The 134,257-nt window shown below is 44.1% G+C and overlaps 7 protein-coding genes across 10 annotated transcripts; 4 read left to right on the top strand and 3 right to left on the bottom strand.

Moving 5' to 3' along the window:
* The first annotated feature begins 3,240 nt into the window (after positions 1–3,240).
* LOC115192784 (E3 ubiquitin/ISG15 ligase TRIM25-like) lies at positions 3,241–16,182 on the top strand. Its single transcript, XM_029751640.1, has 4 exons — positions 3,241–3,865; positions 4,296–4,391; positions 15,422–15,655; positions 15,813–16,182. The coding sequence occupies exons 1-4, from the start codon at positions 3,284–3,286 to the stop codon at positions 16,020–16,022; spliced, it is 1,122 nt and encodes a 373-aa protein (XP_029607500.1). The 5' UTR covers positions 3,241–3,283; the 3' UTR covers positions 16,023–16,182.
* A 13,690-nt stretch (positions 16,183–29,872) lies between these two features.
* Positions 29,873–58,890, bottom strand: slc15a5 (solute carrier family 15 member 5). The gene is made up of 9 exons (XM_029751639.1): positions 58,256–58,890; positions 49,870–50,092; positions 38,581–38,750; positions 37,055–37,275; positions 36,656–36,842; positions 36,296–36,484; positions 31,374–31,505; positions 31,116–31,224; positions 29,873–30,046 (listed from the first exon to the last, which is right to left on the bottom strand). The coding sequence occupies exons 1-9, from the start codon at positions 58,593–58,595 to the stop codon at positions 29,905–29,907; spliced, it is 1,713 nt and encodes a 570-aa protein (XP_029607499.1). The 5' UTR covers positions 58,596–58,890; the 3' UTR covers positions 29,873–29,904.
* On the top strand, positions 42,513–49,736 carry LOC115192782 (E3 ubiquitin/ISG15 ligase TRIM25). The gene is made up of 6 exons (XM_029751638.1): positions 42,513–43,131; positions 44,518–44,613; positions 44,737–44,982; positions 45,083–45,236; positions 46,178–46,237; positions 48,842–49,736. The coding sequence occupies exons 1-6, from the start codon at positions 42,556–42,558 to the stop codon at positions 49,372–49,374; spliced, it is 1,665 nt and encodes a 554-aa protein (XP_029607498.1). The 5' UTR covers positions 42,513–42,555; the 3' UTR covers positions 49,375–49,736.
* A 7,521-nt stretch (positions 58,891–66,411) lies between the features above and the next one.
* rab19 (RAB19, member RAS oncogene family) lies at positions 66,412–70,342 on the top strand. Of its 3 annotated transcripts, none has more exons than XM_029751637.1 (5): positions 66,412–66,514; positions 67,397–67,483; positions 68,144–68,332; positions 68,930–69,113; positions 69,324–70,342. In XM_029751637.1, exons 3-5 carry the CDS (start codon positions 68,258–68,260, stop codon positions 69,590–69,592), a joined length of 528 nt encoding a protein of 175 aa, XP_029607497.1. In that variant the 5' UTR covers positions 66,412–66,514; positions 67,397–67,483; positions 68,144–68,257; the 3' UTR covers positions 69,593–70,342. The 3 variants fall into 3 exon arrangements, with proteins under 3 accessions (XP_029607497.1, XP_029607496.1, XP_029607495.1); XM_029751636.1 differs by lacking the exon at positions 66,412–66,514 and adding an exon at positions 67,149–67,306; XM_029751635.1 differs by lacking the exons at positions 66,412–66,514; positions 67,397–67,483 and adding an exon at positions 67,490–67,607 and having other exon boundaries at positions 67,710–68,332.
* A 55-nt stretch (positions 70,343–70,397) lies between these two features.
* Positions 70,398–78,187, bottom strand: hdhd5 (haloacid dehalogenase like hydrolase domain containing 5). Its single transcript, XM_029751634.1, has 8 exons — positions 77,828–78,187; positions 75,143–75,346; positions 74,046–74,158; positions 73,075–73,168; positions 72,865–72,898; positions 72,609–72,783; positions 72,308–72,496; positions 70,398–72,158 (listed from the first exon to the last, which is right to left on the bottom strand). Exons 1-8 carry the CDS (start codon positions 77,939–77,941, stop codon positions 71,747–71,749), a joined length of 1,335 nt encoding a protein of 444 aa, XP_029607494.1. The 5' UTR covers positions 77,942–78,187; the 3' UTR covers positions 70,398–71,746.
* A 182-nt stretch (positions 78,188–78,369) lies between these two features.
* On the bottom strand, positions 78,370–88,064 carry LOC115192779 (coiled-coil domain-containing protein 77). Its single transcript, XM_029751633.1, has 12 exons — positions 88,009–88,064; positions 87,206–87,240; positions 86,809–86,992; positions 86,569–86,711; positions 86,374–86,470; positions 86,155–86,236; positions 85,186–85,274; positions 84,965–85,113; positions 81,174–81,444; positions 79,392–79,517; positions 79,101–79,253; positions 78,370–78,995 (listed from the first exon to the last, which is right to left on the bottom strand). Exons 2-12 carry the CDS (start codon positions 87,232–87,234, stop codon positions 78,849–78,851), a joined length of 1,470 nt encoding a protein of 489 aa, XP_029607493.1. The 5' UTR covers positions 87,235–87,240; positions 88,009–88,064; the 3' UTR covers positions 78,370–78,848.
* Positions 88,065–88,538: 474 nt separating this feature from the next.
* On the top strand, positions 88,539–132,950 carry LOC115192778 (harmonin). Of its 2 annotated transcripts, none has more exons than XM_029751631.1 (20): positions 88,539–88,662; positions 92,408–92,475; positions 93,578–93,721; positions 93,951–94,089; positions 95,319–95,427; positions 95,543–95,567; positions 95,804–95,861; positions 96,087–96,269; positions 96,569–96,628; positions 96,770–96,826; positions 97,996–98,138; positions 104,039–104,104; positions 105,106–105,239; positions 105,424–105,506; positions 119,576–119,608; positions 120,353–120,406; positions 123,142–123,241; positions 123,850–123,959; positions 124,428–124,483; positions 131,827–132,950. In XM_029751631.1, the coding sequence occupies exons 1-20, from the start codon at positions 88,627–88,629 to the stop codon at positions 131,837–131,839; spliced, it is 1,671 nt and encodes a 556-aa protein (XP_029607491.1). In that variant the 5' UTR covers positions 88,539–88,626; the 3' UTR covers positions 131,840–132,950. The 2 variants fall into 2 exon arrangements, with proteins under 2 accessions (XP_029607491.1, XP_029607490.1); XM_029751630.1 differs by having other exon boundaries at positions 88,540–88,662; positions 96,084–96,269.
* The last annotated feature ends 1,307 nt before the right edge of the window (positions 132,951–134,257 follow it).

The following is a 134,257-nucleotide window of genomic DNA, read 5'->3' as shown; positions in this document are numbered from 1 at the left end:
ACAAGGGGTCTGAGGATCTCATCTCGGTACCTAATGGCAGTCAGGCTACCTCTGGCGAGCACATGGAGGGCTGTGCGGCCCACCAAAGAAATGCCACCCCACACCATGACTGACCCACCGCCAAACCGGTCATGCTGGAGGATATTGCAGGCAGCAGAACGTTCTCCACGGTGTCTCCAGACTCTGTTACGTCTGTCACGTGCTCAGTGTGAACCTGCACAGGGCGCCAGTGGCGAATTTGCAAATCTTGGTGTTCTCTGGCAAATGCCAAACGTCCTGCACGGTGTTGGGCTGTAAGCACAACCCCCACCTGTGGACGTCGGGCCCTCATACCACCCTCATGGAGTCTGTTTCTGACCGTTTGAGCAGACACATGCACATTTGTGGCCTGCTGGAGGTCATTTTGCAGGGCTCTGGCAGTGCTCCTCCTGCTCCTCCTTGCACAAAGGCGGAGGTAGCAGTCCTGCTGCTGGGTTGTTGCCCTCCTACGGCCTCCTCCACGTCTGCTGATGTACTGGCCTGTCTCCTGGTAGCGCCTCCATGCTCTGGACACTACGCTGACAGACACAGCAAACATTCTTGCCACAGCTCACATTGATGTGCCATCCTGGATGAGCTGCACTACCTGAGCCACCTGTGTGGGTTGTAGACTCCGTCTCATGCTACCACTAGAGTGAAAGCATTGCCAGCATTCAAAAGTGACCAAAACATCAGCCAGGAAGCATAGGAACTGAGAAGTGGTCTGTGGTCCCCACCTGCAGAACCACTCCTTTATTGGGGGTGTCTTGCTAATTGCCTATAATTTCCACCTGTTGTCTATTCCATTTGCACAACAGCATGTGAAATTTATTGTCAATCAGTGTTGCTTCCTAAGTGGACAGTTTGATTTCACAGAAGTGTGATTGACTTGGAGTTACATTGTGTTGTTTAAGTGTTCCCTTTATTTTTTTGAGCAGTGTATTTTGTCTAACCCCTTCACCCTCTGAATGGCACACATACACAATCCATGTCTCAATTGTCTCAAGGCTTAAAAATCATTCTTTAACCTGTCTCTTCCCCTTCATCTACACTGATTGAAGTGGTATTAACAAGTGACATCAATAAGGGATCATAGTTTTCACCTGAATTCACCTGGTCAGTCTGTGTCATGTTCTTCATGTTTTGTAAAGTAAGTATATGTCAACACAGAGATGGACAAAAGATTCACAAAAAATGATATTTTTGCAAATACAAGATACTCTAAAGACCAATGTATCAAACTAAAATAGAAAATACTTCTGTAGAGATTTATGTAGATAAAATACAAACACATACAGGTAAATACATTCCCTAGTGCACACCTTCCCTAAAACAACATTCTCAGTGACGGAAGAAAGAAACTTTTTACTTTCTATGACTGATATTTGGTTGTTTATCTTCCTTAGTTGAATGCACTGATGGTAAGACACTGGATATAGAGTAAGTCTCTGCTAAATGACTAAAATATCAATGTAAAAATGAACAATTGGAAACCATGCTGGGTATTATTATTGTCCTTCTTGTGGGTGAGGAGCTCATTATTATAATACCCAGTGTGCTTTTCAAGTGTTCCTTTTTTCAAATTTTTGTCATTTAGCAGGCACTCTTATCAAACCATAGTGCCTTCAAACTTCTGATGCCAATGCAGGGGGCCACAAAATTACAAAAGCATATATAGAATTGTAAAGAAAAATATTTGTATTTTACAACAACATTTTTTACAAATTACAGGTCTTTAAAGTATCTTGTTACAAAATCAATAGGATTGTAGTTCAGGCCAGTGAAATACAAATTACAAAATACTCAAAAGTCATTAAAATATGTATTTCAAATACATATAACAGAAATACTGCCCATCTCTGTCTCCACATTATCATCTGTAACGTGTTGAAGGGAATGCCTGCTGTTGGAAGACTACTCCACCCTAAAGCCACTCTCCAATTAGGGACACATCCTAGTTAAGCACCTTGCTGCAGTCAGCTCTCTATGCCCGTTTGGTGAGCCACCGTGCGGCTGGTGGGTCTCCAACCCAGCCACTATCTCAAAGAGTATGGACCTCTTGAGGAACTCTTCTGATGTAGTTTTGATTGATATGGTGGCCAAAGACAATTCAATTATAGTTTTGACTTAAAGGGATACTTCAGGATTTTGGCAATGAAGCCCTTTATTTACTTCCCCAGTCAGATGACCTTGTGGATAACATTTTTATGTCTCTGTGTGCAGTTATTAAGTAATTGCCCAGTGATTATGCTTTGAGGAGAACTAGGTATTTTGGTATTTATTTATTTTGAAAGTGATTTGTGAAACTTTTCTTTTTAATAAAACTCCAGGACATTTCCTGTTTAAAACAGTCCTTTGCCTCCAGTGTCCTGGTGATGCTCTGAAAACACCCTGCAGACAGAGTATTCTACCACCACAATTACAAAATACACATACAAAATACCATGAAGATCAATGTATCAAAATAAACTAGAAAAATACTTGGATTTTGTCATGTATTTAATTACAAAATACTTTTGCAAGTAGCCGGCCCGAACAGCAACAACATTCTTAGTAACTGTTACAAAACTATTGTTCTTGCTTGTTGACAGTGAAATTCTATGTTGTTATCTACCTTAGTTGAGCAAGTCACTCTGGTTAAGCTAAATGACTAAAATGGAAATGCATATGTGAAAATGAACATTCAAAATGAACCGCAAAGCACACTGGGTATTATTATTGGCCTTGTTTCGGGGCAGAGCTCATTAGAATAATACTCAGCAATGTTTTGCAATTGTTAATTTTTACATTTATGTTTTAGCCATTTAGCAGACGCTCTTATCCAGAGAGACTTAGATCATTGATCTTAAGACAGTTAGGTGAGACAACATATCACAACCGTATCAAGTACATTGTCCCTCAAAGTATTTATAAATATTTTTTATATTTAGTTCATTTAACAAACACTCTTATCACACCATAGTGCTATCACACTTCTGATACCATTGCACGGAGAAAGGGATTTAATAAACATGGTATAGTAAAGTATTTAGTATTTTGAAAATACAAAATGCATTGGAGCCCAGTGTAGTTCAACTGACAAAATACTAAATATGTATTACCCAACACTCTGATACACTTCCTTATCAAAGAAACCACACCCCCTGTAGATACAGAGTACACAGTCAAGTAGGAAGCCACTCCCTGTCCTCTGGTGTAGAGCTCAATGAAACAGAAAGTAATCTATGACACTGCCATTGCTTAACCTACGAGAGAGAGCACCAAAATGGCAGAGAATCAGGAACTGTTCTGTTGCCCCGTCTGTCTGGATCTACTGAAGGATCCGGTGACTACTGCCTGTGGGCACAGTTACTGTATGGGCTGTATTAAAGAAAGCTGGGATCAGGATGATCTGAAAGGTGTCTACAGATGTCCCCAGTGCAGACAGACCTTTACCCCAAGGCCTACTCTAAAGAGAAACATTGTGCTGGCTGAAGTGGTGGAGAGTCTGAAGAAGACAGGAACCCAGGCTGCTCCCCCTCCTGCTCTGTGCTATGCTGGACCTGGAGATGTGGCGTGTGATTTCTGCACTGGGACCAGAAAGCAGAAAGCCCTCATGTCATGTCTGGTGTGTCTGGCCTCTTACTGTGAGACTCACCTCCAACTTCACTATGAATCTCCTGCTTTGAAGAAGCACAAGCTGGTCAAATCCACCACACAACTACAGGAGAAGATCTGCTCTCATCATGACAAACTGCTGGAGATTTTCTGTCGTACCGATCAGCAGTGTATCTGTTATCAGTGTGTGATGGATGAACATAAAGGCCATGATACAGTGTCAGTTGCAGCAGAGAGGACTGAGAAACAGGTAAGACCAGAACAACTTGTTGGTGACTGTCTGATAAACAAAGAATTAATGATACAGTAGGAACTAAGGATGTTTGAATATGAGATCATTCAAATTAAATTGATCAACAACAGAGATATATTAAGATAAACCTTGAGTATATGGATATATTAACCCAGATTCTCCAAATATTTCATCATTTTCTAAAGTCAAACACCATTATCATTCTAAATGCCCTTTTTTGAGTCCACAGTTCAGTCTGAACTCCTTGATACATGTAGGTCTATAGTAAAACGTTAATCATTCACATAGCAACATAATAAAATAATATTGCAAAGGGACCATCAATATTTTAGACCTTCCTCTCTATGGGCCCTATGTCACATGACTATACTATTGATCTACTGGACTAATAAAGCTTGATAGCTCATTGAAGAGTGATTCTCCACAGAGGCAGCTGGGGATGAGTCAGCAGAAGGTCCAGCAGAGATTCCAGGAGAGAGAGAAGGAGCTGAAGGAGCTCCAACAGGCTGTGAAGTCTCTCAAGGTGAGTATTGTTGACCAGAGGAGACACAGCATTTCACTTCTCTCCTCCAGTCAAAGAGAGAGGGAGAGAGAAGGGCCCTCTCCAATCCCACTGACCCCACTGTTGGGAACAGGATGTCTGGACCCCTTCCAGAGAATAGACTGCTTAATGTAACCAACAGGATATGAACCCAGGTCTACTGCAGGAGAAACCAACATCTAGACCATTACACCAAGACAACATTCCCTATTGGGCCGACACTGATTTAGAAGTCGCAGGCGGGGCTACCTCATCACATAACCATGAGTAACCATGACCGACTCATGTCCCCTATAAATTAACATGGGGAAAAGATGAGCCCTCTCTCTCTCAATTTTTCTCAATTCAATTCAAAGGGCTTTATTGGCATGGGAAACATAGGTTAACATTGCCAAAGCAAGTGAAATAGATAATAAACAAAAGTGAAATAAACAATAAGAAATTAACAGTAAACATTACACTCAGAAAAGTTTCAAAAGCATAGACAAATTTCAAATGTTATAATTCAAGTTCAAACAGAGTGAGCTGTGTGCCGGAATGAGTTCTGGAGGTGAAATGGAAAGGAATGAGGGAGAGTTAAGTGAGTTGGAAGGTGTGGTGAATAGTTCAGAACAAGAGCCTGGCATCAATCAATACCTTTTGGCAGATCCATTTGTGGTTTCAGGGTGGGTGGGAAAGGAGTTGGGTGCAGTTGAATCAGTGAAGGTAACCTGTAGTGGACTTGTGATATTTGTTTGTGTTTCTTCTGACCCAAGTTGTCATGCAAGATCTGTTTCTTGCTTTGCTCTTAGGAACAGGGCACCATTGAAAGGATTGATTTCTTGGGTATTGTTAAGTGTGGAGGTGGAGCAATTGAAGTTGAGGATTCCTAGTGTTTGTGATGCCCTTCGTTTGGTGTAACGCAGACCCGGTGGTGACCGTGGTGAAACAGAGGAGTCACTGTCAGTCCTTTTGAGTGTTTACCCAACAAAGTCATGTCAGGATACATCACTTATCCTGTTAGAGGTTTTGTGCCAAATCCGCTGCCCTTTTTCAGGTGCAACGTTCTTGGTCATGTTGCAGATGTTTGTAGGATTCCAAGATTCAAAGATGTGGGAAGTGTGCAGGAGGGCATGGGATAGAGGATTGTGTCGTTTTGTTGGATAAAGTTGTGTATGTCAACTGTAGGGGTGTCCATGTTGCTGGGGATCAGAAGTGTCTGGTGAGAGAGAGGCAGGTTAAGGTGGCTAGAGTCAGAGTAGTGCAGAAGGTGTCGTATGCTGAGGCAGTGAAGAAAGTAGAGGAGGATGGGTCAAGGGTGAGGGATCCTGAGAGGATCCCTGTGAGTAGTAGATCTGTGCCAGCACAGAGGGATAGGCCAACGAGTGATATATGCTTCAGTAAGGTTGGCTTCTTAGCGTTCATAGCAATGGTTATCAAATGTAGTGCAGAAATTGATCTTAAATCACAGAAAATATATGTTGTGGTGGCAGCTGCAGAGAAGTATTTGGGCATACAACCCTGAGTTACAGGCTGTGTTGAGTGGTGGTGTCTCGTCCTCCCAGGGCGTTGACATGGTGCATGTCTCTCTCTCTCATTCCATCTCTCTCACGGAAGTTGGTTGTGTGAGGGTTGTGAGAAAGGCTACTATTCTTTTGGTTGTTGTGTTCTTTCTTAGATTTTTTATAATTTTTTTTTTCTTGGTGGAGCGTTTGTTTATTGGTTTCCACTGTTTATCATTTTGAGTTGAGGGGGGAGTAGGGGTAGTTTGAGGTTGGGCGGCGTGATGGCCGCGATGTCATCAGCCGAGTGGGGAAGAAACGCTGTCGTTCATAGTGGCTTCAGGTGCGTTCAGGAGAATAGTGTTTATTATGGACAAACAGATCCGTAAGGAGTTGCTTTGTTTTGGTAAATTTGAAAGTGTTTTTTGTGTGCTCTCGGCTGGGTGCCAAGCATAAATCCTTAAACATGTTGTCTCTTTTCGTAAGCAAGTATTGGTTTCTTAATCTTACATCTAGACGTTCCGCTAGCGGAACACCTGCTCCAATATCCAATGATAGGCGTGGCGCGAATTACAAATTCCTCGAAAATCCAAAAACTTCCATTTTTCAAACATATGACTATTTTACACCATTTTAAAGACAAGACTCTCCTTTATCTAACCACACTGTCCGATTTCAAAAAGGCTTTACAGCGAAAGCAAAACATTAGATTATGTCAGCAGAGTACCCAGCCAGAAATAATCAGACACCCATTTTTCAAGCTAGCATATAATGTCACAAAAAACAAAACCACAGCTAAATGCAGCACTAACCTTTGATGATCTTCATGCATGCATGTTATACAATACATGCATGTTTTGTTCAATCAAGTTCATATTTATATCAAAAACCAGCTTTTTACATTAGCATGTGACGTTCAGAACTAGCATTCCCACCGAACACTTCCAGTGAATTTACTAAATTACTCACGATAAACGTTCACAAAAAACATAACAATTATTTTAAGAATTATAGATACAGAACTCCTTTATGCAATCGAGGTGTCCGATTTTAAAATAGCTTTTCGGTGAAAGCACATTTTGCAATATTCTGAGTAGATAGCTCGCCATCACAGGCTAGCTATTTTGACACCCACCAAGTTTGACCCTCACCAAACTCAGATTTACTATAAGAAAAATTGGATTACCTTTGCTGTTCTTCGTCAGAATGCACTTCCGGGACTTCTACTTCAATAACAAATGTTGGTTTGGTTCCAAATAATCCATAGTTATATCCAAATAGCGGCGTTTTGTTGTGCGTTCAAGACACTATCCGAAGGGTGACGAAGGGTTACGCGCCCGACGCGTTTCGTGACAAAAAAATAGGACTCAGGGGGCGGAGGCTTGGTCTAGCTTTGCTATGGGACAGTCTACTGGAGGGGGTACCGGGGGAAGAGAGTAGAGCAGGGCCAAGTGGTGGTGCGCATTCAGCGGAGAGAAATGGTGAGGTGGGAGCTAGTGGGATGGTGGAGGTGAGGCGGGTTGCAGCTGGGCAACATGGGCAGAGGTAGGTTGCTGTAGTAATGGAGACTCCGGTGGCTCATCCCAGGAAATATTTATTGCCTGCCATTGGGGAGGAGGCACTAATCAGGGAGGCAGACAGGGGAGGAGGAGGAAGGTTTTGTGACAATGGAGGAGGAGGAAGAGGTGGGGTGAGTCGGCGGGAGCGGAGGAGGAGGAGGACTCGTTTTCAGGCGGCTCATTAGATCCAGAGCTGACAGCCAGTCAGGAGGAGGGCCCAGTATATACGGTGAGAGAACTTAGAAGGTTCCTGATGGAGACTAAAGTCTTATTTTATTGATCCTGGAAGGTTTTTAAGGTCAGTACAATACGCGATGAAGGATGTGGGGTTTAGTGTCCTCTCACTCAGGAAGCTGTATAGGCTGAGAAAATGGGTCATGGGTGCTTAAGAATCTTCTTAAATGTATATATTTTTTTCTGGCATGGCGGCTTTATGGGCTTCTCTACTGTTTCTGATTGTGGTGTTTTCCCTCCCACCTCTTATGGAGATTTCACAGTTAGACTTCCTTAACATGAACAACGGCAGAGACTGGGGGAATGTAAATGTGATTTATTTTGCAAGAGACACAGTGATGTGATTAATGAAGTGTATTGGGGTGTCTGGTGGAAGGGGCGCAGGTTCTGGAGCGGCAGGTAGCCAAGTGGTTAGAGCGTTGGACTAGTAACTGAAAGGTTGCAAGATTGAATCCCCGAGCTGACAAGGTAAAATCTGTCGTTCTGCCCCTGAACAAGGCAGTTAACCCACTGTTCCTAGGCTGTCCTTGAAAATAAGAATTTGTTCTTATTGCCTATTGACTTGCCTAGTTTAAAAAACAAAGGTTCTGAGCCATGGCACAAATCTTAGTGCAGGTGTAGCAAAATAGGTGTGTAAAGGTAGGTTGATAGTGGTTAGAGCCAAAATCAATTACCTTGTCTTTGCTTTCATAAATGTGTATGCACCTAGTACAGGGCTCAGTTCTCTGTTTCACCAGGGCCCAGGCAGGTGTCCTATCGGAAATTACATGTAATGCTCTTACAAGATACCTGTCACGTTCGTCGTAAAGATGGGACCAAGGCGCAGCGGGAATGTGTATGCTCATCTTCTTGTTTATTGAAAAGAAAACACTTAATCAAAAACGACAACGAAAAAACAGTCCTGTGTGACATACAGCTACACACGGAACAACTACCCACAAAAACCCATGAAAAAACACCCCTACTAAATAAGACCTTCAATTAGAGGCAACGAGAAACAGCTGCCTCCAAATGAAGGTCAAACCAATAAACTAAGCATAGAAATAGATAAACTAGACACGGACATAGAAATAGACTAACATAGAACATTGCCCAACAAACCCCGAAACACATTAAACAAACACCACCTGCCACGTCCTGACCAAACTACAATAACAAATAACCTTTTTACTGATCAGGATGTGACAATACTGCTTTTTGCTCAAGATTCCAAGGCTTTTGGGATAGGTGGGGACAGCAGAAGGGGGCATTTGAGTCTCTTGGTCAGTTGTAGGACATAGGGAAAGCCCAGATTCTGGTTTTCTGTCAGCAGTATACAGATTTTTCCTCTTCAGAAGCCAGGAGAGTACTGGGGGAGCTTGAGCAGTTCATAAGTGAGGTGGAGGCTGAGCTGGTGGGGCAAGGTAGGGTGGGGCAGGAAAATAATCTATCTGAACTACGTAGGGACCTAAGGGCTTTCTTTTCAGATGAAAGCAAAAGGAGCACTTGTAGGAGCTAGATGTTCTATGTTGAGAGAGATGGACGCTCTCAGCTCTTTTGGGTTGGAAAACAGAGTGGCGAAACTAAAAAAATCCATTGTTTACATTTTTCTGATGGGCGTGCAACTTCTGTTGTGGGGGAGATGATGGAGCCTGTCGCAGAAAAATTGAATTGACATTTCCCTGGCCTTTCGCAGACAAGAGTGCGTTGGGGTGTGTGAACTGCTGCTAAGCTGTAGACAGGAGGCTTCGACTCTCCTGCCCAAAAAAGTGGATTTGAGCGACTTAAAGAACTGGAGGCCTGTGGCATTGCTCTGTGTGGACTATAAATCCTGTTTGGGATAGGGGGCGGTATTTTCACGTCCGGATGAAAGGCCCAGAAGCTAGGATATGCATATAATTGGTAGATTTGGATAGAAAACACTAAAGTTTCTAAAACTGTTAAAATTATGTCTGTGAGTATAACAGAACTTATTTGGCAGGTGAAACCCCGAGGACAAAGCATCCAGGATTTTTTTGTTTTGTTGAGGTGACAGTGTTTTCAATGAGATTTCTATGTGGATCTAGATTTCTTAGGCACTTGCTTGCAGTTCCTATCGCTTCCACTGGATATCAACAGTCTTTAGAAATTGGTTGATGTTTTTCTTTTGAGTAATGAAGAAGTATTACTGTTCAGAACGAGGGTCGAGTCTAGTTGTAACGCCCTGGCCATAGAGAGGGGTTTTTGTTCTTTATTTTGGTTAGGCCAGGGTGTTACATTGGGTGGGCGTTCTATGTTCCTTTTTCTATTTCTTTGTTTTGGGCCGTGTGTGTGTGTGTGGCTCCCAATCAGGCACAGCTGAAGCTCGTTGCTGCTGATTGGGAGTCACACATAAGGAGCATGTTTTTCCTTTGGGTTTGTGGGTAATTGTTTCTGTCAGTGTTTTGTACCAGACAGGACTGTTTGCTGTCGGTTTGCTCTTTTCTTGTTTTGTATAGTGTTCACGTTGTTTATATTAAATTCTAATAATGAACACTAACTCCGCTGCACCTTGGTCCACTTCTTCAGACGACAACCGTTACAGAATTACCCACCACCAAGGGACCAAGCAGCGGAAGAGGGAGGTCCGGGCAATGGAGGAGACGCCGGCCAGCAGACGGGGTCACTGGCGTCGGTCGAGGAAGCCCGGAAGACACCCCCAAGAAAATTTTGGGGGGGGGCTAATGGGGTGGTCCGGAAGGGCAGAGGAGGAGCCCAGACCACTGCTCTCGTGGGGGATGACGGCAGAGGAGGAGACGGAGATGAGGTGGTTTATTGAGGACCTGCTGAAGGAAGATCTGGAGGAGGAGACATGGGATGCGGAGTTGCGCGCTGTGTCGCCAGTGCGTCCGCACAGCCCGGTGCGTCCGGTGGACATGCCCAGCACATGCCGTGCTAGGAAGGGCATCCAGCCAGGACGAGTGGCAAAACCGGCTCCACGCTTCAGTTCACCAGTGCGTGTTCACAGTCCTGTCTGGCCCGTCCCTGCTCCCCGCACCAAGTCCACAGTGCATGTCCCCAGTCCTGTCCGGTCCGTCCCTGCTCCCCGCACCAAGCCCAAGGTGCGTGTCCACAGTCCTGTCCGGCCCGTCCCTGCTCCCCGCACCAAGCCCAAGGTGCGTGTCCCCAGCCCTGCCAGTCAGCAGTCGTCAGAGCTGCCCGCCAGTCAACAGTCGTCGGAGCTGCCCGCCAGTCAACAGTCGTCGGAGCTGCCCGCCAGTCAACAGTCGTCGGAGCTGCCCGCCAGTCAACAGTCGTCAGAGCTGCCCGCCAGTCAACAGTCGTCAGAGCTGCCCGCCAGTCAACAGTCGTCAGAACTGCCGGAGTGGCCAGACTGCCCCGAACTGCCGGAGTGGCCAGACTGCCCCGAACTGCCGGAGTGGCCAGACTGCCCCGAACTGCCGGAGTGGCCAGACTGCCCCGAACTGCCGGAGTGGCCAGACTGCCCCGAACTGCCAGAGTGGCCAGGGACGCCCGCCAGCCCGGTGAGTCCTGTGCCTACGCCTAGGGACAGGCCTCTGTCATGTCTCCCCAGCCTGGTGAATCCTGGGTCAGTGCCGTCGGAGCAGCCAGGGTCGCCCGCCAGCCGGGCGCAACCATCGCCGCCCGCCAGCCGGGCGCAGCCAGGGTCGCCCGCCAGCCGGGCGCAACCATCGCCGGCCGCCAGCCGGGCGCAACAAGGGTCGCCCGCCAGCCGGGCGCAACCATCGCCGCCCGCCAGCCGGGCGCAGTCAGCGTCGCCCACCAGATCTTCGGCGCGGCCAGGTGCGCCACCTAAGAGGGCGACGTCAAGGGTGGAGCAGAGGCCACGTCCCGCACCTGAGCCGCCGCCGTAAGAAGGCCCACCCGGACCCTCCCCTTCAGAGTCAGGTTTTGCGGCCGGAGTCCGCACCTTTGGGGGGGGGGTACTGTAACGCCCTGGCCATAGAGAGGGGTTTTTGTTCTTTATTTTGGTTAGGCCAGGGTGTTACATTGGGTGGGCGTTCTATGTTCCTTTTTCTATTTCTTTGTTTTGGGCCGTGTGTGTGGCTCCCAATCAGGCACAGCTGAAGCTCGTTGCTGCTGATTGGGAGTCACACATAAGGAGCATGTTTTTCCTTTGGGTTTGTGGGTAATTGTTTCTGTCAGTGTTTTGTACCAGACAGGACTGTTTGCTGTCGGTTTGCTCTTTTCTTGTTTTGTATAGTGTTCACGTTGTTTATATTAAATTCTAATAATGAACACTAACTCCGCTGCACCTTGGTCCACTTCTTCAGACGACAGCCGTTACACTAGTGTACTGCTGTGGTTGGGGCGTACGACCTGAAAGCTCGCTCCACTTTGTTTTCGTCCTGTATTGAACACAGTTTATCCCGTCTTAAATTTGATCGATTATTTACGTAAAAAAATACCTAAAGTTGTATTAGGAAAGTTGTTTAAAATGTTTGGATCAAGATTACAGGTAACTTATTAGATATTTTGTAGTCATGTTGCGCAAGATGGAACCGGTGTTTTTTTAAATAAAATGTGCCAAATAAATGGACATATTGGAGATATAAGGACAGAATTTATCGAACAAAAGGACCATTTATGATGTTTATGGGACATATTGGAGTGCCAACAGAAGAAGATCTTTAAAGGTAAGGCATGAATTATATCATTATTTCGGAGTTTTGTGTTGCGCCTAGCGGGTTGAATTATGTTTGTTTGATGGGGTGCTGTCCTCAGATAATAGCATGGTTTGCTTTCGCCGTAAAGCTTTTTTGAAATCTGACATGGTGGCTAGATTAACAAGTTAGGCTTTAATTTGGTGTATTGCACTTGTGAATGTATGAAAGTTAAATATTTTTAATACATTTTTTTGAATTTCGCGCGCTGCAGTTTCACCGGATGTTGTCGAAACGTTCCGCTGGCGGAACCCCTATCCCAAATAAGGTCTTTGCCAAGGTCCTCGCTAACAGATGTTGTGGAAATTCTTACACAGGGACACTCAAAGTCAATCTTAAATTAATCATCTTTTATTTTTCAGCACGCTGGAGAGGTTCCAACCAACTCAATGCACCAAAGACAAATTATATTTGCAAGATTTTGCATAATTATTACTGGTTCATAACATGTGAAAGACCAATACCTCACAAGACTTCTTCTCTCTAAGCTGAGACCTTGAAACTGAGATATCTTTCATTCTCAAAACAAGGTCTGGGTGTACTGCCAAATTGCAGCTACTGATAGTGAGGATTCGTTCACTCAGCCACTTGCATGAACACAGAAATTGGTTTATAGAACAGCACATGAATAGAACACAGAAATGTGTTATAAGAGAAGCACAAACATTATAATGTCCATCACACAGACTCAAGTCCCACCTGGACTCTATTGTACACAAGGACCAAACGTACTGTGTACCAGGACGCTCAATCACAGACAATCTGCTCATAATCAGGAGAAAGCCTTTTATAGGGTGGACCATGAATATCTGTTCGATGTGTTGTTTTGGTTGTGGGGAGAATTTTGTGGCCTATTTTTAAGTGTTGTATGCTGGGGCTTCATGTATGGTGTCACGGATGTCGTAGGGTGTAGACCAAAACGCAGCGGGAAAATGTATACTCATCTTCTTTTTATTTGTGAAGAAGGAAAAACACAACAACGTATACAAAAACAAAACGAACTAGACAGTCTCGTCAGGCATACAGCAAAACAAGAAACAATCTCCCACAAAATCCCATGACAAACACATTCCTATTTATAGGACCTTCAATCAGAGGCAACGATAGACAGCTGCCTCCAACTGAAGGCCCCAACACCAATTAACTAAACATAGAAATAAACTAACATAGAACAATAACCAAAACCCTGGACTAATAAATAAAATACCCCTCTACATACACAACCACCCCGAACCATATAAACCAAATACCCCCTCTACATGAACACATACACAAACACACCCTGAACCACATAAAACAAATACCCCCTGCCACGTCCTGACCAAACTATAAGAACAAATAACCCCTTTACTGGTCAGGACGTGACATATGGTCAAGGTGGAGGGAGGGCTCAGTAGGTCAGTCTGGGTAGGGCGGGGCATTCACCAGGGATGCCCTCTGTCGGGGCAGCTATACACTCTTGTTATTGAGCCCTTTCTGGTCCTGCTATGCAGGAGGCTACAGGGAGTGTGGGAGCCAGGCATAGGGTTGGGGACAGGCATAGCAGTGTCAGCATACACCGATGACGTCTGTGTTGGTTAGGGATGAGCAGGACCTACGGGTCCTGGAGAATAGTTTGAGGGTGTACGAGGAGGTGTCTTCTGCTTAGGTAAACTGGGGCAGAGTGAGGCTCTGTTATGTGGGGCATGGAGGGACAGGGCACCTCCGCAGCTTCCAGGGGGGTTGCAGTGGGGCTGTGAGTGGCTCAAGATGCTTTGGATGCATCTGGGCTCAGAGTGGTGGGTTAGGAAGAACTGGGAAGGAGTGTCACAAGCGGTGGCATCGAGGCTGACAAAGTGGAGGTGGCTCCTCTCCCAAGTGTCATACAGAGGGAGGATGCTGATCATCAACAACTTGGCAGCATCCTATGGCATAAATTGGCCATTCTCAACCCCCTGGCGCAAGTTAGTGAATTTTTTCTGGTCGGGGCATCACTGGCTGAGGGAGGCGGTGCTGTACCTGCCTGTTCAGGAGGGTGGACAAGGCCTGGTGGACCTGGAGAGCAGGGTGGCAGCTTTCTGACTCAATGCGGCGCAGGTGTTACTGTACCGTACGGAGGCGGGCTAGGTGGTACCAACATGTGCTCTGTCGAGGAGGGCTGGTGGTTTGGGGCTGGATCAGCAGCTTGCGGCCGGAGAGACTCAATACAGCAGGGGCCTCTGATTTCTATGATGCAGTACTGAGGGCCTGGCAGCTGCTGAGACCCACACGAGAGGGAGGTGTGGCGCCTGGGCCGTGGGTATGGGAGGAGCCCATCTTCCACAACCCACTGATCCCGTTCAGGTCCACTCATTCAGCCACCCTGCAGGGACCTTTAATGGCAACAGGTTTGTACAGCAGGCGGGAACCAGTGAGGAGGGGTCTGGAGCAGCCTGAGGAGGGGCCACAAAAATGTCCACAACTGCAAGTGACAGCAGAGCCTGGGGGAGTTTGAGGAGGTGGTGGGTAAGGTGCTGTACACCCTCAGTGTCAAGGTTAGACACATCAGGAGCCTAGCAGGAGTGAAGGGGCATCAGTGGCAGGGGATTGTGGGGGATGAGAGCATGGCAGGGTATAGGTGGAAGGTCTGTAAGCTCCCAGTGCTGGAAAGGTCAGGGGTCGTCCAGTGGAGGGTATTACGTGGAGCCCTGGACACCAATAGCTGGTTGGCTCGGGTTGACCTGGGAGTTGGGGAGGGGTGTCTGTTTTCTGCAATGACAGACTGTTTATAATTTTTTTCTGTGTTGCCAGGTATAATGCCATTACTGTTGACGCTTTATGGTTGAGTTTGAGTTTTACAAAATGATCAACAGTGTGGAGATGTTTCAGGAGGTATGAGGGCTCAGGGGGGCTGTCTGTACGGCTGGAGAGGAGGGGTTGGATGTACGGTTGGAATGTGGTGCTGGATGGTGTATTGTACTGTGGTGTTGGGTACTGTGTAATGTGATGGTGTGGAGGTTGTGGTGGCACGCAATGTGTTTTTAGGAGGGGGGGGGGGGGGTGTTAGTGTAATGAGGATGGCTCATTAAAGTAAGACAAGTCAGTATTCTCTCTCTCTGTCTCTCTCTCTCTCTCAGCGCTCTGCACAGGCAGCAGTGGAGGACAGTGATCAGAACTTTACTGAAATGATCCGCTCCATTGAGAGAAGGCGCTCTGAGGTGAAGGAGCTGATCAGAGCCCAAGGGAAGGCTCAGGTGAGTCAAGCTGAAGGACTCCTGGAGCAACTGAAGCAGGAGATAGCTGAGCTGAGGAAGAGAAGCACTGAGCTGGAGCAGCTCTCACACACAGAGGATCACATCCATTTCCTCCAGGTAACTAAACTGCCTTGATACATGTGATATGAAATTAACTTAATGTGAAACCCTTAATCATTATGTTCTGTCTGTTTGTCTGTTCTGTCTCATTTTTCTTTCTCTCTCTCTCTCTCTTTATCTATCTCTTTCTCTCTCTGTCTCTCTCTCTCTCCAGAGTTATCAGTCTCTCTCCAGTATCAGTGTATCTTCAGTCTTACCCAGCATCGTTGTCCGTCCTCTTCAGTACTTTGGAGATGTGAGTAAGACTGTGTCTGAACTGAGAGAGAAACTAGAAGACTTCCTTAAAGGAGAATGGACCAAGATCTCCACTACAGGTGTGTTGAAATTCTACTACAATACTAAGTCCTGTAAATCCAAACTGTAGTGCAATAAAATGTCCTACAGCCATCACCTTAGACATGTGGAATATCAAATCAAATTGTATTTCTCACATGCGACAAATACAACAAACCCTTACAAACCCTTAACCAACAACGCAGATGAAGAAATCTGGGGTTAAGAAAACATTGACTAAATGAAATAAATAAATAACTAAAATAGAAAGTAACACAATAAAATAACAATACCGAGGCTATATACAGGGGGTACCGGTACCGAGTCGATGTGCGGGGGTCAGGTTAGTCGAGATAATTTAGTTAGTTGGTTAATTGTTCAGCAGTCTTATGGCTTGGGGGTAGAAGCTGTTAAGGAGCCTTGAATATAGTATGATGATAACATTCCCTCTCTCTGTCAATGTGTTTGTGTGTCTGTAGTGAATATAGTGGATGTTGTACTGCCTCCAGAGCCCAAGACCAGAGAACAGTTCTTACGATGTGAGTCTCTTTATTGTGAAGTAACTAACAGTCTCTTTCTACTGACACTCCTAACAATCCCTCTAGAAATATATAGCAATAGTAGATCTAATCAAAGACTGGGTATCTATCTGACTCCTCATATTTCTCTGATTTGATCTCTGCTGTGCTCTAATCGAAGACAAGTTAAGTCAGATACTGTAGCTACCCTATTGTTCTAACTCCCCTCATTGGTCTCTGCTCTGCTCTTCTCCCAGATTCCTGTCAGCTCACACTGGACCCAAACACAGCACACACACGCCTCTCTCTGTCTGAAGGGAACAGAAAGGTGACCTATACAGGCCAAGTCCAACCATATCCTGACCATCCAGAAAGATTCACAAACAACTTGATGGTGCTGTGTGGAGAGGGTCTGTCTGGACGCTGTTACTGGGAGGTGGAGTGGAGTGGGCTGTGTGTTATTACAGCAGTCTCATATAAAGACATCAGCAGAACAGGGAGAAGTAATACATTTGGACTCAATGACAAGTCCTGGAGTTTACACTACTATAGTGGTAGTTATTGGTTCAGACACAATAGTGTTAGGACGAAAGTATCAGGCCCTCAGTCCTCCAGAGTAGGAGTGTACCTGGATCACAAGGCAGGTACTCTGTCCTTCTACAGTGTCTCTGACACAATGACCCTCCTCCACAGAGTCCAGACCACATTCACTCAGCTCCTCTATCCTGGGTTTTCTATCGATTGTATTTTCTCTGGTACTGCTGAGCTGGTTAAACTGTAGTAAGGGCCCATTTACTTAATGAAATAAAATAATGTGTTCTGATATTTGATGAAATGAAAGGATTTCATCTTGTACATGTCAGGCGGTGGGTGTAGCTGGTGCATGAAGTCAGGCGCAGGAGAGCAGAGATGAGTGAACAACGCACTTTACTAGAGAAAATAGCACAAAGTAACAAAACCAATGTGCGAACAATAATGGTTGCCACACAACACGGGTGAACACAGCACCCGGAACAAACCAGCCAGAAACGTACCGACCCTAACAATAAACAAACACACACAAAGACATGGGGCAAACAAAGGGTTAAATACATGACCAGTAATTGGGAAATGAAAACCAGGTGTGTGGGAAACATAGACAAAACCAATGAAAAATTAAAAGTGGATCGGCGATGGCTAGAAGACCGGCGACATCGACCGCCGAGCGCCGCCCGAACAAGGAGAGGAACCGACTTCGGCGGAAGTCGTGACAGTACATCAACATTCTATCCTGGGTTTTGTCTATATGGTACTGCTGAGCTGGTTAAACTGTAGTAGAGTCCACATAGATACTAGTCATGCTGGTGTAGCCTATAGCTGAGCTGGTTAAGCTGTAGTAGGGTCCACATAGATACTAGTCATGCTGGTGTAGTCTATAGCTGAGCTAGTTAAACTGTAGTAGGGTCCACATAGATACTAGTCATGCTGGTGTAGTCTATAGCTGAGCTGGTTAAACTGTAGTAGGGTCCACATAGATACTAGTCATGCTGGTGTAGTCTATAGCTGAGCTGGTTAAACTGTAGTAGGGTCCACATAGATACTAGTCATGCTGGTGTAGTCTATAGCTGAGCTGGTTAAACTGTAGTAGGGTCCACATAGATACTACTCATGCTGGTGTAGTCTATAGCTGAGCTGGTTAAACTGTAGTAGGGTCCACATAGATACTAGTCATGCTGGTGTAGTCTATAGCTGAGCTGGTTAAACTGTAGTAGGGTCCACATAGATACTAGTCATGCTGGTGTAGTCTATAGCTGAGCTGGTTAAACTGTAGTAGGGTCCACATAGATACTAGTCATGCTGGTGTAGTCTATAGCTGAGCTGGTTAAACTGTAGTAGGGTCCACATAGATACTAGTCATGCTGGTGTAGTCTATAGCTGAGCTGGTTAAACTGTAGTAGGGTCCACATAGATACTAGTCATGCTGGTGTAGTCTATATCTGAACTGGTTAAACTGTAGTAGGGTCCACATAGATACTAGTCATGCTGGTGTAGTCTATATCTGAACTGGTTAAACTGTAGTAGGGTCCACATAGATACTAGTCATGCTGGTGGTGATGGTCCCCAGATGTGATGATCCATTCTGCTCTGTTTTTCTTTACAATATATATTTTTCTGACTGATTTGATTTTCAGAGATTTCATGCATTAAAATACAATGTTTAAATCTTGAATTGTATTTTATTTAACCTTTATTTAACCAGGTAGGCTAGTTGAGAACAAGTTCTCATTTACAACTGCGACCTGGCCAAGATAAAGCAAAGCATTGCGACACAAACAACACAGAGTTACACATGGAATAAACAAACGTAACATCAATAATACAGTAGAAAAAGTCTATATACATTGTGTGCAAATGAGGAAGGATAAGGGAGGGTGAGGCAATAAATAGGCCATGGTGGCGAAAATATTACAGTATGGCAAATTAAACACTGGGGTGATAGATGTGCAGAAGATGAGTGTGCAAGTAGCGATACTGGGGTGCAAAGGAGCAAAATAAATGAAATAAATAACAATATGGTGATGAGGTAGTTGGATGGGCTGTTTACAGATGGGCTATGTACAGGTGCAGTGACCTGTGAGCTGCTCTGACAGCTGGGGCTTAAAGTTAGTGAGGGAGATATGAGTCTCCAGCTTCAGTGATTTTTGCAATTCGTTCCAGTCATTGGCAGCAGAGAACTGGAAGGAAAGGGAGCCTAAGGAGGAATTGGCTTTGGGGGTGACCAGTGAAATATACCTGCTGGTGCTGAGATAAGGCGGGGCTTTACCTAGCAACGACTTATAGATGACCTAGAGCCAGGGGGTTTGGCGATGGATATGAAGCGAGGGCCAGCCAACGAGAGCATACAGGTCGCAGTGGTGGGTAGTATATGGGGCTTTGGTGACAAAACGGATGGCACTGATAGACTGCATCCAATTTGCAATTCTAGGAAGAGAGAACGTTTTTGTAATGTTACCCATAATGGTCCCCAGATGTTTGAGGGAACATTCTATGTATGTTAGAAAAAATCTTCCGAGAACCTAATTCGCATGTTTTGGCATTAGAGTTATTTCCTTAATGCCAAACAAAACGTGGTTTCCATGTTCTCAGAATAAACAACATTAATGGTCTACACACATTTCATGTGATGTTGTAAGAACATTCCTGTGTCCAGTTTTCTGAGGGTTAACGTTAATTAATTAAGAAATTCTTATTTACAGTGACGGCCTACCATACACAGAACATGGTTGCCGGGGGGGGGGGGGCAACGACAAAATGTGTAGTCCGGGTAGCCATTTGATTAGTTGTTCCGGAGTCTTATGGCTTCGTGGTAAAAGCTGTTGAGAAGCCTTTTGGTCCTAGACTTGGCGCTACGGCACCGCTTGCCATGCGGTAGTAGAGAGAACAGTCTATGACTGGGGTGGCTGGAGTCTGACAATTTTTAGGGCCTTCCTCTGACACCGCCTGGTATAGAGGTCCTGGATGGCAGGCAGCTTAGCCCCAGTGATGTACGGAGCCGTACGCACAACCCTCTGTAGTGACTTGCGGTCGGAGGCCGAACAGTTGCCGTAACAGGCAGTGATGCAACCAGTCAGGATGCTCTCGAAGTTGCAGCTGTAGAAACTTTTGAGGATCTGAGGACCCATGCCATATCTTTTTAGTTTCCTGAGGCGGAATAGGCATTGTCGTGCCCTCTTCATGACTATCTTGGTGTGTTTGGACCATTGAAGTTTGTTGGTGATGTGGACACCAAGGAACTTGAAGCTCTCAACCTGCTCCACTACAGCCCCGTCAATGAGAATGAGGGCGTGCTCGGTCCTCCTTTTCCTGTAGTCCACAATCATCTCCTTTGTCTTGATTATGTTGAGGGATAGGTTGTTATTCTGGCACTACCCGGCTCTCTCATCGTTGTCAGTGATCAGGCCTACCACTGTTGTGTCTGCAAACTTAATGATGTTGTTGGAGTCGTGCCTGGCCATGCAGTCGTGTGTGAACAGGGAGTACAGGAGGGGACTGAGCACGCACCCCTGAGGGGCTCCAGTGTTGAGGATCAGCTTGGCAGATGTGTTGTTACCTACCCTTACCACATGGGTGCAGCCAGTCAGGAAGTCCAGGATCCAGTTGCAGAGGGAGGTGTTCAGTCCCAGGATCCTTAGCGATGAGTTTTGAGGGCACTATGGTGTAGAACGCTGAGCTGTAGTCAAGGAATAGCATTCTCACGTAGGTGTTCCTTTTGTCCAGGTGAGAAAGGGAAGTGTGGAGTGCAATAGAGATTGCATTATCTGTGGATCTGTTTGAGCGGTATGCAAATTGGAATGGGTCTAGAGTTTCTGGGATAATGGTGTTAATGTAAGCCATGACCAGGCTTTCAAAGCACTTCATGGTTACGGACGTGAGTGCTACGGGTCTGTAGTCATTTAGGCAGGTTACCTTAGTGTTCTTGGGCACAGGGACTATGGTGTTCTGCTTGAAACATGTTGGTATTACAAACTCAATCAGGGACATGTTGAAAATGTCAGTGAAGACACCTGCCAGTTGGTCAGCACATGCCAGGAGCACACGTCCTGGTAATCCGTCTGGCCCAGCGGCCTTGTGTATGTTGACCTGTTTAAAGGTCTTACTCACGTTAGCTACAAAGAGCATGATCACACAGTCGTCTAGAACAGCTGATACTCTCATGCATGCCTCAGTGTTTCTTGCCTCGAAGCGAGCATAGAAGTGATTTAGCTTGTCTGGTAGGCTTGTGTCACTGGGCAGCTCGCGGCTGTGCTTCTCTTTGTAGTCTGTAATAGTTTGCAGGCCCTGCCACATTCGACGAGCGTCAGAGCCGGTGTAGTACGATTCAATCATAGTCCTGTTTTGGCGCTTTGCCTGTTTGATGGTTCGTCTGATGGCATAGCAGGATTTTTTATAAGCGTCCGGGTTAGAGTTTAGCTTAGTGCGGATGTTTTTCTGTAATCCATGGTTTCTGGTTGGGGTATGTACGTACAGTCACTGTATGCTGTAATGTTAAGATTTCCTTTCACTGGAACTGAAGGGCCTAGCCCGAACCATGAAAAACAGCCCCAGACTATTATTCCTCCTTCACCAAATTTTACAGTTGGCATTCAGGAAGGTAGCATTCTCCTGGCATCCGCCAAACACAGAATTGTCCGTCGGACTGCCAGATGGTGAAGTGTGATTCATCACTCCATAGAATGAATTTTCACTGCTCCAGAGTCCAATGGCCGCAAGGTTTACACCACTCCAGCCGACGCTTGGCATTGCACAAAGAGATCTTAGGGCTGTGTGCGGCTGCTCGGCCATGGAAACCCATTTCATAAAGCTCCCGACAAACAGTTATTGTGCTGACGTTGCTTCCAGAGGCAGTTTGGAACTCGGTAATGAGTTTTGCAACCGAGGACAGATGATCCCTCACCCAGGATTCCTCACCCTTGAACCATCCTCCTCTACTTTCTATATTGCCTCATTATGCGACACCTTATGCACTACTCTGATTCTAGCCACTTCAACCTGCTTCTCTCGCACCAGAGACTTACGATCCCCAGCCACATGGGCACCCCTACACTTGACACACTCAACTTTATCCACCAAAACTACACAATCCTCTATCCCATGCCCTCCTGCACACTTCCCACATCTTGGAATCTCCCTCATACAAATTACTGCGACATGACCATAAACGTTGCACCTGAAACAGTGAAGTGAATTTTAAATTTGTTTGTATTTTTTTTTATATTTAAAACATACAATATACTTGCAGTGAAGCCGCTCAACAACGCCATCACATTAGTCATCTAACAGACTCCCATCCAGAGCAACACACAGAAGCAACCAGGGTCAACCCCCTGCTCAAGGGCACGTCGACAGATCTCCCACAACGTCAAAAAACGGGTACCCGAACCATCGATCCATCAGCCACCGGCCCAAGATCCCAACCGCCAGCCCTCCAAGATCTCCCCCACAGTTCCCCAAGAGCTGCCCCTCAACCATTCGAGACCCCCCCACAGCCCCCCCTGAGAAAATAATAAATAAAATGTTGAACGAGAAAAAAATCAATTTTCCCCCCCCCAAGACCCCCCCCATCATGCACCAAGACTTTAATGCCCTTCAGTGTCATTAAAACATACTTTGGTTATATTTTATTTAGACTTTATTTTTTATACTTTTATCTTTGACCGTCAACTCCACTCGCAATTGTCTCCATTTCCACATCCCAACCCTCAGCTTCTCTCAGCCCCTCCCACCTATCTCTGCTGGCCACCCTCTTCAGATATGCACCATATATCTTTCAACTCTGCTTTGATGTTTAACATACAATTTCAATCTATCTAATCAAATATAATCCACATATTGCGAGTTGAAGATAAATATGTTTACTAATAGTATTGGTATATTAGTAATTGACTGACCCGGGTCTCTCCAGATCTCCCAACAGTACTATTTCTAGGGTACATTTTAGATCATTGTTATGCATTTTCCTGAGACCAGAAACAGGCTACCTGAGGGCAATACCAAAATAAATGGTCTATTGATTCTGTATACTCACAACAAAATCTACAGGGCTTCGATGATTGTATGTCCCAAATATTCAATATTTTGTTGGTGGCAAGAATTCTATATAATAATTTTAGCTGAAAAGCACAAAGTCTTGAATCTTGCGTTGTTTTATTTATCAACTCATATACCCTGTACCATGGAATCAGTACATCACAAATCTCTTACCAACTATTTTGCAATCTGTATGGCAAAGCTGTCAACATCCTGGTCCTCAAATGAAACTGGTATACTTTCCTATGGCTTCCATCCGTATATACGTGAATGCATCCATCCAGGACTAAAGTCTCCAAACAGATCTAGAAGGCCTCCTCCACCACTCAGACTTTCAAAGAAATTAAAGTTATTTCTGATATTCTGCTGTGCTGTTTGTTACAGCGGCCCCTTTAAAAGATCCGTCCTACTGTCTGATCTGTCTGGATCTACTAAAGGTTCCCTGTGGACACAGCTCCCAGCTAGCACAGTGGATCTGGGCCAATTCCGTCAGAGTCGGGGCACTCGGCTGAGAGTCAGACTCGGCCGACGTCATGTGGCCCGAGTCTAGGCCGGCTTTGGCAGTATAACTTTATGGCTAGAATGCGGGGATTGAGCTCAGGACGATTCCAGTGTGAGTTATCTGGCCCAAATGTATTACTTGGGGCTCGGGCCGACTGGGGCTACTCTCTGGCAGATGGTTACACAGGCTGCTTTATATAATTAGTATTTCAATATTTATTTTTCCATTGTTTCTCATTGTTTCTGTGATCAAAAAATACAATTAACATTTAAATGAAATTCTTTAAGAGTCCTGTGTAATATTTTAGTATTTTCATACTTTCTGCAAGGCAATTGATAAGCATTAAAAACTTTGTGGATGGCATCTCCCGAGTGGCGCAGCGGTCTAAGACACTGCGTCGCAGTGCAAACAGATTTGCTACAGATGATGGTTCGAGACCCGTGCCGGCTGCGACCGGGAGACCCATGGGGCGATGCACAATTGGCCCAGCATCGTCCGAGTTAGGGGAGGGTTTGGCCGGCCGGGATATCCTTATCCCATCGCTCTGTGGCGGGCTAGGTGCATGTACTCTGACACGGTCACCAGGTGTATGGTGTTTCCTCCGACACAAAACATTTTTTTTGTGGATGGATATAATTTGTATGTATTAAACAGTAATATTTAAAATGACTAAATCTGGGATTTTTTTAATACATTTATTTAAATTTGTATCGGGCCTCTTCTGGGGGGATTCTGGTAAGATGCCGACAAAGTCAGTCATCATATCCATGTAGACTAACAGACTCCCACATCATATCCATGTAGACTAATAGACAGTACATAATACACTCCCACATCATATCCATGTAGACTAATAGACAGTACATAACACACTCCCACATCATCCATGTAGACTAATAGACAGTATATAACACACTCCCACATCATCCATGTAGACTAATAGACAGTACATAATACACTCCCACATCATATCCATGTAGACTAATAGACAGTACATAACACACTCCCACATCATATCCATGTAGACTAATAGACAGTACATAATACACTCCCACATCATATCCATGTAGACTAATAGACAGTACATAACACACTCCCACATCATATCCATGTAGACTAATAGACAGTACATAACACACTCCCACATCATATCCATGTAGACTAATAGACAGTACATAACACACTCCCACATCATATCCATGTAGACTAACACACTCCCACATCATATCCATGTAGACTAATAGACAGTACATAATACACTCCCACATCATATCCATGTAGACTAATAGACAGTACATAACACACTCCCACATCATATCCATGTAGACTAACACACTCCCACATCATATCCATGTAGACTAATAGACAGTACGTAATACACTCCCACATCATATCCATGTAGACTAACAGACAGTACATAATACACCCACACATTATTCTTGAGTAGGAAGGAACACAAAGGTTTAAGTCTATGACCATTTAAACCAGTGGTAATCAAAGTCTAGGTCGCGACCCCTCGGAACCAAAAATTATGAGTACAGATCATTGTATAGGACAATAGAGGATTTTGAGAAAGATAATCAAATAACATTTTTCAAATTGAGTAAATTTATTTTTTGGTTTCTTTTCATTTCCATAAGAGATTAAATGTAATGTAATGAAGACGTATTTTTCCTGATGTAAAAATATACATGTACAGATTTTATGGTTGTGTCATTAGATTTGGTGGGGTAGCGAGAAATTATTGTGGGAAAAATGGGGTCCTTAATGAAAAAGTTTTAATACCACTGATCTAAACTGACTGTTGAATACCGCTGATCTAAACTGACTGTTGAATAGTACTGATCTAAACTGACTGTTGAATAGTACTGATCTAAACCGACTGTCTAAAACTGACTGTTGAAAACCACTGATCTAAACTGACTGTTGAATACCACTGATCTAAACTGACTGTCTAAAACTCACTGTTGAATACCACTGATCTAAACTGACTGTTGAATACCACTGATCTAAACTGACTGTCTGAAACTGACTGTTGAAAACTACTGATCTAAACTGACTGTCTAAAACTGACTGTTGAATAGTACTGATCTAAACTGACTGTTGAACACCACTGATCTAAACTGACTGTTGAATAGTACTGATCTAAACTGACTGTTGAACACCACTGATCTAAACTGACTGTTGAATAGTACTGATCTAAACTGACTGTTGAATACCACTGATCTAAACTGACTGTTGAACACCACTGATCTAAACTGACTGTTGAATACCACTGATCTAAACTGACTGTTGAACACCACTGATCTAAACTGACTGTTGAATACCACTGATCTAAACTGACTGTCTAAAACTGACTGTTGAATACCACTGATCTAAACTGACTGTTGAATACCACTGATCTAAACTGACTGTTGAACACCACTGATCTAAACGGACTGTTGAACACTTCTGATCTAAACTGACTGTTGAATACCACTGATCTAAACTGACTGTCTAAAACTGACTGTGGACAACTACTGATCTAAACTGACTGTCTAAAACTGACTGTTAAATACCACTGATCTAAACTGACTGTTGAATACTACTGATCTAAACTGACTATTGAATACTACTGATCTAAACTGACTGTCTAAAACTGACTGTTGAATAGTACTGATCTAAACTGACTGTCGAATACCGCTGATCTAAACTGACTGTCTAAAACTGACTGTTGAATACCACTGATCTAAACTGACTGTTGAATACCACTGATCTAAACCGACTGTCTAAAACTGACTGTTCAAGAGTACTGATCTAAACTGACTGTTGAATACCACTGATCTAAACTGACTGTCTAAAACTGACTGTTGAAAACTACTGATCTAAACTGACTGTCTAAAACTGACTGTTGAATACCACTGATCTAAACTGACTGTTGAATAGTACTGATCTAAACTGACTGTTGAATACCACTGATCTAAACTGACTGTTGAATACAACTGATCTAAACTGACTGTCTAAAACTGACTGTTGAAAACTACTGATCTAAACTGACTGTCTAAAACTTACTGTTGAATACCACTGATCTAAACTGACTGATGAATACCACTGATCTAAACTGACTGTCTAAAACTGACTGTTGAATACCACTGATCTAAACTGACTGTTGAATACCACTGATCTAAACTGACTGTTGAATACCTCTGATCTAAACTGACTGTCTAAAACTGACTGTTGAATACCACTGATCTAAACTGACTGTCTAAAACTGACTGTTGAATACCACTGATCTAAACTGACTGTTGAACACCACTGATCTAAACTGACTGTTGAATAGTACTGATCTAAACTGACTGTTGAATACCACTGATCTAAACTGACTGTTGAATACCACTGATCTAAACTGACTGTCTAAAACTGACTGTGGACAACTACTGATCTAAACTGACTGTCTAAAACTGACTGTTAAATACCACTGATCTAAACTGACTGTTAAATACCACTGATCTAAACTGACTGTTGAATACTACTGATCTAAACTGACTGTTGAATACCACTGATCTAAACTGACTGTCTAAAACTGACTGTGGACAACTACTGATCTAAACTGACTGTCTAAAAATGACTGTTGAATACTACTGATCTAAACTGACTGTCTAAAACTGACTGTTCAATAGTACTGATCTAAACTGACTGTTGAATACCACTGATCTAAACTGACTGTTGAACACCACTGATCTAAACTGACTGTTGAATAGTACTGATCTAAACTGACTGGTGAATACCACTGATCTAAACTGACTGTCTAAAACTGACTGTTAAATACCACTGATCTAAACTGACTGTTGAATACCACTGATCTAAACTGACTGTTGAATACCACCGATCTAAACTGACTGTCTAAAACTGACTGTTGAATAGTACTGATCTAAACTGACTGTCGAATACCACTGATCTAAACTGACTGTCTAAAACTGACTGTTGAATACCACTGATCTAAACTGACTGTTGAATAACACTGATCTAAACCGACTGTCTAAAACTGACTGTTCAAGAGTACTGATCTAAACTGACTGTTGAATACCACTGATCTAAACTGACTGTCTAAAACTGACTGTTGAAAACTACTGATCTAAACTGATTGTCTAAAACTGACTGTTGAATACCACTGATCTAAACTGACTGTTGAATAGTACTGATCTAAACTGACTGTTGAATACCACTGATCTAAACTGACTGTTGAATACCACTGATCTAAACTGACTGTTGAATACCACTGATCTAAACTGACTGTCTAAAACTGACTGTTGAAAACTACTGATCTAAACTGACTGTCTAAAACTTACTGTTGAATACCACTGATCTAAACTGACTGATGAATACCACTGATCTAAACTGACTGTCTAAAACTTACTGTTGAATACCACTGATCTAAACTGACTGATGAATACCACTGATCTATAACTGACTGTTGACAACTACTGATCTAAACTGACTGTCTGAAACTGACTGTTGAATACCACTGATCTAAACTGACTGTCTAAAACTGACTGTTGAATAGTACTGATCTAAACTGACTGTTGAATACCACTGATCTATAACTGACTGTTGAATACCACTGATCTAAACTGACTGTTGAATACCACTGATCTAAACTGACTTTTGAATAGTACTGATCTAAACTGACTGTTGAATACCACTGATCTAAACTGACTGTTGAATACCACTGATCTAAACTGACTGTCTAAAACTGACTGTTGACAACTACTGATCTAAACTGACTGTCTGAAACTGACTGTTGAATACCACTGATCTAAACTGACTGTCTAAAACTGACTGTTGAATAGTACTGATCTAAACTGACTGTTGAATACCACTGATCTAAAACTGACTGTTGAATACCACTGATCTAAACTGACTGTTGAATACCACTGATCTAAACTGACTGTTGAACACCACTGATCTAAACTGACTGTTGAATACCACTGATCTAAACTGACTGTTGAATACCACTGATCTAAACTGACTGTTGAATACCACTGATCTAAACTTCCTGTCTAAAACTGATTGTTGAATACCACTGATCTAAACTGACTGTCTAAAACTGACTTTTGAATACCACTGATCTAAACTGACTGTCTTAAACTGACTGTTGAATACCACAAATCTAAACTGAGGGTATTAAACTGACTGTTGAATGCCACTGATCTAAACAGACTGTCTGAACTGACTGTTGAATACCACTGATCTAAATTGACTGTGAATTAAATGAATACACAGTACTGTACATACAATATATATACAAAAGTATGTGGACACCCCTTCAAATTATTGGATTTTGCTACTTCAGCCACACCCGTTGCTGACAGGTGTATAAAATCAAGCATACAGCCATGCAATCGCCATAGATAAACATTGGCAGGAGAATTACCTTACTAAATAGCTCATTGAGTTTCAACGTGGCACCGTCAGAGGATGCCACCTTTCCAACAAGTCAGTTTGTCAATTTTCTGCCCTGCTAGAGCTGCCCTGGTCAACTGTAAGTGCTGTTATTGTGGAAACGTCTAGGAACAACAACGGCTCAGCCTCGAAGTAGTAGGCCACACAAGCTCACAGAACGGGACTGCCAAGTCCTAAAGCACATAGCGCGTAGTAATCGTCTGTCCTCGGTTGCAACACTCAGTATCGAGTTCCAAACTGCCTCTAGAAGCAACGTCAGCACAATAACTGTTCATCAGGAGCTTCATGAAATGGGTTTCCATGGCCTAGTAGCCGCACACAAGACTAAGATCACCACGTGCAATGCCAAGCGTCAGCTGGAGTAGCGTAAAACTTGCCACCATTGGTCTCTGGAGCAGTGGATACACGTTCTCTGGAATGATGAATCAAGCTTCACCATTTGGTAGTCCGACGGACGAATCTGGGTTTGGCAGATGCCAGGAGAACGTTACCTGCCCCAATGTATAGTGCCAAGTATAAAGCTTGGTGGAGGAGGAATAATGGTCTGGGGCTGATTTTCACTGTTAGGGCTAGACCTCTTAGTTCCAGTGAAGGGAAATCTTAACGCTACAGCATACAATGACATTCTAGACGATTCTGTGCTTCTAACTTTGTGGCAACAGTTTGGGGAAGGCCTAATTGCCAAACATCAGTGCCGGACCTCACAAATGCTCTTGTGGCTGAATGGAAGCAAGTCCCTGCAGCAATGTTCCAACATCTAGTGGAAAGCCTTCACAGAAGAGTGGAGGCTTTTTTAGCAGCAAAGGGGGGTCCAACTCCATATTAATGCCCATGATGTTGGGAGATGTTCGACGAGCAGGTGTCCACATACTTTTGGTCATGTAGTGTACATAAATAAACCAAGTGGAACTCCAGCACTACAGGGGATGAAGGTAGTGTAGAGGTCACACTGTTTCTATGGAGGCTGTTGTGGAGCAGCGTTCCATGGTGTCGTAGAATCGCAGGCAGGTCTTGTACTGCAGTAGCTTCTCTGCCAGAAGGCTGCTTCCTACTCCTCTACTCTGCACCACACTCAGGTCTAGGTACCTGGGACACAGGGGAGAAAAGACTGCTAGGGTGGATCTGTCTCAATACTGTTACCTGTCTCAATACGAGTACATGTCTCAATACTGTCACCTGTCACAATATTGTCACCTGTCACAATATTGTCACCTGGCTCAATACTGTCACCTGGCTCAATACTGTCACCTGGCTCAATACTGTCACCTGGCTCAATAATGTCACCTGCCTCTATACTGTCATCTTTCTCAACACTGTCACCTGTCTCAATACTGTCATCTTTCTCAATACTGTCATTTCTAAATAGTGCCACCTGCCTCTATACTCTCACCTGTCTCAATACTGTCACATGTCTCAATACTGTCACATGTCTCAATACTGTCACATGTCTCAATACTGTCACGTCTCAACACTGTCACCCGTCTCAATACTGTCACCCGTTTCAATACTGTCACCTGTTTCAATATTGTCACGTCTCAATACTGTCAATTCGAAATAGTGTCACCTGCCTCTATACTGTCATCTGTCTCAATGCTGTCATCTGTCTCAATACTGTCACCTGTCTCAATACTCTCAATACTGTCACCCGTTTCAATACTGTCACCTGTTTCAATATTGTCATGTCTCAATACTGTCACATGTCTCAATACTGTCACATGTCTCAATACTGTCATCTCTCAATGCTGTCACGTGTCTCAATACTCTCAAATGTCTCCACACTGTCACCCGTCTCCACACTGTCACCCGTCTCCACACTGTCACCCGTCTCCACACTGTCACCCGTCTCAACACTGTCACCAGTCTCAATACTGTCACCAGTCTCAATACTGTCACCAGTCTCAATACTGTCACCTGTCTCAATACTGTCACCTGTCTCAATACTGTCACCTCTCAATACTGTCACCTCTCAATACTGTCACCTGTCTCATCTGCACAGACAATATTGATACTTTGTTCAGGTCACCTCAAGGGGTCAAGGAAATTCTCAAATTTGTATTACTGAAAATCTAAATTTAAAGAACTAAAATGGCTTCCTCATCTCCTTTGCCTCATCTGCAATGACTATGTTGATACATGAGAGAATTGCATACTGTACCTGTAAGATATCCACCAGAACACCATAGTGTTTATGGTCATCAACATGGATAAGAAGAAGAAAAAATGCTCCAGATTCCCTTCATGCAGTGTGTTTGGGTAGAAGTTACCTGTAGTTGGACAGGAGAACAGTTCTATCAGTGGCCATAGGACTGAATCACCATAATGCAGACAGACCCCATCAACCATTCCAACATGAATGTATGTTCCTCTTCAGTTTCTATGGTTACAATGATGCATCTGTTAGTGAAGCCTTTACCTCCAGAGAGTAGGTAGACCAGCTGGATGATGAGGGCTCCCAGGAAACAGCCCCCTCCGTAGGACAGGGTGAGGAAGTGCAGGGAGATGCTTCTGATATGACTTGGTGTCATGTGGAAGGAGATCACAGAGCCTGGAACAGAGAAGAGAGGAAGGCTGGGAAGAGAAAGAACCATTCATTGGGTTCAAACGTCCCTTGTCTGTCTCTAATACACCAGTAGGGGTCATCCTAATCCTAGCTTCCAGAGTTCACAATACTATCCTCTATGTTGGCAGTTGGTTACAACTCTCCAGATTCTATCTTCATCCCAACTACATACAGTTTAAGTCGAAAGATTACATACACTTAGGTTGGAGTCATTAAAACTCATTTTTCAACCACTCCACAAATTTCTTGTTAAAACCTCTTAGGGCTAGGGGGCAGTATTTTCACGGCCGGATGAAAAACGTACCCAATTTAAACAGGTTACTACTCTGTCCCAGAAACTAGAATATGCATATTATTAGTAGATTTGGATAGAAAACACTCTGAAGTTTCTAAAACTGTTTGAATGGTGTCTGTGAGTATAACATACCTCATATGGCAGGCAAAAACCTGAGAAAAAGTCAAGCAGGAAGTGGGAAGTCTGGTGCTTGTAGTCCTTTCAAGTGATTGCCTTGACTGTATACAGTGACTTAGGGTTCATTTTGCACTTCCTAAAGCTTCCACTAGATGTCAGCAGTCTTTAGAACGGTGTTTGAAGATTCTATGGTGAATTTGAAGGGAATACCAGCTGTGGTAAACGCGCAATGACTTGGGAGCGAGCTGAGTTCATATTCACTCCTAAAGAGAACGGATAGGTCCGGTTGGAATTTTATTCAAGGTATATGATAAAAACAACCTAAAGATTGATTCTATACATCGTTTGACATGTTTCTACAAACTGTATTATAACTTTTTTGACTTTTCGTCTGGACTAAGTAAGCACTCGCGTAGTGGATTTGGATAGTGAACCTAACGCGCGAACAAAATTGATTATTTGGAAATAAATATGAACTTTATCGAACATTTATTGTGGAGCTGGGATTCCTGGGAGTGCCTTCTGATGAAGATAATCAAAGGTAAGTGAATATTTATAATGTAATTTCTTCGTTTTATTGACTCCAAGATGGCGGGTTTCTGTTTGCTAGTTGTTAGTGTCATCTGGGCTGTACTCAGATTATTGCAAATTGTGCTTTCGCCGTGAACCTTTTTTGAAATCGGACAAAGCGATTACATTTAGGAGAAGTGTATCTATAATTCTGTGCATAACACTTCTATATTGATCAATGTTTACGATGAGAATTTACGTACTATGTGTGCTCATTGTGCTGATTCACCGATAGGTTTGGAGAGAAAACATTTCTCAACATTACACGCCAATGTAAAATGCTGTTTTTGGATATAAATATGAACATTATCGAGCAAAACATACATGTATTGTGTAACATAATGTCCTAGGAGTGTCATCTGATGAAGATCGTCAAAGGTTAGTGCTTCATTTAGCTGTGTTTTGGGTTTTTGTGATGCATCTAGTTGCTTGGAAAATGGCTGTGTGGTGTTTCTTGTGAAGTTTATGTCCTAACATAATCTAATTTTATGCTTTCGCCGTAAAGCCTTTTTGAAATCGGACAATGTGGTTAGATTAACGAGAAGTTTAGCTTAAAAATGGTGTAAAATAGTTGATTGTTTGAGAAAATGGAATTAAGAGATTTTAGCTGTTTTAAATTTGGCGCTCTGATTTTCCACTGGCTGTTGTCAAATTCAATCCCGTTAACCTGTTATGGATAGGGGGCAGTATTTTCACGGCCGGATAAAAAAACATACCCGATTTAATCTGATTATTACTCCTGCCCAGAAACTAGAATATGCATATAATTATTAGCTTTGGATTGAAAACACTCCAAAGTTTCTAAAACTGTTTGAATGGTGTCTGTGAGTATAACAGAACTCATTTGGTAGGCCAAAACCTGAGAAGATTCCAAACAGGAAGCGCCCTCTCTGACCATTTTTTGCCCTTGCTTATCTCTATCCAATACAGGGGATCTCTGCTGTTACGTGACACTTCCTACGGCTCCCATGGGCTCTCAGAAGGCCGCAAATAGCTGAATGACGTAATTCCAAGCCCTGGCTGAAACACACGAGCGCTTTTGCTAAGTGGTCTATCAGCGGACAATGGGACTCATGCTCGTGCACGAGACGACCCCATGTTTTTATTCTATCGTCTTTGAACGGATACAACGACTCCCGGTCGGAATATTATCGCTTTTTTACGAGAAAACGAGATTTTAAACAGCGGTTGACATGCTTCGAAGTACGGTAATGGAATATTTAGAATTTTTTTGTCACGAAATGCGTCGTGCTCGTAACCCTTCTTTACCATTCGGATAGTGTCTTGAACGCACGAACAAAACGCCGCTGTTTGGATATAACTATGGATTATTTGGGACCAAACCAACATTTGTTATTGAAGTAGAAGTCCTGGGAGTGCATTCTGACGACGAACACCAAAGGTAATCAAATTTTTCTAATAGTAAATCGGAGTTTGGTGAAGGCTAAACTTGCTGGGTGTCTAAATAGCTAGCCCTGTGATGCCGGGCTATCTACTGAGAATATTGCAAAATGTGCTTTCACCGAAAAGCTATTTTAAAATCGGACATATCAAGTGCATAGAGGAGTTCTGTATCTATAATTCTTAAAATAATTGAATGTTTTTTGTGAACGTTTATCGTGAGTAATTTAGTAAATTCACCGGAAGTTTGTGGGGGGTATGCTAGTTCTGAACATCACATGCTAATGTAAAAAAGCAGTTTTTTGATATAAATATGAACTTGATTGAACAAAACATGCATGCATTGTATAACATAATGTCCAAGGGTTGTCATCTGATGAAGATCATCAAAGGTTAGTGCTGCATTTAGCTGTGGTTTTGTTTTTTTGTGACATTATATGCTAGCTTGAAAAATGGGTGTCTGATTATTTCTGGCTGGGTACTCTGCTGACATAATCTAATGTTTTGCTGTCGCTGTAAAGCCTTTTTGAAATCGGACAGTGTGGTTAGATAAAGGAGAGTCTTGTCTTTAAAATGGTGTAAAATAGTCATATTTTTGAAAAATTGAAGTTTTCGGATTTTAGAGGAGTTTGTATTTCGCGCCACGCCCATCATTGGATATTGAAGCAGGTGTTCCGCTAGCGGAACGTCTAGATGTAAGAGGTTAACGGGATGAGAATGGGAAGGGGTCCCAAAGAGGTTAACAAACCATAGTTTTGGCAAATTGGTTAGGACATCTACTTTGTGAATGTCACAAGTAATTTTTCCACAATTGTTTACAGACAGATTATTTCACTTATAATTCATTGTATCACAATTCCAGTGGGTCAGAAGTGTACATACACTAAGTTGACTGTGCCTTAAATCAGCTTGGAAAATTCCAGAAAATGATGTCATGGCTTTAGAAGCTTCTGATAGGCTAATTGACATCATTTGAATCAATTGGAGGTGTACCTGTGGATGTATTTCAAGGCCTACCTTCAAACTCAGTGCCTCTTTGCTTGACATCATGGGAAAATCAAAAGAAATGGGCCAAAAATATTGTAGACCTTCACAAGTCTGGTTCATCATTGGGAGCAATTTCCAAATGCCTGAAGGTACCATGTTCATCTGTACAAGCAATGGTATGCAAGTATAAACACCATGGGACAACACAGCTGTCATACTGCTCAGGAAGGAAAGGCGTTCTGTCTCCTAGAGATGAACGTACTTTGGTGCAAAAAGTGCAAATCAATGCCCGAACAACAGCAAAGGACCTTGTGAAGATGTTGGAGGAGCCTGGTAAAAAAGTATCTATATCCACAGCAAAACTAGTCCTATATCAACATAACCTGAAAGGCCGCTCAGCAAGGAAGAAGCCACTGCTCCAAAACCGCCATAAAAAAGCCAGACAACAGTTTGCAACTGCACATGGGGACAAAGATTGTACTTTTTGGAGAAATGTCCTCTGGTCTGATGAAACAAAAATAGAACTGTTTGGCCATAATGACCATCGTTATCTTTGGAGAAAAAAGGGGGAGGCTTGTAAGCCGGGGAACACCATCCCAATCGTGAAGCACGGAGGTGGCAGCATCATGATATGGGGTGCTTTGCAGGAGGGACTGGGGCACTGCACAAAATAGATGGCATCATGAGGGAGGAAAATTATGTGGATATATTGAAGCAACATCTCAAGACATCAGTCAGGAAGTTAAAGCTTGGTCGCAAATGGGTCTTCCAAATAGACAATGACCCCAAGCATACTTCCAAAGTTGTGGCAAAATGGCTTAAGGACAACAAAGTCAAGGTCTTGGAGTGGCCATCACAAAGCCCTGACCTCAGTCCTATAGAAGATTTGTGGGCAGAACTGAAAAAGCGTGTGTGAGCAAGGAGGCCTACAAACCCGACTCAGTTACACCAGCTCTGTCAGGACGAATGGGCCAAAATTCACCCAACTTATTGTGGGAAGCTTGTCGAAGGCTACCCGAAACATTTGACCCAAGTTAAACAATTTAAAGGCAATGCTACCAAATACTAACTGAGTGTATGTAAACATCTGACCCACTGGGAATGTGATGAAAGAAATAAAAGCTGAAATAAATCATTCTCTCTACTATTGTTCTGACATTTCACATTCTTAAAATAAAGTGGTAATCCTAATCGACCTAAAACAGGGAATTTTTACTAGGATTTAAAGTCAGGAATTGAGAAAAACTGAGTTTAAATATATTTGGCTAAGGTGTATGTAAACGTCCGACTTCAACTGTATGCTGTCCATTGACATTCTAAATCTCTAACCCAGTTTGTCTCTGTGTACGAACAGTGTAGTAGCAATAGGTGTGTCAGAAATACATGCTGGCTCTCTGTCACTCACAGGAGGGGGTGACGAGGGCCTCAGCCAGACCCAGTAGGATGTACTGGGGAGCCAGCTGGAAGCAGGCCATGGAGGACACCTGAAGCACCTTCCCTGACAGGGCCTGCTCCGTCAGAGGATAGCCCTTCCTGTGGACCTCAGACAGGCCCGCTACCAGGACAGACAGGGACGCACACGCATGACCCAGTGCTGGGAGAGGAGGGAGGGGAGAGGGAGAGAAACAGAGAGAGATACGGAGAGAGAGACATTAACATTGACTTAGTCACTGATGAGGGTGGTATTTGTGCATGTGTGTGCATGCTTGTGTGCCATGTGTATCTGTGTGTGTGCCGTGTGTGTGTGCCATGTGTGCATGCCTACTGATGATTCTGGCGGGGGAGAAGGGTGTTTTCTCCATGGACAGGTAGCAGGAGGTGATGCACTCCATGAGAGGGGCCAGCAGCAGCAGAGGTAGGATGCTGATGAGGTTCATGGCACCGATGGGCAGGAGGAAGCCGTTCAGGTGCAGGTTAGAGTTCATGGTCTGAATATAGTAACCCGATGGAATCTGTGGGAGAGGTCAGGGGTCACAACAGATTCTATGACAACTTCTTTGATTATAAATAAGCATTATAGATTTTCCTTTTTTTATCCCCAATATCTAAAAAATTATATATTGCACTTTCCACTGAAATTAAGCAAGGAACTGAAAATGTTGTAAAAATGTCCTGTGAAGCATGTCAGTGAAGAGCCCTGATGTTCTCCATTACATTGACCTGCCTGAGTGATGCAGGCGCGGTACAGTATCTGCAAGCCGTACAGGGGGAAGAGCCTTGCCAGGACCTTGACGTTCTCCACGTGTGTCTCACTGTAGCGCCCCCCGTTGTTCTCCTTTGCGCGGTCCAACCAGCTGGCTACGTCTCCACCCAGGTGGCGGTAGTGCAGGCAGCACATCTTCAGAGAGTTCAGGAACACCCCCAGAGTGGTCAGCAGGGAACTGCCTGCACAACAACCACAACGTAAGGTTCCAAATAAACAGAGTAAAAACTAATGGACAACTAGGGAAAGCTCAAACTAAGTTTATTCACCCAATAGGTCAGACAGCTGAGCAGACAAAGACATGTTCCCACCAGCACAAGTATATATAGTCCACTTTAGGCAGGAAGTTAAGTTATGTGGGTAATAAACTGTTCCTTCTCCCTTATTGTGACCTGACCTGGGGCCCTATTAATCCACAGCTCTCCACCCTTATCAGTGATGGCAATCATGTGATTGGATATGAGCCAGCAGGTTGGCAATCTTAATTGAGCGCACCATATACATTCCTCCTACACATAACCATTCATTTCTGGTGAAGCAAGTAATTCAAATTACAACCCAACAACTGAAACCAGACTGAAACCAGGGATATTTCACATTTCAAGTTTAGAAATCAGAACCTATCAACATCAATACTAGAAAAAACCACAACCACATCAATACTAGAATAGACCACATCAATACTAGAACAGACCACAACAACCACAGCAATACTAGAATAGACCACAACAACCACATCAATACTAGAATAGGCCACAACAACCACATCAATACTAGAATAGACCACAACAACGACATCAATACTAGAATAGACCACATCAATACTAGAACAGACCACAACAACCACATCAATACTAGAATAGACCACAACAACCACAACAATACTAGAACAGGCCACAACAACCACATCAATACTAGAACAGGCCACAACAACCACATCAATACTAGAACAGGCCACAACAACCACATCAATACCAGACTAGACCACAACAACCACATCAATACCAGAATAGACCACAACAACCACATCAATACCAGACTAGACCACAACAACCACATCAATACTAGAATAGACCACAACAACACTAGAACAGACCACAACAACCACATCAATACTAGAATAGACCACATCAATACTAGAACAGACCACAACAGCCACAGCAATACTAGAATAGACCACATCAATACTAGAACAGACCACAACAACCACAGCAATACTAGAATAGACCACATCAATACTAGAACAGACCACAACAACCACATCAATACTAGACTAGACCACAACAACCACATCAACACTAGAATAGACCACAACAACCACATCAATACTAGAATAGACCACATCAATACTAGAATAGACCACAACAACCACATCAATACTAGAATAGATCACAAAAACATAGGTATATACATACACTGTAACACAAAGTTGAGACTGTCTGAGGTTACCTTTCTTAGACCTGAAGATGAGGTTGAGGTTGTGTTACCTTTCTTGGACCTGAAGATGAGGTTGTTGCGGACCATGTGTATGGCGATGAGCATCAGCAGCACAGACATGAAGGGGATGAGGAAGCCCAGGTTGTTGGCCACTGACTGCTGGATGTAGGCGATACCCAGAAACACTATCATCGAGTTCAGGTTCACCAGCCAGTAGAACCTGAGAGGACAACATAACAACCAGGCTTGAGGGGAAACTTTTTGGAATGAAATGCAGGCCCTGTGATCTCCACATTAATCTTGGTACCCTTAACCAAATCAGCTAGCGACTGAGAGACTATATATCAACAAAGAGATTGGCAAAAGATACATGAAAATGGATCTTGTTACAAATACAATATACTCTAAAGAACGATGTATCAAACTAAAATACAAAATACTTTTGTAGTTGTAGTTAGATAAACTACAAATACATACAGGTAAATACATTTTCAAGTACACACCTTCACTACAACAACATTCTCAGTAATGCTAACAATCTTTTTTAGTTGAATAGTTTTTAGTTGAATGCCTTATAAGTTGCTCTGGTTATGAGTGTCTGCTAAATGACAAACATTAACATTTAAATCAAAAAATTAACTATCGCAAAGCACACTGGGTATTATTATTGGCCTTCTTTTGGGTGCCGAGGTCATTATTTTAATACCCAGCATGCTTTTCAACTGTTCTTTTTTACTTTGACATTTTTGACATTTAGCACAGTGATTCTCACCTGGGGGTCGGGGACTTGTACAGGAATATATATATATATATGTTTTTAAAATAAAACATTAAGTTGAAAGGCAAACGGTGCATCGCTTATTGTTGCTGACTTTACACATGCAGCGTGTCCGCAGTGGTGAAATGACTAGCTACACACACTGATGCAAAGAAATTACAGATTTCTCAACACACACGGTACAAGAAAGGCACTTTGCGCATCATACCTTGCGGCCCAGCGCATTGCTAAGTGCAAAAAAGCCCACACCAGCAGAGATCTCATACTCCCTGCTGCGATTGATATCTGCACTGATATCTTGGGAGAGTCAGCCACCAACAAACTTAAAACCATACCCCTATCCAGTAGCGATTTTTGCATGTAAATCTTGGTGGGGAAAACAACCCCCCCAAAAGCTGTCCCAACAGCAGAGTCCCAACACCTTACCACTGATACATCTGGCTATCAGCGGAGCCTTGTCTGGCAGCGAACCAGTTCATTCCTTTTAAAAAACATAGCTGGTATGACTGACTTGCTTAAACAAATGTGGTTTTAACTGACAATTGAGATGTACAAACTATGGCATAAGGGGACGACGAGCAGATGAGGCAATCTGTAATTTCCATTAAGACATTAATGAGTGAGCTAGGACGGAAGTAGTCAATATAACTATTTGTTCAGCACTTTTGAAATGTACAGCAACAGAATTCATAACATTGGCCGTTCTTACAGTATTCTCCTTGTACACCAAGTCAGAACCATAGGATAGATAAAGGGGGCATATAAGCAGACAATGAAAGCTCTTACAATATTCGATGATTAACGTTACATTTCTCTAAAACGGGTTATAGGCTACATGTGCACCACCAAGTCAGAACAGTAGGCAAAATTAGGAGGGCAAACGGGACCAAATTATTAGTCTGAGGCACATGTGCAACTAACAGCTTACTACACAACATACAATTAGTATTGCTTTCTTAGCTACAGTATACATAACACCCTAGCATATTACATAATTTATGCAGCAGCATACAATACATTTTTGGACTCACCTTATTGTGCTGTGCTCACTTGAACAGGAAGGTGGCGCTGTGGTCCTTCGTGGGCAAATTTTGTCATCAAACTTTGTCATCAAAGTCTGGCATTCTCTGGATTTATGGTGCTTTCAAGACAACTGGGAACTCTGAAAAAAAAAGTTTGAATCATGATGACGTCAGTGATCTTCATGCCGGCGCTCTAGAAAGTGGCCCAAGTTCCCGACTTGCAATTCCGACTTGAATGACCGTTCAAAAACCTATTTGCCCAGTCGGAGATTGTGTTTTTTTTCCAGAGTTACCAGTTGTCTTGAACTTACTGAAATTTGATTTCCCAGTTCTGAGTTTCAGGTTGTTTTGAGTGCGGCAGAAGTCATGCTGGATTGACACCATGGCCAATGTTGAATGTTTATCCTTTTAAGCTTGGAAAAGAGACCCTTAAACCAAGATTTGGACCACACACCCACTCCACTGAATAGCAGGCTAGTGATCGCTTTACAATGCTTGCAGTTAGCCACTGACTCCTTCCAAACCACTCATTGTTGAATTTGCGATTTCCAACTTGTTGTGTAATGTTTATGTCCAATGGTTGGTGAGCACCGATACATTTTTCTCTTCATTATTTCTCTTCATATGACAAGGATTAAAAAGGATTTGCCAGAAGTTTGTCGACTTGATTCATGATGATGACTGATAGCCTGATAGCTAAGATTTTGAGCCTTCTTGGATGGGCACTTCTAGTGTAACTCTATGGCAGCACCCAAGGGGCTTGAATTTTCAAGCTTGAAAATACAAATTACATTGGAGTGTAGTTCAGTGTAATTAAAATTACAATATACATATTTCAAATACATGTAACATAAATACTGCCCATCTGCGTGCGTGCGTGCGTGCGTGCGTGTGACCATGTCTGCTAACACACCTACCTCCTCACCAGTGAAATCCATCAAGTGTGCTAGGGCTTCTGTGTTTGATTATTGAATAGCTGAATTATTGAATGGCTCTAGGGTGCATTAGGTAATACTGTATATTTGTAACTAATTGACCTTGTGTTTTCATATTTTCATTCATTTCTCTACTGAGACTAGCAGGGTTGAATTACTCGTGCAATATTATAGAGATTTCTTTGTATTCCATTTGTGAATTTGAGAGCGGTTACATTTCCCCAGACCCTTACCTCAGCGTTATACTAGACCAAGCAATTCAGTCTGTAATAAGAAAGGTTTCCATTGGGCTGAAACACCAACTCAGGATTTGTTTTATTTTTATGTATTTTTAAGCAGGTCCATCAATTCATTCCGTGATAAGAAACCATTGCAGGGGCTGGCTTTCCCTGAAACGGGTTTTAGAAAATCAGGTGGAAACGAGCACTGTCATTATCTTGCCACGGGGGAACAAACAGAATATTATAGTCACCCTGCATGTGCAGCAAAATCGACTTGGCAAAGCCAGAGTGACTTTCAATTGGTGCATTAGTATATCACCTTAAGATAGCTGCGTGAGACAGCAACATATCACAATCGTATCAAGTATATTTTTCCTCAACAAAGTATTTATAAAAAAATTACATATACATTTATATTTGGTTCATTTAGCAGACGCTCTTATCACACCATAGTTCTATCAGACGTCTGATACCATTGCAGGGTGGAAGGGTGAAAGGGTTCACAAGATGCGAACCGCGATAAAAAAAAAATAGCATAGAAAAGTCTTTCGAATTTTGAAAATACAAATTACAGTAGTAAAGTTCAGCCCAGCATAATTCAAATGAACTAAGTAATTAAAATTAAAATACGTATTTCAAATATGTAACATAAACACTGGCATAAATATCTGCCTATTACCCAACACTCTGTTACATTTCCTTATCAAAGAAACCACGACCCCTGTAGATACAGAGTACACAGTCAAGTAGGAAGCTACTCCCTGTCCTCTGGTGTAGAGCTCAATGAAACAGAAAGTCATCTTCGACACTGCCATTGCTTAACCTACAGGAGAGAGCACCAAAATGGCTGACAATCTAGAACTGTTATGGTACTCCATCTGTCTGGATCTACTGAAGGATCTGGTTACTTTTCCCTTCAGACACAGCTGTATGCAACGTCATCTTCTTAGTTTGACTTCCATCCAAACCACATCCCCTGTAGACACAGAGTTTCACAGCCCAGTAGGAAGCCACTCCCTCAATGAAACAGAAAATAATCTTTGCTCAACCTTCGGGTGAAAGCACTAAAATGGCTGACAATCAGGAACTGTTCTGTTGCTCCATCTGTCTGGATCTACTGAAGGATCCGGTGACTACTGCCTGTGGACACAGTTACTGTATGGGCTGTATTAAAGAAAGCTGGGATCAGGATGATCTGAAAGGTGTCTACAGCTGTCCACAGTGCAGACAGACCTTCACTCCAAGGCCTACTCTGAAGAAAAACACAGTGCTGGCTAAAGTGTTGGAGAATTTGAAAATAGCAGATTTCCAAGGTACCACTCCTGCACACTGTTATGCTGAACCTGAAGATGTGGAGTGTGATATCTGCACTAGGAAAAAACTCAAAGCTGTCAAGTCATGTCTGGTGTGTCTGGCCTCTTACTGTGAGACTCATCTCCAGCCTCACTACTATGTGCCCCCACTAAAGAAGCATAAGCTTGTCGATGCAGTGACATATCTACAGGAGAATATTTGCCCAAACCATGACAAACTGCTGGAGGTTTACTGTCGTACCGATAAGAAGTGTATCTGTCTGCTGTGTGTGATGGATGAACATAAAGGCCATGATACAGTGTCAGCTGCAGCAGAGAGGACTGAGAAACAGGTAATATGCTGAATATTACTCTCCCATTATATGCAGTATACTTGTTTACATAAAGAATTGCATCATTATTGGAGGGATCAAACCACATGACATTAATGTCAACCGATCCAACAAAAAAATGTAATCTATTAGCATACTTTCAATGTAATATCCACCATTATAGAGTAGCAAGTGCAACATAACCCAGGCAGGTCCATCTCTCCAGCCCTCACTAAAACATAAAGGGTGGGTTTCCCAGACATCAATTAAACCTAGTCCTGGACTAAAAACAAGCATAAAGTTGCAATATGTAATTTTTTGGGCGACCTGACTAAATTAACATAGAAATGTGAGTTATAGATCTGTCATTCTACTTGAAAGCAAGTCTAAGAAGCAGTAGATATGTTCTATGTGTGCTATTTCTATGCTTCCCGCTCTTAAATTATTTTACTTTCGGTTTTGTTCACCAGCTTCAAACAGCTGAAACAACAATATTTTTGGTTATGGAAAATATATTTCCCAGCGGTTTAGATGGTACAATGACTCTCTACACTATACTTGCTTATTTTGTCACATAAACTGAAATTAGGCGAACTATTAGAGTTTTAGCAACCAGGAAACGGCTGAGCGATTTCTCCATAGTGCAACTTTAATAGAGAATCTTAATTTAAAATGCTGTCCAGGTTTAGGCTTGATCTGTGTCTGGGAAACCACCCCAACATGCTGTTTAGTCCGGGAGTAGGCTTGATCTGTGTCTGGGAAACCACCCCAACATGCTGTTTAGTCCGGTAGTAGTCTTGATCTGTGTCTGGGAAACCACCCCGACATGCTGTTTAGTCCGGAATTAGGCTTGATCTGTGTCTGGGAAACCACCCCAACATGCTGTTTAGTCCGGGAGTAGGCTTGATCCGTGTCTGGGAAACCACCCCAAAATGCTGTTTAGTCCGGGAGTAGGCTTGATCCGTGTCTGGGAAACCACCCCAACATGCAGTTTAGTCCGGAATTAGGCTTGATCTGTGTCTGGGAAACCACCCCAACATGCTGTTTAGTCCGGGATTAGGCTTGATCTGTGTCTGGGAAACCACCCCAACATGCTGTTTAGTCCGGGAGTAGGCTTGATCTGTGTCTGGGAAACCACCCCAACATGCAGTTTAGTCCGGAATTAGGCTTGATCTGTGTCTGGGAAACCACCCCAACATGCTGTTTAATCCGGGATTAGGCTTGATCTGTGTCTGGGAAACCACCCCAACATGCTGTTTAGTCCGGGAGTAGGCTTGATCTGTGTCTGGGAAACCACCCCAACATGTAGGCAACTTAGATAAGTATGCTGAACTCTCAAAGAGATTTCCTTTTGGTATGGCAGAGTTTCTACTAGTAAAGTATGTAATGCGATGTGTTTTTGAGCAGCAACAGTTGGGAGAAACACAGGAGGAAGGGAAGCAGAGAGCCCAGAGGAGAGAGAAGGAAGTGCAGGAGCTGAGACAGGCTGTAGATGCCATTAAGGTGAGTTTAAATCAAGGTTTAAATGATGTGGGTGTCAATGGTGCTGGGGCTCTGGGTTTGGGGAGCCAAGAGGAACAGAGGGTTTACAGTCCTGGTGAGAGCTGTGTTTTTCTGTCCTAACAGGAGTCTTCATGGGTAGCCGTGGATGACTTTGAGAGAATGTGTACCATGCACGTCCTTTCATATATCCGCTCCATTGAGAGAAGGCGTTCTGAGGTGAAGGAGCAGATCAGAGCCCAGGAGAAGGCTGGAGTGAGTCAGGCTGAAGGACTCCTGGAGCAACTGGAGCAGGAGGTTTCTGAGTTAAAGAGGAGAGATGCTGAGCTGGAGCAGCTCTCACACACAGAGGATCACATCCATTTCCTCCAGGTAACGTTACTCGTTACTCTCTGTCTTAGACAATGTTGTCAGTGAATTGCGTTTGAGCTCCAGAAGTCTTTGACTCAATTCATTCTGAATTTATTTTCAGAGTATCGATTCTCTCTGTGACCCTCCTGGACCAAAGGCATTTCCTAGCAGTTTTGAAGCAGTGAAGAAATTTGTCTCTGAACAGAAGGAGAGAATGGAAAATACATGCAAGGAGGAAACCGACAAGATGTTGACTTGTCTCGAAAAAAATATGTGTATGGCTAGTAGAATCTTATCTACACCGAAATATAAACGCAACATGTCAAGTGTTGGTCCCGTGTTTCATGAGCTAAAATAAAAGATCCCAGAAATGTTCCATATGCAAAAATAGATTATTTTTCTCAAATGTTGTGAAAAGGTTTGTTAAGATAATAATCCATCCAACTGACAGGTGTGGCATATCAAGAAGCTGATTAAACAGCATGATCATTCCACAGGTGCACCTTGTGCTGGGGACAATAAAAGGCCACTCTAAAATGTGCAATTTTGTCACACAACACAATGCCACAGATATCTCAAGTTTTGAGGAGTGTGTAATTGGTTTATTGACTGCAGGGATGTCCACCAGAGCTGTTGCCAGAGAATTGAATGTTCATTTCTCTACCATAAGCTACCTTCAACGGCATTTTAGAGAATTTGGCAGTACATCCAACCAGCCTCACAACCGCAGACCACATGTATGGCGTTGTGTGGCTGAGCGGTTTGCTGATGTCAATGTTGTGAACAGAATGCCCCATGGTGGCGGTGGTGTTATGGTATGGGCAGGCATAAGCTACAGACAAAGAACACAATTGCATTTTATCGATGGCAATTTGAATGCACAGAAATACCGTGATGAGATCATGAGGCTAATTTTTTTAGTATATATCTTTGACCAACAGATGCATTATATCTGTATTCCCAGTCATGTAAAATACATAGAATAAGGCCTAATGAATTTATTTCAATTTATTTATATTTTGGTTGAGTATAATTTATACATATAGTATGTCAAGTGAAAAATCATAAAATCATTATTAAGGTGGTTGAATTGCAGTGAGAAGTAAAACATAATGGTTCAACTTTCTCTTGGTACGTTTCTGGTTAAAGTAATAAAAGTTTTGTAATTCTATGGTGCAAGTTTTGTGAATGACTCTAACTCTATCTGTCTTCATAGTGACAAAACCATCTTCATCCTCTGTGCAAGATTACAGTACGAGAAGTGGATTTTTGAAACGTGAGTAATAATTATTTTTGCCTCTGGTGCTCTTCTTCTTCTTCTTCTTCTTCTTCTTCTTCTTCTTTGGTATAATGGTGTTCGCAACAATTACATGTGCATTCCGCCACCTACTGTGAGGCTGGATAGTAAAGCTCCCCAAAATGAAATAATGCGGGACACACCCACTCATTAAAGGGTTTTTCTTTAATTTTACAATATTCTTGCACACTCTCTCAACCAGCTTCATGAGGTTGTCACCTGAAATGCATTTCATTTAACATGTGTGCCTTGTTAAATGTTCATTTGTGGAATTTCTTAGTGCGTTTGAACCAATCAGTTGTGTTGTGAAAATGTAGGGGTGGGATACAGAAGATTGCCCTATTTGGTAAAAGACCAAGTCAATATTATGGTAAGAACAGCTCAAATAAGCAAAGAGAAACGACAGTCCATCATTACCTTCAGACATGAAGGTCAGTCAATCCGGAAAATTTAAAGAACTTTGAAAGTTTCTTCAAGTGCAGTCAAAAGAAACAACAAGCACTATGATGAAACTGTCTCTCATGAGGACCGCCACAGGAAAGGAAGACCCAGAGTTACCTCTGCTGCAGAGGACAAGTTCAATAGAGTTACCAGCCTCAGAAATTGCAGCCCAAATAAATGCTTCACAGAGTTCAAGTAACAGACACATCTCAACAACAAATGTACAGAGGAGACTTCGTGAATCAGGCCTTTATGGTCGAATTGCTGCAAAGAAACCACTACTAAAGGACACCAATCAGAAGAAGAGACTTGCTTGGGCCAAGAATCACGAGCAATGGACATTAGACTGGTGGAAATCTGTCCTTTGGTCTGATGAGTCCATATTTGAGATATTTGGTTCGAACCTCCATGTCTTTGTGAGACGCAGAGTAGGTGAACGGATTATCTCCGCATGTGTGGTTCCCACTGTGAAGCATGGAGGAGGAGGTGTGATGGTGCTTTACTGGTGACACTGTCAATGATTTATTTTGAATTCAAGGCATACTTAACCAGCATGGCTACCACAGCATTCTGCAGCGATACGCCATCCCATCTGGTTTGCGCGTTGTGGGACTATCATTTGTCTTTAACAGGACAATGACCCAACACACCTTCATGCTGTGTAAGGGCTATTTAACCAAGAAGGAGATTGATGGAGTGCTGCATCAGATGACCTGGCCTCCACAATCCCCCGGCCTCAACCCAATTGAGATCGTTTGGAATGAGTTGGACCGCAGAGTGAAGGAAAAGCAGACGGTTGAGCTAACGTGCGCTAATGTGATTAGCATGACATTGTAAGTAACAAGAACATTTCCCAGGACATAGACATGTCTTATATGGGCAGAAAGCTTACATTCTTGTTAATCTAACTGCTCTGTCCAATTTACAGTTGCTATTACAGTGAAATAATACCATGCTATTGTTTGAGGAGAGTGCACAGTTATGTACTTGAAAATGTATCAATAAACCAATAAGGCACATTTGGCCAGACTTGATACATTTTGAACAGTAATGCAATGGTTCATTGATTCAGTCTAAAGCTTCGTACATCTAGTGGCCAAACTCTAAATTGCACCTAAAATGCAATAATACATTGTGGCCTTTCTCTTAAATTTCAAAGATGATGAAAAACAACAACAACTAAAAATGAATGTTTCTTTCTTTGTATTATCTTTTACCAGATCTAATGTGTTATATTCTCCTACATTACTTTCACATTTCCACAAACTTCAAAGTGTTTATTTTCAAATGGTACCAAGAATAGGCATATCCTTGCTTCAGGTCCTGAGCTACAGGCAGCTAGATTTGGGTGTCATTTTAGGCGGAAATTGAAAAAAAGGCTCTGATCCTTACATTTTTCATAATTTAGCAGATGCTCTTATCCAGATCGACTTACAGGAGCAATTCGGGTTAAGTGCCTTGCTCAAGGGCACATCGTCAGATTTTTCACCTAGTTGGCGGGGATTAGAACCAGCTACCTTTCGGTTACTGACCCAACGCCCAGCTGTCCACTTCATGCGTCAATAATTACACAAACCACAATGCACACTCCTTTTGCTCTTTAGTTACACATGATATCAACACCATACCACTCCTGGTTACTTTAACAGCATCGTCTTTTCCCAGTGCCTTCTTCACCATCCTTGTGACTTCAAAAGGGTTTCCCAAATAAACATCCTTATCCAAAAAATGTACTCCAACAAGCAACGATTCATCAGAATAAATGTTTGCCCCTTTTGTTCCATTCTTGGACTTCACTATTGTCCACTCATCCCCAAACAACACTTCTGCTTCCTCCATCTCAACCTTTCTCTCCGTAGCCTCTGTTCTTCTTCATCTCCAATCACCGCCTTGTTTCTCGATGCCCACAATATTGCTATTCTTTTTTCACTCCCGCCTCTCTCTCAACCTCCCCCTTTCTCTCTCTCTTTGCCCCCTCCCATCTCTCTCTCACACACACACACACACACACACACACACACACACACACACACACACACACACACACACACACACACACACACACACACACACACACACACACACACACACACACACACACACACACACCTGACCTAGTATGTTTTACGACCTCTTTTGCAGACTATCGTACCATGGAAGTGGATCCCAACACAGCATGTGCAACTCTCTCTCTGTCGAGCAGAAACAAGGAAATAGCATGGAGTGACAAGGCCCAGGCCTATTCAGACCATATAGACAGGTTTACTTACTATCACCAGGCTCTGTGCAAGGTGGGTCTGTCTGAAACCTGCTACTGGGAGGTAGAGTGGAGCGGGGGAATCGTTGATGTGGCAGTCTCATACAGAGGGATCAGCAGGAAAGGTTGGGGCAATGACTGTTGTTTTGGTCACAATGATCAGTCCTGGAGTTTGGTCTGCTCTCCGTCCAGTTGTTCATTCTGGCACAATAATAACAACAAAACCAACATCCCTGTCCCCCGCACCTCCAGAGTAGGAGTGTACCTGGATCACAAGGCAGGTACTCTGTCCTTCTACAGCGTCTCTGACACAATGACCCTCCTCCACAGAGTCCAGACTATATTCACTGAGCCCCTCTATCCTGGGTTTGGAGTTGATTTAGGATCATCTCTAAAGATATGCCACCTGCCAGTATGACAATTGTCTAACAACACTCAAAGCCCTCCTAACATGTTATGGTCCTGGTACACTAACCCTTCGCTTGCTCTACTGGCGCTTTACTCACTTTATTTTTGTTAAATATGCTGTGCCAGATCCTTTTGTAAAAAGCATTGCACTGTTTAAAAAGGAGTGCCAATATTTTGCTTAAGGGCTTGTAAGTATTTCATGGCGCATGTGACAAATACAATTTTATTTTTTATTTCGATTTTTGATTCCAGATATTGACCAATCAATTTCAGCTTGTCTATATTAGTAGATGGGCAAGCACTCATGGCTTCATATGTATTTTTGATTAATGTCAGATAAATCAAATTAAAGTAAGATTGGTATGACTTTAACTCCCTGTTTTTGCTGACTTTTTTTGTCCAATACAACAGGTTAAATGTGTATAGTAGAGTTTAGTTAGTGTTTCAAGGCATCACCTCTACCCTGTTGAGCACATACACACCCCTCTGTAATGCAACAACCCACCAGTTGAAGAAGGAGAGCAACTGGTGCTGGTCGTAGCCCTGTAGTTTGTATGCCCCCACGGGACAGAGGATGGCACGGATGCCCCCGATGCCCAGGGCAGCTGCAAGCAGGCCAGTGTAGAACAGGATGTGCTGCTCCCGGTGCTCCATCTGGTGAATCATGTTGTGCGTGTCGATGTAGAAGTCCTCGAACGGGAACGCCACCACTGGAAGCATGGCTGTGCCTGAGGGAGGACGGGGGAGTGGAATCAGAATTTCATTACAGGGATTTTATTTGGTTGGGAAAATGTCAATAGTATGGGGCAAAGTAGGGATCTGAGAAGTAGAGAGCTCAGAAGTAATTCAGCCCTAATGTGTCAATTATTTAGAAGGGATGATCCATCAATCAATTGTATTTTATAAAGCCCTTTTTCCAACAGCAGTTGTCACAGAGTAAGACAAATGGTGGTAGAAGTGGGTACACATTTGAAAGTTCAGCCATGTACTGCATAACATGACAGAGCTGGTAAATACTGAAACAGAAGGAAGTTAAATTTAGAGTTTAAGATAAGATAAAGATAAGTCTAAATTCTTTGCATCATCTAAGATGCAAGTTTTTTTTGTACTAAGATGCTAGCTCCATGATTTTCAAATGTCTTGATACGACCCGTCAGACTCAGATCAGTCAGTTTAAGAATAACATAACCAGTTATATTCCAGGAAGATGAAGTACTTTGGGACAAATTCTGTTAAAATTTCAAACTGTCAGAAAATCAAAACTTGCTAAATCAAGGTAGATAATTGCTAACTAGCTCGCTGAGCTAGGCTAGTTGATCTGAACCACAATCTATGACAAACAAAAGGCTACTACATGTACTGATAATTCATGTACTGCAATCAATGTATAAGTGGCATATTAGCTTTCAAGACTTAGACCTCAATACATAGCTAGGTAGCTAGATGATTTTGTCTACTTGGCGGCACTCATAATTCCCTTATGTTATGTGTTAAGTCTCATTGGATCTAACGTTATTGAGATGCTAGTCAGGTAGACTGAGGCTAGTTAGATAGGCTGTGTGGGGGTAATTCAGGACACAGAGAGCACCCATTAGGTGTTGTGGTATAATAAACAGTCCTTTTTACAAGCAGGCATGGTTCTTAGAGATGTAGCTAGAGAGGGTGGACTCCCATGGTCAGTTGGCATAGGCCTGCACTGGGGCTCAACTCTAGTTACACCACTATCTCTAATATTACAGAACTTATTTCCTCAGAACCTTGTCATTTTCAGTTGTCTAACTCTGTGACAACTGCTATTGGAAAAAGGGCTTTATAAAATACATTTGATTGATGGATCATCCCTTCTAAATAATTGACACATTAGGGCTGAATTACCTCTGAGCTCTCTACTTCTCAGATCCCTACGTTGCCCCATACTATTACTGTGTGTCGGGCTGCTACTCTGAGGTGAGACAGAAAATTCAAATAATGAGTCATCATAAGTAATGGGGTTGGTTTGAGCTCACATCCAGGGTCCAACTGCTAGCATTGAGCACATGCAATCCTCTGATGCATTTCTCACCCACAGCACTCAGACCCATGTACATCTACAGTTGAAGGCAGAAGTTTACATACACCTTAGCCAAATACATTTAAAGTCAGTTTTTCACAATTCCTGACATTTTATCCTAGTAAAAATTCCCTGTCTTAGGTCAGTTAGGATCACCACTTTATTTTAAGAATGTGAAATGTCAGAATATTAGTAGAGAGAATGATTTATTTCAGGTTTTATTTTTTTCATCACATTCCCAGTGGGTCAGAAGTTTACATACACTCAATTAGTATTTGGTAGCATTGCCTTTAAATTGTTTAACTTGGGTCAAATGTTTCGGGTAGCCTTTCACAAGCTTCCCACAATAAGTTGGGTGAATTTTGGCCCATTCCTCCTGACAGAGCTGGTGTAACTGAGTCAGGTTTGTAGGCCTCCTTGCTCGCACACGCTTTTTCAGTTCTGCCCACAAATTTCCTATAGGATTGGGGTCAGGGCTTTGTGATGGCCACTCCAATACCTTGACTTTGTTGTCCTTAAGCCATTTTGCCACAACTTTGGAAGTATGTTTGGGGTCATTGTCCATTTGGAAAACCCATTTGTGACCAAGCTTTAACTTCCTGACTGATGTCTTGAGATGTTTCTTCAATATATCCACATCATTTTCCTCCCTCATGATGCCATCTATTTTGTGAAGTGCACCAGTCCCTCCTGCAGCAAAGCACCCCCACAACATGATGCTGCCACCCCCGTGCTTCACGATTGGGATGGTGTTCTTTGGCTTACAAGCCTCCCTATTTTTCCTCCAAACATAAAGATGGTCATTATGGCCAAACAGTTCTATTTTTGTTTCATCAGACCAGAGGACATTTCTCCAAAAGGTACGATCTTTGTCCCCATGTGCAGTTGCAAACCGTAGTCTGGCTTTTTTTATGGCGGTTTTGGAGCAGTGGCTTCTTCCTTGCTAAGCGGCCTTTCAGGTTACGTTGATGTAGGACTCGTTTTACTGTGGATATAGATACTTTTGTATCGGATTGATTTGCACTTTTCGCACCAAAGTACGTTCATCTCTAGGAGACAGAATGCGTCTTCTTCCTGAGCAGTATGACGGCTGCGTGGTCTTATTGTCAGATGATTCTAGGAGTGGTGGTTGGAGTCAGGCGCAGAGAGCAGAGGTAAAGTATACAGTCTTTATTTTCTCCGGCAACAAACTGGTCACGCCAAAACAGAAGGGCGCGTAATAATAATGACCAACCCAAAACACAGGGCAAAACGGTCCGAAGAGAGAAAATAAGACGTCAGCCAGCACAAAACACCAAAACACAAAAACATCCAAAATACAACTAGCGAAGCAACTACATTCACAGGCCCACCGTCCTGAGTGGACAACAAACAATCCCGCACAAAAATCCCAACTGAAAACACACATTAAATAAGTCCCCACTAATGACATACACAAAACAGGTGCGGAACAGACAGACAAACTAAACGAAACTGAAACAACGATCGGTGGCAGCTAATAGGCCGGCGACGACGACCGGCGAGCGCCGCCCGACCGAGGAGGGGCGCCACTTTCGTTGGATCCTGTGACAGTACCCCTCCCCTGACGCGCGGCTCCAGCCGCGCGCCGACGCCGGCCTCGGGGACGGCCCGGAGGGCGAGGCGCCGGCCGATCCGGTCGGCGACGGTGGAAGTCCAACAGCATAGGGGGGTCCAGAACGTCCGCCGCCGGAACCCAGCACCTCTCCTCCGGACCGTACCCCTCCCAGTCCACGAGGTACTGCAGGCCCCCTACCCGACGTCGGGAGTCCAGGATGGCTCGGACTGTGTACGCCGGGCTCCCCCCGATGTCCAGGGGGGGCGGGGGGGCCTCCAGCACCCCACTGTCCTGCAGCGGACCAGCTACCACCGGCCTGAGGAGAGACACATGAAACGAGGGGTTAATACGGTAATACGAAGGAAGTTGCAACCTGTAACACACCTCGTTTATCCTCCTCAGGACTTTGAACGGCCCCACAAACCGCGGACCCAGCTTCCGGCAGGGCAGGCGGAGAGGCAGGTTCCGGGTCGAGAGCCAGACTCTATCCCCCGGGTTAAACACGGGGGCGTCACTGCGGTGGCGGTCAGCGCTCTCCTTGTGTCGTTCGCTCGCCCTCCTTAAACATTCCTGGACCGCGTTCCAGGTCTCCTGAGAGCGCTTGACCCATGCTTCCACCGCAGGAGCCTCCGTCTGGCTCTGTTGCCATGGCACCAGGACCGGCTGATACCCCAGCACCACCTGGAAGGGTGACAGATTAGTGGAGGAGTGGCGCTGAGAGTTCTGGGCCATCTCGGCCCATGGCACGAACTGCGCCCACTCCCCTGGCCGGTCCTGGCAATATGACCGCAGGAACCTGCCCACATCCTGGTTGATGCGCTCTACCTGCCCATTACTCTCGGGGTGGAATCCCGAGGTCAGGCTGACCGAGACCCCCAGCCTCTCCATAAACGATTTCCATACCCTGGACGTAAACTGGGGACCTCGATCAGATACGATGTCCTCGGGCACCCCATAGTGCCGGAAGACGTGAGTGAACAGGGCCTCCGCGGTCTGCAGGGCCGTAGGAAGACCGGGCAAAGGGAGCAGACGGCAGGACTTAGAGAACCTGTCCACAACGACCAGGATCGCCGTGTTCCCCTGAGACGGCGGGAGATCCGTAAGGAAATCCACCGAGAGGTGAGTCCATGGCCGCTGTGGAACAGGGAGGGGCTGTAATTTCCCTCGAGGTAGGTGCCTAGGAGCCTTACACTGAGCGCATACTGAACAGGACGAGACATAACGCCGGACATCCTCAGCCAAGGTGGGCCACCAGTACCTCCCCTTCAGGCCCCGCACTGTCCGTTCCACCCCAGGATGACCCGAGGAGGGTAGAGTATGGGACCATCGGATCAGGCGATCGCGAACATCAAGCGGAACGTATTTCAGGCCCACGGGACACTGCGACGGAGTAGGTTCTGACCGAACCGCCCGCTCGATGTCCGCATCCACCTCCCATACCACCGGTGCCACCAGACAGGAGGCGGGAAGTATGGGAGTAGGATCGATGGTCCGCTCCTCGGTGTCGTAGAGACGCGACAGTGCGTCAGCCTTCCGGTTCCGGGAACCTGGAATGTACGAGAGAGTGAAGTTAAACCTCGTGAAAAACATGGCCCACCTCGCCTGACGGGGATTAAGCCTCCTCGCTGCCCGAATATACTCCAGGTTACGGTGGTCGGTCCAGATGAGAAAAGGGTGACGTGCCCCCTCAAGCCAATGTCTCCACACCGTCAAAGCCCTGACCACGGCTAACAGCTCCCGGTCCCCCACATCATAATTGCGCTCCGCCGGGCTCAGCTTCTTAGAAAAGAACGCGCATGGGCGGAGCTTCGGAGGAACGCCCGAACGCTGCGACAGCACAGCTCCTACCCCAGCCTCGGACGCGTCCACCTCCACTATGAATGGCAAAGAGGGGTCCGGATGCGCTAGGATAGGTGCATTGGTAAACAGAACCTTCAGACGATGAAAGGCTCTGTCCGCCTCTGCTGACCATCGTAGCCGCACCGGCCCCCCCTTCATCAGTGAGGTAATGGGAGCTGCTACCTGGCCAAAACCCCGGATAAACCTCCGATAATAATTAGCGAACCCCAAGAACCGCTGCACCTCCTTCACAGTGGCTGGGGTTGGCCAATTACGCACAGCCGTTACGCGGTCACACTCCACCTCCACCCCCGAGGTGGAAATGCGATATCCTAGAAATGAGACGGCTCTTTTGAAGAACTCACATTTCTCAGCCTTGACGTATAGGTTATGCTCCAGCAGCCGCCCAAGCACTTTACGCACCAGGGACACATGCTCGGCGCGTGTGGCGGAGCAGATCAGGATGTCATCGATGTACACCACCACACCCTGCCCGAGCATGTCCCTAAGGACTTCGTCTACAAAGGATTGGAAGACGGCGGGAGCATTCTTTAACCCATACGGCATGACGAGGTACTCATAATGGCCAGATGTGGTACTAAATGCGGTTTTCCACTCGTCTCCCTCTCGGATACGCACCAAGTTATACGCACTCCTGAGATCCAATTTCGTGAAGAAGCGCGCCCCGTGAAATGACTCCACTGCCGTAGCAATGAGAGGTAGCGGGTAACTGAAACCCACTGTGATAGCATTTAGACCTCTATAGTCAATGCACGGGCGCAGACCTCCCTCCTTTTTCTTCACGAAAAAGAAGCTCGAGGAGACGGGGGATTTAGAGGGCCGAATGTATCCCTGTCTCAAGGACTCAGTGACGTATGTATCCATAGCCACTGTTTCCTCCTGAGACAGAGGATACACGTGACTCCTAGGAAGAACCGCGTCAGCCTGGAGGTTTATCGCACAATCTCCCTGTCGATGGGGGGGTAATTGAGTCGCCTTCGTCTTACTGAAGGCGATAGCCAAATCGGCATACTCCGAGGGAATGTGCACGGTGGAGACTTGGTCTGGACTCTCCACCGTAGTCGCACCGATGGAAACTCCTATGCACCTACCTGAGCACTCCCTCGACCACCCCGTAAGAGCCCTCTGTCTCCACGAAATCTGGGGGTTGTGAGTGGCTAGCCAGGGGATTCCCAGTACCACCGGAAACGCTGGGGAGTCAATGATGAACAGGCTGAGACGCTCCACATGACCCCCCCACGTCTGCATAACCAGTGGCACTGTGACCTCCCCTACTTGGCCTGACCCTAGCGGTCGACTATCTAGGGCGTGCACGGGGAAGGGGTGGTCCAGCTGAACCAGGGGGATCCCTAACCTCTTCGCTAACCCATGGTCCATAAAACTCCCAGCTGCACCTGAATCGACTAGCGCCTTATACTGGAAGTGAGGGGAAAAATTAGGGAAACAAACGGAGGTGTACAAGTGATCGACAGGGGGCTCTGGGTGTGGCTGGTGCGGACTCACCTGGGGGGCCGAAGCGGTGCTCTGCCTGCCCTCCGAACTCCCGGAGGGACCTCTCCAGCACCGGTCCACAGTGTGTCCTCTGTGTCCACATCGGGTGCAAGAGAGACCCCTCCCTCCGGTCCTCCTCGGTGCAGCCCCCCCTATCTCCATGGGCTGTGGAGCGGGAGGACTGGTAGGCGGAACGAACAGGCCCCGACTGGAACGTCCCCGGGCAGCTAGCAGGTTGTCCAATCTGATGGACAAATCCACCAGTTGGTCCAGAGTGGAGGTGTTGTCCCTACATGCCAGCTCCCGGCGGACGTCCTCGCGAAGGCTACACCTATAGTGGTCTATCAGGGCCCGCTCGTTCCACCCCGATCCAGCGGCGAGAGTCCGGAATTCCAATGCGAAATCCTGAGCGGTCCTCGTCTCCTGCCTCAAATGGAATAGTAGCTCACCCGCCGCCCTGCCCTCCGGGGGATGATCGAAAACCGCCCGGAAGCGGCGGGTGAACTCCGGGTAGTCACCCCGGGCCGAGTCTGGACCTTCCCAGACCGCATTGGCCCATTCCAGGGCTCGACCCGTGAGACACGAGACGAGGACGCTCACCCTCTCTTCGTCGGAGGGAGGGGGGCGGACGGTCGCCAGGTACAGTTCCAGTTGGAGCAAGAACCCCTTGCACCCAGCGGCCGTTCCATCGAACTCCCTGGGCGGTGAAATCCGGATCCCGCCGGCACCCGCTTCTGTGGGTGTGGATAGGTGCGTAGGGTGAGGGACCGGAGCTGGTCTGGCTGGGGAGGCACCTCTCTCCCAGCTCTCCAACCGGGCCAACACCTGATCCATGGCCGAGCCTAGGCGGTGGAGGAGGCCGGCATGTTGGGAGACCTGCTCAGCCATGGATGGCGCTTCTGCTCCTGCTGACTCCATAGGTTTTGGTGCGGGATTCTGTCAGATGATTCTAGGAGTGGTGGTTGGAGTCAGGCGCAGAGAGCAGAGGTAAAGTATACAGTCTTTATTTTCTCCGGCAACAAACTGGTCACGCCAAAACAGAAGGGCGCGTAATAATAATAATGACCAACCCAAAACACAGGGCAAAACGGTCCGAAGAGAGAAAATAAGACGTCAGCCAGCACAAAACACCAAAACACAAAAACATCCAAAATACAACTAGCGAAGCAACTACATTCACAGGCCCACCGTCCTGAGTGGACAACAAACAATCCCGCACAAAAATCCCAACTGAAAACACACATTAAATAAGTCCCCACTAATGACATACACAAAACAGGTGCGGAACAGACAGACAAACTAAACGAAACTGAAACAACGATCGGTGGCAGCTAATAGGCCGGCGACGACGACCGGCGAGCGCCCTAGACGCGCAGCGGTCTGATTTTAACAAACAATTGGTCCCCCCAAAAAATGTGGCCCTCCGTTGAATTTCAAAATCCTGATGTGGCCCTCGAGCCAAAAAGTTTGCCCATCCTTGCTCTAGACCGAAACTAGCCTTACAGCTGAGCTGCTCAAATGGCCATGGTGTTTCGAATGAAGGAGTAGAAAACCTTTGTTGGAAGCCATAACACAGTGCAGAGCCAAAGTCAAACATCTGTCTCTCATTATGAGTTTTGCAGTGCAATATAATGCAGTGCAGTCCACACTCCACACATCCTCTCCTTCAATGCAAATGTCATGTAAACTCAGAATTCTCTAAGAGACTATAATCCATAGAAATCATTCCGCATTAAGAGATAGATAATGTATAGGCATTGAGAAAATTAAGCTTTAAAAACAGTAAAAATGATGTTCCACGAATTAAATCTGTTTGAACAATAAGTACTCCCTATACCAATATACAAGGATGAGTGTTCAACATCAATGTTCCACTCATCCCCCTCCCCTTGAAAACAAACAGGAGCACCTTACCAAAGAGATGGAGCAGAGTACACAAGTAGAGCACCTTGGTTCTCCCAAGGCAGGTATCAGCAAACCATCCCACCATCACAGGAGTGAGTGTACTGGCCCCCACAAAGCACAGGTTAACGGTAGCAGCCTGGTAGTGATCATAGCCCAGCTTCACCGTACAGAACAGGATCATGTTACACACAATCCCAAAGAAGGTGAACCTCTCAAACAGCTCCACCAGCAGGATGCAGATGATGACTTGGAGCTTTTTGCGGGTCTGCTGGGGACGGTTCTGGGGCAGCCCCCTGCTCGGGCACGGGGTCATGGAGGGCCGACACAGCTGGTGGTGCCCCCCTTCCATGGAGGGCCGACGCAACTGATGGTAGTGCCACCCCTCTTCTGGCAGCCCTTGGAGGTCCACTGCCACAATACTGCCTGCCTGGTTATCTGTCTGCCTGGCTGGCTGAATGTGTCTAAGAGAATATAACAACAGAGAGAAAACACTGGGATGGAGCGCCTTCCTTCTCAGAAGAGGAGTTACTGTAGAATCCAGGGCTGGAATTATACACCTTTCTGTGAGTGTTCTGGAACCGGAATGGGGGTGTCCGTGATCAAAGTGTCCGCACTGGGTGCTCTGTAGTTGATCCTGTTGTGGCTCAGATGTGTCTGCTGACTAGGATGGTAAGGTCCCAGCAGTAGTTTGATTGGGGGCCACCACGTACAAATTATGCTGTGCCATATGTTCCCTGTGACCCATATGCAGGTGTGAGTGATAGGAGATATTTAGGAAGTGCCCCTGACATATTTCTAAATGAGCTTCAGCGTATTCTGAGGGTATACTAATATTGTTGTTTTGAGGGCTCCTCTGTTACAAAACAGAGGTAATGATAAAGGGATAATGTTTATAGTATATTGATAAAAATAATGATGGAGTTATGAATAACTGATAGTTAATTAATCATATTTTTTTTCTATATTGATTTTTTTTTAAACGTAATTATTTTCTAAAATAGCCAAAGACTATAATTCTGGGTGCTGTGTTTTGTTATCAAACCCTTTGGACAACAGTGAGTTCTGTGGCTGTGCCCTCATCTCCACCCAAAAAGACTACCCCAAAAAATGTTACATGTTTATATCAAATCAAATTACAGACAATTCAAATAGAGGCCAACACCATTACAGACACCTAAATTATGTCACACTCAGCTGCTAGAGCAGTCTTCCAAAGTGAAAGTTAATTTAGGTTCACCCTGAAGAGGTGCTGCCACAATTAGACAGCTTGTGTGAAGTGTGAGACCTTGAAGAGTCAGCAGGTCTCCAAGCTGTTTGCATCTCTCCTCTGTCAAGCAAGGCTGGCTCTGATATAATCTAGTCATCCTGGAATTACGCTGCATTCATGTGGGCTGCCTGCTGACTCCATCATCATAGGAACACCATATGGACAAACCCATATAATTACATTATAACATCTCACTAATGGTTGGCCTGGCCCATAGAAAAATAACCGCATTGTACATTTTCCAACATTTAACGTTACCCCATTTTCAAAAAATAAAATAAAATCGTCACTAGTTACCACAGCCACAAAGTCAGAATTCTGACTAAACCCCGCCTATTTCTACAATTTATCTTCTTAACATATGATTTGTCACCTAATCTTAACTCTAATTTTAACCACACTGCTAACCATATGCTCTAACCTTAAAGTAAGATCGAAAAGTACCTTTTCACTATAGCCAATTTTAACTTTGTGGTTGTGGTAACAACCCTCGCTTCATGATGTCGCTGTGGTCACCGCACAGCGTCAACACGGAGCGTCGCGCTCCGCGTTGGTGATTGGCTAGACATTGCGTGGCGTATCATGGGAAAATAAATTGTTTGTAATCACAACCAAGTAATCAGAAGGAAAGAGAACCATCCAAATGTTTCTTAGATAGTCCTCGATGTCATTTCAGATTAAATAAAATGTATTTATAAATCCCTTTTTACACCAGCAGATGTCACAAAGTGTTTTTACAGAAATCCAGCCTAAAACCACAACTGCAAGCAATGCAGATGTAGAACAACAGTGGCTAGGAAAAACTCCTTAGAAAGGCTACCTAGAGCGGAACTAGGCTCTGAGGGGTGGCCAGTCCTCTTCTGGCTGTGCCTAGTGGAGATTATAAAAGCGACCCGTCATTCGGGGCAGTTGAGTGCCCCACCTGTTTTGAGCCCTATTGCATGTTTTGCATGTTATTTAGGCAATAATTACATGCCTCATGGTCAATGGTCTCTTGCTTTCTTGAGTAAGGAAGCTCCAAAATACAGGTGTTTCAGCCTAGCTCAGTGCTTTCTGTGATGGTGGAGCAGCCATGATTGGCTTAGTGTTCTGTCACCGCAAAATGGAAAAGTCAAGCCCCTTGGGTGCTGCCATACAGTTACATCAGAAGTGCCCAACCAAGAAGACCCAAGGACATTGGCCACAGATATAATGACGTCATATATCTACCATAGCTTTGATTGGACTCATTATATCAACGTCATACTTGCAAAATCTTAGCTAACAAAAGCTAGCAGTCATCATCATGAATCATGAATCAAGTCAACAATCTACAATCTACTGGCAAATCCTTTTCAATCCTTTTCATATGAAGATAAATTATAGGTAAAACGTATCGGAGCTCACCAAACATTACACAACAACTTGGAAATTCAACAGTGAGTGGTTTGGAAGGAATCAGTGGCTAACTGATTCGGGACTGCAGGTAGCCTAGTGGTTAGATCGTTGTGCCAGTAAGTGAAGGGTTGCTAACCTCGAATCCCTGAGCTGACAAGGTAAGAATCTGTCGTTCTGCCCCTGAACAAGGCAGTTAACCCACTGTTCCTAGGCCGTCATTGTAAATAAGAATTTGTTCTTAACTGACTTGCCTAGTTAAATAAAAACTGCAAGCAAAGCAATCACTAGCCTGCTATTCAGTGGAGTGAGTGTGTGGTCCAAATCTTGGTTTAAGGGTCTCTTTTCCAAGCTTAAAAGGACAAACATTCAACATTAGCCATGCTGTCGATCCAGCATAATTTCTGCCGTGTTCAAAACAACTGGAAACTGTGAAATCTCTCAGACCTCAGTGTGTTCAAGACAACTGGGAAAATAAGTTTTGAACTCTCATCCAACTCAGAATTCCAAGTTCGGGCCTCTTTCTAGAGTTCTGACCTGAAGATCCCTTACGTCAAGTTGTTGGCCCCCAAGTGGCGCAGCGGTCTAAGTTTAAATCCAGGCTGTATCACATCTGGCCGTGATTGGGAGTTCCATAGGGTGGAGCACAATTGGCCCAGCGTCGTCGGAGTTTGGCCGGGGTAGGCCGTCATTGTAAATAAGAATTTGTTCTTAACTGCCTTGCCTAGTTAAATAAAGGTGAACAAAAATAAATTGTCTTGAAAGCACCATAATTCCAGAGAATAAGACTTTGATGACAAAATTTGGACGGCCGTGCCACCTTCCAGTTCAAGTGAGCACAGTGAGTCCAAAAATGTATTTGCTACTGCATAAATTATGTAGTATGCCAGGGAGATATGTATACTGTAGCTAAGAAAGTAATACTAATTGTATACTGTTAGTAGCCCATGTGCCTCACCATTATAATTTGGACCATTTTCCCCTCATAATTTAGGCTACTGTTCTGACTTGGTGGTGCACATGTAGCCTATTGCCTGTTTTAGAGGAATGTCATCATCGAATATTGTAAGAGCTTTCATTGTCTGCTGATATGCCTCCTTTATTCATCCTACTGTTCTGTACAGGGAGAATATTGTAAGAACGGCCCATGTTCTGAATTCTGTCACTGTACATTTCAAAAGTGCTGAACAAATAGTTATACTGACTATGTCCGTTCTAGCTCGCTTATGAATATCTTAATCGAAATTACGGATTGCCTCATCTGCTCTTCGTCCCCTTATGCCATAGTTTGTACATCTCAATTGTCAGTAGAAACCACATTTGTTTAAGCAAGTCAGCCATATCAGCTATGTTTTTTAAAGGCAGTAAATGAGGCTGAATGAACTGTTTTGCTGCCAGACAAGTCTCCTCTGATAGCCAGGTGTAGCAGTGGTAAGGTGTTTGGACTGCTGTTGGGACAGCTTTATATAGGCCCCAACAGTTTGTGGGCACCGCTTGTCACCGTTATAGTGCAATTAATGTATTGTTTAGGGTTGTGTGTGTAGTGGCTTTGCTGGCATGCATCAAAATATATTTTTAGATTTACATTCTAAAAATCACCACTGTATAAGAGTTAAGGCCAGATCGTTCTTCAAACGTTCATAGATGTTACGATCCCCTTTGGCCCTGCAGTCTAGGGGGGATGGAAATTAGACCCGTAACATATCTCATGCAAAACATAACAGTAAAAAGGAAGTGAGAACTAAAAGAAATCCACAGACAACTTAAACCTACCGTCAAACACTTCGGGTTTATTTTAAACACACGGTAAATGGGGTGTGGGAAAAAGGGGCTGAGCTGGACCCAAGGAAAGAAATAATAAATATCCAAAACCCCCTAAGCTAGTCTTACTTGCTTCAATAACCGCTAGCTAACTAACCAATAAAATACAGTGGGTTTACCACCCAGTTCTAACTAGGATTCTTAGACAATGTTTTCCTACGGGTAATGTATGCCCATGGGCGACTTGTCTCGGTATCTACTTTTCCCACACAACCATACATACTCACAGGATAATAGACAAAGTGAGATGTAGGCACCAAAACAAACAGAGATAATAGCTCAATCCAGGGAGAGAGAGTTTAGGAAAACAACGACTGGGTTTTTAAACCAAGGGAAAGGGAATGTGATTGGGTAAGGGAAATCAGGAGGAGGAGGTGTGTCTTCAGATTGATGAGTGATTGGCAACTGATGACTGCCACCTGTGACTAGGGCAGAAGGAGAAAAAAACAAATACTCACAGGATACCTGAATCTGTAACAGATGGGATTAGAGGGAGTGTACTTAAATTCACACAGGACACCAGATTGGACAAGGATAATTTCACCAGATTGGACAGACTGACCCTAGCCCCCTGGCACATAGACTATTGCAGCATAGATACTGGAGGCTGAGACAAAGCAAAGCAGGAAATTGCACACATAGCTAGCTAACTAAGTAACTAGCTCATTTGCTAACTGGCAAACGTGCTACCTAGCTAGATAGCTAACTAGCCAAGGGAAGCTAGTGCCAGAGGATTAGCTGTCTGAGCCTTTTACAGTAATTAATCCTAAACATGTTCAACAACAGTCTGCTAGGCTTGCTAGGGCTGTTCAGCCCTGCAAATAGCTTGGATAACTTTACTAATGTGTGGTCAAGCTGGTGGGTCTTTGAAGCTCTGATTTGGCTGTCTGGTCTGTACATTTTCAAGTAGCCATGTACATGATGCTCGCTAGATTAAAATTAATTACTGCTGTTCAGTTTTAGGATCCCCTTTGCATAGATTTGCTTTGTTGCTGACATTTATATTTTATCAAATTGTTTAAACTCTAACTAATTTCCTTCTCTGTGACTGCACAATACATCAGCAAGAGGATCCACAAAATAAAAAATGTATTGTGCTCTTTCTTAGCTCAAGTCATTTGTTTGTATGATAACAGGGGGGAAGATGTCAAGCTTCCCTGCCTCCGCTTCCAGGAGTTTAAGCTGAACTCCTCTGAAGATGTACGAGGACAGTGGCAGGGAACTGCACCGATCCAAAAGTGTGGACTATGACTCAGTACGCGATGCCTCCTACCCTCTGCTCTCCCCCATTTACCACCACAACAGCTATGAGAGTGATGAGGACCTGTCTGCAGTTCACCACGCCCATCAGATAGACACCTCAGCCACACAGAGTAAAGACGCCAGACCCCTCTCACCCATCAGATATGGTTGGTGTACAAGAGCAGTATTACCCAACTTGACTCAGCAGAAAATGAGCTAAATTGTCATTAGCACCACCTGCTGTTTAGCTAGGGTTGATCCCCTCATCAACAAGTAAGGGGATAGTTCACCCAAATGACAAAATGTGACATTGGTTTCCTTACCCTGTAAGCAGTATATGGATAACGTATGACAGCAATCCATTAGGGCCGGGGCGATACCAGTATGGCGATACTCGTTAGTATCGTGGCAAGGAAATAAAACATGAAGCGGATATAACTTATTTAGGAAAACAACCCTAATGTTGGAAACAAAAAGCATTATGTTGTCATCCAGAGTTAAATGTATTTATTTTCCAAGCTATAGCACACAATATTTTACATACAGCAATCAGGTTTTTAAAGGACCAAAGAGTCTGTCTGCTTTGTGTTTTCATTTTTGCCATGGAAACATGATCCACCACAGAAGCCCCCAGAGAGGACAGCAGTGACCGAGGCGGAGGATCCAGAGGCATCTCTCTGCATGGGAGAGGTGGCTGGTCTACAAAGCCAAAGAGGAGCAAAAAGAAAGCAGAGGTGCACTGCCATATCTTTTTAGTTTCTTCTTCGGTTCGGCAACTCCTGTTTGATTTGAGTTAGAATTTGATAATTTAGTTGTCGATAATTATTGATATTTTCAGTTCTGTAAATTAGGGTCTCAAATGTCTCCACATGGAGCGCCTACTGAAGGAGAGGAATGAGGAACCGGAGAGGGAGCAGAAGAAGAAGGTGGTGGAGGAGGAGATTCAGGAGTGGTTTCAGATGAAGAGCGACTTTCTTTATTAACACAATCCCAGAGAGGAACTGTGCAATTTGTGTGCTTTCTGATGCGTACAGTATCTGGGCACCTAAAGGTGGGAGTAATTTTTGTGTTATTGTTTGCCATCTCCAGGAGAAACAGCTGAAGGAGAGCAAGGAGCAGAAGGAGATGCAGAGGGAGAGTGAAAAGAAAGCAGAGAAGTACAGAGAGTGGTTACAGAGGAAGAACCTGGAGAAAATACAGAGAGAATGTAGGTGTGGAATTATTCATATAATTATTCAGAACCGTTAACTGTAAGAATGGAAAAAGAGGAAAACTAATGAAAATCTTGGAAATGTTTTGTTGCTTTGCTCTCTACATTAGCCTGCAGTTCTTAGAAGAGATCGACATGCTAGCCATTTGCTAAATATTCCCATTTTCTCTCTCATGCTAACTAATCAGCAACAACACACAACTAAAGCATGTTATTGAAGCATACAGCAGTTTGTTACTCTGAATACAAGTTTATATGAACTTGTGGAATTGAATTAACGCAAGGCAAATTCCTGTAAATGTTAATTTGAACCAGGGTTTGAATGTTTCTGAGGACATAGTTTTGGTTTCCATGGAAACGAGTATGAGATGCTCCGGTACTGAGGTTGGAGCGCTTGTTGTAACAGGAGGAGGCAGCCAGTAGAGGGAGTGCAGACAGAGAGCACAGGGGAAGTTTAACAAATGGCTTTGTGCTCAGCACAAGAGTCGACCCAGTCCCAAGGCACCCGGCTGCCCACGAGGTAACATAACGGTCTTCACCTTGTTTAGGGTTGTTCATTGTGTCATATACACTTTGTGAGGGAATTAAGAGGGAATTAAGGGAATTAAGTCAAGGTCAGAATACAGCGTATCTGTAGACACACCTCTGCCACACCTCAATTTCTGCAATCTCCACCCCAAATGAATACCTGGCTGACACATGCGTTGCCCATAATAAAACTCAAGGTCAGAATACCTGTATAAAAAAAATTGTTAATAAAAAGGGAAAGAAGTTCCATTTACGCACGCTTAACTCCGGTCTGAATTCCCCCCAAACTGTATTTCTCAGATACAGTGGGAAAAAAATGCTAACAAAAATGCTAACATGGTGACATCAGTAGAGAGCTGTAGAATATTAGTCAATAACAGGAGATATGGTGTCAGTGGGTGGGTGTTTGTGTGCATGTAGTCAATAGTAGGATGTGTGTGTGTAGCCAATAACAGGAGATATGTTGTCAGTGGGTGGGTGTTTGTGTGCATGTAGTCAATAGTAGGATGTGTGTGTGTGTAGCCAATAACAGGAGATATGGTGTCAGAGGGTGAAAGATAAACATTCCTCAGGCTTCGGTGCTTAATGTGGAACCATCATGTGACACACACTGAAGAACAAAATGGTGGCCAGCCATGGTGCACAGTGCCTTTCACACTCACATGCATTGTTCTGTGTCCAGCTTTGCCATGTGCTTCTGTGGGCTGAGATGACAACGAACCAGTGTGTGGGTAGAGAGAGGAAGAAGAGGGGGTCTCTGACTTCCAGAACAGACTCTTCATCATTCCACTTAACATCTCCCTGAGAGGTCATTGTATGGTTTGAGGTAAAATGGATTCATTACACAGAGTAAATTAAATCAACCCTCATTAACAAGATGTCTAAAAATAACAAGATAACTAATGTAAAATATACTGGGTCCGTTAATGCAAATAGGTTCAGAACTTTTGTTGAACAGCACAGTTAAAAATATATGGTAAATAGAAATCAAAACTGGATGCTCATCAGATATAGATGGGAGGGGTTGAGGGTAGCTAAAGAATGGGATTAAAAACAAACAAAATATAACTTTTGTAAAATATACTATGTCCGTAAAATGTATATAGTATGTATATGCTGGAAGTAGAAGCCTAAGTGTTGTTGTCCATTAGTTTACTCCCATTAGGGGAGGGGTGGTAGGTTTTGGGGAAAATAATGAAGGGAAATATATATATATATATATATATATATATATATATATATACAGTATTGGAAATGATGCAGACAATTACATTGATGGAAGCTACAATCTATCTGATCTCCCCCCCCCCCAAGATGTTTACTGGTAAATGCCTAAGTGTTTGTCTTGTGTTTTTGCCTGCTCTATACTTAGCCTTTATCGTGTGGTTCTGAATGCACTGGAATGGGTTAGTTGACGGCAGTCAGGAGGTGGCAAATAGTGATAGAGGGGCAGCCCATGTGTCTCTGTCTTCCTGTGTGTGCGTTTCTCAGTGTTTTATATGCAGCTGGGGTCCAAATGACACCTGTCGAGACAAGAGTTATTTCCATTTCTCCAGGAGCAGCTATAGGAGGAGTGATTCCCTTTGTTGAAGGATGTGTACCTACAGTAGTGAACCTTGTAAGCACCCAGAGACAAGTCTTAGATGTGACCGCTGCGACTGATAAACAAGAAACTTCACTGACTAATTCCTCCTTCCTGTCCTCACAGACCCTGGACCTTGCCTAGAAAACTAAAACTCCCAAGATGCAGCGGTGCAGGTGGCCAAGCAACTGAAATTCGCACCTGCCAGGAAAGGAGTGAACCTTAGCGGTCTGTGAACCAATGAGAGTGGGGAGAACAACAGTAGAGGGATATGGTATGAGAGGCACAAGTACACTAACTGCACAGGGAAGCAGTTGGAGGAATGAGCACAAAGAATGTGAGTGATTTGGATGTATACAACCTATCCTAAATGTAAATAAAAAGTTCCAGCACATTGAGGAATAACATGTTATATGTGATGTTGTTTCTACTTTGACAGAATCTGTTGGGAGGTCAACATTTTATGTAGTGTGTAATGAGCTCACCTGAGGAAATACCTGAAGTGGTGCCGAGTAGGGAACACTTGTAGAGGACAGACTACTGAACCCTTATCTTCAATACTTTTTCAGCAATGTATTTTCTGCGTAACTACCATTTATTTTTTGTTTATTCAGTTCCCCAAGACACTCTGAGTAAAAGGGACACAGTTCAAGTAGGAAATATTCATGTACTTCTTTAGCTCCGCTTGAGGAAGAGTTCTCCCTATGTTTCTGAGTAGGATGTGACCAATCTCCGTCAACAGTTTCAACTGTTATTGATGCATCTAACAACGTACGGAGTAGAGAACCAGTTCTGTCACTGCTGCAGGGCATCTCAACCTGGCCCTAGTTTAGTGGTGTCTGACTGGCCCTGTGGTGATCCCTTACCATGCAGTCCTCTGTGCCGGAGCAGGACGACTCCTTCGACTTCCTCTTTAAGATTGTCCTGGTGGGAGACTCGGACGTGGGGAAGACCTGCGTGGTCCAGAGATTTAAGTCTGGTGTCTTCATGGAGACACAGCAGAACACTATCGGGGTGGATTTCACCGTCAGAACCATGCTCATCAATGGCAGGAAGGTCAAGGTAAGGTGCATGCGTACATTCTCTATTTTTCTAGGATAATCAGTAAGTACAGGACATGTTGTCTTTGCTGTGTCATTATTTCAGTTTTGTCAATAGGCCTAGCTAGCGCAACTGTCTTTACACAGTGCAAATCCTTCTGCCTCTGCTGTATTCATAGTCAAAATGAGAGGGTTGGTCTAACTAACATTTGATCGCCCCGCTGTGTATTTTGTGGGTGTACGTCAAATGACTACAATTGAGTGTGTGAACGGTATGTTTTCCTAGGTGCATGTTTGTCTGTGTATTTGAAAGAGGGAAGGGAGATGATTTTGGACCTTAACATCTTGTCCATAAATTAGTGACAAATAGAAGTAAATAAACAACCCACAGTCCCTTCCCTGTTAAGTGTTTGCCGAAGCGACTGGATAGGTGTAAGCAATATGGTGATGTCTTCAGCTGGCCTTCCAATGTGCTTAGGGGAATTGTTCACCGATCTTGGGGAAAGTGCTAGGGGTGGTTTTTCAACGGACACTTTGTTCCTTAGCTGAGTGTGTGTAAGGAATTAGTGTAGTGTGTGTGCATTCTCCAGCTGAAGTGTGTGTCGTCTCGTCTCCTCAGCTGCAGGTGTGGGACACAGCTGGACAGGAACGTTTCCGCTCGATCACCCAGAGTTATTACCGCAGCGCCCACGGCGCCATAGTGGCCTACGATATCACACGCCGGCCAACTTTTGACTCTTTGACACACTGGATCCAGGAAGTGGAACAAGATGGGGCTGCAAGCGTTGTGCTCATCCTCATTGGTGGGTGGGAGAGACACAGGGAACACATGGCTTTATATAAACTCTGTTAAAAAGCCTACTTAAGTTGTTAATGACATAACAGATGTGGTGCTCATCTTCTGGCGGGTGAGAGAAATGTCTGACACCAACTTTCTTCCAAACATTCATCAATAGAAACTAAAATAGAAAGACAAATTTCCTTCTGTAACTTCCTTTGCTCTTCTCTCCTAGGGAACAAGTCAGACAGGCAGTCGGAGAGACAGGTGCTGTTTGAGGATGCCTGTACCCTGGCAGAGGGGAAGGGTGCGCTGGCTGCCCTGGAGACCTCTGCGAAGGAGGCCCAGAATGTGGAGGCAGCCTTCATGCTCATGGCCCAGGAGCTGATGGTGAGAAACGGCCTCGCCCTCACAGACCAACACTCACAGGCCTCACCACACTTTTTCCCAAACGCCCATCCAATCCATGGCTCCGATCCTACAGACAGGAAGTCATGTTGTTGAGAGAATTGACAGGAAGCGTGGGAGAGGGTTTGTGGTGCTGATAACTTGTCTGGAATCAACATTGCCTACACAGCCCCTTGACATTTGCCCTTGTAGATGTAAAGCCACAAAGCCCACTCGTTTTCGACTGCTTACATCTACAGGTGCTGGCAAGTAGTGTCTTGGGATAGGGGATGAGTGTACTATATTGTGTGGATGTGATACGAGTACTCTACTGATGATGGCGACTATCACTGCCACTGAAGTTTTAACTTTAGACTTTCAGAAGTTTACCAGTAGGTTAAACATGGCTGCCAGTAGTCAAACACTTATTGTCACCAGTACTTAATGTTAAAAGTATCCCTTGCCACCTGTGGTTTATTGTACATGGGGGGAATTATGTATTCACCTTATTTGTTGGATATGTAACAATTATTTACTTAAATAGTGAGATATTTCTGTCCTGCTAATGCTGAGTTTTATGGTGTCCACTCTAGCTTCCCAGTGATAAAACCTACAGCTGGCCTTCCAGGGACAGGATGTGGGGAGGTTGTAACTGTTAAAGAGGAGTAGGATAAAGACATCCTGGCCTGGGAAATTAGGCCAGGGTCAGGGGTTAAGATAAAGACAGGATGAGCCCAAAGTGGCTCATGGTGCCCCCCCAATCTATATGGGAGGGGTGGAACCAAGCATTCTGGGTATTAGCTATATGAACTGCATTGTCTAACGGTCTCATTATTACATTAAATAAAGATCATTGTTTGAAGAAATGACCAAGTCTCTCTCAGTACTGAATTTCCACAACCGGGAGAGAAAGAATGAACACTCCTGTGAACACTTTACTGTCCTTCCGTTTGTCAAATACAGTGTTGCATTTATGACAATTCCACAGTCACATGTCTTTCCCTCAGAACTTTTGGCCAATTGAACATAGCTAAAAATGTTGACATCCCTGCATAAAACACTAACAATCCCATAAAAAATAGCACAAAATGCTTTACATCCCCACAACGGCCTGCCTTCACATGCTAATGGCTGTTGTAAGACGATCCAAACGTTACTTGAACAGTCATATGTAGCACCTGTTTAGTTCATGGTAAATGGAACAACTAGCCTTGCATCAATTGTGGAGTCTATCAAAGAACATTCCTGGACTTAAACTGGTCACTTGCATGAAGTTGTTCCTGTGATTCTGTAACAAGCCTGGATAGACATGGCAGAAAGACATATTGTAAAAGCTAACCCATCACAGTAAAGTAAATGGCCTATCAACAGTGTATTTCATGTATTCAGTCCACTAAGAATATTATTCATCAAGCCAAAAACAGTCATGATAGCCACAACAGACAGCATTACATATTCAAACATGGTGCACATGTTGAATCTCCCCACGAGACGCAGATTAAAATACCAAAATCAACTATATTCATTTGGGGACAGGTCGAAATACAGACATTTAGCTAGCTTGCTATCGCTAGCCAATTTGTTCTAGGAAATAAATATGGTCTTCTTCTGGATCATTGTAGAATTTACCCATTTTGAAATACAAAAGTCGAATATTAAACCACAGATAAAAGGGGAAACCTAGTTAGTTAATCTCACATTCAGTGAGTTGAAAGTTCTATTTTAGCACCTGACTACGCCCGCGTGCAGTTTGGATGAAATTATTAAATAACATGCATACATTTTGCAATGTTCGTGCATGGAACTTGGCAGGTCTAGTCAGCATGCTACACTCCTTAGAACAGGACACACAACAGAAATGTAAAAGTTAGGGAAATCTCAATGGCAGTACAGTTTGGTAAATGTGCATGGACATTCTAGACTTGTGATGTAATTCGCTGTTCGAGCGACTGTACTAGCATGGCTGAGTGAGGCGGTTGAGGAGGACGTTTAGAAGTTTCTTGGTCACAGAGGGGTCTATGTGAACTCTTAGACCCTGTCCTAACCAAAGAGAGGCTGTGTTTACACAGGCAGCACAATTTAGATTTTCTTGCCACTCATTTGTCTTTTGACCAATCGGATCAGATCTGAAAAAGATAAGAAAATAAATCAGAATTGGGCTGCCTGTGTAAATACAACCTCAGAGACCCAGACATTGAGCTGCTGTTAATTGACCTGGCAAGCAGTGCTGTGACCAGGGTACGGGACAGGACAGTATTGAGACTCAGGCCCCTACTCCAGAGGCCATCCCTCCTGCTGGAACACCAGCTCCACAGCCTCCTTCACATCCTGCACCATGAAGGATGGCTGGGTCAGGTTGGGGTCAAAGCGGAAGTCCCTGTGACCGTGGAAGATCCGATGCTCTGTAACCGTATGCCTGGGGTCAGGGGGCAGTTCCTGCTGGTCCCGGCTGTACACCCCCGTACACACCAGGATGGAGCTGCACCCCACAGGGAGGGGCTCCTCGCCCCCGTATGCCCCTGTAACCCCTCCCATCTCGGCACAGGTCATTTCGTGGGGGTCCTCCAGGGGTTGGCTCTGAGGCTCCCCCCCTCCGAGCTGCATCAGGGCTCGGGTGCGGTGGCAGGACTGTAGGTAGCGGTTGTAGAGGTTGGCGCCGTAGATGTCTGCCATGGGGTTGTCACTGAGGGAGAGACGGAGGGAAGGCAGAGTGTTAAGGGGGCTTGAGTTACTCAAGATGGAATATACACATTGAAACAGTATCTATGCCGGGCGGGCAGGCAGTCTCACTAGATGGCGTAAACAGTATGTAACCCAGGCAGGCAGTCTCACCCGATGGCGTAGAGTCTCTCCACTGGTTGAGTCCAGCCCAGACTCTCAGCCTGCTGTCTGATGAGCAGCTCAGCATAGTTATAGGTCACCACACTGGGCTTTCCGATCAGAGCTGCATACTTCAGCTCACAGCCAGTCACCTTCTTATACAGACTCTCCAGACACACCAGAAACATGCCGTGACCAAACCTAGCAAACAGGGATATTTACAACACACATGTTCTGTTGTTTACAACAATTTGGCTACAAGACCTAAATTGCCTTGATGGTATGCTCTGAGTGGAAGTGCGTGTGTTCCCACCTGGGGTTCTTGGCCTCAGCCACCCACATCAGGTCCATGTTACAGGCCAGCACTGGAATGTGAGGGTACTGCAGTGTTGTCAGGGCATTCCCAGGCTTCCCATTGGTTAAGAGCACATCCATTATTAGCTGGAGGTTGGTCTCCCATCTGACTGGCTCACCAAACAGAATGATGGCTAAAAAAACAACGTTAAAGACAGTCAGTCAAATCAATCTTCCGTAAGTTTCAAAATATTTGTTTTATTTGTATACATTACCTTCTATCGGGGGTAACTCTTTACTTGGTGGAACCTGTAAGATAATTCAACACTGTAAACACGCTGAAGTTACAAATGGTGAATGCATAAGAATTGATGCGTCAAAAACGTCTAATTTAGCTCTCCATTCTCCTCTTTCATACCATTATTAGTTTGTTCCTGCTGAACACAACCCAAGTCACGCCCTTTCTCCTCCAACTAAACCCTCACCATGTCTTTGGGTCTTCTGTTGTGATCCACCATGTCCTGAAGCGGATAGGCATCCCTCAGCATGTCTATGGTCACAACATTCTGAAACCCCAGACTGGTGTTGGATAGGTTAAGGTCAAACTCAAAATAACAGGACATTAAACAGAGCAAGACAATGCAACACATTCATAGAGGGAGAGCAGCACGACAATGAGCATTTAAAAAGGTTTCCTGGCATTTAAGGGACAATCTGCACATAATACTTTTAAATTATTGGACTTTTAAATTAATGATGTAACCATTAATTATTGAATAATATAACTCATGAGCTTATTTCAACTGTCTTACCCAATGAGAACCCAAAATAGAGGCTTGTTTTACTCCACTGTTTGTAAACTTTGCCATTGTAAACAAACACTAAAGCCTCAAAACATGACTTAAACTATAATTTATTATCATGGTCAGTCCTTGCATCAAAAACTGTCTATGAATTTCAGAGTGGTTACAATTCTCCAGCCCCATCCCTCAGCTGTTTACTGCAACAATGGGGGAGGCTCTGTAATTGTTTAAACTGCAGATTTCCCCTTTAAACTGTCCTACTGTTTACCAAACAGCTCAAGACAAAATCTATACAAAGACCTCATATTTCTTGGGTTAGTAAATGGCTCAGGAAAACAAATGTGTACTTAGTTTGCTCAATAGATGTCTTCTATTGTATTACAGTCTGCCCATCAGTTTTGATCTCAGTGTACATTTGACATAGTTGGCTGTGAAAGGATATCCTTTTAGAGGACAATAGAGATTGAATCTATATATAGTATATTGCTAGTCACCACTTTTAAATTACTGAAATGTTGTGTATATTCCTAGACATCTCAGTCGTCTTCCCAATTATCACTGCTGCTCTGTTACATAGGTAATCTCTCTCTTCAAATGTCATGGAAAGAGTCACCCCCATGATCACTGCTCTGCCTGGGGATTAGTAAGGATACTTATGAGCCACCTCCAGCACTGGGCCCTGGCCTGACACCAGCACACACATGTTGTGATACTGACTGAACATACGCAAAGGACTGTGGGACAGCATCACCTGGTCTGGAGACACCTGCGGGGGAAAACACAAGCAAAACAATCAGTAAAGCACAGAACCAGTTAGTGCAGGATTGTTGGGTGCAACATGACCCAGATGTTAGTGGAGGATTGTTGGGTGCAATTTGACAATATAACCCAGATGTTAGTGGAGGATTGTTGGGTGCAATATGACAATATAACCCAGATGTTAGTCCAGGATTGTTGGAGGCAATATGACAATATAACCCAGATGTTAGTGGAGGATTGTTGGAGGCAATATGACAATATAACCCAGATGTTAGTCCAGGATTGTTGGGTGCAATATGACAATATAACCCAGATGTTAGTGGAGGATTGTTGGAGGCAATATGACAATATAACCCAGATGTTAGTGGAGGATTGTTGGGGGCAATATGACAATATAACCCAGATGTTAGTGGAGGATTGTTGGGGGCAATATGACAATATAACCCAGATGTTAGTGGAGGATTGTTGGAGGCAATATGACAATATAACCCAGATGTTAGTGGAGGATTGTTGGGGGCAATATGACAATATAACCCAGATGTTAGTGGAGGATTGTTGGGTGCAATATGACAATATAACCCAGATGTTAGTGGAGGATTGTTGGGTGCAATATGACAATATAACCCAGATGTTAGTGGAGGATTGTTGGGGGCAATATGACAATATAACCCAGATGTTAGTCCAGGATTGTTGGGTGCAATATGACAATATAACCCAGATGTTAGTGGAGGATTGTTGGGTGCAATATGACAATATAACCCAGATTTTAGTCCAGGATTGTTGGGGGCAATATGACAATATAACCCAGATGTTAGTCCAGGATTGTTGGGGGCAATATGACAATATAACCCAGATGTTAGACCAGGATTGTTGGGTTCAATATGACCAAAATGCATCGCTGACCACCTCCAGAAGGTGAGAGATGTCAGTATGACCCAGATTTTAGTACAGGATTGTTTGGTGCTATATGACAATATGACGCATCCCTCACTTCCACTTCCAGCAGGTGCGACAGTTGTTCAGCTTTGGTCTGCCTCATAGAGTTCCCTGCGTTGGTCACAAACACCACAGGCACTTTGTACTTCCCCTTCCGGTCCACCAAGCTCCTAAAGATCTGTTTGGCTGCAGGGATGGGTGTGCGGCCCCGCACTAGCACCCCATCGATGTCGAAGAGGAGCCCGAACAAGTTGTGGCCCTGTGGAGACAGATGAATGGTGTGTGACGTACAGCCTTTCTTCAGTGGCCTTTGAGACTAAAGGCCGATTTCAAGTTTTCACAACAATCGGTAATCTGTATTTTTGGCCACCAATTTGCCGATTTTTAAAATTATTTTTTTACACCTTTATAACTAGGCAAGTCAGATTAAGAACACATTCTTATTTTCAATGACGGTCTAGGAACGGGGGTTAACTGCCTTGTTCAGGGGGGATTCGTTTTTGCAACCTTCCGGTTACTAGTCCAACGCTCTAACCACCTGCCTTACATTGCACTCCACGAGGAGCCTGCATGGCAGGCTGACTACCTGTTACGTGAGGGCAGCAAGAAGCCAAGGTAAGTTGCTAGCTAGCATTAAACTTCTCTTATAAAAAACTATCAATCTTAACATAATCACTAGTTAACTACACATGGTTGATGATATTACTAGTTTATCTAACGTGTCCTGCGTTGCATATAATCAATGCGGTGCCTGTTAATTTATCATTGAATCACAGCCTACTTCGCCAAACGGGTGATGATTTAACAAGCGCATTTGCGAAAAAAGCACTGTCGTTGCACCAATGTACCTAACCATAAATATCAATGCCTTTCTTTAAAATCAATAAACAAGTATATATTCTTAAACCTGCATATTTAGTTAATATTGCCTGCTAACATGAAATTGTGTCACATCTCTAGCGTTCAATGCACGCAGAGTCAGGGTATATGCAACAGTTTGGGCCGCCTGGCTCGTTGCGAACTAATTTGCCAGAATTTTACGTAATTATGCCATAACATTGAAGGTTGGGCAATGTAACAGGAATATTTAGACTTAGGGATGCCACCCGTTAGATAAAATACGGAACGGTTCCGTATTTCACTGACAGGAAAAAGGTTTTGTTTTCGAGATGATCGTTTCCGGATTCGACCATATTAATGACCTAAGGCTCGTATTTCTGTGTGTTATGTTATAATTAAGTCTATGATTTGATAGAGCTATCTAACTGAGCGATGATAGGCAGCAGCAGGCTCGTAAGCATTCATTCAAAACAGCACTTTTGTGCGTTTCGCCAGCAGCCCTTCGCAATGCATTGCGCTGTTTATGACTTCAAGCCTATCAACTCCCAAGATGAGGCTGGTGTAACCGATGTGAAATGGCTAGCTAGTTAGCCGGGTGTGCGCTAATAGCGTTTCAAACGTCACTCGCTCTGAGACTTGGAATAGTTGTTCCCCTTGCTCTGCATGGGTAACGCTGCTTCGAGGGTGGCTGTTGTCGATGTGTTCCTGGTTCGAGCCCAGGTAGGAGCGAGGAGAGGGACGGAAGCTATACTGTTACACTGGCAATACTAAAGTGCCTATAAAGAACATCCAATAGTCAAAGGTATATAAAATACAAATCGTATAGAGAGAAATAGTCCTATAATTCCTATAATAACTACAACCTAAAACTTCTTACCTGGGAATATTGAAGACTCATGTTAAAAGGAACCACCAGCTTTCATATGTTCTCATGTTCTGAGCAAGGAAATTAAACGTTAGCTTTTTTACATGCCACATATTGCACTTTTACTTTCTTCTCCAACACTTTGTTTTTGCATTATTTAAACCAAATTGAACATGTTTCATTATTTATTTGAGGCTAAATTGATTTTATTGATGTATTAAGTTAAAATAAGTGTTCATTCAGTATTGTTGCAATTGTCATTACAAATAAATACATTATAATAAATTTTAAAAAAGTAAAAATGTTTTTTTTATTTTTTAAATCAGCCGATTAATCGGTATCGACATTTTTTGGTCCTCCAATAATCGGTATTGGTATCGGCGTTGAAAAATCACAATCGGTCGACCTCTATTTGAGACGATGGTTTAAGGTAATGGTCTTGCATCCTTGTATGTGTATAGGCCTTAGGCCTTCATGCTGGACCACCCTCATTTTCTTTATGGTAGGCCTTTAAAGTGGGTTAGTAGTGGGATTAGTCTGCAGTGATACCAACCAAACTGTTAAACAACTCGACAGCAATGTCCTGAACTGGTCCCCTTCTGTAAAAGTGTTGTCCAAGCCAAGGACAGGACAGGTAAAGACAGACTGCATCCTAGTGGTGTGTTTACATCTACTATTTTATGTCCCTGTCAACCAGCTCTTTCAAGTTTCAGCCGGTTGGGAGGGGTATTTTTAGGACACAGGCTTGGCAGGCACTGTGGCTAATTAATTACAGCTAAGTGTAAAGGTGTCACATGGGAAACTGTCTAGCTAATCTTGCCAACTCGGATGAAAATATTCAGTCAATGGCATGTGCATGGTAAACCAATATCAAAAATCACCAGATTGGAAAACGGTGCGTTTGAAACGGAGATTTGTAGCTAACTATCTGGAATGTGAATAGTGACCACACTTTGAATCAAAGTTTGATTACGGTAATTAGTTAGCTAACTAACTATAAACGAGCCAGAATCAACAATGAAACATTCGACTTACATTGCTGAAACTCTGTGATGAGATGTAAAGTGGTTTGCCTGCTCCTGCGTGACTTGATTTCAGGAGTCGCCAACCAAATTTCAAAACGTTACATCTTTGCAGTAACTCTGCCATTTCCTCTAACGTTAGCTAGCAAGCTTAAGCTAACTAAAACAATCACTACAGTCAAAAACACAACAGCAGTAACGTTACACACTACCAAGCACTAACTAGCTCTAGGAACTACATAGCTAGCTATATCATACACGACAATAGAAAGTGAAAAGTGTGCCATCTCTAAAGTTGATAGCAAGCTGCCATATGAATAAGACGGCCACGCTTTGGCCAGCTTGCTTTCCGTCAGTGTTAACACATACCGCGCTTGCGCACATCTCACATTTATGGAAGTGACGATGTCTACACCGAATTGAGCCAATGGACTTTCTTTCCTAAAATAAAGTTTCGATTTAGAGATTTTGATTTCGGTCTGTTTCTGTTCAGAGGAAACATCAAACATGTTCAATGTGCATTTGACGTGTAAACATGCATTGTCAATCTAGTTATTACAATAAATTATAAAACACATCTTTATTGATCAAAATGAAACACCCACTCAGTCTTTCATAACAACACACAATAGATAAATCAGTAGTGGAAAACAAGTTTGTCTACAATGAACTTTTATGTGCACATTGTTCATCTTGTCCTGTTTGTATTTAATTACTGTATCAATGTAATAGGAAATGTAAGACATGTCATACACACCCAGGTCTCCTTGGCCTAAAACCTAAACAAAAAAAAGTTCTAAATCGTGAGACATTTAGATAGGCACATATGCTGCATCTCATATCATCGGGTGTCAGAAAAAAAAAAAATCACACTTAGCATGTCAAAGGGGGGATACAGGATCATGATGAATAGGGAGTCCTAAGTTAAATTGTCCAACAACAATGCAAAATTATTCCGTTCCAAAACATTTTTTGTTGCGTGGGCAACTGAACAGTACCCTGGTCCCCAGTCCCCAGTGGGCTTTTTTAAAATCTCAGCTGTATCGGAGGTCGTTCTCCAGGCCGTAGATCTTGGCCTTCAGGGTCTTCAGCTCCCCCTGGACCTTCTTGGTCCGAGCGTTGGTCTGACGCACTTCGTGTAGGATGGCCAGGTCCTGATTCGGGCCCACGTTCAGGGTGACCTGAAACATACAGGTACCACACCCACACATGAGCCTGCACATAGAAGCTAAGTAAACATACAACAGCTAACACACCTCGATACACGACATTCACCTCCTACTCACCTTGAAAAGCTGTTTCTCCACATCTTTGAGTTTCTGTCGGAGGTGTTTGATGTCGGTCTTGAAGCCCTCCACCTCCATGGCCCTCCTCTTCTCCAGGGCCTCGTACCGCTGGGTCGTCATCTGAAGACGCTTCGCCATCTTGTCCGACCGATCCTACACACAAAGGTGAGCAAAACACAGTGGAGTAAACACACACACACACACCACAATGTATAACAAACAATAATTTAGCAAAATACACATGGTGTAGTCAGAATTATTCATATCCCGTAAGGATTCGTGGCTACGCACCTTGAAAATCTCCCTGCCCATGTCCCCCTCCTCTCTGATCTGAGCCAGGTCTGTCTCCAGGGTAACACACTGCTCCCTGTACATCTCAGCCAGGCGGTGGGCCTGCTTCAGCTCTTCCTGCACTGTCTGGGGCCACAGGAAATAGCAGGACACAACAACACCACAGGAAGTCAATTTTAGAATAAGGCTGTAACATAACAAAATGTGGAAAAAGTCAAGGGGTCTGAATAATTTCCAAAGGCAGTGCATTCGAAGTATCTAGACCCCTTCCATTTTTCAACATTTCGTTACGTTACAGCCTTATTCTAAAATGGATTAAATAAAAACAATCAATCTACACACAATACCTCACCATAACAAAGCGAAAACAGGTTATACATTTTTGCAAATGTATTACAAATAAAAAACAAATACCTTTATATAAGTATTCAGACCCTTTGCTATGAGACTCGAAATTGAGATCAGCTGCATCCTGTTTCCATTGATCATCCTTGAGATGTTTCTACAACTTGATTTGAGTCCATCTGTGGTAAATTCAATTGATTGGACATGATTTTGAAAAGGCACACACCTGTCTGTATAAGGTCCCATAGTTGACCGCGCATGTCAGTTCAAACACCAAGCCATAAGGTCGAAGGAATTGTCCGTAGAGCTCTGAGACAGGATTGTGTTGAGCCACAGACCTGGTGAAGGGTACCAAAACATTGCTACAGTATTGAAGGTCCCCAAGAGCACAGTGGCCTCCATCATTTTTAAATGGAAGAAGTTTGGAACCACCAAGACTCTTCCTAGCTCTGGATGCCTGGCCAAACTGAGCAATCGGGGGAGAAGGACCTTGGTTAGGGAGGTGACCAAGAACTCGATGGTCACTCTGACAGAGGCTCTGTAGGCTATGGGCTCTCCAACCCTGTTCCTGTGGTCTTGTTACACTAGACTCTGTAGGCTATGGGCTCTCCAACCTTGTTCCAGGGGTCTTGTTACACTAGGCTCTGTAGGCTATGGGCTCTCCAACCCTGTTCCAGGAGACTTGTTACACTAGGCTCTGTAGGCTATGGGCTCTCCAACCCTGCTCCAGGGGTCTTGTTACACTAGGCTCTGTAGCCTATGGGCTCTCCAACCCTGTTCCAGGAGTCTTGTTACATTAGGCTATAAGCTATGGGCTCTCCAACCCTGTTCCAGGAACTTGTTTCCCTAGGCTCTGTAGGCTATGGGCTCTCCAACCCTGTTCCAGGAGTCTTGTTTAACTAGGCTCTGTAGGCTATGGGCTCTCCAACCCTGTTCCAGGAGACTTGTTACACTAGGCTCTAAGCTATGGGCTCTCCAACCCTGTTCCAGGGGTCATAGGCCTAAAATCTAGGCTATTGAGTTTGACCTATTCCGCTCAAACTCAATGCCAGTGCTCTCATGAAGTGTTTGATTTTCGACTGCATTTGCATTGATGTCAGAGTGATTAGAGAGACAATAGAGCCCTGAGTACCAGGCCATTAGCAAGTTTGGTAGACTACTAATGACCATCAGCGGCATCAGAGCACCGTTTTGGAGAACCCTAGTTACCGTGACTCAACGGTCATGTGGAATTTGACTGCGATCATGAATCGTGACTGCCGTGTGGCAGAAATATGGTCACCGTAACAGCCCTAGGCACAACAACTCTTTTAACACCACTTGCTCATGTAAAATAAAAAAAACGTAAAAGAGACACTCCTTTATTTGAGGTGTTGGATGGGACATGATCCCAATGATGTAAGACCTCTGATCTGAAGCATGTGTACCACTACCCACCCTGAGCTCCTCCCTGTGGACGTGCTGTGTGTCAGGCTGGGGCTGGGTTAGAAGCAGAGCCATGCTGCTGCCGTGTCCTCTGGATCCTGGTCCCGGTTGCTCCCTCCCGTGACCATCACTGGCTTTCCTCAGACGGTCCTGGGTCGAGTCCAGCTCTCGCAGCAGCCGGTCCTTCTCCACCATCCAGCCCTTCTCGTGGGCCCGCGTCTCAAACTTCAGCTGTAGGAAGTCCCTGGTGCTCTCGTACAGCAGGTTCTGGGTCCGGTCCAGCCTGGGAGGGAGAGTAGAGAGGGACAGAGAGGAAGGGAGAGAACATGTATTCAGGATAGTGGTATGTGAACTAGGATGGGCATTTTACATTTTTTGACTGTTGGGAGTACTCCGATGATTTTTACTCAGGCCCGCATTAGGAAAAAAACATGCCCATTTATCTATATCCCAACAACGCCTAATTTAACATAACCATTACAGGATAACAAATCCAAATTGCCCCATATACAGTGAGTATGCCAAACAAAGAACACATTCCTAATATTGTGTTGCACCCCCTCTTTTGCCCTCAGAACAGCCTCAATTTGTTGGGGCAGGACTCTACAAGCTGTCAAAAGCATCCACAGGGATGCTGGCCCATGTTAACTCCAATGCTTCCCACAGTTGTGTCAAGTTGGCTGGATGTCTTTTGAGTGATGGACCATTCTTGATACACACAGGAAACTGTTGAATGTGAAAAACACAGCAGTGTTGCAGGTGTGCCTGGCACCTACTACCATACCCAGTTCAAAAGGCACTTACATCTTTTGTCTTGCCCATTCACCCTCAATGGCACACACACACACACACACACAATCCATGTCTCAATTGTCAAGATTTAAAAATCGTTCTTTAACCCGTCTCCTCCCTTTCATCTACACTGATTGAAGTGGATTTAACAAGTGACATCAATAAGGGATACTAACTTTCACCTGATCGGTCTGTCATGGAAAGACCCCCTTTTTCTCCCCAATTTCAATCTGGTCTCATCCCTGCAACTCCCCAACGGGCTCGGGAGGTGAAGGTTGAGTCATGCGTCCCCCGAAACATGACCCGCCAAACCGTGCTTCTTAACACCCGCCCGCTTAACCTGGAAGCAAACTGCACCAATGTGTCGGAGGAAACACAGTTTCCCTGATGACCGAAGTCAGCCTGCAGGTGCCCGGCCTGCCACAAGGAGTAACGAGAGCGTGATGAGCCAAGTAAACCCCCCCCCGACCAAACCCTCCCCTAACTCGGACAACACTGGGCCAATTGTGCGCCAACCTATGGGACTCCCGATAACAGCCGGTTGTGATACAGCCCGGAATCGAACCTGGGTCTGTAGTGATGGCACTAGCACTGCGATGCAGAGCCTTAGACAGCTGCGCCTCTCGGGAGGCCCAGTACAGGTGTTCTTAATGATTTGTATACTCGGTGTATATTCATTCAATAAAAAAAAACAAGTGCCATTTAAGATTAATTTATTGAAACCATAATATCAACTAGTTACATTATATTGTGGAACACAAACTTCAAAAAGGCAGTAACCTCAGCAGTGACACTTGCTTGTAGCAGACAAGACACTAATTTCCTGAGCCCTTATCACAGTCAAGACAACTATTTTATAATAAAAAACGATGTAATACAGTGCCTTCGGAAAGTATTCAGACCCCTTGACTTTTTCTATATTTCTTTAGGTTACAGCCTTATTCTAAATTTGATTACATCGTTTTTTCCCCCTTCATCAACCTACACACAATACCTCATAATGACAAAGCAAAACCAGGTTTTTAGAAATGTTTACAAATGTGTACCATTTTTTTTGGGGGGGGGGGAGATATCACATTTACATAAGTATTCCAACGCTTTACTCGGTACTTTGTTGAAGCACCTTTGGCAGTGATTACAGCCTCGAGTCTTCTTGGGTATGACACTACAAGCTTGGCACACTTGTATTTGGGGAGTTTCTCCCCAAATCCTCTCACGGTTGGATGGGGAGCGTCGCTGCACAGCTATTTTCAGGTCTCTCCAGAGATGTTCGATCGGGTTCAAGTCCTGGCTCTGCCTGGGCCACTCAAGGACATTCAGAGACTTGTCCCGAAGCCACTCCTGCGTTGTCTTGGCTGTGTGCTTAGGGTTGTTGTCCTGTTGGAAGGTGAACCTTCACCTCAGTCTAAGGTGCTGAGCGGTCTGGAGCAGGTGAAAAACATCCCCACAGCATGATGCTGCCACCTCAATGCTTCACCGTAGGGATGGTGCCAGGTTCCGCCAGACGTGACACTTGGCATTCAGGCAAAAGAGTTCAATCTCGGTTTCATCAGACCAGAGAATCTTGTTTCATGGTCTGAGAGTCTTTAGGTGCCTTTTGGGCAATTCCAAGTGGGCTGTCATGTGCCTTTTACTGAGGAGTGGCTTCCGTCTGGCCACTCTACAATAAAGGCCTAATTGGTGGAGTGCTGCAGAGATGGTTGTCCTTCTGAAAGTTTCTCCCAAGAGGCTTCAAAGCCTCTTAATGGCCAATACATAGCATCATCACCAGGGTTTATATACATCATTGAAACAGTCAAAACAGTTACTGTCAAAGAGTGATCATTTGAAACGGGGCTCAATTTGACGAGTTCAAAGTTATAAACCAAAACCTGTCTTATTTTCAATATACAGACGTTCAATTTAGTTTATTCTGCCTGTTATTTGGAATTGTACAAATGGATTAACAATTCCACATTGAACACCGCGTGGGGATGAATTACAGCCACACATCCGTTTGGTGAGTAGGCCTAAGCTTAATGATTCTGATGAAAATACGCTTGTTCTAGTTTCACCATCTATGTTCAGGGGGATTATAGCCTGGGCTAACCCATTCTAAATGCCAGTAGCACTTCGGAAAGTAGCCTAAGCAGAAAAGACAGGACGCAATTATTTCAGCGCTCGTTGTTGGAACACATATTTCCCTACTTCAGTCAGTCAACCAGTCCATTTTTCATTTGATATTAAACTTTTGTATAAGCATTTACAGAGCCTTCAGGACGTATTCACACCCCTTGACTTATTCCACATCGTTATGTTACACCCTGAATTTAAAATGGATTAGATACATTTTCCTCCCATCTACACACAATAAAAATACTCCATAATGACAAAGTCAAAACATGTTTTAAAAATACAGAAATATCTCATTTAAATTTGCTAACATTTCAAAAAAAACATTTTCACTGTCAATATGGGGTATTGTGTGTAGATGGGTGAGAAAATGGATTTAATCCATTTTGAATTCAGGCTTTAACAACAAAATGTGGAATAAGTCGAGCTACGAATACTTTCTGAAGGCTCTGTATTTCTGTACGCCTAACGGGCGCTTGTGTACGCACTCAGCATGCGTGTGTAGAGGAATGGGTCGGAACACAATTGATTGAGTGAGTGAGACACCGAGGGGAAAGGGAATTTAGGGAGAAGAACTACGTGATGATTGGCTTGGTTTGTTTTTTGTTGTGCCCCGCAAATGCACATGAACAAATGGAACACTGAAATCAAAGCAAATTAAAGTTGTCTTCAAGTCCTAATTTCAATCTCTGGTTGATGATAGAGTTTTGACGTCAGTTAGAGTACTCATGTCCATCCCTGATGTGAAGCCACTCTGACAGTGAGAGTAGTGATACAGTTCTGGCCTCTAGTCGAGACATCTCTCTCTGCACATCATTTGGTGGTACAGTATGTGGGGTGGAGGAACATGAAATGTAGTAGTGATATGAAGAGTGCAGTATAGTAGGTAGTTCACATACTTGTCAGTGAGTACAGTGATGCGGTCCTGGTCTCTCTGGTGCTGGACCTGTCCCTCCTCCACGTGGATCCTCCGGTCCTCCAGCAGAGACTCCACCTGCTCTTTGGACAAACGAGTCTGCTCCTCCATCTGAGCCTGCAGTGCCTCCACCTGCACATTACACCAGTTCAATAGTGTTCAAGGAGCTAAATGAGTTGCTTTTGAGTGTGTGTGTCGTACTACCTGTAGTAGTAAGGTCTGGTTGTCTCTTCTGTACTGCTCTGGGCTTCCTCCATTCACCACTCCCTCTGATCTGGATGTCCGGCTTCCCTCTGCTCACAGACAGAAGCAAGGCTAAGTGGCTCAGTCAGGGTAATAATGCACTCCCAAGACAGATTATTCCACATTTCCGTAAACTGATTTGCGCTAAGAGCCCACTGTAATCCTACTTGATTTTAGTAGCTCCCCTCCTTAGGCTTAGGTTTATCTTACATAGGGAAGATCTTTCAACTCTTAGGTAGAGCAAATTGTTATGAGATGAAAAAAAAAAAAATCAGCCCTGGCCTTTTGGGGCCTTAGGCAACATTTTGTTGGGAGGCCCCCTTACACATTTTTGCCATGGGACGGAGAGAAGATTTTGCTATTTTATAACAAATGTTATGGTATTCTACTCGTTTCTGCATTGGTCAGAGAGAAAATTTGCAGTTTTACAGCTAATTTCCTGCAATTCTATACATTGTGCCATGACTTATACCATGTTGATATGATATCTGAGTGAGAGTGACTAACAAAATAAAATGGGAACCCCCTGGAGGTCAGGGCCCCTGGGCACGTACCCTGGATGCCCGGTCTGTAATTCAACCATGATTACTATAAGTTTAGATAGCTGGCTAGACTAACTTACCAATCTAAAACATTTTAGTTGACATGGACATTGAGTGACTGTCAGTGACTGACTGACATGAGAGAAAAACTGCTGATGCACAACCACATTTTAAAATTTCACCTGGAGTATTCTACTATTCTAACAAGAAGTTGAGACCCCGATGGTCGCCTATGTCGCTTATGCCTGGGGTCAGCCCTGATCAAATGCCATCTTGAATGATTTTACTTATAAACCTTCTGCAATATCTCAAACCAACAGATACATCTAAATATGTATACCCCTAAAATATAATGATCAAATCACGAAAACAGAGAATTTTCTTCAACCTTTTGCAGATCCAGTTCTTGACTTTGCCATCTTCCGATGATCCAGAATTCTGGGCTCTAGTTTCTTCTGGGCTATGCTAACCTACAGCACAGTAGACAGACAGGCAGTAGTCATGTAAGTCGCCAACTAGATATAGATCCCTTTCCGAAATCATGTAAATGTCAAATAAGACAATGGAGTAGAATTAAGTTTCCTGAAGTGGAACTGTGACCCCTGACCTTGTGTGGAGGGTCACAGTGGAAGTAGGTGATCTCCCCAGTGTCTGGCCCCACCAGGGCTAACAGGTGCTGGATTTTCTTCCTGTCCTCCAGCTCTCTGAACACAAAGACAATAGAAAACCTGTATTTTTCATGTAAAGCTGGAAATGTCAATAGTAATTGTAAAGTGTAATTGTGAATCAAATGAGGGCTCACCTGATCTTGAGTCTGTCATTCTCTGCGTACAGACGCAGCGCCTGTTCCCTCTCCTGGAAGAGGTACACCTGCATGTCACTCAAAGCCTTCTGCAGCTCAGATATCTCCCCTTCGCGCTGTCGCACCTCCCACTGCAGCTTGTGCTGGGAGGGCAGGGAGAGACAGGGGTATTAGCACAAACCCATCAGTTGCTCTGTCTGCACGGGTGCACCCCCGCACCCACACACACACACAGTTCACCTGGTCCTCTGTGGTGCCTCTGTACTTCTCCAGCATCTGCATCAGGTCATCGTGTTCTCCATCAAACTGTGCGATCTTCCCCCTGTAGAACTCCAGCAGCTCTCTGGAGGGGCGTAGGTAGGCCAGGCGCTCAGTGATGGGGGGCAGGGGAGAGTCCTCCACCCCAGGGGTGCGGTCTGTCTGCCTGGAAGGGAAGACAACCCAGAAGGGAGGAAATTATCCCACTAAGCTAACAAAGATAAAACCAATCTAGGAACAATTCCTTAGTCAGATTAGAGTAGGAGCCGTAGGGAGATTAGACACAATAATGAGATTAGACACAATATATTTGGTCACTACAATTATGTAATCTGATAGAGCAAACAATTAAACAACACAATAAGTAGCCTTTACTTACCTGTCTTTTGTTGGAGGTGACTCCATCATGTTGACCTGAAACACATTTATTGTTCAATTTGAGACCCAGTTAAATGATTGGTATGATATGCTGAAAGCCTGGGAGGTAGGGCATTATTGGTCTCCCGAGTGGCGCAGCGGTCTAAGGCACTACATCTCAGTGCAAGAGGCATCACTGCAGTCCCTGGTCATAATCCAGGCTGCATCGTGATTGGGAGTCCCATAGAGCAGCGTACAATTGGGCCAGCATTGTCCGGGGTTGGCCGTAATTGTAAATAAGAATTTGTTCTTAATTTACTTGCCTAGTTAAATAAAGGTTCAATAAAACAATTTAAAAAAGTATAACGTTAGCAGTTATCTGTTGTTGTGACTTGTACCATGATACTGGGTGTTCGCCCACATGACCTCTCGAAACAATGTAATTCCCAAATGGAGAATGGCCGCTCCCTTCCAGTCGTTGCTAAGCGCCTGTGTGGAAAAGGACGCGGGGAGTTTGAAACTGCTAACGTAGCTGCAGCTAGCTGCTACCACCACTGGTTCCACTTGCTTACCTAGCTAGGTGGCGATCTGTGTCTATTAACTGTATTTATTAAATATAATAGCTTGCTAGTTCGTCCTAACAAAGTGAGCTGCCAGCTAGAACAACGGTGCACTCACTTCACAAACAAGTCTCAAATTAGCTTGCGTAAGTTAGCTAACACAGATGGATAACAGTGCAAAAGGTTTGAGTGCCATATCCGATGGCAAAATTTCCAACAATGATTCTAAATCTGTATTAAATATTGACATTCGTTTTCCCGTTACCTTTCACTGTTTCATGAAACTTCAGTGTCTGCCTCTTGAGATCCCGGAAGTTTACAAAGTCTTTCTTCGGAGAAAAAAAGTGCAGTGAGATTCGAGTAGCGATGCTCTACCGCCACCTACTGTTCTTTGTAGTGAATTGAAACACTGTGTGACCGGCTGGACTTCTGCACCAGCTTCCGCACTGTTTTACTGTAGCCTACATAAGGAAATAGTGATATATATAAGCCTAACAAAGTTTTTTCTTTGTCATAGACAATTAAGCCTGAAACGTAATTGCCACAGGCACTAGTTTATCATATGTTACAATAACCTAACGCTACAGTAGTAGTAGAGGAGATGGCATAAGGCTATGAATTATTTGCCCCTGGACTAGACACTGATATAAGGCCAGTTTTGTATTCATTACCATATCAATTGAGGTAATGATTTGTGGCGTGTACGCTGATCCTAGACCTGCGCCTGAGCAACTGTTACCCGGTGCTATTCTCGAAATAGGGCCCCTGGTGTCACTCATCTACTACCCAGCGTTCATTATCGGTAGCGCCACTTTTGGAAGGGAACTGTCGCACACAGGACGATTGAACGCCAGTTGGTAGCACCGGTTTTTTTTTGTCGATAATGGAACGAAAAGTAGCTCGAGAATTTAGGCACAAGGTAATAACTTAATAATGAAATATTTGCATAATGTGTTAAGTAAAGCAATTTATGTTAAGTAAATCAATTGCCGTTTCATTTCTCTTTGGCTGTTATCACAGTATGATGTACTCTGAACCCTGTTGGGATAACGCTTTTACACACCTTTACATTTAATATGTCTTGATAGGTATTGAGAACTAATTAGTATAGGACAAACATATGTTTTGTCTTCGATTTTTATTGCATTGTTTCATCCTTTATTTCACAATTGTGAAATTAGACTGTTTGCTATACAACTTCATTCTCTGTAAGATTAAAACGTTGTTCCCTCATATGTAAGGATGTTTAATTTCATATATTGCTTTTTAACACTGTATGTGTGTATGGGCTATACAGTAACATACATTTAGATTGTCTGAAGAGTCTGTACAGGTAAGCTAGGCTAAAGTATATCATGATGACATATGGCCTGTGTGTTGGCGTTCTTGATTGGTTAGTCGTTGTGCACTGTGTATTGCTGAAAGTTCTTCTGGGTTATCCAACATATTTTTTGTTTGTTGTTCATTCTTGATCCAACACATACAGTTGAAGTCGGAAGTTTACATAAACTTAGGTTGGAGTCATTAAAACCTGTTCTTCAACCACTCCACACATTTCTTGTTAACAAACTATAGTTTTGGCAAGTCGGTTAGGACATCTACTTTGTCTATGACAAGTCATTTTTCCAACAATTGTTCATAGACAGATTATTGCACTTATAATTCACTGTATCACAATTCCAGTGGGTCAGAAGTTTACATACACTAAGTTGACTGTGCCTTTAAACAGCTTGGAAAATTCCAGAAAATGATGTCATGGCTTTAGAAGCTTCTGATTGACATCATTTGAGTCAATTGGAGGTGTAACTGTGGATGTAATTCAAGGCCTACCTTCAAGCTCAGTGCCTTTGCTTGACATCATGGGAAAATCAAAAGAAATCAGCCCAAGACCTCAGAAAACAAATTGTAGACCTCCACAAGTCTGATTCATCCTTGGGAGCAATTTCCAAATGCCTGAAGGTACCATGTGCATCTGTACAAACAATAGTAAGCAAGTATAAACACCATGGGACCACGCAGCCGTCATACTGCTCAGGAAGGAGACGCGTTCTGTCTCCTAGAGATGAACGTACTTTGGTGCGAAAGTACAAATCAATCCCAGAACAGCAGCAAAGGACCTTGTGAAGATGCTGGAGGAAACAGGTACAAAAGTGTCTACATCCACAGTAAAACAAGTCCAATATCGACATAACCTGAAAGGCCGCTCAGCAAGGAAGAAGCCACTGCTACAAAACCGCCACAAAAAAAGACAGACTACGGTTTGCAACTGCACATGGGGACAAAAATTGTACTTTTGAGAAATGTCCTCTGGTCTGATGAAACAAAAATAGAACTGTTTGGCCATAATGACCATCATTATGTTTGGAGGAAAAAGGGGGAGGCTTGCAAGCTGAAGAACACCATCCCAACCATGAAGCACAGGGGTGGCAGCATGTGCTTCATGGGGGTGCTTTGCTGCAGGAAGGACTGGTGCACTTCACAAAATAGATGGCATCATGAGGGAGGAAAATGATGTGGATATATTGAAGCAACATCTCAAGACATCAGTCAGGAAGTTAAAGCTTGGTCGCAAATGGGTCTTCCAAATGGACAATGACCACAAGCATACTTCCAAAGTTGTGGCACCCGAGTGAAGCAGCGGTCTAAGGCACTGCATCTCAGTGCTAGAGGCGTCACTACAGACCCTGGTTTGATCCTGGGCTGTATCACAATCGGCCGTGATTGGGAGTCCCATAGGGCGGCGCACAATTGGCCCAGCGTCGTTGGGGTTAGGGTTTGGCCGGGGTAGGCCGTCATTGTAAATAAGAATTTGTTCTTGACTGACTTGCCTAGTTAAATAAATATATACAATTTTATTGTAGGCATAAAATTGTTCATTTCCCAAATGCAGGTTAATAATGTCAAAACAGAAACTGTGTAAAGGGAACGTGATACATTTGGGTGTTTTCAGTCCTCTGCAATGTGGATCCTGAGCTATCTGGCCTCAATGTTGTAGGTTGTCACTGGGTCGCTCCCCTTTTGATCATTTAGAGAGTGTCAGGGATGTCCAGCCATGCAGAAAGGAAGGGACAATTTACAGCAGCATTTAGAGACGGAGAGAGCAGGTAGGCAGGCATGAGCAGCAAAGACTCATTTTATTTGTCTTTTAGAGGGGAATAAAGGCTAATGTTGGATTGAAGTGGGCCCTTTAATCTCTATTATAGCTGATTTGACATTAATGTGTGTTGTATTCACCCCTGGGCCTTGTTGGATGTTTGAGAAAAGGGAGTTTAAATGTTTAGAGAGCACAAGAGAACTTCAGTTATAAGCTGTGTGTTGGTCCATGTTCCCAGACTTCCCAGTGGTCTGTGGGTGGTGCTTTATGATCGGCTTCATCAGTTTATGGGGCCAAAGTCTGCACATAGTCACATTGCTTACCCTGTCTCTCAATGTCGAGTCAGAGAGCTTTACGACACTATAAACACACCGGTATACACCCAGCAACCTTTGCATGTTTGTGCTTTTGTGCGGTAATGTGTATCTAGGTGTGTGTGTGCTTGATTGTGTGTGTGTGTGTGTGGATGTGTTTAACTATGCTTGTGGGGACCAGAAGTCCCCACAAGAATAGTAAATAAACAAACATTTGACATTTTGATAGTCCCCACAAGGTCAAATACTATTTCTTGGGGGTTTAGGGTTAGGTTGGAATTAGTGTTAGGGTTAGAATTAGGGTTAGGAGCTAGAGTTTGTTTTAGTTTTTGGCTTAGGAGCCAGGGTTATGTTTAGGTTTAGGGTTAAGGTTAGGTTTTAGGGTTAAGGTTGGGGTTAGGGAAAATAAGATTTTGAATGGGACTGAATCTTGTGTCCCCACAAGGTTAGCTGTACTGTGTGTGTGTGTGTGTGTGTGTGTGTGTGTGTGTGTGTGTGTGTGTGTGTGTGTGAGAGACTTTTTTTGTATGGTGGAGGACCTCTTGTCTCAGGGTTGTACTGTAAGGTCATACTGCTCACCTCACTATTCCAAACCCCCTTCCAACCTGCCCCCTCCGTCTAACTCCCTCACTCCCTCTCCCCAGTCCGGTGGCATAAGAGTGGCTCCCAGCCCAGAGTCCTAGTGAGGGCCAGTCACTTCACAGGAGAAAGGATCTAGAAAGAGGAACAGCTACCTGGCCTTCTGCCACCAGCATCAACAATAGAGTAGAGATACTATTGATGCTGATGCTTTTATAGGCACACAAACACAGCAAACATATACACGGGCACACGCACACGCACACACACACACACACACACACTGAGGCACTCACACATAGACAATCTTCCTTAATGAAGGATGTGGGCTACATTAATGACTGGCCCAAGCGCTTCCTCAAAACCTTTCTACAGCAGTTCAGTCGTTACAAGGTAAGAAACACACACACACACACACACACACACACACACACACACACACACACACACACACACACACACACACACACACACACACACACACACACACACACACACACACACACACACACACACACACACACACACACTTAGGGCTAGAGTGCATGTACCCTGTCATGGTGAAAGCACCACAGCTGAGAGGGATGTGTCAGTAAGAGTCTGCAGCTTTCCCCGACTGTGGCAGCTGCTATCTTGTCTGTGATAAAGAGGATGATGAAGATGTCTGTGTTGTCTAGGTGGAGCTGCTCATTGACAATGAGGCAGAAAAGGATTACCTGTACGATGTCCTGCGGATGTACCACCAGTGAGTACCACCATCTCTGTCTGACTTTCACATTAGTTTACTGCTAAATTATTGACTTGTTAGTAATTTTTAGGACAAACAATTTTCGCCACAGTTTTTCAATTTTCTTCCCTTAACTGATTTCAGTTTGCTGATCCTTTATTTGGGAAAGTGTATTGTTAGTAGTGTACTCTGACAGTAATAGACAAATGAATTGTTAGTAGTTAGTTGTTAGTAGTGTACTCAACCAGTACTAGATAAATACATTGTTATTAGTAGTTGTTGTTAGTGGTGTACTCTGCCAGTACTAGATGAATACATTGTTAGTAGTTAGTAGAAGTAGTTGTTGGTGGTGTACTCTGCCAGTACTAGATAAATACATTGTTAGTAGTTAGTAGAAGTAGTTGTTGGTGGTGTACTCTGCCAGTACTAGATAAATACATTGTTAGTAGTTAGTAGAAGTAGTTGTTAGTGGTGTACTCTGCCAGTACTAGATAAATACATTGTTAGTAGTTAGTAGAAGTGTGTGTGTGTGTGTGTGTGTGTGTATGTGTGTGCGCATGCTTGTGTGTGTATACAAGTCTTATATGTTGAGAGATAAGGTTTCATTCAGGAATGTGATGTTAATGTGGACTGAATGGGGAGTTAGAGGAGCTGGTTTCCATGTGCTCTGGGTATAGAGCCAGAACTCTGAGACCCCATTGGTTAGACCTACAGTATGATCAGTTTTCCACTGTGCTCCGCCAAGCCTGGCCAGTTATTCACAAAAGCCATTTCCCCCTTCATACACGAGTCAAGAGTGAAATGGTGAACGTTAATAATTAATAGTCATAGGTCATAGGCCTTTTTGTTCCCATTGGTAGATTGATTGCACATTCTTGATATCCTTGATGACCCATAAGGCTGTGGTGTTTATCAAACTGTTCTGTCCTAGTTGTTCTGTACACAGCTTTGAGGCACATTTTCCTCCTAGTCATGTATGTCAGAAATAGGAATGATGAAGGAAGGCGTTCAAAACATCTCGCTCTCTCTTAAATTATTGTGTGTGTGTACGTGTGTGTGTGTGCGTCAAGCATGTGTGTGTGTGTTGAGCTGACCTCTGACCCTCTGCTCTCTCCCTCAGGTCCATGGAGTTGTCAGTGTTGGTGGGGGACCTGAAACTGGTCATCAACGAGCCCAGCCGCCTGCCGCTGTTTGATGCCATCCGGCCCCTCATTCCCCTCAAACACCAGGTGGAGTACGACCTGCACACCCCTAAGAGGTCACGGTGAGTGGAAGGGTCGCTGCCACCCACCAGGCTGGAGCTTTAACAGTCCATAGACTTTCAATAAGATGCCTTTGTTGTATACGTTGTAGTCACTCCAAGATAACAACAATATACAATACATTGATACACAGAACTGATAACCCCTTCCTGTCATCTTCCATCTATCCCTTTCTCCCTCTCCCCCCTGTCTTTCTTCTCCTACATCCTCTTCCCCCTCCTGGTGGCGCAGTAAGCTAAAGGAGGTGCGTCTGGACCGTACTCATCCTGAGGGGCTGGGGCTGAGTGTAAGAGGGGGCCTGGAGTTCGGCTGTGGACTCTTCATCTCACAGATCGTCAAGGATGGACAGGCTGGAAACAGTGGCCTGCAGGTGTGTGTGTGTGTGTGTGTGTCTGTTTTCATGAGGTCATGAAAGGGACAGTCTTTTCATATGATATGGTCAATATTTCCACTAGGTGGAGTAAAGAAACATTCATTAGTTTAGTTACCCTTTGAAAAGCAGATTCATAGACTGCACCACCTGACTCTGTTGAGAAATGTCAAACATCTTTGTATTAGTCATTATGCAGTTCATATGGGTATCTCTCCTTGCTGTTTTACATATAGTAATCAGGGTTGGGGTCAATTCCATTGAAATTCCAGTCAATTCAGAAAGTGAACCAAATTCCAGTTCCACATTTTCCTAATTGAAAAAAGCATTGAAGAAAATTGGAATTGGCGTTTCAGTGTTGTTCCTGAATTGTATGGAATTGAAATGGAATTGACCCCAATCCTGCTAGAAATCGAATGCATCACCTATGCATGCATCAAATAAAACCAATCAGAGGAACAACATGCATCAAATAAAACCAATCAGAGGAACAACATGCATCAAATAAAACCAATCAGAGGAACAACATGCATCAAATAAAACCAATCAGAGGAACAAACTGCTTTGATAAAAACATCAGGGAATTTTTGAAGTACCTTCCTGTCCTTCATGAAGTAATTTGCTCCTGACTGATTTAACCTGCTGTACTGTCTGGGGCGGCAGGTAGCCTAGTGGTTAGAGCGTTGGACTAATAACCGAAAGGTTGCAAGATTGAATCCCAGAGCTGACAAGGTAAAAATCTGTCATTCTGCCCCTGAACAAGGCAGTTAAGCCACTGTTCCTAGGCTGTCATTTAAAATAAGAATTTGTTCTTAACTGACTTGCCTAGTTAAATAAAGATAAAATAAAACACTGTAGATATTCCCCTCAGTCAGCGCGACAGATGTCCCACGCTTCCATTAGCTCAGTAACCAGTGACACAAATTGACACACCGCTACAGAGGTGACACAGCCGGAGAAAAAAACTATTCTGGAGAAAAAAACTATTCTGTGTCTCATCCTTACCCAGTGAGCACAAGACTTTGAAAATATGCAATTTCAATGTCCATTCAACATATTTTGCTCATAGGGTACCCAGTATGGAGGGTGGAGGGGTTGTTGTCAGACATCTGAAGAGAAGCAAACACACAATGCGAAACATAACACTCAGAGAAATGTAGCCACACACTCTGTCACAACCCATAAAAAATGATGGTCGTTGTAACGTCTGACCTCTGTGTGACCTCCAGATGGGAGATGAGATTGTACGCATCAATGGATATTCCATTTCTTCCTGTATCCACGAGGAAGTCATCAACCTCATCAAGACCAAGAAGACCGTGTCGCTCAAAGTCAGGCGTAAGTTCACCCGACTCATTCAGGGCATATCCCAATAATGTACCTATCTTTATGTCGTCTAAGTAATTAGACTTCATTTTCAATTTCTGTCTCTTTGCTTCTTTTCTCTGTGCAGAGGTTGGAATGATACCAGTGAAGAGGTAGGGCTGTTTCTTTCTTGGTTGGTATTGTATTTGACAACTTTCTGTTTTAGCAAAGACGAGATGAGATGTGAGATTAATATAACAACAAACTATATACTCTGTTTTATGAATTTCATGTGTCAGGCGTCCCTCACAAAACAGGTTTTCAACCGACCTCAAAGTATCATCCTGGTTAAATAAAGGTTAAATAAATACATGAATGAGTATAGAATTAGATTTCTGTTCTTCTCCAGTTCCACAGAGGAGCCTTTGAAGTGGCAGTTTGTGGACCAGTTTTTGTCTGAGTCTGGGGTGAGAATGAGATTCATATTCTTTTAGATTAAATATTCTCTCATATTCTTTATTCCTTTGGCCCTTCTTCATTCCCATTGTTGTAATTTAATATACCCTCTTATCCAGAACGACCTACAAATAAATAGAGGGCAGAAAATAACATACTGTAATGCAACCAAGTACATCTCTCTCTCTCTCTCTCTCTCTCTCTCTCTCTCTCTCTCTCTCTCTCTCTCTCAGAAGAAAAGCAGTGTGGCAGGCCTGGCGTCCATGGGAGGCAAGGAGATCAAGGAGAAGAAGGTGTTCCTGAGCTTGGTGGGCACCAAGGGCATGGGCGTCAGCATCTCCAGTGGCCCCACACAGCAGCCTGGTATCTACGTCAGTAACGTCAAACCTGGCTCCCTCGCTGCTGAAGTAGGACTACAGGTAAGTGTTTGGCCCTGTTTAGCGTACTGTAAACCACTATGAAATGAACATCTAGAAATGTATCATGATGATCACCTGTGCATAATAAACTCATAGTGTTTTGTCAAGATCCATGAGAAATCTTACTGGCTAGGAATTGTTTTCTGAACCATGTCTCAGAGTGTTTATGTGAGAAGATCCCATCTAGCTTGGTCCTAGTATGCCACAATGTCCCAATGTGGATTCCAATAAAGTGCTGAAATATGTGTGTGTTGCTGCATGGTTGGTATTGCGAGTTGTATTGTGTTTTGTGTTGGTAGATTGGTGACCAGATCGTTGAGGTGAACAGGGTGGAATTCACTAATCTGGACCACAAAGAGGTAGGACACACAAAATGCAAACAAAGGTTTGATACCTCCAGAAGACAGTTTTGCTTGGTAAATAATACATTTCCTTGGTAAATAATATGCTTTCTTTTGTGTTTACTGCTTAGTAAAGTTGTATCTGTATTGTGTCTGCAGGCTGTCAGAGTTCTGAAGAGCAGCAGGAGTCTAACCATCACAGTTCTTTCTGGTGCTGTAAGTACATCGTCAACTGCTACGAACAGTGCTTCCTTATAGGAATAGTCCACTCAAAAACTGTCTTTTGATATTTTTTTAATTAGGTCATTGTTGATACAGTCCCAAAAATGTTTTTATGTCAGCAGTTTTCAATATATAGCACTTTCAAGAAGAAAAGTGAAGAATGCGACATCATCATGAAGACGCAATTCCACAACTCATCTGCAGCAGCATACCCCTAAAAACTTACTATACCCCTAATAACTTACTACAGTATACCCCAAATGACTTACTATACCCATAATGACTTACTATACCCCTAACAACTTACTATACCCCTAATAACTTACTACAGTATACCGATAATGACTTACTATACCCCTAACAACTTACTATACCCCTAACAACTTACTATACCCCTAATGACTTACTATACCCCTAATGACTTGCTATACCCCTAACGACTTGCTATACCCCTAACGACTTGCTATACCCCTAACGACTTGCTATACCCCTAACGACTTACTATACCCCTAACGACTTACTATACCCCTAACGACTTACTATACCCCTAACGACTTACTATACACCTAACGACTTACTATACCCCTAACGACTTACTATACCCCTAACGACTTACTATACCCCTAACGACTTACTATACCCCTAACGACTTACTATACCCCTAATGACTTACTATACCCCTAACGACTTACTATACCCCTAATGGCGTACTACAGCATATATAAAAAAATATATATTATTGTAAAAGTCCAAAAAGGGATGTAGCAATTGCAGATTGTCCCTGATCAACTCTCATTTCCACCTCAAGACAGGGAGTAAATTGAAAGAATAAACAGCATCTGTGATTCTTATAGGCGATTGTCATTCTCTCATCTCCCGCTCTCACTACATCCATCCGTGTGCTGTTATTTCCTTGTGGAATCGCACTTCCATTACAGTCCATCACAGATGTGTTATCTGTTGATTTGTGTGCAAACAAGTGCCTTCTTGGGATTGTCCATATGCTTGAGTGAGTTAACACCCGTTTAACCAGTTTGTAATTCTAAGTCTCACCCAAAGTTCCAAAACTGAGAGATTGGAACACTCTTGCACCCCCTTTCTGCTGTCTGTCTGTCTGTCTGTCTGTCTGTCTGTCTGTCTGTCTGTCTGTCTGTCCCGCACAGGGCAGTGAGTTGTTTATGACAGGCGAGGAGCGTCTGGCGGTGGAGGCTCGTAGGGAGCTGGACAGACAAGAGCTGATGCAACAGAAGAGGGTTGCCCTAGAGACCAACAAGATCATTAAGGAGCAGCAGGAGAAGGAGAGGCAGTGAGTGGATATTGTTTCCATTTTCCTCCAAGAGTTGCTGAATCTCCTCTGTACTTCAGTTTGCTCCTCAATTCATAACGAGGTAGCTGTGGTGATCCCTTACCAAAAACACAATTTAAACCACACAAGTGGATATAGGGCATTTCAAAACATCAAGTTTAACTCAAAGAAGTGATCAAACATATTTCCATTGTGGTGCTTAGAGCCAAATATTCTATAGAATCGTTTTCCCGCCAAACAATGTTGGGGAGATTGGACAGAAACACTCAGAAAAAACACTTGATGATTATAGATTATTGTATTCAGAGAGCTGAAGCTTTGACATTTGGGAACTTATGCTGGTAAACTGATCAATGTACTTTTGCCAAAAGTTAAACCCCTACAACTCATCCAGAATGCCGCAGCCCGTCTGGTGTTCAACCTTCCCAAGTTCTCTCACGTCACCCCGCTCCTCCGCACACTCCACTGGCTTCCAGTTGAAGCTTGCATCTGCTACAAGACCATGGTGCTTGCCTACGGAGCTGTGAGGGGAACGGCACCTCCGTACCTTCAGGCTCTGATCAGTCCCTACACCCAAAGAAGGGCACTGCGTTCATCCACCTCTGGTCTGCTCGCCTCCCTACCTCTGCGGAAGCACAGTTCCCGCTCAGCCCAGTCAAAACTGTTCGCTGCTCTGGCACCCCAATGGTGGAACAAGCTCCCTCACGACGCCAGGACAGCGGAGTCAATCACCACCTTCCGGAGACACCTGAAACCCCACCTCTTTAAGGAATACCTGGGATAGGATTAAGTAATCCTTCTAACCCTCCCCCCTACCCTCCCCCCCCAAATATATAGATGTACTATTGTAAAGTGGTTGTTCCACTGGATATCATATGGTGAATGCACCAATTTGTAAGTCGCTCTGGATAAGAGCGTCTGCTAAATGATGTAAATGTAATGTAAATGTTATTGTTGTCTGTGCATATGCTCTATGAACAGACACCTCACTTGGCACACACACAGAGAGAAAACATAGGTGCCTGACTGCCTCGATTCAGTCTTATGTAGCAAAATTTGAAATTGTGTTTTTTACATTGAATAAAAGTAGAGACTCAGAGCTAGAAAATTGTAGATCTTACACTGCAGTTGAAGAACAGTGGGAAAGTAATTCTGCGTTGAGAAAATGGCCCTTGAATGTTTTGGTACACCTACTGGAGAGCTCTTCTTTGTTTACACCCATTCAGCATCGTTCACACCCTCTAATCCTCAGCCCCACCCATCTCTTTAAGGATTCACATGTGAGGCCACTTGATAAACAGAGTGATTAGTTTAGTAAACAACCAAAGATTTCAAGACTAAAAGTGGTGAAAGTAGTAGCCTACAATAAAGAAAAACTCCAGGTAAATATACACTTTATCTAGTCCTTTGCCTATATCCTATTCTGACTTTGGTGCAGGTTATGTGTTCTTCACATAACCGTCTCTGGTAAACACACACTATATTAAATCACATTTTTATTTGTCACATGCACAGGATACAGAAGGTGCAAACAGTACAGTGAAATGGTTACTTCCATAGTAGCAATGTCAAAAACAGAAAGTGACTAGATACAAATATTTTATAAATATATTATATTTATTAGATGACGCTTACCTGACACACTTGTCTAAATTGATGGATCATGTGAAGGAAATGAAATAACCCCCAGCCACATCTAGCTAAGTGGATGAGTCGCTATTGTCTAGAGATGTACACATGTTCATTAAATACAATAGATGGTCGTAATCACCCTCAGACACATCTGGCTAATTTGATAGGTCATGTAATAATCTGGTGAAGTGTTTTGTTTACATATGTAGTCTTTTATCTTTTGTTTAGACATGTAGCTAGCTAGCTAGCTAAACAATGAACAGGCATAATCCCAACTCATACTACTACCAAGCAATGCAAAAATTGCAATTGCTGTAGTATGAATCTGCAGGTAGCTAAAGCTAACCAACCAGGTTCAATGTTAGTTAGCTAACATTAGCGTATGACTAAGAATGCAAATGTAACGTTTGTCGTCGGGAGACGAGGAAGCGGACCAAAACGCAGCTGGGAGCGAATACATGTTTATTTAACACACTAGAATTAAACATGTACACAAAATCAAGGAAAAACTGCCAATACGTTACGTGCTCAAATAACGTTACAGAACAACCCACCGAACCAGGACCAAGCAGCGGGAGGAAAAGGAGCGTGAGAGATGGGCTCGCGAGGGGAAGGAGTTCTGGACCTGGGAGGAGATCATGTCGGGGAGAGGACCCTGGCGGAAGGATTCCCAGGTCGAGGAGGTAAAGCCAGCCGGTAGACGGAGTCGCAGGCGGCGGTCGAGGAGGCCCGGAAAACACCCCCAAGAAATTTTTTTGGGGGGGCTAATGGGGTGGTCCGGAAGGGCAGAGGAAGAGCCCAGACCACTGCTCTCATGGGGGATGACGGCGGAGGAAGAGACGAAGATGATGAGGCAGTTGATTGAGGACCTGCAGAGGGAAGATCTGGAGGAGGAGCCATGGTATGCGGAGTTGCGCGCTGTGTCGCCAGTGCGCCCGCACAGCCCGGTGCGTCCGGTGGACATGCCCAGCACATGCCGTGCTAGGATGGGCATCCAGCCAGGACGAGTGGCTAAACCGGCTCCACGCTTCAGTTCACCAGTGCGTGTTCACAGTCCTGTCTGGCCCGTTCCTGTTCCCCGCACCAAGCCCACGGTGCGTGTCCACAGTCCTGCCCGGCCCGTCCCTGCTCCCCGCACCAAGCCATGGTATGCAGAGTTGCGCGCTGTGTCGCCAGTGCGCCCGCACAGCCCAGTGCGTCCGGTGGACATGCCCAGCACATGCCGTGCTAGGATGGGCATCCAGCCAGGACGAGTGGCTAAACCGGCTCCACGCTTCAGGTCACCAGTACGTGTTCACAGTCCTGTCTGGCCCGTCCCTGCTCCCCGCACCAGGTTAGTGGTGCGTGTCCCCAGTCCTGTCCGGCCCGTCCCTGCTCCCCGCACCAAGTCAGTGGTGCGTGTCCCCAGTCCTGTCCGGCCCGTCCCTGCTCCCCGCACCAGGTTAGTGGTGCGTGTCCCCAGTCCTGTCCGGCCCGTCCCTGCTCCCCGCACCAGGTTAGTGGTGCGTGTCCCCAGTCCTGTCCGGCCCGTCCCTGCTCCCCGCACCAGGTTAGTGGTGCGTGTCCCCAGTCCTGTCCGGCCCGTCCCTGCTCCCCGCACCAGGTTAGTGGTGCGTGTCCCCAGTCCTGTCTGGCCCGTCCCTGCTCCCCGCACCAAGTCAGTGGTGCGTGTCCCCAGTCCGGCCCGGCCCGTCCCTGCTCCCCGCACCAGGTTAGTGGTGCGTGTCCCCAGTCCTGTCCGGCCCGTCCCTGCTCCCCGCACCAGGTTAGTGGTGCGTGTCCCCAGTCCTGTCCGGCCCGTCCCTGTTCCCCGCACCAAGCCCACGGTGCGTGTCCACAGTCCTGTCCGGCCCGTCCCTGTTCCCCGCACCAAGCCCACGGTGCGTGTCCACAGTCCTGTCCGGCCCGTCCCTGTTCCCCGCACCAAGCCCACGGTGCGTGTCCACAGTCCTGTCCGGCCCGTTCCTGTTCCCCGCACCAAGCCCACGGTGCGTGTCCACAGTCCGGCACGGCCCGTGTCTGGTCCACCGGTGCCCAATTATGTTCCGGTCAACGGCTCCGCTCCGGAGCCTGAGCATGCCGCTCCACAGTGGTCCAGTCCGGGCCAGAGGGGTAGGGCTAGGGTGGAGGCAGGGGGAGAAACATGCCCGGGGCCAGAGCCTCCACCGAGGGTGAGGCGCCCACCCGGGTCCCCCCCCTAATAGACTTTAGTTTGGTGCGCCGGGAGTACGCACCGTTGGAGGGGGGGGGGTACTGTCACGCCCTGACCAGGTGAACTCTGCTATTTTGGTCAGGGTGTGGCATTTCTATGTTTTATTTCTATGTTGGGCTCGGGGGTGATTTCCCAATCAGACAGCTGTCGCTTGTGAAGTCTGATTGGGAATCACATTTAAGTTCCTTTTCCCCCACGATGTTTGTGGGTTGTTGTCTCGTTATTTGAGCACGTAACGTATTGGCAGTTTTTTCCTTGATTTTGTGTACATGTTTAATTCTAGTGTGTTAAACATGTATTCGCTCCCAGCTGCGTTTTGGTCCGCTTCCTCGTCTCCCGACGACAAACGTTACAGCAAATGGATTTCTGATTCAAATAATATTAATGCACAGATCATACACGTAATGTTAGCTAGCGAGCCAGCAAGCTAACGTTTGCTAGCGAACAGTACGCTTTAACTTGTAATGAAAATGACTTTCTGACAAATTTAGAAACTTATAATGTCTGAAAATGTAGCTAGACTCTTACCCGTATACATGGATGAACGCTTCACGGCAGACTGGAAACATTTAATTCGTTTAACGTTTTGTTTGTAGTTACATCTTGTTTGGCCAGCGTTGTGTCAAGTCACTCTGATGGCTAACGTTATATACAGTGCATTTGGAAAGTATTCAGACCCCTTCGATTTTCCACATTTTGTTACGTTACAGCCTTATTCTAAAATTGATTAGATTGATGAGAGAAAAAAAAACAATCTACACACCATACTCCATAATGACCAAGCAAAAACAGTTTTTTAGACATTTTTGCACTTTAAAAAAACAAAACAAACCGATATTACATTTACATAAGTATTGAGATGTTTTATTCAGTACTTTGTTGAAGCACCTTTGGCAGCAATTACAGCCTCGAGTCTTCTTGGGTATGACTCTACAAGCTTGGCACACTTGTATTTGGGGAGCGTCATACCCAAGAATACTCGATGCTGTAATCGCTGCCAAAGATGCTTCAACAAAGTACAGTTTTTTTCTTTGTCGTTATGGGGTATTGTGTGTAGATTAATAAGGGAAAATAACGATTTAATACATTTTAGAATAAGGCTGTAACGTAACAAAATGTGGAAAAAGTCAAGATGTCTGAATACTTTCCGAAGTATTCAGTATTTAATACATTTTAGAATAAGGCTTTAACGGAACAAATTATGGAGAAAGTCAAGGGGTCTGAATACTTTCTGAATGCACTGTATTTCAAAAACAGCGCGGTAGAAAGAACACATACTGAGCAGCTCACGTTATAAACAGAAGCAAGCTACATGGCAGACCAATCCAAACTCATCTCCCTGCATGTCCAGCCCATCCATTATCTCAACCAGTCATGGCTAGCGGAAAAGTTCCTGTCTTTTTCTTTTGCTAAACCAACTAGGCAACAATTGTATTTTTATTTACGGATGGAACACAAGTTTGTTTTTAAGGCACATGAAAGTTTACATGTTCCAGAAGGCATTTCTGACAAGAAATGCAATTTGATAAAAAAATAATGTTTATGTTCAAATGCCTCTCCTGTGAAGTAGTGACGTGCGACATACGTCTAGTTTCCTGAAATGAGTCACATATGTAATCTCTTTGAGTAGACAGTAGGTGATGATTGAAACTTGTTTTGATTTCAACTTGTCAACCCACAAGATGAAGACAATCTTTGCTCAGTTTGCCAAATTAGGTCCAGGCTTCTGTTCGGAAAACAATCTGTGAAGACATCAGTAGAGCACAACAGCCTCTATCTCTTGGCTCTGTACACTAGAAAAGGACTGACCTTCCACTAGCAATAAAAGCAATCAGACTCACAAGAGAAGACAAGCAAAACAGAATTTTGCATTTTCTTTCTGATTGGCATTCAAGATATACAAAAACTACTTGTTGTCAACATAACTTTCATAGTGAATACATTAATGTTACACTGGCACTATCTCCAGAAGAATAGGCTGTACTTATATCTCAGTGTGATAGATAGCCCATACATGTTTATGTTGTTAACATGTGTTTCTTTGCGTTGTGAATAGGAGAAAGATTGAGATTTCTCAGAAAACTGCTGAGGAAGAGGAACGCTACCAGAAGGAGATGGAGAAGTGAGTTCACCCTGCTTTGCATATTGATTGCTGTTTCTATAATATATGTATTTTGTATATTTTGTATTTTGTACAATAATGTTACGCACAATAACATATTCTACTCATAGAGGAACAGACGGATCAGTCAGGGACTAGGAGAAACAGACGGATCAGTCAGGGACTAGGAGAAACAGACGGATCAGTCAGGGACTGAGAGAAATAGACAGAAACAGACGGATCAAATGTCAGGGACTGGGAGAAACAGACGGATCAGTCAGGGACTGGGAGAAATAGACAGAAACAGACGGATCAAATGTCAGGGACTGGGAGAAACAGACAGAAACAGACGGATCAGTCAGGGACTGGAAGAAACAGACGGATCAGTCAGGGACTGGGAGAAACAGACAGAAACAGACGTATCAGTCAGGGTCTGAGAGAAACAGACGTATCAGTCAGGGTCTGAGAGAAACAGACGGATCATTCAGGGACTGGTAGAAACAGACGTATCAGTCAGGGTCTGAGAGAAACAGACGGATCATTCAGGGACTGGTAGAAACAGACGTATCAGTCAGGGTCTGAGAGAAACAAACGGATCAGTCAGGGACTGGGAGAAACAGACATAAACAGACGTATCAGTCAGGGACTGGGAGAAACAGACATAAACAGACGTATCAGTCAGGGACTGGGAGAAACAGACATAAACAGATGTATCAGTCAGGGACTGGGAGAAACAGACATAAACAGATGTATCAGTCAGGGACTGAGAGAAACAGACGGATCAGTCAGAGACTGTGAGAAACAGACGGATCAGTCAGGGACTGGGAGAAAGACTGATCTGTCAGAGACTGTGAGAAACAGACGGATCAGTCAGGGACTGGGAGAAAGACTGATCTGTCAGTAACTGGATAAACAGACTGACAGGTCAGTCAGGGACTGGGAGAATGACATAAAGGGAACCCAGGATCCATCTAAACTTCACAGACCATCTAGTTAAAATAAAAGCGTGTGTGCGTGTTTAGGATCGAGGCTACGGAGAGGAAGCACAACGAGGAGTGGGAGGAGGACTGGGCCCCTGGAGAACAAACCAAAACCAAGAGTCCCTCCCCGGCCCTGCACGCAATCAACACCCCACCCGCCAAGTCCAAGAGCTCTGGTAAGGAGAAGGGAACAGGCGGTACCTCTATAGATGAATGAATAGATTCCAACAGGGACCTGTAGAGCAGCAGGACCAGTAAGGGCCTAGACTTACAGTTGTGTTGAACCTCTCTGCATGCTGTCTGCATGCTGTCTGTCTTCTTCCTCTGTGTGCCGTGCTTTCTGACTTCCTTCACTTCCAGACTATGGAGCCAGCTCATTTCAGGCTGATGACAACGATGAAGAGGAAGAGGAGGAGGAAGAGGAGGAAGAAGAAGGGAGAGAAGTGAGTGACTGAGTCTCACAGTGTACCGACACATCGCAGAGTCAGAGACACGTTACAATACCGCTGACAACATGCTCGATTACCTTTGACAACCAAAACCTATTGACATGTTCATATACTGTACATTAATAGTGCTAGCCTGGATGCTAGGCTGTTTCTGCTTTAGCTAGCTTGTCTTGTGTTTCCTAAACTGCCTAGAACCAGGAGGGTGTTATATTTCTCAATACAACCCCATGAGCGCTCTTTCTTTCTTTCTGTTGTGTGAATTGGATTCAGTTGACCAACTATAGTAGATGTTTTTTTTCTGGATTTGCTCAAGTTATGTGCCTTGCTAGGATTTACGTCTGTCTGGGCATCAGAGTGACTCTGGTTGATGTTGTTTTTCCTCTGTAGCTTTCGGATGGTTTTATCACTATGAAGGGAAGCTGCCCACACTCCGCAAGGTATTCTGTACGGTCGCAGTTTGGTGTGCTGTGAGTGTGTTCTCTCAAAGCTAACACATATGCAGTGCCTTCAGAAAGTATGCATACCCCTTGACTTACTCCACATTTAGTTGTGTTACGACCTGAATTCAAAATTGATTACATTTGTTTTTTCTCACCCATCTACACACACTACCCCATAATGACAAAGGGAAAAATATTTTTGATACATTTTCTAATACATTTTTGAAAATGTATTAGAAACTAAATAAATAAGTATTCACTCCCCTGAGTCAATACTTTGTAGAAGCATCTTTGGCAGAGATTACAGCTGTGAGTCTTTCTGGGTAAGTCACTCCGGGCTCCCAAGTGGCGCAGCAGTCTAAGGCACTGCGTCTCAGTGAAAGAGACGTCACTATCGTACCTGGTTCGAGTCCAGGCTGTATCACGGCTGTGATTGGGAGTCCCATAGGGCGGAGCACAATTGGCCCAGCATTGTCATGGTTTGTCTGGGGTAGGCCGTCATTGTAAATAAGAATTTGTTCTTAACTGACTTGCCTAGTTAAATAAAGGATAACATTTTTTTTAAAGAAGAGCTTTAAACAACTGGATTGTACAATATTTGCACATTAGTCTTGCCATAGATTTTCAAGCCGATTTAAGTCAAAACTGTAACTTGGCCCCTCAAACAGCTCTCGTGTGAAGTCGTGACTTGCGACATACACCTAGTTTCCTGAATCGGGTCACATTTGTAAAAATGTCTAAAAACATAATTCCACTTTGACATCGTAAGGTATTGTGTGTAGGCCAATGACACAAAATCAATTTTAAATTCAGGCTTTAACACAACAAAATGTGGAAAAAGTCAAGGGGTTTGAATACTTTCTGAATGCACTGTAGTTAACTTGGAGCAAAATAACATGACTTATTTACTGGTCCTGTCACCACAATGCTGCAGTAGTTATTAACCTATATTTTAACGGCCGTCAGTGTCTGTTGGAAGTTGGAAAACGTTCTTGTACTGTATCGTTTTTTGCATAATTTGTAATTTGTCGTGGAATCATCGGTTCTGGTTTCTCCCTGCTTTCTATAATTAAAAACTTTACTGGCGCCTCAGAAAGTAAAGAAGAAGAAGAAGGTGTCCAACATTGACACCTTGCAGGAACAGAGGAAGAACAAGAAGGAGATGGAGTTTGAGCTGAAGCTGGCTGCAGAGAGGGAGGAAATGTAGAAGATCAGTAGACTGGTGCAGGAGGTAGGAGTAATGATCAGTAGACTGGTGCAGGAGGTAGGAGTAATGATCTGACTGGTTTAGAAGGTAGGACTAATGATCAGTAGACTGGCGCAGGAGGTAGGAGTAATGATCTGACTGGTTTAGAAGGTAGGACTAATGATCGGTAGACTGGTGCAGGAGGTAGGAGTAATGATCTGACTGGTTTAGAAGGTAGGACTAATGATCAGTAGACTGGTGCAGGAGGTAGGAGTAATGATCTGACTGGTTTAGAAGGTAGGACTAATGATCAGTAGACTGGCGCAGGAGGTAGGAGTAATGATCTGACTGGTTTAGAAGGTAGGACTAATCATCAGTAGACTGGCGCAGGAGGTAGGAGTAATGATCTGACTGGTGTAGAAGGTAGGACTAATGATCAGTAGACTGGTGCAGGAGGTAGGAGTAATGATCTGACTGGTTTAGAAGGTAGGACTAATGATCAGTAGACTGGTGCAGGAGGTAGGAGTAATGATCTGACTGGTTTAGAAGGTAGGACTAATGATCAGTAGACTGGTGCAGGAGGTAGGAGTAATGATCTGACTGGTTTAGAAGGTAGGACTAATGATCAGTAGACTGGTGCAGGAGGTAGGAGTAATGATCAGTAGACTGGTGCAGGAGGTAGGAGTAATGATCTGACTGGTGTAGAAGGTAGGACTAATGATCGGTAGACTGGTGCAGGAGGTAGGAGTAATGATCTGACTGGTTTAGAAGGTAGGACTAATGATCAGTAGACTGGTGCAGGAGGTAGGAGTAATGATCTGACTGGTTTAGAAGGTAGGACTAATGATCAGTAGACTGGTGCAGGAGGTAGGAGTAATGATCTGACTGGTTTAGAAGGTAGGACTAATGATTGGTAGACTGGTGCAGGAGGTATAGGAGGTAGGACTAACGGTCTGACTGGTGTAGGAGTAATGATCAGTAGACTGGTGTAGGAGGTAGGTGTAATGATCTGACTGGTGTAGAAGGTAGGACTAATGATCAGTAGACTGGTGCAGGAGGTAGGAGTAATGATCTGACTGGTGTAGGAGGTAGGAGTAATGATCTGACTGGTGTAGGAGGTAGGAGTAATGATCTGACTGGTACAAGAGGTAGGAGTATTGATCAGTAGACTGGTGCAGGAGGTAGGAGTATTGATCAGTATACTGGTGCAGGAGGTAGGGGTAATGATCTGACTGGTGTAGGAGGTAGGGGTAATGATCTGACTGGTGTAGGAGGTAGGGGTAATGATCTGACTGGTGTAGGAGGTAGGGGTAATGATCTGACTGGTGTAGGAGGTAGGGGTAATGATCTGACTGGTGTAGAAGGTAGGGGTAATGATCTGACTGGTGTAGAAGGTAGGACTAATGATCAGTAGACTGGTGTAGAAGGTAGGGGTAATGATCTGACTGGTGTAGGAGGTAGGTGTAATGATCAGTGGAACAGTGCAGGAGGTAGGAGTAATGGTCAGTAGACTAGTGCAGGAGGTAGGAGTAATGGTCAGTAGACTAGTGCAGGAGATGGGAGTAATGGTCAGTAGACTAGTGCAGGAGGTAGGAGTAATGGTCAGTAGACTGGTGCAGGAGGTAGGAGTAATGGTCAGTAGACTAGTGCAGGAGATGGGAGTAATGGTCAGTAGACTAGTGCAGGAGGTAGGAGTAATGGTCAGTAGACTAGTGCAGGAGATGGGAGTAATGATCAGACTGGTGTAGGAGTGTTGATCAGTAAACCTTTGCAGGAGGTAGGAGTAATGATATGACCGGTGCAGGAGGTAGGAGTAATGATCTGACTTGTGTAGGAGTGTTGATCAGTAAACCTTTGCAGGAGGTAGGAGTAATGATCTGACTGGTGTAGGAGTATTGATCAGTAAACCTTTGCAGCAGGTAGGAGTAATGCCCATATAACACCATGCTGTATAAGTGAGAATATAAAATGAAAATCACAAACACTTTATTTTCAGTTGATGTTTTGTCAGCACATCGCCAATAGTATGTGCAATCTTTTTTAATTTATACCTGTATGACTGAGCCATAACCCAGCCTTGAGTTATGTTGTTCTATATGACTGAGCCATAATCCAGCCTTGAGTTATGTTGTTCTATATGACTGAGCCATAACCCAGCCTTGAGTTATATGTTGTTCTATATGACTGAGCCATAACCCAGCCTTGAGTTATATGTTGTTCTATATGAATGCCCGATGACCCAATCTTGAGTATTTCGTTGCCTTGCGTTGCGCTGTGCCGTGCCCCAGGTGTCAGAGACTGAGCGGGAGGATCTGGAGGAGTCGGAGAAGGTGAGGCACTGGGTGGAACGTCTCTGTCAGACACGGCTGGAAAAAATTTCCTGTGTAGAGAACGAGTCCCCAGAGGTACACCTAGAACCCCCTCTCCTGGAACTATGTAGAACTACCCTCCCTATAACTATGTAGAACCACCTCTCCTAGAACTATGTAGAACCACCTCTCCTAGAGCTATGTAGAACCACCTCTCCTAGAACTATGTAGAACCACCTCTCCTAGAACTATGTAGAACCACCTCTCCTAGAACTATGTAGAACCACCTCTCCTAGAACTATATAGAACCACCTCTCCTAGAACTATGTAGAACCACCTCTCCTAGAGCTATGTAGAACCACCTCTCCTAGAACTATGTAGAACCACCTCTCCTAGAACTATGTAGAACCACCTCTCCTAGAACTATGTAGAACCACCTCTCCTAGAACTATGTAGAACCACCTCTCCCAGAACCCCCTTTCCTCTGTGTATCAGTGAGGACCACCTGTGGTACTATCGCATATGATATTTTATATGTGTAGTAACTTCTTCATTTAATGTTTTTTCCCTTCCGTTGGTAATTGATAGATTTGTGGTAGGATAAAGTGAGTCATTTATCTTGTTATTCAAAGACAGTGATCGTTGTGCAGCCACAGTGCTCTGTGACTGTCTGTGTGGAGTACAGTGATAGCACTGTGGTTGTGAGTGTCTGAGTGGCAGGGCTTGTCCTTCAGGTGTCCCCTCCTTGCTCTCCTGCCTCTGGGCCCATGGTGAGGCGTTTCTACGGGGGTCTCCAGCTGGCCACCACTGACCTGGATGACTTCAACTTGGATGAGGTGGACCAGAGTCTGAAAGGTCCCCTGAAGAGACTGGCCCCCACCCAGCCTTCTTCCTCCCAGCCCCCACCACCCCTACCTCTCCCTCCACTTTCCCCCAGACTCAACCCCACCATCCCCAACTTCTCTCCCCCAGCGGCCTCCAGAGGAAGTAAGCCCCGTCCTCCTCCTCCGCCTCCACCTCCTCCCTCCTCGTCCTCCCACTACCCCCCTCCCTCACAGTCCTACATGCCCCCCTCCTCCCCCCGGCCCACCCCTCAACCTCCTCCTCCTCCCCCGCCTCCCCCACCCCTTCCACCCCCTCCGCCCCCACCCCCCCAGCACCCTGAGGAGAGGCTGGGGGGAGGGTCCCAAGGATGGTACCCCCACCATCACCCCTCCAGTCCTCCAGAGACAAGGAGCGAGTGGGAACGGGGTGGGTACCTGCCAAGGGGAGGTTACTACTCGTCCAACGCCAGTGACATGACCTACCCCTCGAACTCTAAGGTAGCCTCCCTGGGGTGTCTATGGTCTGGTCTGAAACAACCCCTAGCCCTTGCCTTGCCCCAAAACCTTTTAGCTGAGTTGATGGGAGTGGACAACAATTCACAATGACTGAATGGTGTGAAGAAGACATCTCTTTCCTCTCCATTGAAATGAAATGCTGTTTTTTATTCAGTTTGTCGAGGCTCTGTGTGATTTGAAATGTTGTTATAGTATTTGACAGCAGTGGGTGTAGAATCGCATGGCGTGTTGTGGTGTGATATGCAGTAACTAGTAGGTGTTTTATGTGTGAAGATATTATATTGTCAATGTAGGCGAAAGAGGCTGTAAGTCAAGACTGAATAGCTCCTTTTCAAGTGCACAATATCGCCTGTCTTGATGTGTTACACTTCAAACACCCGTGTGTGTGTGTATAACATTCATATTTCCGTAGTGTTTTGCAAAAGTAATTCAGGGATGAATACACAGTACTCTTTCCCTGGTTCAGGTGATGATAAACACTTCCCACGTCAGTGGTGTATCCAATTCAAGCAATCCCCTGGTAAGTCTGATATTTGAGAGTGTTCATTAAGCCTGCCTTGAAGGAGGTACTTGTGTGATGTGAACAAATGTTGAGACAAGCTGGAGATCTGTTGACATTTAAACCACACAACTTTCTTCACAGTTCTAGAACATCCCCAGGGCTCTGATCCTTACAGGGTTAAACATAGATATACACAGGGTTAAATCACAGGGTTAAATCACAGGGTTAAAGCACTGATGTCACTGGTTTCATCATGAGCTGTTTGTTCTGGGATTCAGCAGCAGAATCCTGCTTCTCACTATAGACCACCGTAACCCCATTGCTTGATGTCATATTTGCTGCTGAATGGATGTTCCCAATAGCAAATAGCTCCTAGCCTGCCCAACCAGAGGTGTCAGATGGCCCCTACCATGTCTAAACCAGTCATGCTACCCCAGAGCCAGTCCCATCGACCTACCCTACGCTCTGAGGGCCTGGTAAGAAAAACACTCCTAACCCCCCTCTTTCGCTCTCCCTAAAAACCCTCAATCCCTTTGTGGACGCTTGCTATGTTCTCCTGTCACTGTCCCTAGCCGGGGTACTAGTTTGTTGTCACTGTCCCTAGCCGGGGTGCTAGTTGGTTGTCACTGTCCCTAGCCGGGGTGCTAGTTGGTTGTCACTGTCCCTAGCCGGGGTGCTAGTTGGTTGTCACTGTCCCTAGCCGGGGTGCTAGTTTGTTGTCACTGTCCCTAGCCGGGGTACTAGTTTGTTGTCACTGTCCCTAGCCGGGGTGCTAGTTTGTTGTCACTGTCCCTAGTTGGTTGTCACTGTCCCTAGCCGGGGTACTAGTTTATTGTCACTGTCCCTAGCCGGGGTACTAGTTTGTTGTCACTGTCCCTAGCCGGGGTGCTAGTTTGTTGTCACTGTCCCTAGCCGGGGTGCTAGTTTGTTGTCACTGTCCCTAGCCGGGGTGCTAGTTTGTTGTCACTGTCCCTAGCCGGGGTGCTAGATTGTTGTCACTGTCCCTAGCCGGGGTGCTAGTTTGTTGTCACTGTCCCTAGCCGGGGTGCTAGTTTGTTGTCACTGTCCCTAGCCTGGGTACTAGTTTGTTGTCACTGTCCCTAGCCGGGGTACTAGTTTGTTGTCACTGTCCCTAGCCGGGGTGCTAGTTTGTTGTCACTGTCCCTAGTTGGTTGTCACTGTCCCTAGCCGGGGTACTAGTTTATTGTCACTGTCCCTAGCCGGGGTACTAGTTTGTTGTCACTGTCCCTAGCCGGGGTGCTAGTTTGTTGTCACTGTCCCTAGCCGGGGTGCTAGTTTGTTGTCACTGTCCCTAGCCGGGGTGCTAGTTTGTTGTCACTGTCCCTAGCCGGGGTGCTAGTTTGTTGTCACTGTCCCTAGCCGGGGTGCTAGTTTGTTGTCACTGTCCCTAGCCGGGGTGCTAGTTGGTTGTCACTGTCCCTAGCCGGGGTGCTAGTTTGTTGTCACTGTCCCTAGTTGGTTGTCACTGTCCCTAGCCGGGGTACTAGTTTATTGTCACTGTCCCTAGCCGGGGTACTAGTTTGTTGTCACTGTCCCTAGCCGGGGTGCTAGTTTGTTGTCACTGTCCCTAGCCGGGGTGCTAGTTTGTTGTCACTGTCCCTAGCCGGGGTGCTAGTTTGTTGTCACTGTCCCTAGCCGGGGTGCTAGTTTGTTGTCACTGTCCCTAGCCGGGGTGCTAGTTTGTTGTCACTGTCCCTAGCCGGGGTGCTAGTTGGTTGTCACTGTCCCTAGCCGGGGTGCTAGTTTGTTGTCACTGTCCCTAGTTGGTTGTCACTGTCCCTAGCCGGGGTACTAGTTTATTGTCACTGTCCCTAGCCGGGGTACTAGTTTGTTGTCACTGTCCCTAGCCGGGGTGCTAGTTTGTTGTCACTGTCCCTAGCCGGGGTGCTAGTTTGTTGTCACTGTCCCTAGCCGGGGTGCTAGTTTGTTGTCACTGTCCCTAGCCGGGGTGCTAGTTGGTTGTCACTGTCCCTAGCCGGGGTGCTAGTTGGTTATCGCTGTCCCTAGCCGGGGTACTAGTTTATTGTCGCTGTCCCTAGCCGGGGTACTAGTTTGTTGTCACTGTCCCTAGCCGGGGTGCTAGTTTGTTGTCACTGTCTCTAGCCGGGGTGCTAGTTTGTTGTCACTGTCCCTAGCCGGGGTGCTAGTTGGTTGTCACTGTCCCTAGCCGGGGTACTAGTTTATTGTCACTGTCCCTAGCCGGGGTACTAGTTTGTTGTCACTGTCCCTAGCCGGGGTGCTAGTTTGTTGTCACTGTCCCTAGCCGGGGTGCTAGTTTGTTGTCACTGTCCCTAGCCGGGGTGCTAGTTTGTTGTCACTGTCCCTAGCCGGGGTGCTAGTTTGTTGTCATTGTTCGTAGTTTGTTGTCACTGTCCCTAGCCGGGGTACTAGTTTGTTGTCACTGTCCCTAGCCGGGGTGCTAGTTTGTTGTCATTGTTCCTAGTTTGTTGTCACTGTCCCTAGCCGGGGTACTAGTTTGTTGTCACTGTCCCTAGCCGGGGTACTAGTTTGTTGTCACTGTTCCTAGCCGGGGTACTAGTTTGTTGTCACTGTTCCTAGCCGGGGTGCTAGTTTGTTGTCACTGTCCCTAGCCGGGGTGCTAGTTTGTTGTCATTGTTCCTAGTTGGTTGTCACTGTCCCTAGCCGGGGTGCTAGTTGGTTGTCACTGTCCCTAGTCGGGGTGCTTATTTGTTCAAGCTGTTTCTCTGGATTCTCTGCTGTACAAGACAAGGATGGTTAGCATACACATGCTAACTTCCTTATCAGGTTGACACAGAGGCTAGGCAGGCAGAGTCTATCATAGGTATTGGATGAAAACCTCTTAAAGGTCCAATGCAGTTATTTTTATCTCAATATCAAATAATTTCTGGGTAACAATTAAGTACCTCACTGTGATTGTTTTCTATTCAAATGGTAAAAAATAAACACATATCTTCTTAGCAAAGAGCAATTTCCCAAGCAAGAATTTTGTTAGGACTGTCTGGGAGTAGCTGTTATTGGCAAAGAGGTTTGGAACACCCTTTCTTATTGGTCTATTAACTAATTTACCGCCTGATGATGTCACTAGGTACACCAGAACTCCATCCCACCAAATCTAGGACTGTGACGATACCAGTATTGCAGAAGATCAAACTGTGTGGTCCTTTAAAAACCTGCTGTATGTACAATATTGTGTGCTAAAGTAAAAAATTTATAAAAATGTGACTCTGGATGACACCATAATGATGTTTGTTTCCAACATTGGGGATGTTTTGGTAAAGAACTTAAATCCGCTTCGTGTTTTGTTTTTCCCTGCCACAATACTAACGAGTATTGTGATACTGGTATCGTCACGGCCCTAACCAAAACAGCTCTTACACTACATTTACATTTGAGTTATTTAGGAGATGCTCTTATTAGTGCATTCATCTTAAGACAGCTAGGTGGGACAACCACATATCACAGACATAGAAAGTATGTTTTTCCTCAGTAACGTAGCTATCAGTAGAGTCAGAGCTAGAAGGGGGGGTGGGGTGGGGGGGTTGAAGTGCAAGTCCTGGTTAAGTGTTTTTTAAATGTTATTATTATTTAAATTTTTGGGGTGGGTGGGGGGGTCGAGGTGAGGAGGAGGATTATTTAAGATGCTGTTTGAAGATGTAGCATTTTTATCATTTTCACAATTTTACAATATTATTCCAGTCTCATAGTGTGGAAATATATATAAAACACAGGAAAATCTAAATTTTTATTGCACTGGGACTTACATTTTATACATGTAAGCAGTAACTCCCCTGAATGTGGTATGACTATAGGACAAAGACAATGTATTCAAAATAGCTTCTGAAGTTGCATAATTGTATGTTCGTTAATAGGAAAATATGGCTGTTTTTTCCATTTCCTGAAAGGTTTCTGTTTTGGAGATAATAGGTTTTCATCCAAAAGCGAGGCTATGCTAATGTCCCTTCCTCTATCCCTGTCACCCTGTTTCATTGCATGACTATGGAGATAGCACTCTGCTCCCGCTGGTCATTTACCATATGTCAGCACCACAGGAGGTTGGTGGCACCTTAATTGGGGACGACGGGCTCGTGGTAATGGCTGGAATGGTATCAAATACCTCAAACACATGGTTTCCATTGATGCCATTCCATTTACTCTGTTCCAGCCATTGCTATGAGCCGTCCTCCCCTCAGCAGCTTCCACTGGTCACCAACATCCAGACAAACCAAGGGAGGATTGAGTCTTCATATATTATCCATGTTGTCAAGGGTGAATCCACAGAGACTATTATAGTCTTTGCAGTTTATCAACAGAACTTGTCAGTAAACGAGTACTTAACCCTAAGATGCAGAGAGATAGAGAGAGGGAGAGAGAAAAAGAAGAAGCTTAGTGTTGTAGTGTCAATCTCTTCTGAATGCCTTCTGGTTCCTGTGCTACAGCCGCCGGAGATGCTGAAACGGATGGTGACGTATAACACCTCCTTTAGGTCCAACAACAAGAGACAAGTAATCCATACCCATCACCACCTTCCCCTCTGACTCCTGTCTTTTCCATTGACTCTCCTCTCCTCTGCTCTGAGTGTTTATTAGTAGTTTAGTGGCTGTTTCCCCTTCCTCTTTCCTAACTAAATCAATCCCTCTTTCTTCCCTGGAGTGATGCGTGTAGTGACTGCCTCCTTTACTTCTCTGGTTCCCAATCTGTCCTCTTTGTTTGATGCACTAGTTCCTTGTAGTCGCACGTTCGATAACTCAACTAATGACTACGGAGAGCACATGTATTGGGCATTCTTTTGTCTCTGTGTAGAAATGCGGATGGTGTGGATGCTGAATGGTGTACATTATGTGGGTGTACGTCTTCTTTTTGTGTCCAGGTTGACCTCATGTTATCTGACAGTGCATTGTCCTGCTGTCAAGGCCTTTTTAGTATTTGATACAAAATGAGATTGGGACCACAAAAAAACATCTGTACTCTAGGAAGAAAGAGCTCCATGTTTTTACACAACCCTACAGATCATGATTATTGTTACAAATAACTTTGATTTTACAGTCCTTGTTCATAAATTCATTCCCTACACTTCCAGATATGTCATAACAAACTCTGTGGAAATCTCAGTTGGCACTCTGCTATTCCCTATATTCTGCACTATACTGTATCTGGTGGAAAGTGGTGCACTATAGGCAATTTGAGATGCAGCCTCGTACCTCAGAGGGCCTTTTGTTCTTGTGATGCTTTCAAAAATCTGTTGATGTGTCCATGAGCAAGGAACTTAACTCTGACCCCACTCTCTGTGGGTTCTTAGGTGTGGGATATGCAAGAAAACGATTTACCAATTCGCACTTATACATGTGTGAAATAGGACAAATGTAAGCACCCACTTAATTATTATCTTGTTATGATTATATTCAAAAGACGTCAATGTCATTGCAATGAATAGGCTTGTACTCAGAACGTCATCTTACTTAATCAGATTCAATCAACTTTCATTCAGAAAGCAATGCTTTTATAGAGCCGCTTTTTATTCCTCCTTTGTCCATGAATGCAGAATGAGGAGCTGTGGCCCTCAGATTTTGATGGTCACAGATGACGGTGTGTGTGCTTTTGTGTGTGTATGTGCGTGTGTGTGTGTGTCAATGAGGCCTGTCCTAGAGGAGAAAGATGAGCCTTTAGATGTCACACTGTGAATGTGACATTAGCAGGCAGAGACACGTGAAAGGCAGATTGAACAAGCCTGTTTTGTTTTTTATTTTCAACTCCTTTTGAGATGTTTTGAAGTGAAAATTAGAAACGCGGTCGCTATCTCACGTTTTCAAACGAAAGTGATTGAACAGTGGAGAAAACTGAAAAATGGATTTTCAGTGACAATGGAAATTTGCTTCAAAAATCTATGTTTTATAGAGTGCCTTGCAAAAGCATTCACCCTTTTGCGTTTTTCCTATTTTGTTTCATTACAACCTGTAATTGAAATAGATTTTTATTTGGATTTCATGTAATGGACATACAGAAAATAGTCCAAATTGGTGAAGTGAAATTTAAAAAATAACTTATTTAAAAAATAAAAACGGAAAAAGACGTGCGTGCATATGTATTCACCCCATTTGCTATGAAGCCCCTATATAAGATCTGGTACAACCAATGACCTTCAGAAGTCACATAATTAGTTAAATAAAGTCCACCTGTGTGCAAGCTAAGTGTCACATGATCTGTCACATGATCTCAGTATACATACACCTGTTCTGAAAGGCCCCAGAGTCTGAAACACCACTAAGCAAGGGGCACCACCAAGCAAGCGGCACTATGAAGACCAAGGAGCTCTCCAAACAGGTCAGGGACAAAGTTGAGGAGAAGTACAGATCAGGGTTGGGTTATAAAAAAAGATCCAAAACTTTGAACATTCCACGGAGCACCATTAAATCCATTATTAAAAAATTGAAAGAATATGGCACCACAACAAACCTGCCAAGAGAGGGCCGCCCACCAAAACTCACAGACCAGGCAAGGAGTGCATTAATCAGAGATGCAACAAGGAGACCAAAGATAACCCTGAAGGAGCTGCAAAGCTCCACAGCGGAGAATGTGTCCATAGGACCACTTTAAGCCGTGCACTCCAGAGTGGTGTGCTTTACGGAAGAGTGGCCAGAAAAAAGACATTACTTAAAGAAAAAAATGAGCAAACACGTTTGGTGTTCGCCAAAAGGCATGTGGGAGACTCTCCAAAAGAAGTACTCTGGTCAGATGAGACTAAAATTGTGATTTTTGGCCAAATACAAAACATTTCATCACCCCGAGAACAACATCCCCGCAGTGAAGCATGGTGGTGGCAGCATCATGTTCCCAGTCCCATTGGCAGGGACTGGGAAGCTGGTCAGAATTGAAGGAATGATGGATGGCGCTAAATACAGGGAAATGTTTGAGGGAAACCTGTTTCAGTCTTCCAGAGATTTGAGACTGGGACGAAGGTTCACCTTCCAGCAGGACAATGACCCTAAGCATACTGCTAAAGCAACACTAGTGGTTTAAGGGGAAACATTTAAATGTATTGAAATGGCCTAGTCAAAGCCCAGACCTCAATCCAATTGAGAATCTGTGGTATGACTTAAAGACTGCTGTACACCAGCGGAACACATCCAACTTGAAGGAGCTGTAGCAGTTTTGCCTTGAAGAATGGGCAAAAATCCCAGTGGCTAGATGTGCCAAGCTTATAGAAACATACCCCAAGAGACTTGTAGCTGTAATTGCTGCAAAAGGTGGCTCTATAAAGTATTGACTTTGTGGGGGTGAATAGTTATGCACACTCAAGTTTTCAGTTTTTTTTGTCTTATTTCTTGTTTGTTTCATAATAAAAAATATTTTGCATCTTCAAAGTGTTAGGCATGTTGTTTAAATGAAATGATACAACCCCCCCCCCCAAAATCCATTTTAATTCCAGGTTGTAAGGCAACAAAATAAGAAAAATGCCAAGGGGGGTGAATACTTTCGCAAGCCACTGTAGTTATAACCATTGCATTGAAACGCTGAAATGTGTTGGTTTTAGCAATAAAGCGTTGGTTTTTGAAGCAACAATTTTATTTAAAGAGTTGAATATATAGTTAGCTGATATTCATACTGATGTTCTTAATGCTACAGTCGCATAGACCTTTATTTTACAAAGCTCGAGATGGAAAGATATGGAAAATGGATCCACAACCTTGGTTTTTCTCATATTATTAAATTAATCCATTTAAAGACATAGAAGTGGTTGTCAAAAGAAACCTAGCTCTTCAACACTCAGCACACTCATTCTCTGCTAGGGCCTGATTACATGCAAAAGTCATTTAGATACATAATGATAAATGACACACTACATTGACCTGGTTTGTGTTGAACCTATGAAGAAGTTTTACAATGTTTTAAATTAACAAAAGAAATAATTGCCATTTCAGTTTACATCACAGATTGTGTAAAATGTCAGAATTATCCAAATCCTTTGTATGAACTAGGGCAATAAATCAGTTGAGACCAGGGTGATATAAGGCTATATTGCAGGCCTATTGCTCAACCATGTTTCCTTGTGGAGCTAAACCTCAGTTCACCGTGTCATTTCTGCATTATCTAATCCAGAGGCTCTTAAGCTTTTTCAGCTCGAGACCCAAATGAAAAATGTACTGTCCTCGAACAACTCAAAATAAGAAGAAACAGTGTGTGATTATAAATGTTTACTCATAACTCGCGACCCACCTCTCACATTCTCAGGGCCAACTTTGGGTCCCAAAGAAACCCTGGTCTAATCATATGTTGTTTGTTTTTCAGAAATATGTGGAAGACTTTGATCCCCTCTCCATGGTACTGTATGCCTGAGCTTAGCCTGTCTATATCTGCTAGACTATTAGACATATAGGATAATGTCATGTATACAGGTGTAGAACCAAACTTAAGCAAATACATCTCTTTGAAGAAGTAGATCATTCATATCCCACTAGGCACAGACGTCAATTCAACGTCTATTCCACGTTGGTTCAAATGACGTGGAAACAACATTGATTCAACCAGTGTGTGCCCAGTGGGATGCCAATAAGATCTTTACCAAGAGACCAAACAGAAGACGTGCCTTTGAAGACCTGTGAATCGTGTCTTTGACTATAAAGCTGTGTGTAAATGTCAGTCTCCATCCAATGTGAGCCATGCCTTCTAGGTAACCATAGATCCTCATTGAGTCACTGTTACAGCCATTCTGTGTTATAGCCTTTCTGGAAACGTCAATGGAACATCTCTTTTGTTCTCATCTTTCTTTGAAAAAGTAAATGCACCTCAGGGAAGCAGTTTTCTACATCTAAAGCCATATATCATGAAGATATAATGTATAGATTGTACCATCTATACAATCTTAGAAAAAAAGGTGCTACAGTATATAGAACCTAAAAGGGTTCTTCAGCTGTCCCCATAGGATAACTCTTTGAATAAGGAAGGTTCTATGGGGACTGCCAAAGAATCCTTTTGGAACCCCTTTTTAATCTAAGAGTGTACATGTCTATTCACTGTGATCCAGTGTTGTGATGTAACCATCCCACTCTCTGGCTGTGTTAACAGTTCTCCTCGGAGCAGATAGCTGGACGAGACGTGAGACTGCTGAGAATCAAAAAGGTAATCAGAACCCCCCTCAGGATGAACTGTCCAGTTATGACTATACTTCTCCGGTTGCTAAGCTTTTTATGAAGGAAAGAAGGATCAAAACACATTTCCCTTCAGGGACCATACAGCTAATCTTGCCCTGCAGAACCATTCCTTTATTGCCTCAGACAGACATTCAGTAGGATGATGACAATGCATCTAAAGCTTTAAATTGTATGTAATGAATGGATTACATGTAATTCCTATGTCTACCAGCATGTTAAATGTGCAACCAGAGGGAAAGAAATCTAGACCACCTTTACTCCACACACAGAGACGCGTACAAAGCTCTCCCTCGCCCTCCATTTGGCAAATCTGAATATATTTCTATCCTCCTGATTCCTGCTTACAAGCAAAACCTAAAGCAGGAAGTACCAGTGACTCGCTCAATAAGGAAGTGGTCAGATGACGCAGATGCTAAGCTACAGGACTGTTTTGCTAGCACAGACTGGAATATGTTCCGGGATTCTTCCGATGGCATTGAGGAGTACACCACATCACTTACTGGCTTCATCAATAAGTACATCGATGATGTCGTCCCCACAGTGACTGTATGTACATACCCCAACCAGAAGCCATGGATTACAGGCAACATCCGCACTGAGCTAAAGCGTAGAGCTGCCGCATTCAAGGAGCGGGAATCTAACCCGGACACTTATAAGAAATCCCGCTATGCCCTCCGACGAACCATCAAACAGGCAAAGAGTCAATACAGGACTAAGATTAAATCGTACTACACCGGCCCCGACACTCGTGGGGTGTGGCAGGGCTTGCAAACTATTACAGACTACAAAGGGAAGCACAGCCACGAGCTGCCCAGTGACACGAGCCTATCAGACGAGCAAAATAACTTCTATGCTCGCTTTGAGGCAAGCAACACTGAAACATGCATGAGAGCATCAGCTAATCTGGATGACTGTGTGATCACGTTCTCCGTAGCCAATGTGAGTAAGACCTTTAAACATGTCAACATTCACAGGGCCAGACAGATTACCAGGATGTGTACTCCGAGCATGCGCTGACCAACAGGCAAATATCTTCACTGACATTTTCAACCTCTCCCTGTCTAAGTCTGTAATACCAACATGTTTCAAGCAGACCACCATAGTCCTTGTGCCCAAGAACACCAAGGTAACCTGCCTAAATGACTACTGACCTGTAGCACTCACGTCTGTAGCCATGAGGTGCTTTGAAAGGCTGGTCATGGCTCACATCAACACCATTATCACAGAAACCCGAGACCCACTCCAATTTGCATACCGCCCCAACAGATCCACAGATGATGCAATCTCTATTGCGTTCCACAATGCACTTTCCCACCTGGACAAAAGGAACACCTACGTGAGAATGCTATTCATTGACTACAGCTCAGCGTTCAACACCATAGTGCCCTCAAAGCTCATCACTAAGCTAAGGACCCTGGGACTGAACACCTCCCTCTGCAACTGGATCCTGGACTTCCTGACGGGGCGCCCCATGTGGTAAGTGTAGGTAACAACACATCTGCCACGCTGATCCTCAACACGGGTGTCCCTCAGGGGTGCATGCTCAGTCCCCTCCTGTACTCCCTGTTCACCCATGACTGCATGGCCAAGCATGACTCCAACACCATCATTAAGTTTGCCAACAACACAACAGTGGTAGGCCTGATCACCGACAACGATGAGAAAGCCTATAGGGAGGAGGTCAGAGACCTGGACGTGTGGTGCCAGGATAACAACCTCTCCCTCATCGTGATCAAGACAAAGGAGATGATTTTGGACTACAGGAAAAGGAGGACCGAGCACGCCCCCATTCTCATTGACGGGGCTGTAGTGGAGCAGTTTGAGAGCTTCAAGTTCCTTGGTGTCCACGTCACCAACAAACTATCATGGTCCAAACACACCAAGACAGTCGTGAAGAGGGCACGACAGCGCCTATTCCCCCTCAGGAGACTGAAAAGATTTGGCATGGGTCCTCGGATCCTCAAAAGGTTCTACTGCTGCACCATCAAGAGCAGAGGAAGGCCCAAAATACTGTCAAAGACTCCAGCCACCCAAGTCATAGACTGTTCTCTCTACTACCACACTGCAAGCGGTAGCGGAGCATCAAATCTATATCCAAAAGGCTTCTTAACAGCTTCTACCTCCAAGCCATAAGACTCCTGAACAGCTAATCAAATGGCTACCCGGACTATTTGCATTGTCGTCGCATTGTCCCCCCCCCCCATTTTTACTCTGCTGCTACTCTCTGTTTATTATCCATGCATAGTCACTTCACCCCCACCTACATGTACATATTACCTCGACTAACCGGTGCCCCAGCACATTGACTCTGTACCGGTACCCCCGTATATAGTCGCCACATTGACTCTGTACCGGTACCCCCCTGTATATAGTCTCCACATTGACTCTGTACCGGTTCCCCCTGTATATAGTCTCCACATTGACTCTGTACCGGTACCCCCCGTATATAGCCTCGCTGCTGTTATTTTATTGTCACCCCTTAATTATTTATATTTTTCTTATGTTTTATTTTTGTTTTATTTTATAGATAGGTTTTTTTTATCCAGTTTATTATAGTAAATACAAATTTTTTCCCTCTTTTTTTCTTCTTAAAACTGCGTTGTTGGTTAAGGGCTTATAAGTAAGCATTTCACTGTAAGGTTTACACCTGTTGTATTGGGTGCATGTGGCAAATACAATTTGATTTGATCTCTCTTACCTTAGGTTGGACCACTTGATCTGGCCGTGGAGGGGGGTGTAGACTCCCCTCTGGGAAAGCTAGTGGTATCTGCCATTTATGATGGAAGCTCAGTAGACAAACATGGTGAGTCCATAAATGTCATAACGAAGTCCATAAGAAATCAACCCCATTTGTATATGTTAAAGCATTCTATTCAAAATGCAATTCATCAATACTGATTTTTATCCTTTGTTGTTGGTGGTGTACATAGACAAATGATTTTGTTTCAACACTTGATTGATTTTGGCTTCATATAAAGAACCTGACAAACATGAATCTCTTTCTTTACGCTCTGTTGTTAACAATAAAGTTGGAATGTTGTTTTGTGTATGATTTCAGAATAGTAATGAGAAAAGGTTTATTATACCCAATTTCTCAGTCTGATGTTCATCAGGCTGACTCATTTCATATCCTCTTGGAGACGTTATAGTAGAAACTAATCCCAGGCTATTGAGTGGGATCTGGTTCCAAAGGTTGTGGTTTGTAAAAAATAAATGCAGACAGCAATTAATGAGTTTATTGTCCTGACTGTGCCTGTGTGTGTGTGCCTGTGTGTGTGTGCCTGTGTGTGTGTGTGTGTGTGTGTGTGTGTGTGTGTGTGTGTGTGTGTGTGTGTGTGTGTGTGTGTGTGTGTGTGTGTGTGTGTGTGTGTGTGTGTGTGTGTGTGTGTGTGTGTGTGTGTGCCTCCCCAGGTGGGATAGTACCAGGAGATGAGGTGATGGCTGTGAATGGGAAGGTCCTGACTGACTCCTCACTGACAGAAGGAGAGAACGCTCTGAACTTGGCCTGGAACAGTGGAGGGGTACTACTGTCTCTTTTACAGCAACTCTGACAACAATATCTTCTAACAGAAATACTGGCGGGTATTTCTCACAACCTAATCGATGAGTTAGGCAGCTTACGCTCATGACTATTCTCATTAAACAGACATGTATCATATTGATGCTGTATTGTTTGGTACTACCCTGATCATTTGTACTGATGGTCATTTGTTGCCGTACATGAGTTTTATTGATATGGTTATAAAGGCCAGCCCCAATCAAAACATTCACAATCAGACCAGTTGGTTTTATAGTGAAGAGGGGAGGTGTGGGGCGGAGAAGAGAGAGGAGGGGTGGAATCAATTTTATCAATGGGTCCTTTGTGATATTTTGTAACCATAGAAATACTGTATGGAAGAGGGATAGACATGTCATCACAGTTTTAGGAAGAAGTTATATGAGCCAAACGTGCTAGATTTTTTTATTTCTTTATGTCTGTGTGTCTTTAGGATTGGATTGAGCTGGTGATAGCAGTGTCACCTCCAAAAGAATACGAAGATGAGGAGTAAGTACATTTGCCATCAACTCAACATACAGTGAGGGAAAAAAGTATTTGATCCCCTGCTGATTTTGTACGTTTGCCCACTGACAAAGAAATGATCAGTCTATAATTTTAATGGTAGGTTTATTTGAACAGTGAGAGACAGAATAACAATAAACAAATCCAGAAAAACGCATGTCAAAAATGTTAGAAATTGCTTTGCATTTTAATGAGGGAAATAAGTATTTGACCCCCTCTCAATCAGAAAGATTTCTGGCTCCCAGGTGTCTTTTATACAGGTAACGAGCTGAGATTAGGAGCACACTCTTTAAGGGAGTGCTCCTAAACTCAGCTTGTTACCTGTATAAAAGACACCTATCCACAGAAGCAATCAATCAGATTCCAAACTCTCCACCATGGCCAAGACCAAAGAGCTCTCCAAGGATGTCAGGGACAAGATTGTAGACCTACACAAGGCTGGAATGGGCTACAAGACCATCGCCAAGCAGCTTGGTGAGAAGGTGACAACAGTTGGTGAGATTATTCGCAAGTGGAAGAAACACAAAAAAATTGTCAATCTCCCTCGGCCTGGGGCTCCATGCAAGTTCTCACCTTGTGGAGTTGCAACGATCATGAGAACGGTGAGGAATCAGCCCAGAACTACACGGGAGGATCTTGTCAATGATCTCAAGGCAGCTGGGACCATAGTCACCAAGAAAACAATTGGTAACACACTACGCCGTGAAGGACTGAAATCCTGCAGCGCCCGCAAGGTCCCCCTGCTCAAGAAAGCACATATACATGCCCGTCTGAAGTTTGCCAATTAACATCTGAATGATTCAGAGGACAACTGGGTGAAAGTGTTGTGGTCAGATGAGACCAAAATGGAGCTCTTTGGCATCAACTCAACTCACCGTGTTTGGAGGAGGAGGAATGCTGTCTATGACCCCAAGAACACCATCCCCACCTTCAAAGCATGTGTACTCATGCTAAGGGGACAGGACAACTTCACCGCATCAAAGGGACGATGGACGGGGCCATGTACCATCAAATCTTGGGTGCGAACCTCCTTCCCTCAGCCAGGGCATTGAAAATGGGTTGTAGATGGCTATTCCAGCATGACAATGACCCAAAACACACGGCCAAGGCAACAAAGGAGTGGCTCAAGAAGAAGCACATTAAGGTCCTGGAGTGGCCTAGCCAGTCTCCAGACCTTAATCCCATAGAAAATCTGTGGAGGGAGCTGAAGGTTCGAGTTGCCAAACGTCAGCCTCGAAATCTTAATGACTTGGAGAAGATCTGCAAAGAGGAGTGGGACAAAATCCCTCCTGAGATGTGTGCAAATCTGGTGGCCAACTACAAGAAACGTCTGACCTCTGTGATTGCCAACAAGGGTTTTGCCACCAAGTACTAAGTCATGTTTTGCAGAGGGGTCAAATACTTATTTCCCTCATTAAAATGCAAATCAATTTCTAACATTTTTGACATGCGTTTTTCTGGATTTGTTTGTTGTTATTCTGTCTCTCACTGTTCAAATAAACCTACCATTAAAATTATAGACTGATCATTTTTTTGTCAGTGGGCAAACGTACAAAATCAGCAGGGGATCAAATACTTTTTTCCCTCACTGTATAGTACAGTCTCTCCATCAACTGAACGTATAGTATAATCTCTCCATCAACTCAACGTATAGTATAATCTCTCCATCAACTCAACATGTAGTATAATCTCTCCATCAACTCAACATATAGTATAATCTCTCCATCAACTCAACATATAGTATAATCTCTCCATTAACTCAACATGTAGTATAATCTCTCCATCAACTCAACATATAGTATAATCTCTCCATCAACTCAACATATAGTATAATCTCTCCATCAACTCAACATGTAGTATAATCTCTCCATCAACTCAACATGTAGTATAATCTCTCCATCAACTCAACATATAGTATAATCTCTCCATCAACTCAACATATAGTATAATCTCTCCATCAACTCAACATGTAGTATAATCTCTCCATCAGCTCAACATATAGTACAATCTATGTGACAGCAGGTAGCCTAGTGGTTAGAGTTTTGGGCCAGTAACCAAAAGGTCGCTGGATCGAATCCCCAAGCTGACAAGGTACAAATCTGTCGTTCTGCCCCTGAACAAGGCAGTTAACCCACCGTTCCCCAGTAGGCTGTCATTGTAAATAAGAATTTGTTCTTAACTGACTTGCCTAGTTAAATAAAGGTTCAATTACATTTTTTTAATGTGAATGCATAGCCTACAAATGCTCACAATGATTAAACTGAAAGTAGATGCTGGGCGTACTGTTTTAATTCACTTCTTTATGTGTCAACTCTGATGTGATTTTAGCTAGATGGCCACTCCCTCAGTGAACCTGGTCAGTGTTGTGTATGTCTGTCAGACTGTAGCTAGATGGCCATTTCCTTAGTGAACCTGGTCAGTGTTGTCTATGTCTGTCAGACTGTAGCTAGATGGCCACTCCCTCAGTGAACCTGGTCAGTGTTGAGTATGTCTGTCAGACTGTAGCTAGATGGCCACTCCCTTAGTGAACCTGGTCAGTGTTGTGTGTCTGTCAGACTGTGTATCTGTCCATGTTCATGTCTCTGTCGTGTGTGTCTGTCCCACTGTGTTTGTCCGACTGTGTCTGCGTCTCTGTGTGTGTTCAGCCCTAAGTCAGCATCAGTCAGTCCCACTGCGAACAGAAAGGTGTTGAAGGCAGTGCATCAGTGTACAGACACGGCTACCGGCTCCAGTTTTAACCCTAAACTCCCATCCTGACCTGAGGGTAAACCCTTACCCCCACGCACCCCTTTGCCCCTGACAGAAGGGATGTTTGCCATGATCTGTTTAGCACTAGGTGAGGTGGACTATTTGTTCTTGTGCACTATGCATCTAATTCATGTGACTGTCAATCAGAAACAAGGACACACCAGCTTCAAGTCAAGTTTCATACCTCTCATTTTAGACACTTCATTTCACAATGAATGACACATTGCCTGTCTTCTAGAGTCATAGACATACTGCACATTTGTGTATATCTAATGATCTGTCCTAAGAGGTCACTGCCATACGTAGCATAACATCGGTCTTGACATAGCCTTCTGCCAGCCTTCAGCAGTTGTTCTGATTGACGTTAGTCAATCGGGACTGTTACATGTTTTGACCTACAGTACCAGTCGATTGTTTGGACACACCTACTCATTCTAGGGTTCTTCTTTATTTGTACTATTTTCTACATTGTTGAATAGTAGTGAAGAAATCAAAACTATAAAATAAAACAAATGGAATCATGTAGTAACCAAAAAGTGTTCAACAAATCAAAATATATTTTATATTTGAGATTCTTCAAAGTGGCTACGCTTTATGACAGCTTTGCACACTCTTGGCATTCTCTCAACCAGCTTCATGAGGTAGTCACCTGGAATGTATTTCAATTAACAGGTGTGCCTTGTTAAAAGTTCATTTGTGGAATTTCTTTCTTTCTTAATGCGTTTGAGCCGATCAGTTGTGTTGTGACAAGGTAGGGGGGTTTACAGAAGTTAGCCCTATTTGGTAAAAGACCAAGTCCATTTTATGGCAAGAACAGCTCAAATAAGCAAAGAGAAACGACAGTCCATCATTACTTTAAGACATGAACTTCAGTCAATCCAGAACATTTCAAGAACTTGGAAAGCTTCTTCAAGTGCAGTCGCAAAAACCATCAAGCGCTAATTAATGTATTTGGAGGGTGAGTTAGTTAGGATGACATCTATGAGGGTGCCCGTGTTTACGGATTTGGGGTTGTACCTGGTAGGTTCATTGATAATTTGTGTGAGATTGAGGGCATGAAGCTTAGATTGTAGGATGGCCGGGGTGTTAAGCGTGTCCCAGTTTAGGTCACCTAGTAGCACAAGCTCAGAACATAGATGGGGGCAATCAATTCACATATGGTATCGAGGGCACAGCTGGGGGCAGAGGGAGCTCTATAGCAAGCGGCAACAGTGAGAGACATTTCTGGAAAGGTGAATTTTTAATATAGAATCTCGAATTGTTTGGGTACAGACTTGGATAGGTACAGACTTGGATAGTAATACAGTAGATTGCAACACCGCCCCCTTCGGCAGTTCTATCTTGGCAGAAAATATTATAGTTAGCAATGGAGATTTCAGGGTTTTTGGTGGTTTTCATAAGCCAGGATTCAGACACGGCTAAGACATCCGGGTTGGCAGAGTGTGCTAAAGCAATAAGTAAAACAAACTTAGGGAGTAGGCTTCTAATGTTAACATGCATGAAACCAAGGCTTTTACGGTTACAGAAGTCAACAAATGAGAGCACCTGGGGAGTGGGAGTGGAGCTAGGCACTGCAGGACCTGGATTAACCTCCACATCACCAGAGGAACAGAGGAGAAGTAGGATAAGGGTACGGCTAAAGGCTATACGAACTGGCCGTCTAGCACGAGAGAGAGTAAAAGGAGCAGGTTTCTGGGCATGATAGCATAGATTCAAGGCATAGTGTACAGACAAAGGTAAGGTAGGATGTGAGTACGTTGGAGGTAAACCTAGGCATTGAGTAATGATGAGAGAGATATAGTCTCTAGAGATGTTTAAACCAGGTGATGTCATCGCATATGTAGTAGGTGGAACAACATGGTTGGTTAAGGCATATTGAGAAGGGCTAGAGGCTCTACAGTGAAATAAGACAGTAATCACTAACCAGGACAGTAATGGACGAGGGATATTGATATTAGAGAGAGGCATGCGTAGCCAAGTGAACATATGGGTCCAGTGATTGGTTGGGCTGACTGGCGATTCAGACAGTTAGCAGGCCGGTGCTAACAAGCTTACAGTTAGTAGGCCGGGGCTAAACAAGCTAGCAATTAGCAGACCGGGGCAGGCAAGCTAGCAGTTAGCAGACCGGGTTAGCAAGCAAGCAGTTGGCAGACCGGGGCAGGCAAGCTAGCAGTTAGCAGACCGGGGCTAGCAAGTTAGCCTTTGGGGGAAGTCGCGATGGGGGTAAGTCTGTTTTTGCCTCTTCGTGCAGTGACGTCGATAGACCAGTCGTGGAATTAGTAGAGTTCAAGTAGCTCTAGATAGCTAGCAGGCCGTTTAGCAGAATGGGCCTTCAGCGGACGTCACGCCTGAGGGGCCTGTTGGAATCCTCGGGCAGATTATGTCGGTATTCCATTCGTAGAGGATCGGCGGGGTTCCGTGCCCCGTACCGGCAGTAGAAGGGGTCTGGATATTGTAGCCCAGGAGTGGGCTTCGGTGGTAGCACAGGAGCCCTGGCCAAGCTAGCTTCAGGCTAATTGGTGCTTGTTCCGGGATGGAAACGCTAGCCAGGAATAGTCACCTGGGATTGCGGTTAGCTAGTTGCGAAGATCCAGATGAAAATGTTCAGAGTTTGCGGGGATATGGGGGTAAAAAATATATAAAATAATAATAGGTCCGTTATGCTCTGGTTTGAGTCACGTTGTTCGAACTGGCGAGAGCTTTCCGAGCTAAAGGTTAGCTGATGACCACTAGCAATGGTTTGCTGACTGATAGCTGGTAGGTAGTTAGCTGGCTAGCTTCAGTTGAGGGATTCCAGATCCGAAGTAAATAGAAATACTTTAGAAAAAAATAAATAAACAGATCCACACATTGGGTGAGGCGGGTTGCAGGAGAGTATTTAGAAGTTGAGGTTTAGGAAAATATTTTTAAAAGATATATGAAGAAAAAGATGTAAAAAGATATATACAAGGGACACGACAGGACAAAGACGTCTGACTGCTACGCCATCTTGGAAAACCAAAGAAGACAAACTGTCACATTCTTCTTCGTCAGACGATAAGGAAAAATCACTGTCGGACCAAAACGCAGCGGGATCATGTGTACTCATCTTCTTTATTTAGGAAAAGAAGGGACACCAAAATAAACACGTACACAATGACTCATAACAGGCTGGTAAGGCAACTAAGCTATACCTAGCACAATCTCCCACAAACTACAAACACAAACACATACCTATATATAGGACTCTCAATCAGAGGCAACTAGGAAACACCTTCCTCCAATTGAGAGTCCAACACCCAATGACCTAAACAAAGAAATACTAATACTAGAATGAACATAGCCCAAAACACGGAAATAATAAATCAAACACCCTTCTAAACAACCAACCACCCCGAACCACATAAAACAAATACCCCCTGCCACGTCCTGACCAAACTACAATACAAATAACCCCTATTACTGGTCAGGACGTGACAGAAACAAACACGAGCAATGGACATTAGACAGGTGGAAATCTGTCCTTTGGTCTGATAAGTCCAAATTTGACATATTTGGTTCCAACCTGTGAGACGCAGAGTAGGTGAACTGATGATCTCCGTATGTGTGGTTCCCACCGTGAAGTATGGAGGAGGAGGTGTGATGGTGTGGGGGTGCTTTGCTGGTGACACTGTCTGTGATTATTTAGAATTCAAGGCACACTTAACCATCATGGCTACCACAGCATTCTGCAGCGATGCGCCATCCCATCTGGTTTGCGCGTAGTGGGACTATAATTTGTTTTTCAACAGGACAATGACTCAACACACCTCCAGGCTGTGTAAGGGCTATTATAGCAAGAATGATGGAGTGATGGAGTGCTGCATCAGATGACCTAGACTCCACAATCACCCAACCTCAACCCAATGGTTTGGGATGAGTTGGATCGCAGAGTGAAGGAAAAGCAGCCAACAAGTGCTCAGCATATGTGGGAACTCCTTCAAGACTGTGAAAGGGCATTCCTCATGAAGCTGGTTAAGGGAATGCCAAGAGTGTGCAAAGCTGTCATCAAGGCAAAGGGTGGCTACTTTGAAGAATCTAAAATCTAAAATATATTTTGATTTGTGTAACACTTTTTTGTTTACTACATGATTCCACATGTCATGTTATTTCCTATTTCCTTTTGAAGTCTTCAACATCATTCTGCAATGCAGAAAATAGTAAAAAAAATAAAGAATAACCCTTGAATGAGTAGGTGTGTCCAAACTTTTGACTGGTACTGTATACTGGGAGATTACTATAGTGGTGGTCCCCAAACTGTCCCAACTGTTTTGGTGCTGTGACCCACCAAATGCTTTTTTGGAATGTTCCCATGTACCAACCAAATTATGACCTATCTAGTTGAAACAAATCTTTCTGGTCACAATTCGTGGCTCAAATAGAATCCAATGCAACCCACTAGTGGATTCAATCAGTTAATTTTGGAGAACACAGACCTATAGGGTTTCTCCACACATCTGCATGTGTTATTTCTAACTTGCTTCTACTTGTGACTAAAGACATGTTTTACGGCTCTCAAAGGTTGACATCCAAGTAATTCACCTGTTTCTGTCTTTCTGTAGGACGTTCTTCTGAGTCACTTCATCACCCAGCCTGTCAAACAAGCCATACCCACCAACCACCCGTCTCATTATCTCTGACATACTTCTATCGTCACAATCAAATCCCTGCATCAAACTGTTTCAAATGCAATGCTGATCATTACTGAAAACAAGTCTGTTGAACCAGAACCACGCTGTGATGAACTACCTGTAAACTGTCTGTCAACTTCATCCTCTGTTGAGTTTCATTTAGATCCCAGTACAGATACTTCTGATACTTCTGATATATATAATAATATGTCTCTGAGGTACATAATCCCCAGAGCCATATAAGTAGAGAGTTGAGACATTGAGGTTACTGCATTATTATGCATTTACATGACACTACAAAATTCTATGGCAGCCATGTTAGCTCCCCATTAAATATGGGAAATATTTAAACGATGCTGTGCAACTGAATGTCTGCAATTAGAACATTATTTCAACATTTTAAAATGTGGCCCAACTCTCTAAATACATTGCTCTGGTAACCCCCCCTCTTCTCATATTAGTACACCACAGCAAAGGAAGTGTATCTTATTGAGTTTTGAGTCAATCAAGTGGTGAAAACCTGAACTCCGAAGAGCCCGAGTGTCAACAGGACTGTATTGTTCTTTCCCAAGTGGAGCTGGTAATGCTGAAAGTCTAATTAAATGCTTAGTGTATCTCAATGAGCTTCTAGTGTGCCATAGATCAAAGCATGAGCTGCCAAACACCCAAACATCTTAGTAGCGGTGTTGACTAATGGCGAGTAAACTGTAGGCTATAAAATATAAATACAGAGAGGTACACACTATATATAAACAGCCAGTCATTTATTGTGTTAACCACCAATGTTTCAGCATCACAGTGCCCGTGGTTTACCCTGTACATTACTTCAAGCTTATACTGTGTATATATGGAGTTATTTTATTTTTATAGCCTTCTAGTATGCCATAACAAGCCCTTGGCTCTCGTTGAAATAACACCCCTAAGTCCCCAATTAAAGGTGTTTGATATTATCATTCAGTTACAATGGGTAATCAGAAGCAGACCCGAGGCCCAATCAATGTCCCTCCTCTGAAATCAATGCTCTCAGAATCAATAAAGGTATTTGTTCACTTTGACTGATGATAATTTCTTGACTTAGACGATTCAGACAGTTTATAATGCTAGAATTGTAATGCATTAGTTAATTTAATTTCTCTCTCTCGCTCTCTCTCTTATCATTGCATTAATTAAAATATTGTTGTGGATATCTTAAATCTCACTCATTATGCACTCCTGTGAATGTATTAATGTCCACAGGGGGCAGTCGTGATCCACTTCTGGTCTGATTTTACAGGACTTGGCAAGGTCTCCCCTTAATCGTTTGGTAATTCATTGGGCCACTTGCCGTGTCCTACTTACACTGCGGGAACACATAAAATATTAATCTTAATTATTGTAGCCTGTGTAAAATTGGTTGTACATTTATCAATTGCACGTGTCTACAAATGAAGTAGTTCAATTAGGAGTGCATGCCTAGAGCTCTAAGGCGATGATGCAATAGCAATGCTCACTGCTCAGGCAATGACTGTCAGTTAATTTTCAAATGTGGTGGCATACGTGACTGTCTATAGACCATTATGTGTGAATGCATTGGATCGACCGGTTTCTGTACACTAGTCGAAGGCTCAAGACAAAGGTGGCCTAGAAATTGTGTCTCGCGTTCCCACCTCCTCGGTACCCAGTTTCAGTACCGTGGCCAGCTCCTTGTAAAAGAACAGAACGCCAGATGGTCACGGAATCCATCAATCATTTCTGACAGTTAACCAATTGTCTTTTGTTTGAGGACGTGATAGACTCTAGCTTCGTTTAAAAACAAATAGGGAAAAAACTCTGGTCTCTGCATATGTGATTTCTTGTTTGTTTCATTCAGTGTTTTTTGTTGTTGTTTTTTAGAAACTCATTCATGACAAGAGGAGAAAGTAAGAAGATGCACCACATCTGCGATTTTTTTGTCCGTTTGTAAAATAACTTCCGTAGCCTACTTTTTAATGAAAATCATCTCTATAGAGTGGCTTTTTGTTGCACTCGGTGACTGAAGAAATTTAGAAAATTACAGTGGAGTCAAGTCCAGTTGCTTTTGGAACGTTATGATCTCACGACACAAACCGGTAGGTGTTTTGGATCTGTGTGCGCTTGATTGATGGCTCAGCTGTTGAATGAGTTGGTCGAAACAGTTACAGTGCGTTCAGAAAGTATTCATACCCCTTGATTTATATTCCACGTTTGGTTGTGTTACAGCATGAATTCAAAATGGATTACATCGATTTTTCTCTCACCCATCTACACACAATACCCTACAATGACAAAGTGAAAACATGTTTTTATAAATGTTTGCAAATTTATTGAAAATTAAATACAGAAATATCTTATTTACATCAGTTTT

The sequence above is a fragment of the Salmo trutta genome, chromosome 4 (assembly GCF_901001165.1).
Source record: "Salmo trutta chromosome 4, fSalTru1.1, whole genome shotgun sequence".
Classification (NCBI taxonomy): domain Eukaryota; kingdom Metazoa; phylum Chordata; class Actinopteri; order Salmoniformes; family Salmonidae; genus Salmo; species Salmo trutta.
This window is presented reverse-complemented; position numbering and strand designations above follow the sequence as displayed.

Excerpts from the sequence above, each read along its gene's own strand:
- LOC115192784 (XM_029751640.1), top strand. The coding sequence starts at position 3,284 with ATGGCAGAGAATCAGGAACTGTTCTGTTGCCCCGTCTGTCTGGATCTA. Across the intron at positions 3,866-4,295 it reads CAGAGAGGACTGAGAAACAG|AGGCAGCTGGGGATGAGTCA; the intron begins GTAAGACCAGAA and ends GATTCTCCACAG. Across the intron at positions 4,392-15,421 it reads AGGCTGTGAAGTCTCTCAAG|CGCTCTGCACAGGCAGCAGT; the intron begins GTGAGTATTGTT and ends TCTCTCTCTCAG.
- LOC115192782 (XM_029751638.1), top strand. The coding sequence starts at position 42,556 with ATGGCTGACAATCAGGAACTGTTCTGTTGCTCCATCTGTCTGGATCTA. Across the intron at positions 43,132-44,517 it reads CAGAGAGGACTGAGAAACAG|CAACAGTTGGGAGAAACACA; the intron begins GTAATATGCTGA and ends GTTTTTGAGCAG. Across the intron at positions 44,983-45,082 it reads ATCACATCCATTTCCTCCAG|AGTATCGATTCTCTCTGTGA; the intron begins GTAACGTTACTC and ends ATTTATTTTCAG.
- slc15a5 (XM_029751639.1), bottom strand. The coding sequence starts at position 58,595 with ATGGAAGGGGGGCACCACCAGCTGTGTCGGCCCTCCATGACCCCGTGC. Across the intron at positions 36,843-37,054 it reads ACCGCGCCTGCATCACTCAG|ATTCCATCGGGTTACTATAT; the intron begins GCAGGTCAATGT and ends CCTCTCCCACAG. Across the intron at positions 30,047-31,115 it reads TTCTGGTGGATATCTTACAG|GTACCTAGACCTGAGTGTGG; the intron begins GTACAGTATGCA and ends CCTGTGTCCCAG.
- rab19 (XM_029751635.1), top strand. The coding sequence starts at position 68,138 with ATGCAGTCCTCTGTGCCGGAGCAGGACGACTCCTTCGACTTCCTCTTT. Across the intron at positions 68,333-68,929 it reads TCAATGGCAGGAAGGTCAAG|CTGCAGGTGTGGGACACAGC; the intron begins GTAAGGTGCATG and ends TCGTCTCCTCAG. Across the intron at positions 69,114-69,323 it reads CGTTGTGCTCATCCTCATTG|GGAACAAGTCAGACAGGCAG; the intron begins GTGGGTGGGAGA and ends CTTCTCTCCTAG.
- hdhd5 (XM_029751634.1), bottom strand. The coding sequence starts at position 77,941 with ATGGCAGAGTTACTGCAAAGATGTAACGTTTTGAAATTTGGTTGGCGA. Across the intron at positions 75,347-77,827 it reads CATCACAGAGTTTCAGCAAT|GGCCACAACTTGTTCGGGCT; the intron begins GTAAGTCGAATG and ends CTGTCTCCACAG. Across the intron at positions 74,159-75,142 it reads CGCACCTGCTGGAAGTGGAA|GTGTCTCCAGACCAGGTGAT; the intron begins GTGAGGGATGCG and ends TTTCCCCCGCAG.
- LOC115192779 (XM_029751633.1), bottom strand. The coding sequence starts at position 87,234 with ATGATGGAGTCACCTCCAACAAAAGACAG. Across the intron at positions 86,471-86,568 it reads AATGACAGACTCAAGATCAG|AGAGCTGGAGGACAGGAAGA; the intron begins GTGAGCCCTCAT and ends CTTTGTGTTCAG. Across the intron at positions 85,114-85,185 it reads ACCAGACCTTACTACTACAG|GTGGAGGCACTGCAGGCTCA; the intron begins GTAGTACGACAC and ends TGTAATGTGCAG.
- LOC115192778 (XM_029751630.1), top strand. The coding sequence starts at position 88,627 with ATGGAACGAAAAGTAGCTCGAGAATTTAGGCACAAG. Across the intron at positions 95,568-95,803 it reads GGAATGATACCAGTGAAGAG|TTCCACAGAGGAGCCTTTGA; the intron begins GTAGGGCTGTTT and ends GTTCTTCTCCAG. Across the intron at positions 96,827-97,995 it reads TCACAGTTCTTTCTGGTGCT|GGCAGTGAGTTGTTTATGAC; the intron begins GTAAGTACATCG and ends TGTCCCGCACAG.